Source organism: Sceloporus occidentalis, unplaced genomic scaffold (assembly GCF_023333645.1).
Source record: "Sceloporus occidentalis isolate IW3139 unplaced genomic scaffold, rSceOcc1.0.p SCAF_13, whole genome shotgun sequence".
Classification (NCBI taxonomy): domain Eukaryota; kingdom Metazoa; phylum Chordata; class Lepidosauria; order Squamata; family Phrynosomatidae; genus Sceloporus; species Sceloporus occidentalis.
Genome location: NW_028316993.1, coordinates 12,087,855 through 12,229,984, shown reverse-complemented (window position 1 = coordinate 12,229,984; position 142,130 = coordinate 12,087,855). Strand labels below are relative to the sequence as shown.

The window sequence follows — 142,130 nt, the reverse complement described above, 5'->3', positions numbered from 1 at the left end:
AATGCCCCAGATAGAAAGTCTAAATGCAAGTGGATGTGTACGTGGGGTAGGATTTAGAGTCAGGGACTGCATCCACACTGCAGAAACAACCCGGTTGGACATCACTTTAACTGCCATGGCTCAATGCTATGACATTCTGGGAGTTGTAGTCTGTTGTGGGCCGCAGAGCAAAGCCCATTCCTAGTCTTCTTCTGATTTCTTGACTGTAATCTCCTTCCTGCAACCTGGCACCCAATGTTTGTGTTCCTCCAGACCCGCATCACCAGCTTGGATTATTGTACTAAAACAGATTCCTCTCCAAAAGGCCTTGTGTGCCTCTCCTGAGTTTCACACACAGCTCTCCCTGCCTTTTCTTGTTTCTTCCAACTGAGCAGGCAGCAAAACCCATCTCTCAGCACAGCCCTAGTAGACGTCAACCAGTCTTTCTCACTCCACTTTCCCCGAGGAAGAGCAGCCATTAGAGCGAGGATCAGGTTTCCCCCTTGGCTTCGCTCACTTTGTGGTTTTGGATCTCAGGTCAGAAGTGCACTTGCACTGGGAGGCCCTTGGCTAAGCAGCTTTAAAAGAAGTAAAAGCGGCATATATATATATATGAAGGTCTATCTCTCTGTATGCCAGGCTTTCTTCTTCTTTTTTTGGTTTTGCAACATTTTTATTAGTTGAAAGAAAAAGAGAGTAGTAAGACTCTATTTGTGGAGAGGTGTTTGACTCAATGGCGAAGGAATGCTGTTAACTTGAACAACGGCGCTCGCGTGTGTATATAAATACCCGCCTAAATCTATCTAACGGTGAAAACTGCCAGCAGGGTTGCACATGGGGGTCAGCCGGGCTGGTAGAAAAGAGCCTTCTATGGCTTGAAAAGGAACAACCAACGACAAAAAAAGGTGGCAATGTTCTGCCTGGCAAGCCCACACCTCTTTCTGATTTATCCTAGAAATATCCCTACCGACGGACGTGGGAAACCTTTTGATCCAGAGGCTATGAGTTGGCCATGAAGGTTGGAGCCAGCCGTTCTCTGTTTGTGGATATAGCTAAGCAACAGGCTGGCCAACCGTGGCGTGTGCAGGGGCCGAGCGCATGATAATGCCCAAGGCCACTGCAGTCTCCAGCATCAATGCGGTCCCTTGTAACAAACCCGAAACAGGGTGATGCTGAACCACCCACCAATGTCCACTTGTTGGTCCTGTTTTTGTTCAACACATGAAATCCCATTGCTTCAGTGGGTCTACTCAGTTGGATTTAGGCCAGGGGAGCAGTAGTTGTCTGAGCATTGGACTGAAAAAAGCATTAAACCAGCAATCCAATTAAAACATTCCGGTTCAATCATTACTTTGCAACAATGAAAAAACACATTAAAAATATACCTGTCTTTGTTGCGGTTGGTGTTGTGTGCCTTCAAGTCATGTCTGTCTTAAGGGGTTTACCATTGCCATCCTCTGAAGCTGAGAGAGTGTGATAGTTATGCACACAGTTAGTAAATATAGAGCTGGCTGGTGTAATGGTTTGAGTGTTGGATTATGACTCTGGAGATCAAGGTTTGATTCCCGCCTCGAGCATCAAAACCAATTGACCTTGGGCAAGCCACGCTCTCTCAGCCCCAGAAAACTCCATTATAGTTTCACCTTCGGATAGCCATAAGTTGGATAAAATGTCCATGGAAAACCACAAGGCCAAAGAAAACAGAGAAGTTTCTATCTGCCCCAGTTGTTCTGCTGCCTCGTCCAGTTTATTTATCTGGATAAGTTACTAAAAATGAGATACTAAAAATAGCCCAAGACATAAAGGCGGAGGAGGAGGGGGAGTAGATTTGGATGAGACATCTTTCTTTCCCCTTTCTTTCCCCCAACAGCACGTCATTCATTTTCCCTTCACCAAGAATCTTCTGTTCCCCTCCTGCACCAAAAGCACTTAGCATGTTTTTACATGCTTGTAAATCCAAGGCTGGAACTCATTCGAGAAGAATGGGTTGGATCCAGATGTATGTAGTCATCCCTATAGCTGGACTCCTTTAAAATCAATGGGATATGAGGGAGTGAGTCACTGCAGCTAACTGGCATTCTATTGATTTTCATGGGTTTACTCCAAGAGTGACTAAATCTGGATCCTACCCAAGAGTTGTAATTGTAGGATCGGAGGAATGCGGCTCAGCACTGGTGAAACTTTCCCTCAGTTTGGCCAGGACTTAAATCATCTTTTGAAGTATCCTTAAGCAGGAATTCTGGATGATTACCCAGAATTAGGTCCGTCTGTGGGAGGATGACAACGGGAAGGTATCTGACATAGTTTCTATCAGGTCTTGATGGAGTCCAGACACAATTGGGGACTGCCCTTTCTCTCCAAAAGCCCTTGCTTAGGAAATCAGCGTTAGCATCAGAGACTGGGGGAAATTACTTTTTGCACTACAACTCTTATAATTCCCTAGCCAGCATGACCACATGGGACTTGTAGTCAAAAATAAGATGACGATAGGTCTACTACTGCTGCAACTGCTTCTGCTATCTGGCTCTAAGCATAGTATATAAGGCAATTGTAGGCAGCATCAATAGACGTCTAGTGTCTAGATTGAGGGAAGTAATATTACCACTCTATTCTGCTTTGGCCAGGTCTCACCTGGAATAATACTATGTTCATTTCTGGGCACCATCATTCAAACAAGATGATGAGATGCTGGAGCATGTCCAGAAGACGATGACAAAAATAGTGGAAGGTCTGGAAGCCACCAAGCCCTATATGAGGAGCATCTGAGGGAGCTGAGTATGTTTAGCTTGGGTAAGAGAAGGTTAAGGGGTGACTTGATATTTGGAAGGATGTCATATTGAGGCTGGAGGGAGCTTGTTTTTGGTTGCTCCAGGGACTAGGATATAGAGCTATGGATGTGAAGAGGTTCCACCTAAACATTAGGAAGAATTTTCTGACAGTAAGAGCTGTTTGAAAGTGGAAGATGCTGCCATAGAAGATGGTGGAGTCTCCTTCTTTGGAGGTTTTTGAACAGAGGCTGGAGGACCATTGGTCACAGAGAGGGCTTGGATGGTGTCTTCTTGCGTGGCAGAATGGGGTTGGACAGGATGGCTCTTGTGGTCAAATGTCTTGTCGTTGTGTACCTTCATGTCATTTCCAACTATTGGTGACCTTAAGGCAAAGAATCCCAAACTTTGGTCCTCCAGATGGTTTGGACTTTTCAACTCCTGACAGTCAGCCAATCTACCTGGGGCATCTGGGATTTGAAGTCCAAAAGACCTAGAAGACTGAGGTTTGGGAACCACTGTGGCCTAAGGCAACCCTATTATGGGGTTTTCTTGGCAAGATTTGTTCAGAGGGAGTTTGACTTTGCTTTCTACTGAGGCTGAGAGAATGTGACTTGAGGAGAATTGAACTCTGGTCTCCAAAGTCAAAGTTCAACACTCAAAGTACCATTACCTCGGTAGTGAGAGGAGCACTTCCATCCCCTTAAATATAGAAACGACTTGAACACTTTGTGGAAAAGATGGGTTTCTGAGAAAAGATTTAAAGGAAGAATTCCAACCATTCCACGGTTTGTTTGGGAGCCTTGATGTTCCTTCCCAAGGTCTTACCGGCTTCAGAAGAGATTAGATGGATTCAGGGAGGATATGGCCATGGATGGCATAACCATAATGGCTATATTGCCCCCAGTCTCCAAGATGAGAAGCTTCTCAGTCAGTATCTAGCTGCTTTAGATGAGGAATGGCAAGAGTCCAGAAGGCAGAAGCAGGCAGGCAAAAAACAAGAAGATATCAGAGCCTGTTTCTGTTGCATGCCTCCTTCTCCCGGCTCATGGTGCCTTGTTGCATGATGTTTTTGTTTATTATGGTTTTAAACTGGGGTGGGTAAAGAACCCCAAGATTGTATTTATAACCCTTGACCACAGCAGGCTTTGCAGACCACCTCATTTCATAGACCCATAGAGCTGGAAGGGATTTTTAAAGGCCACCTAATCCAACCACATTCTAACAACGCTCCTGAAAGATGAGTCTAATCCAATGCTGGCCAAACTTTGGGTCTCCAAGTGTTTTGGACTTCAACTCCCAGAAGCCCCAGCTAGCTTGGCCAATAGACAGGAATTCTGGGAGCCGAAGTCCAAAACATCTGGAGGACCAAAGTTCGGAGATTACAAGTCTAACCTCTGATTGAAGACCTCCCAAAATGGAGAGATTAAATGGCCAGATTTTTTACTAAATAGGTGATTTTCCCCTTCACATGCATGGGCAAATTTTTAAAAATACCAGCCGTTTAAAACCAGTAGTGGATTTCCAGATGCATCTGATTTTGTTCTTTCATTATTTGCCACTTTTTCCATGATCTTGCAGCATATTGGCTCCCGGATCCCTTGCAGCTGTCCACTCTTGCTTGGAAAAAGTGCCTTTTACAGTCGCCAATGAGTTGCCTGCTAAAAAAATATGTCTGTTCTGAAAGGTAGAGAGTAAATAATTGTATGAAATATCTATCTATCTATCTATCTATCTATCTATCTATCTATCTATCTATCTATCTCCTGATACTGATCCTACTGGGGGGGACAAGATACACTATCCCATTGAGCAGATGGATTTTTAATTCGTCTCCCGCACCCCAAGTCCATTTTGTTTGTTGTGGGCCTCTTCTTCCTCTCTTCATACACAGCATCAGCAGACTGCCTTTTCAGCTTTTCAGGTCATTAGACAAAATCGATCTGCTTTTAGGAGATCTTTGTGGTTCTCTGCTAGCCAGCAATTCCTGCCCAACCTCCAGATCTTTCTGCAAATAGTGTCCCAGTCCCTCCTGAGAGATGCACTGATATAATAGCTTTTTTTAATGATCGGATTATGCATCTGCACTGTAGAAATAATGCATTTTGTTACTCCTTTAACTGCCATGGCTCCATCCTACACAATCCTGGGATTTGTACTTTGGAGAGGCACCATCACTCTTTGGTAAATATCCAGAAAATATCTGGAGGGCCAAAGTTTGGGAATCACTGTCCCATCCAATGGTGATCTTCCTGGGGTTCATATTAGCAGACTTTGCAAAGGAGAACTCCCTTCTGGATCCTGGCCCTTGTTGATGAGGAAGGAGCATAAGCCTTTGGGATTTTCCAAGGCATTGGACTGCCTTGTAGAACAGCCCCAACTCTTATTACAATCTCCTTTTTGGCTTACTCACTCAGGGGTTGCTGTTGTTTTAAAAAACCCTCTTCTTTCCTAGTTTTATGGAGCATGGTTCCCTCCCCCTCCTTGGATTTTTCTTTGTCTTTGCTGTCTCCTCTTTCCTTGTTCCATCAGGGCTCTTCAGTCATTGTTTTTGCTCATTTATATGTGGTTTTCACTGCCTTTGGCTGAAAATGGCCCTTGGATCTTCTCCAGCTTGCCTGGTAGAACTTTGCGTCTTGCTATAATTCACTCCCTCCTGGCTGCAGCCATTAAGCTGCAAGAGACGTCCAGCCCATCCATTAGTGGATATATATTTATTTAAATGGATAAGCCACTTAAGGTTCTGCCTTGGCAACAGCAGACGGCAACCGTAAATGCAAATCATGATTATGGAGCATATCATTGAGCCAAGGGTCTTTCACTTCAGCCAGAAACTAGCTAGGTGGCCCTGTGTATATATATCCTGTGGCTCATTACCTCAGTTTCCTCATCTGTAATATAAGAAGCCTGGCCTAACATAACATACATTCAAATATATACATTTGAAATATACCCAGGGTAGCACTGTTGGCCGTACTGTTGTCATTCTGTACCTTCAAGTTGTTTCCAACTTAAAGCGCCTCATCACAGTTTTTTCTTAGCACACTTCTTCTGAGGGGGGTTGCCATTTCCATCCTCTGAAGGCTGAGAAAGTGTGACTCGCCCAAAGTCACCCAGTGGGTTTCCATAGCTGAGCTGGCATTTGAACCCTGTGTGCCAGAGTCGTAATCCAACACTCCACCATGCTGGCTATATAGCAATATCTAATAACATCCAAAATCCACAAACTCATCAGTACTTTTATGTGAGCCAACCAAAATGCACAAACACACATGCTGCAAGCTTTCGAAGTTCCACTGGCTTCTTCATCAGGCACGGAAAAATCATACAGGATACGTCATCAATTTTTCCCCTCCTGCATGATTTTCCCAATGAAGAAGCTGGTGAAGCTTCAAAAGCTTGCAATGTGTGCCCTAATCTTGAATTCTTTCTTCTTAATTTTTATACCTTTAATTTCCTTATCATTTCTTAGATTACCAAAAAAGCATTTCAATAATATATAAAAATAATGCAACGTGTATTTTGTGCATTTTGGTTGGTCCAATAAATGCATAATTTCCGTGGAAAGTAAGTAGCATAAGCCAAGAGCATTGAACACTCTAAAGTGCTAAAAGCAACTGCTATGAGTTATTGGTTTGGTTTAGTGAGTGAAAAAACCCTAAAAAGGGGGTATTACTTGCTGGCTGCATTCATAAGGAGATGGAGAGAGCTGGATTTGGGGAGGAACTGCAATTGCCAAGGCTAAAGACTAGGCTCTTTTCACTTTAAGGTCGTGGACCGGCCCAAATGCTCACTGTCTCATTGTACAATGTGCTGGATTTCTATTTGTTGTAATGCTTGTTTACCTGGAACCTGGAAAAAGTTGATTTTTTTTTGGACTGCAACTCCCATAACTATACCACGGCTGGTGGGTGGGAGGATTCTGGGATATGTAGTCTGCAAAAGTAACTTTCCCAAGCTCTGATTTCATCTGTCTGCCCTCTGCCAAGAAAGGTGGGGGCATGCTGGGAAGGAGTGAGAATTTGGACCTCTTGGGGAAAATCTGAATCATCACATCTAAGGCCAGCTGTTGGAGAGTTTTTCCCAAAGAAGGGAAGATTTGCAAAGTGGTCTCGCTTTTGTTTTGTTTTTTTGCATTATGACCATCCACCATCCAGAGTCTCCTTTCCCTATCAATCAACCTTTGCTTCTGGGATCCCATTCCTTGCTACCCTTCCTCCTGTAATTTTGGGGTATAGCAGGTGGCACACTTTCCTGTTTGAGACCAAAATGTGCATTTCCTGGTGGTGGTGATTCTGGTGACCCAAAGATGCCCTTTCTATGGGACTGCAGGGCCTTGCTGTGGCCACAAGAGGACAGTGTGTATATACTTCATTGAGCATCCCCATCTGAGCCATGCACAAGACCTAAAAATTAAGTGGAAAAAGCAAATAGGCATGCTATTAAAGCAAAAAGGTCCCAACCAAAGACCTGGTGATTGCACAACTGGCAAGCTCTAAGTCAGATCCTCCTTTATCTTCTATAAGTGTGCCAGGGGAATGTCACCCCTGCAAGCCCTAGACTTGTGAGTTTCTGTTCATTCTGCGATAACATCCAAAATCCACAAAACAGTGGTACCGTTGTGAAGTTGAAGATACCTTTATTGGGCCAATCCAAAATACACAAAGCAGATGGTGCAAGGTTTCGAAGCTCCACTAGCTTCTTTATGAGGCAAAGGTGTTAAAAAAACATAAAGGAGGGAAAATAATAATGACAGTTTGCATTTTGCCAAGATGATGTTGGTGTGTCGAGATGGTGTGGAGGGATATCTATACAGGCCGGCCCATATTTTAATGCAGATTTTATCTCCTGGACTTTGGAAAGCTTTGTTCCTAGCACCACGTGGCCAGAAGGAGGACTGGCCTGGCTGCGTAGATATCTCTGATATCTATGAAATGGATGGCAGGCAGACCTCTGCAAGCTCCTTAGATGAAAGACCTGAGATAAATAAACAGTGAGAAATGAGCATAAAAAGAAATGCACCCCTGGATTCAAGATCTGTGGGTCAGATGCCCAAAAATGGGCCACATCTCTTGTGCTTTTAACAGCTGACTCAAGAATGGAACTGCCACATGAACTGAAATTCCATTTGCTGGACCACTTTTAATGGTGCTGGAGTCCCATTTCTGCTTGGGATGTGTCTACACTGTAGAAACAATGCAGTTTGACGCCACTTTAAATGCTGTATCCCATGCTATGAAATCCTAAGATTTATAGTTTACAAGGCTTTTAGCCTTCTCTGCCAAAAAGACCCAGTGCCCCACAAAACTAGAAATCCTTTATTCTGTGGGATGGAGCCATGGCAGTTAAAGTGGTGTCACACTGCATAATTTCTACAGTGTAGATGCATCTCTAGAAACAATTATCAGTGGGACAGTCCTGGCAGCAAAAGTCAGGAAAACAGTATGTTGGCTACTATGACTCCCAGCATCGCCTAGCCCCTGCTGGTTTGAGGGGATTCTGGGAGTCCCTCCAACCTTCTCCAACATTAACTTCTGCAAGCTCTGCCTAGAGAAAGAAGTAGCAGCCCTGCATGCTCCAGGTATGTATCACCTTTGCTCTCTCTACCGGTTTCTTTGGGCGGATCTCTATCATGCGCCAGATTGCAGCCACCTTTCCTTGTGTGTCTGTGTGTGTTTTTAAGGCATGCACACAAACTCCTGAGTTGTTGCCTTGGAGACAGCAGTTGCAGCTGCCTGCTGGTCTTATCATTCGGCAGGGAGCGGCCCTTGGATTTTCCATTTTCCACTCTTCCTTCTGCCTTGCGGCTCCATTACCTGCCTCTTGAAAGCCATCCAAGAAACAGCAGCTGAGAATAAAGTTTTTTCCCCTGAACAGAAGAGCCTGCCACTGGCTGGAAAGCAAAGCACATGGCTTAGGACACATGGGTTGGGGCAGGAGACTGGCAGATGTTGGCATGGGCAAAGTTGCCCGACAGTGACCTGAACTGGGTCTGTCCAGTCCAAGAGGGGGAATGCTATACTGGTTGGCACTGGTGGAGGGTGAGGGCACCTGAGACAAGCCGCAAGCCCTCCAGAGTCAGAGGTTTTTGTTGAGTGTCAAGTCAGTTCTGACTTATGGCAACCCTAAGGCAGATCTATCTATGGAGTTTATCACACGAAGGACATTGGGAGTTTATCCTGTGAATATCCCGGGGGGAAATCGCATAATTACGTGAAACGATTTCACACAACGTCACACAAAAGCAGCCTTAAAATGGTCACAAAGAAGCATTAACACATCTTTTTACTTGCAGGATTTCAACAACCATGCATTTCCGATATCGCTTTATTTGCGCAATTGTGTGTGATAATCATTCATGCAACTACTTGCCATTTCCGCTTCAATTGCAGGATGCTTTCCGTTAGTCTCAAAGGTGCTACAAAATCTCTCTACATCACGAAAAGCAAGTGAGATGCCTGGGTCTCTCAACATGACGCAGTCATGACTGCAAAACGTCTTGAATTTAAAGGCCTGGGGGAATGCATTATGCAGCAGGCAATATACACTAACATGTGTCCTTCCCATCCTGTAGTAATTCTTTTTCTGGAAACTTGCTTTTGCCATTTGACCCTAACAGCGTTTTCCTGCCTGCCTATCTCAACCGCCTGTTAGTTCTCTTGATCCAGCCTGATTCTGTTTGCCTCTCTGTGTATGCATGGTTTCCATGACTCTACATGTGTATCTGTGTGTGTGTGTGTATGTGCGTGTGTGTGTGTGTGTGTACATGTTGGTTTGCCTTGACTCCGGCTCCATGGGTGGGCCTCCTACCCAGATGCCCAGTGCCGCCTCCTTGGATGGTCCAGGATCTCCTGGGGCTGGTAGGGAGCGGATGAGGGAGATGACTCAGTACAGCCCTCCTTGGGCTCAGCATCGCAGGGTGTGGCACCCAGTCCCTGCTTTGTTCTCCTCCACAATTCCACACACACACACACACACCACACATCGTGCGGTCTTGGCACCAGATCGACTTTTGCTTTGCAATCATCCAACATCCGCTTTCAGGCCAGGGAGGAAACAAGGGGGAATGGAAAAGCCCTGGCTGATAGGTTTGGTTTGCCTCTTTAGGGCTGATGAGCCTTCCCCTTGCTCTCTTCCTTCTCTTTGCTCTCTTCCTGGGCACATCATGTCTTCTAGAGACTAGTGTTCCTGCCCTTCTCAGGTTTGCTCTATTTCAGCCCTCCTGCCCTCTTTGTTTGCCCCTTTCCTGCCCCTCTCTTACTCTCTGCACTTGGAAGAAGTCCATTTTCCATTTCTGGAAACCATGGAAGGTTTCAAAGGTAGAAAATTCCTGACTTGCTGCAGTTGTCCCCCCAAATTTGTATATTCAAGCACATTTTTTGCACAGAAATGTTTGTATGGCCCAGAGAAGTGCCGACCTGTCCTTTGCAAATTAGGACCCTTCCTAATTTGTTTGTGTGCATCTCACCCAGGCTCTTTTCCAAGCCCTGGTGTCCTCCAGATGTGTAGGACTACAACTCCCATTATTCCCATCAATGCTGGGAGTATGGGAGTTGTAGTCCAACACATCTGGAGAGAGGCTCCAGGCAGGGGAAGGCAGCTTGGTTGCCTTGCCTTGCAAGTGGAAACCTGGCAAGAAGAAGCATCTGTTTTAGCCAGAGTAAAAGGCTAAACTTGGCTTCCCATACTGTTTTGAATAATAATCCTGCCCCAAGGGACACCTGCTTGCCCCCTCCCATTTCCGTATCTTTTCCAAGCACTGGATAAATATAGTTACAGTTTGCATAGACTGAGAAAAATCCCAACCTCCACCCTCTGCAAAAAATGTATAAGGGCAATGCAAATAGGTGAATCAATATAAGTATCACCTGCTCTGACAGGATAAAGACAAAGGCTGCAATGCCGACCTGCCTTCTCCAGCCTTGTGGCAGACTACAGTTCCTATCATTCCCTGATAGGGAATGTGTGGCAGACTACAGTTCCTATCATTCCTTGAGAGTATGGTCAATAGCCATGCCGCTTAGGGGACAGTGGGAGTTCTAGTTGCAAGCCCATATGGTTATTTGCTAGTCAGTTTCATGGACCCTGGGGTCAAGATGGGGAGAGACTTGCTTCAGAATAAACTTGTGCAGGATTAGGGTGCATGCTTTAAACCTAAGGGCACCCGCACACATTTTGGCTGCATATGCACTGCAGAAATAATTCAGTTTGACACCACTTTGACTGCCATGGCTTCACGTTGTGGGATTCTGGGAACTGTAATTTTGTGAGACCTTTAGCCTGGTGCCACAACAAAGTACAAATTCCATAGCATTGAGCCACGGCAGTCAAAGTGGGGTCAAACTGGATTTTTTCCACAGTGCGGACGCAGCTTTTCTTTTGCTGAGCAGAAAGGTCTACTAGGACATCTTGATGGGTTTAGGAGTGTAAAAACCTCCTGCATATTATTCCAGGGCTGTAATTTGCCCCCGCCAACCATAGTTCTGTGTACTGCAATGGGTGTTTTGCAGTTGCACGAAATTGCAAACAATACCAGAGCCTTGACAATGAAACCAGCTTGCTCTGGGGGGCGTTGGAGGTGGAGGGAGAAAGAATTCCCCACCCCATAAGGATTTCACCACACAGAGTTCATTTCCAACAGCTGTTGCAAATTATGCCTAACATCCCCTGCAATCTTGGCTCTCCTTCCCGCCTGGGGTTGATCCCTCATTATTACTGCTCCCCCGGAGAGGGTTTTCTTGGCCATCAGGAGAAAGGGATACTCCTCTGTGCATGTGTCAGACTAGGGATTCATCCAAACCCTTCTCAGCCAGTGGTGTCACTAGGGTTGGGGGTCAACCTGTGCGGTCACTCATGGTGTCACCTCCTCCACTGACCTCCTACAGAATCCTTAGCAATTTTTTTGCACTCATGTTCCTCATAAATCGTAATTCCCAAATACGACTGAATGTCATGCTAATAGTTGCCATATAAACAACCAGCAAAATTACTCCGTTCTCACCATCTCTTAATGCATTTAAAAGAAAGCAGATGAATGCCACAGCCTGTTTCCTCCAAAAGGCAGGTGTTTGAGGAGCAGGACCCCGCTTAAGGTGTCCCCTGGTGTGATCTGCATCCCCTGCATCCCTTTGTGATGCTACTTTAATCTCAACTAGAAGCTTGTTAGGAGTGGAAGGAAGGGATGCTTCAATGGAAGAAGATGCCTAAAGCAGGAGGAGAAGCAACGGGGAAGAGGGGATCCGTCCTGCGTTGGTGGACAAAAGATGACAAAGCTGAGCAGGCCAGAGAGTGCCACCCACCCACCCACTTTCCCCCCATATCCCTCTGGGAGATTTTGCCTTGACAATGGAGCCCCTGTGAAAGCCTGCTGCACACACACACACTTTCTCTCTTACGCACATTACACACTCAAAGAGCCACAGACTTCTCTCTCTGGGTCTTTTCTGATGCCTTCAAAGAGATCTGATGGGCAAAGGCCTGTGAAAAGCATTTATTTTCCCTGGCAGCAACCAATGGCAGTGTGGGTTGGAGGGTACATGAGATCTGAGATCTTGGGGGGTGCAGGGGGAAGCTACACACACAATAGGCTTCCATTCATGATGAGGCAGGACGGAGAGGCACATATGAAGACTTTATCTGGGGTGCAGATGGGAGAGGCAGAATTTGGACATCCCCCACCAAATCTGCCTCCCCAACAAAAGTTTCCTTCAGTCCCCAAGCTGCAATGTTAGAATACGAAGTGCACAAAGCAGTTTAAAACTTAGAATTAAACATCTTTAAAAATAATTTGAATTCAAAAGAGTACAGCACCTTAAAAGCTTTCTGTCAACAAAAAGGACATGGGTTGAATGCATACTTTTTAATCCACTAGTTGATTCCTGCATGTCAAGAGATCTTGAGACAAAGTTCCTGGTTTGATTCCTATGGTTTAAGATCCTGATTAAACCAGAGTTACCTGTTTTGTAACAGGCAGCTCAGGTTTTCAATGGATCATGCCACACACTCTCAGCCTCAGAACCCCCAGTGATAGGTTTGCCTTAGGATTGCCATAAATTGGATACGACTTGGAGGCATATAACAACATATATGTGTGTGTGTGAATGTATGCATATGTAACAAGTGAATGTGGACAGCAGAAAGGGAAGAAAGATACCAGTGAGAAAATACAAATGAGCTTGCCTGAAAACAGGGTGGCCCTTTGTTTGTTTGTTTTTAAAGAAACCTGATTAATTTTGGTAATGAAGTATTTTTCCCAAGACATCTTTAGTCTCCATTTCTAGAAAAGATCGGTTCACTAGATGTCTGCGCGCAGGGACAGTAAAGTGACCTGAACTGGACCCTAAGACAGAAGGTCAGTGTTGGAGGAGCCAGTTTGCATTAGCCACCAAGAGAGCTTTGCTTGCCCTCTGGCATTTCGATTTGCCACCTCTCTGCCCATGATCTGCACCTTCACCCGGTTTCAAGATTGCTGCAAAGTCTAAGAAGCACAGGGTGTTTCATAAGCAAACAGTGCGGCTGCCCTTATCGAACCTTTGAATTCTAGGGCAGCCAGCAAGATATCCTCAGAATGGGGCTGGGAGAGGGCAGGCCTTGAGAAATGTCAGGGCATTTGCAAAAGTGGGTTTATTTATAGGCAACAGAAAGTAGCATAATCGCTGAACAACCTTGCTTTCAGAGATTTAGTTGAGCAGTGTGGCATTTTTTAGGGGGATGGGGAGAACAAGATGCATAGAGTGCAGAATTTATAATGAATAATATAGTTTGCTACATCAGAAATAAGGCTCACTCATTTCAGTGAGGCTTATATGAGCATAAGCATACATCCTTACAGTCTAAACATATGTGTGTTTACATACAGGTAAATCCCACTGTATTCAATAGGGCTTACTCTCAGGAAAGTTGAAAGTGTACATGAATGTGCATCCTCAGTGTGATCTGTATGACAAATGGTTTATCGTTTACTCCCGGTGGCAAGAGAGAAAGTTAAGGAGGTTTGAGACAGAGCATATAAAATTAGTGAATGTATAAAGTTTGTAAACAGGTTGAACAAAGAAAGGGAGGCTCATAAGGGGTGATGGGACTTGCAGTCAAACATCCTCTAAAGGCTATGCTTCACCCACTCTTGGCACATTGCATGTGACGGGAAACCCATAATGCTGCTCTTGAATAGCATTTCCAGGGCTTTGGTGGATCTTGAGCTGACCTCATATTTCCAAAATCGCTTCAGCAGAAGCATCAGTTGCAGATCTGCATTTTTACAGATGTATACAGGATGGTGAACTTCAGGCCTTGAGGCTGAACCTGCCCCTCCTAGGGTCCCAAAATGGCCAATATGGTCTTCCCTAGAGACTCATGCCACCTTCCCTATGATAACATGATTTGCTGATGCTGTGATACTCTCTCTCAATGCTTAGTGACTAGCAGTGTGGACACTTAGACTAAAATGTGTTTGAGGTAGTGGCATCCTTTTTGCTTTTCTATGCTAATGCTTCAACCCAGCACGGTCTCTCATAGGATTGTCTTGACATGATTTATTCAAAAGGGGTTTACCATTGCTCTGATGTTGAGAGACTGTGTGATTTGCCGATGGTCACCAAGGGCTGAGTGTGGATTCAAACCCTGGTTTCCCAGAGTCCTAGTCCAACATTGATTCTGTATGACACTGTTATTATTGTTGTGTGCTTTCAAGTTGTTTCCAACCTATGGTGACCCTAAGGTAACCCTATTGTGGGGTTTTCTTAGTACGATTTGTTCAGAGGAGTTTTGCCACTGCCTTCCCCTGAGGCTGAGAGAGTGTGACTTGCCCAAAGTCACCCAGAGGGTTTACAGGGCCAAGCCAGGACTAGAACCATGGTCTTCACAGTCCAACACTGAAACCACTATGCCACACTGGCTCATCGTAGACCCAGCCATCTCCTTCCTTTCTGCCTTTCCCACTGGTCAGGTGGGTGATCCCTGGGTGGATGATTCATAAAACAAGCAATGCAAAACACATTTGCAAGGTGATAAACTGGGACCTCAGCAAGCCAAGTCTTGCATTATCACCCCTTGCATGGAGCAGTGGAGAAAAGCCTCTCTGCTGATGTATCCCTGTCCCAGAGTAATCCCTTGAGAAGGGGAAAGGAAGGAACTGGATTTGCAGCAATTACCCAGGGCCATGTGTCTGCAAAAGGAGAGCTCAGTTTTCCTTTAAGAGAGGCAAGGAGGGTAAGGAGGTGAAAGACAACCTCTAATTGCTAGTCCCAGCAAGAGCAGACTGGTAGAGAAGTCAGTGTTGTTGTTGTTGTGTGCCTTCAAGTCATTTCCGACCTATGGCCATCCTAAGGCAAACCTATACTGGGGGTTTCCTTGGCAAGATTTGTTCAGAGCTGACAGCTGGATCACCCAGTGGGTTTCTTGGACAAGCTTGGAATCAAACCCTGGTCTCCAGAGTTGTAGTCCAACACTCAAACCAAATATCCCAAAAGGCAGAAGATCCCATCTGATCTTAGAAATCTAGCAGGGCCAGCTCTGGTTAGTCCTTGGATGAGAGGCTGCCAACAAATACCAGGCTGTATTTCGGAGGAAGGAATTGACAGAACCACTTCTGAATATTCCTTGCCTCTTTGAAATTCATAGGGTCCCCATAAGCTAGCAGGCTACTTGAAGGCACATAATGCACACACACACACACAAGTTGCAACTCAGCTCCCAATGACACAGGGCCACCTGCAACGTCTCCATTGCTTCCAGGTGGCTGTTTTTGCTGGGATGGAGCCCTGGCATGCCTGGGCAAGAGACAAATTGAACTGGGCCTTTGACACACCATCATTGGGGTAAAATATTAACAGGTGCTTTAGGGCTGATTCCTCCCACCCACCCGCCTTTCCCTCTACCATTCCTTAAGTCTCTCGTCAATGGTTTTGTATAAATTACAGATGAAAAGTCTTTGTTTGTTTTGACCCGAGAAAGGAGAGCGGAGGTGTCAGGTCCAGGTGAGACTGTGGAGGCCAAAGCAAAACACACCCTGCAGCTAAAGCACAAAGTGGAGGTTAATCAGTAATAAATATATATATTTTTGGAGGGAGGAATGCAACCCTGAGACTGAAGCTGGCTTAGAAAAATGAAGACAGAGAAAGCTGACAAAATTTTGCACTGTGCAACGGTTAAGGAGAGAATGACACTATCGATAGAATTAAAAGCAGTTTGAAGCATGGACATTGCAATGAAAAACAACAAGTATCGGTTTGAGTGTTGGATGATGACGACTCTGGAGACCAGGGTTCGAGTCTCTGCTTGGCCATGGAAACCCACCTTGGGGAAGTCACACTCTCTCAGCCTCAGGGGAAGGCAATGGCAAACCTTGTGCACAAATTTTGCCAAGAAGACCCCATGATATGTCTTTGGGTTGCCATAGGTTGGAAATGACTTGAAGGCACACAACACAGTACACAATACTACTGCACACACATGTATCCCTATAGCCGTACATCTCAGGGCTTCTTGCAATATAATCAATTTAAGAAAATAAATAATAAAAATAATTTTAAAAGACTAATAATTTATTGAATAGTGCATCAGTTTAAAAAACAGTCAATTTTAGACCAGTAAAAACTATTCCAAATAGGGAGAGTTAAGACATGATTTGCTCTTTATCTGCATTTATCTGTCTTTCCACCCTTAGGACCCATTAATCTGCCCCTTTCTAGGGAGAGTTCAAACTTTATTTGCTCCAGGGCCCATTTATCTTTCTTTTTGTCAGATTATGATATCTGCCGAATTCTTCTTCAGCAACACTTTTCAAACGAATCAATCTTTCGGTCCGCTTTTTTCATAGCTCAGCTTTCGCAACCATACAAAGCAATTGGAAAGAATCTGGTCCGTCTGATTCTGACTTTGGTATTTAATGATGCATTGGTACATTTGAGGGTTTTATGTGATTCTTTCAGAGCTGCCTATTCTATTAGGCACCATGGATAGCATCTTCGTAAGGCTGGAGTTAAACCTGGAGTAGATTCTCTGCCCCAATGACATGGGAGCCACTATCTCTCCATGGGTCCTTTGGCCCCTTTCAGCCTCCTTTGCCTTGCCTCATTTCTTTCTGGACTCTACTTGGCTCTCTTTTTCTGGTCCTCTTACATGGTGAAAGAGTGGTCTACTTTGCAGAGTTATTGTCAGGAGGGAGACTAGGACTGGAAAGGACTCTGCAAACCAAGGGCTCAAGCACTGGACTCCTCTCCAAATGTTGCTCTGGATGCCAAATCATCTGGGGTCACCATCTGTACCTCACCGAGTCCTGTCAAATATTTATCAGAGGTTGTATCAATGATTCCCAAACTTTGGCCCTCCAAGTCTTTTGGACTTCGCTTCCCAGAAGCCCCAGCCATCTTGGTCAGAAATGTTGGGGTCTAAAGTCCAAAACATCTGGAGGACCAAAGTTGGGGAACCACTGATCTAGACTGTAGAAATAACACCTTTTGAAACCGCTGCAACTGCCATCTATTTTATTTGTATTATTTATTTTATTTAGAGTATTTATACCCTGCTCTTCAGCCACAAAGGCTCTCTGAGTGGCTTACAGATTGCTACTTTGACACTTCCTTGTCTTCAACCTTAACACTGAAAAATAATAATAGCTCCATCCGACAGAATCCTGGGATTTGTAGTTTCATGAGGCAGCAGCACTTTTTTTGGCAGAGAAGGCTAGGTATCTTGTAAAGCTACAAATCCCAGGTTTCCATAGGATGGGGCTGCAGCACTTAAAGCAGCGTCAAATTGCATTATCCCTACAGCGTAGATACATCAAAGAAGCAAAGAGGCAAACATTCACCTCCCTCCTTTGAGCTCCTGGAAAAATCTGATATCTTTCCTTGTTCCCGACGAACCACCCTTGGAGCGAAAAGAAATGCTGAAGGGCTTAAAAATTGTCTAAAACAGGCTCAAAGGGCAAACCTGGAATGAAGCTGGACTGTCATGTGCTTCTTATCCTCCTGTGGAAAAAGTGAGTCAGTGAAAAAGTTCACACAATGGACAATATCTTTGATTTGCAAGGGGCGAAAAAAACAAAGACCCAAGAAGATGGCAAGTTTGGACCATGGGACGTGATGCGTTCCTCATTTCCACTGGCCTTTCAGTGTAGTGATTTCAGCATTGGATTATGGGGCATGTTTCTTGGAAGTGACAAAGCCAGGGCAATGCGCTTAAGGCAGAAGGATCTTTCTAAAACCTTTGAAAAGCTTTACAAGGACCCTCTGAAATGCAGCGGGGACAGGCTGCAAGCAGACCTCAAGCCCATTGTCAAATCCATTTGCTGTTCCCCTCTGAGATATGCACCCCACGTTAAAAGCCGGTGCCAGACTTGAGACAAGGACTCGAGACTCAACTTGAGATTTAAAGGCAGAGACTCGGACTTCAGTTAGGAAGTTGTACGGAAGATGCTTAGTCCCTCAAAATCTAAAAAAGTCAGGCTTAAAACCGAGAAGATTTGCACGGCGTTTACTTTCTGCTTTTGAATGCAGCCAGGACATTCTTTACTCAGGTGCAGGAGCGAATGGCTGCTGGCACCTGGCCATTTCCTTGTCGCTCTCTTGCTCCATTGCCCTTTTGAACGCCTGTCGCCAAACTCCGTAGAAGTGGGGCTGAAGGGGGGTAAGGAATACTCTTTCAAGGGGTAAGGAAGGTCCCTCTTCGCTCTCTCTCTCCAGATGGGCACAGGGGCCCCCTTCCTAGGGATGCTCTGGATGGGTGCAGACCTCTTCCCCCCCCCCCATGCCTCCTTTTAAAGCACAAGACTTTGCGTTTCTTGAACTTGCCAAAAGGTCACAAGCAGCGCTGCAGACAAGGCAGTTGTTCCAGTCCTCAGAACCAAAAGTGGCTTTGTTTCAGACCGGGCCCCAAACATCCTGTTCGGTGCAGAAATGGACAAAAGGGCTTTAGTGATGGACAGGACGAGCATGTGCCCACATGGAACTGTTGGTCGATAAAGGGTTTTTGCTTTCCACAACAAGGATCTCTTTGCAGTTCCATGGTTGGAAGATGTCTCTGTTTCATTTACCCACAAAAGCATGTTTGACCATTGGCAACTTTAAATGTTTTGGAAATATGGTTATGTTAATGTATAGACCTAGGTGATGCTGATATGCTCTGTATTCCTCCTTCCTTCCTCCATTTTTATTTCTTCCCCCTTTTCTGTAATCACACTTTTAAAAATCATACCTATATACCTATATCTATACCGCTATCTATCCATCCATCCATCCATCCATCTATCATCTATCTATCTATCTATCTATCTATCTATCTATCTATCTATCATCTATCTATCTATCTGTCTATTCCTACAAATTTGTATTTTTTGTGGAATCAAAGCTCTCTAACAGAGAAGGCTAAACATCTCGGCAAACTACAAATCCCAGAATTGTGACCTGTTGGCAAGTTCACGGCAGTTAATGTGACATCAAACTGCATTAATTCTGCAGTGTAGATGCAACCTGACCGATGCACTGCAGACGGCAGGCATCAGCCGATCTGCTCTCAACTGGAATCCAGCTTCCAATTTTATCCTGACCTTTTCGCAAAAGAGGAACATTTGTGACTATCTAATCTAGACACACTTTAAAAGAATCGGTTGTAAAAGTGTTTCTTCACCTGATTCATCCCCGGACACCTGGTTACACAATAGGCCACTCTGGCTTAAGATCATTTAGGGTAATAGTTGAGGGGGGAAATGTTGTCCAAAGCTAGAGAGGGGCCACCAAGAACACCTCTCTAAACACCCCCATTTTTCAGACTTGTGTGAAGGTTGCCACTGAGATATTTCTTTCATGGCTGTCCAATTAAATTGAGGCAGGCATGCTCTGATGGCCAGCAGAGGGACATTTTCTTGGAATTGAAATGATGTTTTAGGAACTAGAGAGGTCACTTTTGGATAAATTTTGGAGCACTTTGCTGTTATGAGAGTGTTGCTGATCCCTAAAGGCGAAACAATATCCTCGTGGTACTTTTTCGGCTTTTAAAAAATGATCTGGTAGTTTCAGGGATGGGTTGGTGGTGATGGAGGGTGCTTTGCATTGGATTCTCTGTCTCCTAGTAGCACAATTTCCACTGTGACATAAGCCATGTGCGCTAGAGGATGTGTTGGTGTATCACATAAAGTAAATCTAAGCCATGCCAAAGAAAAAATTTAATCTGCAAACTTCATTGGTGTGTGCTGTTGTATCTCTGAGTTACGGCGATCCTAAGATGACCCTGTCAGCAAGGCAAGATTTAACCAGACAGGGTTTGTCATTGCCTTCTTCTGAGGCCGAGAGAATGTGATTTGCTCAAAGCCTCACAACGGGTTTTCATAGCTCTCTGATGGCAATGGCAAGCCCCCTCTGAACAAATCTGGCCACGAAAACCCTTAGGAGCACCCTAAGTTGGAAACGCAAAGGAACACAGCAGCAGCGGCAACAAACCCTTGCTGTCTCTTCCAATGATGCCAAGGGCTGGGTCCTAGTTGCGTTGCCAGCCAAAGGAAAGGGTCACGTTGGGAAAAAAGTGCTGTGTAACGGCCATGGCAAGATGTGCACAGAAGCATCCTTAGGACAGCGTGCCGAGAGAGAGGCTGAGTCACGGAGGCAAGCTCTTCTCCCCAGTCTCTCTTGGCCCAAAGCTCCTCTCTTGTGTCGCTCAGCCTCCTTGCAAGCTCTCTATTGATGAGAGGCTGGCAAGAATGGGAGCAGTTACTCAGGTCTGAATGGGAAGAGGCCATAATGCATTCCAGCTTGTGATGCACAGCAGCCATGCTGGAGAAATCACTTGGTTTGGCACCGCTTGAAGTGCCCCGGCTCAAGGCTATGGAATTCTGGGAGTTGGAGTTTGTTGTGGGGCCCAGAATTCCATAGCCTTGAGCCGGGGCACTTCAAGCAGTACCAAACCGGGTTAGTTCTCCAGTGCGGATGCAGCCTTAGATTCCATTCCTATCTCAACCCATGGCAACCTGATGATGAATGAGACATCTCCAAGATGCCCTGTCCTCCAATGCTGTGCTCAGGTCCTGCAAAGCCATACCGATAGTGACCTCCTTCATAGAGTCCATCCTCCATTTTGCATGCGGCCTTCCTCTCTTTCTGTCCCTGACCCTCTGCACGCTCTTTCCTTGCAAAGCTCAACCCCAGCCCCTGGCCCTCTCTGCACATGCTCTGTGGCACTCTTTCCTTGCAAAGCAAAATCCCAGCCCTTGGCCCTCTGCACATGCTCCACAACCCTCTTTCTTTCCCTCGACTCATTCATCCCTGGCTCTTTGGACATGCTCTGCAGCACCTTTTCCTTCCAAGGTTAAATTCTGGCTCCTGGTTCTCTTCACATGCTTCATGGCCCTCTTTCCTCCCCTCTACCGAGTTGTTCCCGGCTCTTTGCACATGCTCTGTACCACAAAACCCTCGCTCCTAGCCCTCTGCACATGCTCCGCAGCATCCTTTCCTCGCCAAGCCAAATTCAAATGCCTGGCCTTTTGCCCATAATCTGCAGTCTTCTTTCTTTGCCAAGCAAAAGCCCCCCTTTCCGGCTCTCTGCACATGCTCCAGAGCCTCCTTTTCGACACAGGCTTTGCACCCCTCTTTCCTCCCGGCAGGCAGCCCTCTTTTCCGGGGCAGGAGGGCAAGAGAGACTCTTCCCAGGAGGGAAAGAAACGGGGGGAAGGAGGGTCGGTGTTCCCTCCAAAGTCCTTGTTCTCCTCCTCCTTTTCCTCTTTCTTTCTCTTTCTTTCTTTCTTTGCTGGTGGGACCCTTGGAAGAAGAGGAGAGCTAGGCAGGCAGCTGCTCCTTCTCCATCTCCAAGGGAAGAGAAGGAGGGAAAAGAAGGGAAGAAGAGAAAGGCAAGGGAGGGGAGGGGAGGGGAGGGGAGGGGAGGGGAAGGGAAGGGCAGGGAGGCCCCGCCCGGCCTTCCTCCTCCTCCTCCTCCTCCTCCTCCTCTTTCTCTGGGGCCAGTGGCCAGAGCAACTTTCCCCAACAGCTGCCTGCCTGCCTGCTTTGCTCCATCGGAGGAGGAAGGCTGGGCTCTCTCTGCCCATGGGCCTCCTCCTCCTCCTCCTCTTGCCCCTGGTGCCTGGGGTTCCTTGCTGAGCCTAAAGGAGGAGGAGTGGGCCATCATGGCCGGGAAAACCAGAGCCCCTGCCCCCGGCCAGGAAGAAGAGGAGAAGCCCCCTGCTGCTGCTGGATCCCCCCAGAAGAAGGCAGCCAAAGGGGGCTCCGGACGCCCCTCCAGCCTCCGAAGGGCCTTGCGCTGGCTCCGAGGGAAGAGGAAGAGGAGGAGGAAGGACGGGGAGGAAGAGCAGAAGCCCCAGGCAGCCAAGAACAAGCCAGGTAAGGAAAGACTCTCTGCCCATGCTCAGGGGAAGGCTGCCTTGGCTCTCACCTCCCGGGCCCAAAGAGGTTGGGCTCACCCTTGCCCCAGCTGAGCAGGATTTGCACCCTGGATTTGGCACTAGAAAGGGGTAGAGAAAGAGATGGCATCGGGGTATTGCGGGGGTTACTCTGGAGAGAGAGGGGTCTTGAGGCACCTTTAGACTCCCTGGAAGAAAGAAGTTGGCAGCAGGAGCTTTGCTGGGCTTCAGTCTACTTCCCCAGATGCATTTAGATGCAATATCTAGGGAGATCTTGCAGCACCTTTGAGACTCCCTGGAAGGAAGAAGTTGGCAGCAGGAGCTTTGCTGGGCTTCAGTCTACTTCTCCAGGTGCATTGGGGTGTTGTTGTTGTTGTTGTTGTGAGCCTTCAAGTCGTTTCCGAACCATGGTGCCCCTCTCCAAGGGTTTTCTTCTTGGCAAGTTTCATCGGAATTGGTTTGCTATGGCCACCTTCTGAGGTCGAGAGAGTGGGACCGGTCGCCCAGTGTGCTTTCCATGGCCTCCAGACCTTCTGGAAACTCAGGGTTCAAAGCCTTTGGCACTCTTGGCCTCTTTTCAGGACAGGATTCCTTCCACCAGTTGGCACTTTCCAGGGCACAGCAGTGCCACCTGGCATGGGAGGTAGATCCCAGCCAGTTGGGACCATTAGGGACCAGTTAGGTTGGCCCACCTCCTGCCCCACAATAGTGCCAACCCAATGACCCACCCTGCTGGGTCTGTTCTGCCAATGGAAAAACACCAGCTTCTTGCCTCCCTTGAAGTGGACGCTGGGCATTGATTTTCCCGACTTTCACCCCAAAAGCCGGTCCAACCAAGAATTTGATTTCTTCAGATTTCTGTTGCCCAAGGCTACCCCAGCGGCAGGATTTGAACCCTGGCCTCCCAGAGTCTTGCATTCATTTCACTATACCTTGTGCTTTCTCTTTGTTGTGATTTGCCTCCAAAAACAGTTCTGATTTCTGAGGTTTCCTTGGCCAGGTGGATTCTGAGGAGGGTTGCCCTTGCCTTCCTCTGCGGCTGAGAGAGTGTGACCCTTGCCCAAGGCCACACACTGAATTTCCATGGCTGAACAAGGATCTGAGACCTGTCTTCCAAAGTCTTAATCCAGACCTCAAACCACTTTTCAAGCCACTCCAAAGGCTGAGCCTCTGGGTCAGGATGACTGGGTGTCCTCCTTTTCCAGGACATGCCCTGAATTCCTACCTTCTGTCCAGGAGGAATTCCAAAACATCCTCCATTTGGGGCATGACTAAGAAGCATGCATGCATTGACATGTCTGTGAGTGTTTTTAGCTTTTATTTGGTCATGTCTTCAGTTTTTCTGGACTGTCCTGCATTTTGCAGGGCCTTGTCCTCTTTTGTGCCTACGGCATCTGGTCACCCTGCTCTGGGTGCCATTTTGACTTCTTTCTCTCAAGGCATGCCAACGTCTTCGGTTGGCACAGAATGCAGTGGACAACTTCCATGTCTTTGCAGGGTGGGGCATTTAAGGGAGCTGCTTTTGCCTTTGGTTGTTTAAAAGGCAATGGCTGCTTCTCTCCTCCACCATTTCTACTTTACTGGTGCATTCATGCGCCATCTCTGGATCATGAGGTCTGGGATCTTGAGGGGACTTTGGAAGAGCTCCAAACCAGGGGATATTAGAGGGTTTGCTGATGCAATTCAGGCCCCATGAGAAAACCTGTCCCAGGTAGGGGTGGCTCGCTATTGGGGGCAGGTAGTTTTACCTTTGTGCCCTTCCCTTTGCCATCTGCTTTGATGTGAAACTGAGGGCTGTTTGGCATGGCCAGTCTTTCCAAAGAGTCCTGGACTAGGTTGGAAGGAACCTGATCTATGTGGTTCCAGCCCTGGGAAGGAGCCAGCCAATGGCAAAGGCGACATATCAAGTGGCATATCATGCACCAGGTGTCTGGAGACGACATTGTTCTGTGGGTCTGGGGTGGCCCAAAGAATGCATAGAAACACACTATCCCCCCTAGACAGGTGTGCTGCTTTCTGATGAAGCCGACTAGAGGCAAAACCACACCAAAGCATGCTCTCTATGTGTGTCTGTGTGTGTCTGTGTGTGCTTCCATGTTCATGCACCTGTAGAGGTGAAGTGTGCTAATATTTGACTTGTGGCAGCTGGCCAGGAAGGTTGGCCATCATGAGTCTGTCTTGAAATGGAAGACGGAAGCAAGGATTCTTGTTTTTGTTGTATGCCTTCAAGTCGTTTTGACTTATGGTGACCCTAAGGGGTTTTCTTGGCAAAGGTTTGCCATTGCCTTCCCCTGAGGCTGAGAGACTGTGACTTGGCCAGGGTCACCCAGTGGGTTTCATGGCTGAGCAGGGACTCGAACCCAGGTCTCCAGAGTTGTAGTTCGCTGCTCAAACCACTATGCCACGCTGGCGCACCATTTTCTTGACAAGACTGGTTCAGAGGAGGCTTGCCATTGCCTTACACAGAAGTTGAGAGAGTGTGACTTCCCCAAAGCCATGGCTGAGCTGGGAACTGAACACTGGTCTCCAGAGCTGTAGTCCAACACTGAAACCACTATGCGTTGTCTCTCATAAGATATATTATGCTATTAAGCTTGAAATTGGATGTTTTGACAAGTTGCACACCATTGTTTACAAGCCAAATTGGCTCTGGCCCCAGGGAATGTGTTCTGATGGTGCCAGATACAAGTTCCTAGGGCTGCTTCTATATTTTTTAGTGCCATTGAATTTGCCTTTTGTGCATGGGTGGCACCAATGCCCAGATGCCATCGCCCGTGTCCTTCAGAGCAGCCTGTTCACCCGTGATTCCTTGTTTATCTTGGGCACAAGAGAGTCAACCAGGAAGAATGGAATCACTCCAAGAAGGCAATGCAAACTCTGTTCCTGATCATGAACAAGTCAGGGCTTGTATGTTTGGGACAGAAGTGACCATTACATTTTACCACCTGAGAGAGAGAAGGTCCTTGCCCCTGCCTTATGGTGAAGGTGACCATGTTTGTATTGCAGGACAGTATCCACCTGCAGTGGTTCCCAATCTTTGGGCCTCCATTTCTTTTGGACTTCAGCTCCCAGAAGCCTCAGTCAACTGGGTCAAGAGCCAAGGATTATGCGAGCCGCAGTCCCAATCATCTGGAGGCCCAAAGGTTGAGGACCACCAAAAAAAGGGAAGCTTTTTGAGTTGGTGTTCCTTTTATGCAGTTCTCCTGTTGCAGTAAGGAGGTCCTCTGAGACACTGTCTCCAAAGTCCTTTCAGAGTGGAGATTGTAAGGTTCCTTTACTGAACTGCATCACCCAGAATTCCTTGAGTCAGCATGTTCACTGAAAAGGGATTTCCCCCCAAAGCTCTGTTTGGAAGTATGGCTTTTTGACTTTGAATCACATTAGTGGACCTCTAAATGTGACATTTCCAGCCTCTCTGGAATCTGGAACAACAGAGAGTCCTGCAACTCCGCCTTAGAGGCCAACATCCATCCATCTATCCCTTTATTTATAACTCACCTTTCCCCCCCAAATTGGTTCTCAGGGCAGTTTGCAAAAGAGAGAATGTTACTATTACAAGTTACAACACATACATAAAACAGTATTACACTAAGGACAGCATTAAAATAATTCCAACACATATGGTTAAAAACATATAAACAGGTGAGAACAAAACAGTAGCAAACTCAGGACAGCATTAAAATCATTCAAAATAAATACTGCTTTAAAACAAACCATAAAAACAGTGCAGCTTACGTAACTGTCTCGGATCCTGTATATATAAAACAAATAAATACATAAATATGCCATGAGGTTTTATGGACTGCAGCCCATCAGTTGTAGCTCTGGATATTTCTAGTATCTGTGGCATCCTAAGGAGTTGGATGATGTTGTTGTTGAATGACTTTAAGGCACACATGGGAACCCCTTGGCCAAACCAAGGTGGGCAGCTGCTTTCCAGACACATCCACCCAGAAGCCTTTGTGGCTATTGAATACTAGTTGGAAGAATCCCTGTTTAAGGCTTTACCTGTTTTGTTCCATCACTTCTTATTCTGCCTTTCTAAGGGCAGCCACTTTCCTTGTGTAAGGAGACCTGCAACATTTTCTGAAGGTGAGCCTGCAATTGTAGCTGGCTGTTTTCTGCCAGGGCTGGCAGCCGGTGCCAATCCCTCCGGCGTGTGCTAGTTGGCACTTGGCTTCAGGGTTATTGGAGAAGACCTGCCTCAGAGCTGCTCTTTCAAGGCCTGGAAATAGTCCTTTCCCCTGGGCCACTTGCTTCTGCCACCCTGGATCCCATGATGGAATAGAAACAAGTAAATAATTTCCTCCCGTTCCTCTTCACATCACACAGTTATAGCGCTATGATCCCACTTTAAACTGCTGTGGCTCTCCCCTGTTGAATCTTGGGGTTTGTAGTATTGAGCCAGCATAGTGTGTGTAGTGGTTTGAATGTTGGGCTATGACTCTGGAGATCACCTGAATGGATGCATATGCTGCTTTCCCTTCTCCACACAGGTCTCCCTTTCTTTATCTCAGCGCAGCTTTGCATAGAAACCTGAGAGTAAGTGATCTGTAGTTCTGCCAAGTGCAGCTGTTCCTCTCCGCTTGCCCTGGGAATTCCCACCTCTTCCTCTGTGTTTTGTTTCCCTTTCCTCTGACTCATGGGCACTGTTTCCAGATGTTGCTCTCAGCATTTTTGCCAGATCATTTTTGCTCATGAAAAGGATTGGAGTATGCACTCCTTGAACTGATGAGCATTGCAGTGCGTTTATTTATTTGATATCGCAAGGTTGCAAATTTGGATTTCCAGGCATGCTATTTCTTATTTTTTTTATGCTATTCAGGTCCGCTTTAGTATTTGAAAATGGCAACCAGTGTTGTGCCCAAAGTAACAGGGAAGAACGATGCAGGAAGCTTGCTCTTTGGTCAGTTTCAGAATGTGATTTGCTTCAGTACACCCTTTAATGTAAGTTCAGGCATTTTGAAGTGAATGGTCCCTTGCACATGGCATCCACCATCTCTGACTCAGTTGCATCCATTTCCTTTCCTGTCCAAGGAAAAGGTTGAAAGGATATACCTCTCACATTGCAGTTTTTGGTTTGGTGTGTGCACTGCTTTGTACGAATGGATGAATTCTGGAGACCCAAGTGTCTCTCTAGCTGGCATTCCCCCTCTTTTCGGCAGAGTTCATGGGCTGGGCAAACTTTGTTTATGATGTGTTATTTGTGTGCGTGCTAGTGACACTTTGGTTTATTTATGTGCAAACTCTTGCTAAGTAAGAAATCTGGAAGAAGTGAGAAAATACACAAATTAGCAACGCTCTGCAAGAGCGGAAAAGAAAGAACCTGCTGACACTAGACTGAAATGAGGGGAAAAAGAATAGCCAGATATATTCCTCGCAGACATGCCTTATTAATCATTTCCTTCATAAAACCAACAGCAGCTGGTTGTCTACTCTGGAAAAGAAGATGCTGAACTAGAAACTCCATTGGCATGATCAGACTTCCTCTGATCTCTGAAGATGTAGGATACTGTTTCACCCAATATGGTGCCCTCTAAATGGGGTAGACTGAGAAACCCATCATCCTCAAGCTGATGGGAATAGTGGGAGATTGAACCCAGGTTGGTTTCAAGGGTACAATGGTACTAAGGTTGATGGAAATGGAGAAACACACCTCTTTTGCAGGATGGTTGCTCCCATTATACTGTTTTGGTGGGGACAAGAGGAGGTGACTGGAACATACGTTGGCAATGGTTGTTGTTGTTGTTGTTATATTTATTTATTTATATTCTGCTTTTTCTTCCAAATTGGGCCCCAATTGTATTGCACAAGTTGCGAAGTCAGAGGCACACTCAAGTGGGAAAAAGACATATGTCTCCATGTATTCTTCCCCAGAGTCTTTGCACCATCCTGAGAAAGTTTTGTTGAAAAGTCACCTAAACTGATGGAATCCAAACTTGGCCAGAAGGAACTATGATGATGAGATAGAAGCATTTTTGTGTTCTTCAGAAACCTCCAGCGACTTGAAAGTATACAGTGGCACATTGCCGGAGATGAAAATGCTCTTTGGTGAGGGTTGGGCATGGTTGCAAACACATTTGGGAAAGAATAAAGTTGATGTGGCCAAATTCCAGAGCGTTGCAATGGTTAAGAAAGGCTTCTAATTGCTTCCAAATTCGGGGACCTCCCTGCTGCCCAAAGGCGCTTGGAACATGTGGGTGCAAGGAGCTGCACATGTGCGTATCCGGGATTAGCGTGGTTTCCGGCGCGCAAAATGGCTCATTATGGTTGCAGCAAGCGGCTGGTGTTGGGTTGAAGTCAATACCGCCTGTCATCGCAGCAGAGTTTCTGCTTCCAAGCATCACGCAGGAGGGCCACACCCTGTTCAGCTATTTCGGTGCCAATTGCTCTAATGGGCACCTGCCCGAGTTGAGAAGATCTGAGTTTCTGAGGGTATGAGTGGCTTGGTTCTGCAGCCTTGACTTAGTTGCCTTTGCCTGGGGTGCATTGGTTGAACTTGGGGCAGGGCATGGAACTGACCTTGGCAAACGGGTTTATGACGCTTGTGACTGTGGAGCGAAAGAGCTGTAAAAAGAGAGCTTGTTATTATTAGACTTTTATGGGTTTCTTTTGTGTCGTACGGGATGCTGCCTTGCATGCCGGCACCGGAGGCATTAAACTGGATCCGCTGCATTGCATTGTGGGAATTCTGTGGGTGGGTTGCCATCAGACGTAGCCAGGGGTCCAGGATGACCAGATGTCCTCCTTTTCCAGGATGCACCCTACATTTCATGCTTCAGACCAGGAGGGATTCCAAAACGTCCTCCATTTTAAGCATGGCTAAGAAGCATAGGTTTACATTTGTATTTTGCAATGCGCTACAGAATTCTCATACCTGGGATCAAACATTAATAGGAACAGGGACTGCAGCCATAAATTAGAAGAAGGTTAAGATTGGGGAGGGTGGCTAGGAAAGAACTAGAAAAGATCCTAAAATGCAAAGACAAACCATTGAGCACAAAAATCATACAAGCCATTGTGAAGCCGAAGGCTTTCATGACTGGCATCCATAGGTTTTTTTGTGGGTTTTTCGAGTTATACTTCGCTTTCACAGGCTAAGCAACACAAAAGGGGAGAGTTTCAGACACAAGAACTCCTGCCGAGCAAGACTATAATAAACATACCGATAAATGAATGATAGAAGCAGGATATAATATTTCAGGCAACATTACTACCAGTAGCACATGCCGATAAGAAGTAAACCAAAAGCTACAAAAATGCAGGCCTGAATGAGTTGCCAACAATTCGTAACATGGACTGTAAACACAGAAAACAACAACATGTAATCTTAACGTATTGATACAAAAACACAGAAGAAAGAGCTATAATGCATAGACTTGAGATAGATAGATAGATAGATAGATAGATAGATAGATAGATGATAGATAGATAGACAGATAGACACACACAGACATATACACACACACACACACACACACACACATACTGTTTCTATCATTGTTCATTTATTATGGTCTTGTTTGATCAGAATTTTTATTGTCGCAGGCAACAGGACTTTTCTTCTCATGATACCCAAGACCCATTTTTAACTAGGACTGGGCAGAAAGCATGCATTTTAATGCCTGTGTGTCATTGTGTGCAATCCAGAGGTTGCAACCCTGCATTGTAGCTTTGTGTTACGCAACATTGCATGGGCATCTTTCACACCCCCTTGGATCAATTGCCGCTCTACTTCTTTTTGTAATGGCAGAAGTTGCCTCCTGAGGAAATGGCTTGACTTACCGTATTTGGAATTCCAAAATTATGATCTTCCAGGGAAGGACTCCATCAAGGGAGGAACTGCATAGGACTTCAGTTTCCAGGGAGCCAAGGTCATGAAGCAGATTCTGAAGTGCTTGCCTTGGAAAGCAAGGAATGGAATGGGGCATGTGAGCAGGTGGTCCGAACGTGCAAATATAATCCATGCCCCCCCCCCCCGCAAAAGTAATGTAACTCCCTCCATGTGCCCTTTGCATGCCATGCCATTGGGGGGGTTCACCAAGAGGGGAAATTTGGATGCTTCTGGGAGAGCTCTAGGGGTCTGTGCATGTTTATGATGGGGGAATCAGTCCCTCCCATAGGTATGGAAGGACTTTCTAAAAACAGCCGGCGATTGTCGCAAGGACTATGCCAGCTTTCCAGAGATTTATGCAAGCGAGTGCAATGCTGGACTTGGATGGAGTGACCCTTTGCTCCCTGTTATGCCAGCCCAAAGCTTGGAAAAGTTGCATGATGATGATGATGATGATGATGATGATGATGATGATTTATTTATATAGCACTGTAGATTTGCATTACATTCCCTTGGTCGCTTGGCTTGACCCTTTTCTTTGGATGCCTAAACAGTATTTCTCAATAGATAGAGAGATCTTGTAGCATCTTTGAGACTAACTGAAAGAAAGAAATTGGCAGCATGAGCTCTCCTAGACTTCAGTCTACTTCCCCATATGCAGCTGAGGATGTAGACTTTAGTCTATGCAAGTTCATGCTGCCAACTTTCTGCTTTGAGTTAGTCTCCAAGATGCTACAAGATCTCTCTACATACTGATTCTACAGACTAACACAGCTATATCTTTGAATTCTACCAGTATTACTCAATGGTCAACTGAAATTTCAAAACATGCATCTGAGGAAGTAGGCTGAAGTCTACAAAAGCTCATGTTGCCAACTTCTTTCTTTCAAGTTAGTCTCAAAGACATGACAAGATCCCTTTGCATTCTGAAATTTCAAGTTACTGCACTGCTTCAAATTGAAGGATGGAAGGGAAATTTTGCTTGGGGAGCATATGTTCTTTTACTGGGGGCAGTGTTCTAATCCCGCCGCCTTCCAACATAACAACACCCCTATGCATGACTCAGGCGGGATTGGAACTTGGGTCGACCCATAGAAAAAGTAGCATCCTGACTCTTGCTGGGGATTCGCTAACACAACATCCAAAATGTAATATTGGACGTGTGACAAAAATATTCCACCCACAACCCAGGCATGAAGAAAGGTTTCTTGGCTGAGCAGCCCATTCCAAAGCGTTGCAAGAACATGTCCATGCATGAGGCGCATGGCTGAATTCTGTCTGGGTATCCTTCTCTTATTGTTGCGGTTGTTGGCTAAAAATAAACCTGGGTGCTGGGCGGGCCAGGTGCTTTCCTGCTACCAGTTTGTTACTACCCATCTACTCCCTGAATTTCTGGCTTCATGCAAGCACCCTTGCGGGACAGCAAAGCTTAGTGTTTGGGAGGAAGATGTGCCTCTGAGCATGGCAGCTACTGCTGTCTTCTCTATCAGGGCATGGAATGGAGGCTGTGGGTGGAGTGGATGGTGGCAAGGATGCCCCTGTTTTCTGGAGGCCCTGGGACAATTCCTTTACCTGGCCAACGGTAGCCACGTCCTTGACGATTTCTATCTTAGTTTCGAATTTGAAATGTGCTTTACCTAAACTGTGAGCCTCCTACAAAAAGGGTTGGTGTTGCACTCTTGTTAAAAATGGAAGGGCTCCACCAGATTGACTTTGATGTAGCTGGATTTCACTGGTTGTTTTGTCTCCAAGGGCTAGTCTGCACATCATGGGGATTATGAGCATTGCTACAGATTTTCACAGTTCTCATCGAATGTTAATTGTCTTCACTTTCCTGTGCAAATTTGCCTTTATTCACATCTATTCATCCTCCCTCTGCAGAAAACATGCAAGTCTGAGATTTGCACATGCAATAATGCACATTTTTGTGGATTTCCATGGATATTCTGGTAAAAATGTTGAAGGTTTTTTTATGTGGAGTTTAAAGAGTTGTTTTTATCCACCACCATCCTGCAAAATGCCCAAACCCCCGTGAATTGCGTGTGGCCAGATCACATTTTATTCGACTCAAACTAGGAGTATTTTAATTGTGTAGACTAGCTCCAAAGCTGCTTGGTCCATTCTTTTGCGAAAGCTGTTTGTAGCAACGGTTTGCATCCGCAGCAAGGGCTCTTCCAAAGTTTTCATAAAAGCAGGGCATGGTTGGCTGATGCGGTCCTGTGGTTTTGAAGGGCCAATTTTTCTCTGCCAGTATGGAGTTACTGTGCTGTTGTGCAAAAGTGCCATTTCATTTGTCCACTTATACGTATATATTATACGTTTATTATATTGTTGTGGCTGGTCCTGAGAATTGCCAGAAAAAAGTGTCGGGCGCTAGAAAAGCCATTTGGATATATTAATATTGTGATATTGGGAACTTCAGCAAAACGTCTCCAACTTCTGACATGTTTGTCCTGTTTGGAGGAGCCCAGAAACTTTCCAGAAAGCATAGTGACATGAAATGGGTGAGATTCTGGCTCTCCTGCCCTCAAAATGATGATGATGATGATGATGATGATGATGATGATGATGATGATGGATGCTTCCCTCTCCTCCAAGGCTGAACACTTGCTCTGGCGTCTAGCAAGCCCTGCCTTTGACTAATTGGTGCCGTGAGTCATGCGATGTTTTGCCACAATTATGTAGTTTGTACAGTTATTTAAATTGTATTGATCAAAAGCCAGGCAGCTGATGGAACTAGACAAGATCCTGAAGTGTAAAGATATATCACAGAATACTAAAAGTTAGCATGGTCCTTGCCATCGTATTTCCAGTTTCTAGATAGGATTGCGAAAGCTGGACAGTCAAGAAAGCGAATAGGAAGGAAATCAGCTTATTTGGGATGCAGTGCTGGAGCAGAGTGCTGCAGAGACTGCAGACGGCTAAAAAGGCAAATAAATGGGTCCTTTGGGCAAATCAGGCCTGAACAATCCCTAGAAGCCAAAGTGACTAAACCGAGGCTACGCAAAAGGATCTTGAGTGAAAGATGTAGCAGAAGGTTTAATAGACTTCGTCTTGCATCTGAGGAATTAGACCAAGTCTACGACAGCTTACACTGCAACTTCTTTTGCACAGTTAAGTCTCAAAGGTGCTGGCAAGATCCCTTTGCAAACCGATTCTTCTGTTTGGTTCAGTAATTCCCAAACATTGGTCTTCTAGCTGTTTTGCATTTCAGCTCCCAGAATCTCCAAACCTTTGGCCAAGATGGCTGAGGCTTCTGGGAGCTGAAGTCCAAAACACTCGGAGGACCAGAGTTTGGAAATTGCTGGGTTACATGATAAGATGTTGTACAAAACCATTGCAGGAGAGGTGAAGGAGGAATACCCAGAATTATTTGGATCAGCCTGCTGTTGAGTTGAGCTTCACTTTCCAGTATTAGTAGTCGATGAGCATCAGTTTGAAGCCACCTTGAGTCAAAACTCTGGGGAAAGAAGTAAATGCAGTAAATGCAGCATAATACATTAGTCACCATGTGCTTTTCTGAGTTGATACTGGGGAATGCCAAGGTTTCGGATAAATGTTTCACAGTTCTTGTCTCTTGGCACAGAGAGTACAAATTATTCTGGATTTACACGGCTGTGTGAATTTCGGAGTGCTCCAAAGTCCAGGTGGAGCAAGGTAGCTTTTCAGCTCTGGATCAAATACATAGCAATACGCAAACTCACACAGTTGCCGTCTTATTTGGAACAGAGGGAGAAAATGGCAGCGGCGTGTGTTTGTAGTGAGCAGCTGTTGTGAAGTAGCTTATCTGTCATGCTGAGAGGGTTTCCCTTCACATCCTTAATGCATAAATAGCCTGCTGTCTTTTTTAAAAACCCCAGCAATTTCTAATTTTTCCCAGAGTCGTTGTGTATCTTTGTATGCCCTCCCCCAGTAAATCTCGCTACTGAAAACCCAGATGTTCTCGCTGGCTGTAAATTGCGAGAAGAAAGTTGATTTGCTTGTATAAACAGAAATTTAAATGAGAAATACGTCTTTCTCAAGGCTTGGAAAAAGTCTGGGAGTTCAAGATTTGTTTGGTTTCTTTAGACTTTGACTCCCAGCAGGGGATGCTGGGAGTTATAGTCGAAGTTATGGATTAATTTCTTTCCATAAATTGACATGTGGGAAATCTGTGCAACTGTGTCCTGATGTGAGGTGGTGGTTATCTATCTATTGATCGATCGATCTATCTATTGATTGATCGGTCTATCTATCAGTATATATGCATTGTGTTTTAAAATCATGCATTGCTCTTGTCCTGGGTGTTATCTTGTGATAAGGAGTTTCACAAGTCGGCTCTACAACAGTAAAACAAAAGGATTTCCTTGTCATTTCTGAGCAACAATTTCCATTACTTCCTTGATTTGGCTTCCATTCCTCTGCATTGAGTGAAGGCCATTGAACAAGATGGAGCTTCTGAAAAGAGCTTGGGAAATTATTTTTAGGGTTATTTTTTAATTGGTTGGACTTGGCTAGTTCAAGGATCCTCAAAGTAGTTTCACATTGTTTTTAAAAGCAACATTTAAATTACCCATTTCTCAAAAGTAATTAGAATCTTTGCTATGGCTTTCCTCTGAGGCTGAGAGAGTGTGATTTGCCCAATGGGTTTCCATGGCTGAATGGGGATCTGAATCTTGATCTCTTGAAGTCTAGCACTCGAGCCACGATCCCACAATGACTAAATAATGAACCAAAAATGATTTATAACTAGTCATGTCCAATCTCTGCCTCTGCATAGACATGTCCAGCCGTTGCAGGTAACTCTTCCCTTTTAAAGATCCCAAACAATTGGAGACCCTCCCTGTTTATACAGATCTTCCTCCAAACGGTTGCTTTTAAGCCGCTTGGTCCTCCTCCCTACAGCTACCTGGCTGAGTTCCTCTCTTCTGTTTATTAAAAGAAGTAAATCGTATCATTGCAATCTCTTGGCTCCGCAAGGCAGGGAGGGGACGGTTGAGTCTCGGATGCCTGGTTAACTGTTTAGCACAAGGCAAAAGTTGCACAATCCGGGGCTGAAAAAGCATTTTTTCCATAAAGTACAATTCCTATATTCCTTTCTTGGTCTTTCCTCCCTTGCAAAGCTTGCATTGCAGCACATGGGAAGACTGAGAGTGCAGCCCTGTGTACAATAAACATTCACCAAAGAATGGGATGGAGGATGAAAGAACCTATGGCTCTCTATATGTTGCAAACTGCAGCTTCCATCTTCCTTGATCATTGTTCGCGGTGGCGGGGATGGCTGGAAATTGGAGAGTCCGAAGACCATCTGGAGAAGGTACAGGTTCCCCAAGCCAGCCAGAGAGCAGGCATATTAATATTTCCTTGCCTGCAATAGAAATGTCTGGGAATTTGCGTGGGCGTGAAGTTTAAAAAGATTAAATCACGGGGCACGAAGGAGACCTGCTGGCTTGGCCCAAACTCAGGAGAGCCGTCCTCATGCATCAACCGCCACCACTGTGACTGGATTCCCATCATCCAGGGCACGACTCTCCACAAATATTGAGCTGCAAGACCTGCTTGGAAACCTTTGGCCGGATGACTTAAGTTGGAGAACTTGGAAAAAAGCCTTGCCGAATCTTGTTTTGTCCTGGTTTGTTAAGCTTTCCTATGGTCCCACCATCATTGCAGGTGTGTTCAGGAGAGGGTCCCATTGTGGCACAATAAATCGCATTGTGGGAGACAGGTGGAATATAAATCCTGGGAGATATATATACATACATACATACATGCATACATATGTACGTATATGTATATATGTATATATGTATATATGTAATGAAATAAATGTTCTTCTTCGTGGTCTCTGTGCCTCACACTGGGATTTTTAGAAGACATTTTTGCCTTGTTACTCATTGGTTTGGAGGTCTCAAGAGGAGAGAAGGTTGGAGGTGGCAAGATTTGAACCCAGGGCTGTGAAATAGGTGTTCTTGCAGCCCCGGCTTCTTGATTCAGTACTGCATGAAAACACTCTGCATATGCTCAGAAGCAGGCAAAGTTTTTCAGATTCAGGATTCCCTTTCCTTGACTGACTCACCAACTGATCATCATAGCCACTTCATGGCTGTGCTTTAGTGCAAGAAGAGATCAGTATCTTCTAACTGGGATAAACTCATCGTTCCTTATTCAGCTCTTCCAGTCCAGACAGATAATACAGTGTTTTAATAATTCACAGTGTTTCTTCTTCCACCAGCAAATGAAAACTTTTCTGTACTAATAACTTTTGGGCTGCAAGTAAGGATTTTCGCGAGCCTGCGTCGCTTTGTGCCTTTGGCAGTGCCCCCGCCTCAAGCGCCAGCATAGTTTCCAAGTGTTTTGTGTGCGAAATAATTCTGTTAATCTGCGGGATTTAGAAAGGCAAGAGTGACGTTTCAGAAAATGTGAACAACAGGAATCCAAAGGTCTGGCTTGAGCTGGGAACCGAGGATAGTTTTTTGGCTAAACAAAGAGGGGTGTGCCTCTTCCGACCGACTGCAGTTTCTTTCACCTGTGGAGAGAAGGGCACGAAATACGTTTTGCAAATAACTTCATCTGAGCCCTGGTTATTCTGACTCCCCAAACTGTTTTGGAGTCAGATTTCGATGCATAAGGAAGGTCTTTCTTATAACCTGCGTCCTTACGACAATACGATGGTTGACTTTTGCTTCTGGCAAAGACGTGAAGGTGAAAAGCAAACAGAGATGGATGAGCAAAGATCCAACTTGTCAAACCGGTGTTGGAGCCTTTGTGTTTCATCATATGACGAACTCGGGAACAATGCACCTTGGCACCTTTACTTGGGAGTCAGTGAGTCCCAGGGAACTCACCGAGACTTAATTTCTGAGCAAATAGGCACGGGACACATTTCTTTCGGATGCTTTGCCTGCATAAAACCCAAGGGCCAGAAATCAGGGCTTAGCAGGAAATAAGGCTGGGAATAGTTTCCCTGTTAATGATTCCAGATCTTAACCTCTGGTAGCTCCCTCCTCCCTTCCTATGATGGCTTTGTTTTCATCCATCGTTTTTTCGTTTTCATTTTTAAGGAGCCAGAGACTCCAATGCCCCGCTGTAAACTGGTTTGGCTTCTCCCAAAACTCAGGTTTCGCCAGCTGACCCCCAGTGACCCGTAACTTGCTCAGAAGTTTCACTTAATCAGCTTTGCTCATTAAAAGCTTACTTTCCATTCCTTTTCCAGGTTTTAGCCATGGGGAATATATATATGTGTGTGTGTATGTGAAAGAGAATGAAAAAGAGAGCGAAAGAAAAAAGGAACGAAGGAAAGAAAGAAAGAAAGAACTCATTTGGGTGGGTGGGGTGTATTTCCATCCAGAGCAAGGGTTTGTTGAAATCATTTCCAAGTTCTGTGCCCAGTTTAAAGTGTGATGCAGTCTTGACACCTCGCTTTTTAGTGTTATTTTCCAGGATTTGGGGATTATTAGCAAAGGAAAGGGGCACTTACTTACAAGGCAAGGAGAAAGTGAGCGGATACTAAGCCAAGTGTGTGTGTGAAGCAGGGATGTAGACCTTCACTAATTTCATTCCCACATGCTAGGGCAACAACAACAACAACAACACAAACAACAACAACGTTTTATTTTTACCCTGCCTCTCCCGCAGGATTGAGGCGGCTTACAACATCAAACAAAACACAGTATAAAATGCAACTAACATTAAAATACATTCTATTATTCCCTCCCTCCCCAACTATAGATAATAAAATATCATTAAAACAATTAAAATTATTATTATATACAGTGCCATAGTAAAATGTTGTCTGTTATATACAGTCTGAAAATCAAAGTTTGTATTTTGGAATTTGTCTATTGAAAAGAAATGTATTATCAAACCATGGATGCTTTAGTCCATGGACAAGGCATCCGTGGATGCGGAGCGTTGACTATATTTGCAACAAGCGTCCGGCGTTTCGGCTTCTTCCTTCTTTATCTTTTGGAATGGAAGAAATAAATATTTCTTGAGGCATTAAGGATGGGATTTAGCGGATGGTGTTGGAGGCCAGAATGGGATTGTCTCCTAAATTAAGGCCATCCGGTACCAAAGTATCAGGTTTGTCGATTTGGTTTTTTGCAATGATGGTCAGATCCCTGTGTGTTTTATGGTTGCTCCTGTGCAGATTCAGGCAAGTGGCTGGGAGACTGAATGTTTGTAGGCCAAATGTAAGGCGTTCCTCGCTTTGTATCCCCAGGAGAATGTAAGTTACAGAGAAATGAGTGTTTTCTGTGGTTGGGATTTTTCCTTGTGAAATGATGATTTCATCACAGTGTTTGGAAGAAGACGTAGGAGAAGTCCAGTCATGGAGTCTAAGTTCCTTCTTGGATGGTTGTACTGGTATCTGGGAGACTTCTAAAGTGGGACCGAAGTGAAGTTTGTGGCTAGTATTTTGGAGAAGGAGAGCTATAAAATGTAAGAATGAAAGACAGTACCAATAAAGTGTTAAGCTCTGCAAACAAGTAAAGAGACCTGTTTTTGACTGGAAATGAATCATTGCACAGGTTAAGGTGTAGGAAATGAATCATCCCCATTGCCTTTAACTGCCTTGTCAGTCGGGCAACCAGAGTTTCATCCATGGCAAACGTATTAAGTGACAGCTAGGCTTTGCAAGGCTTAGGGCCTGGTTTGAAGGTCAAGGGGAGGAATCTCAGAGCCAGAGCAATGTCTTGAAAAGTGTGTCTCAGTGTGTATTTTCCTCATCATTACCTAGACTTGGCGTTTCTTATTTGGATGGTGTATTCTTTGTAACTGTGGTCAATGCTTTAGTGCAATGGTCCCCAAACTGTGCTCTTTAGGGGAATTTTGCACTTGAGCTCCCAGAATCCCAGATTATTGGCCAACATGGCTGAGGCTTCTGGGACCTGAAGTCCAAAATCTCTTAAAAGACACAGTTTGGGAACCACTGCTTTAGGGAACGGCATCACCAGGGGTTGCCCCTTGTAACATTGCAAGGGATCTCAGGTTTTGGCTCGGGAATCTCAGGGCCTGGGACAGTCCTGATTTGGCCAATCTTGTAGTCGCACTACTACCGAGTCTCTGACTCCAAAATCCCAGGGCCTGGGACAGTCCTGATTTGGCCAATCTTGCAATCGCACTACTTCTGAGCATGTGCAGAGTGCTTTTTTGTCTCCCACACCAATGAAGGACCTTGAGCGCCTCTGCTGTTTTGGAGAGCCAGCTGTCAGCCATCAGACAGACACTGAAGGGTGAGAAGGACAGACAGAAGACACACAGGGATCCAGGAGGCAGCCAAAATCTGTCAGGGCCAAAGGAGTGGCAGGAGACCCACCCTTTTCTCATGGACCTCCCTTTTGCCCAGCAGCAGCTGACTGAGCGATAGAGAGAGCTGAGAGCAGCCCGGCTGTGAGCTGCAGCAGGAGCCCTGCATCTCTCTCTCTCTGCCTCTCTCCAGCTCTCTCTTGCTCTGCGCCGCTGGAGCCCAGCCATGGCAAGGCAGGAGGGAGGCTTGCCTTGCTCAGTCATGTAGCTATGCCCTGTTCCTCCTCCACCCAGCAACCAGGAGGGGCCGGGTGGCGGAGGGGGGCCGAGGAAGGAGAAGGTGCCTTTTTGCACCCGGGGCCGCCATGGGCAACTCGTACCGCAAGCGGAACCCGCCCAGTGCCAAGAGCACCTGGTCCTTCTGGAACTTCGGCCGGCCTGAGCGGCTGAAGACAGGTAAGGGGCTCCTAGTGTTTGTATTTGTGTGTGTGTGTGTGTGTTGGTGGAAATACTGGTGGAACTGGGGAGTCAGTTGCTGGCCAGCCTTGCAAGCAGTGCTCCGGTGCCTTATAGCAACTGGTGGGAAGCAGAGCAGAATGGCTTTCCATGCATTGCTTGTTGGTCCTGGTTGACCACCTGTGAGCAACAGGAAGGTGGGTTAGATGGACCTGGTTCAGGAGGTCTCCACTTTATGCCCTTCAAGGAACACTCCTCTTCAAGGGCAAGGCACTGAATTCTTTGCAAATTTCTTCATCGGATTCTGTTCCGCACCCACCTCCGAGTCTCCAAATCCCCAAACTTCCCTCTTTGGCTCCTTGAGTCCTACCACACAAGGCTGTTGGAAGCGGCATCCCTTTGACCTTGGATTGTCCTCCCGTCATGCCAAGTTGCAGGTGTAGAAGGAGGCAAACTGTGCCAATGGGACGTCACTCTGTGCGTGCTCAGGGGCAGTCTTGCATTTGCACACTCTAGTGCTGTGGTTTTAACCGTTCTTTTTTTTGGGGGGTGAGGTGGTGATCACAAAGGATCACAGACTCCTTTGGAGATCGGGTGAAAGCTAGGGACACCCTCCCTGGAAATACACGTTGCTAGCTTCAAACGCTTGCAACATGTATTTAAATGGTGCATTTTTGTCGGCCTAAGAAAGTATCACTGTTTTGTGGATTTGGGGATGTTATTGTACTCTCTGGAAAAAGATACACAGAAAACTAGATGGTGCAGAACAGTTGTGAATACCTTATTCAATAAACTATGTGCAAATATTCTACATTGTCTAGCTTTCTGTGTATCCTTTCCCAAGGAGTACAATGATAAACTTTACTGGTAATGCATTGGGAATGGTTGTCCTTTGCACAGACTTGTCTGGACTAAAATGGAAATTAGCAATTGAAAAAGAATGGACACAGTGGCAGGCAAAAAAAATTCAGGGGAAGAGGGGAATAATGAGGAAGAGAGTCTAACCCACTTAAATGCACCAAAGTTAATGGACTCCCTAAAATGCATCCATGGATCCCTGCAGTTTAAGGGCTCTAGAGCCAGGATAGCTGGCAGTGGAGCCAGGAATCTCTAGGGCTGAATTGTCATCTCAGCCGTTCTGGTTCGCTCTTGTCATTTTGGGAACTACCTGTCTGGGGATGTCGTTCCTTACGTGTCCACTACTACTGCAGCATTTTTGGATTCCCTTGTCTGGGACCTCCTCTATCCTGCATTCAGCAAATGTATTTAGTATGCCAGGATCATCTCCACTCCAGAGAGCTATGGAGCTGATTTCTTTCCTGTTTCGCTGGGTTACCATAAGTCAGTGACTTGAAGGCACACAACACACACAAAACAAAGCTGCTTTGCAGATGTTAAGCAACTGGATCTCTCACTAAACTAAATGCACCCAGTTTTGGCTTTTCTTGTTTAGCTCCCACCATTCCCTGCTCAAAATGTGCAAGATGGCTAGCAAACCCAGCAAAATTGTAAGCACTCAGCCAAACAAAGAAGTGGCAGCAAACCAGAGACAGCATGCGATTGATAATGTAATAAATGACCCCCAATGGACAGGTGTGGATGGTGAGTCCCTCCAGATATAGTTGGACTGCAGCTGCCATCTTTCCTTACCATTGGCTATGTTGGTTGGGGTTGATGGGACTTGTAGTTCAACAAGATCCAGTGGGTGACAGGATTTCTGCTTCTACCTTAGTGGATGGGTATGTTTGAGTGTTGGACTATGACTCTGGAGACCAGGGTTGGATTCCCATCTCGGCCATGGACCTTGGTTTGAGCGTTGGACTATGACTTTGGAGATAGGATTCAAATCCCCACTTGGCCATGGAAACCCACTAGGTGACCTTGGGCAAGTCATACTCTCTCAGCCTCAGAGGAAGGCAATGACAAACCTACTCTGATCCAATCTTGCCAAGAAAACCCCACGATAGATTCTCCTTAAGGTTGCCATAAGTTGGAAACATCTTGAAGGCACTCACTGCCAACAACAAACCTGACATCCACATGCAGTTGTTCCACTCAATCTCATTCTAATTTTGGAAACTAAGCACTCTTGGGGCTGGTTATGGCTTGGATGGGAGACAACTGAGGGCAAGTCTCAAGCTCTGGAGAGAGGCATGGCGGCTGCCAGTTGGAGCTGATTCTACAGGCTTCAAGAGGAGGCAGCTTCCCAAAAATGTTGTAGAATCACTCTGTCACCTTGAATACGCTGGATCTTGTCAGTGGTCAGAAGCTAAGCTTCTGGTTTGCCCTCAGATGGGAGCTAGGGTTGCCAAGTGAAGTAAGGGATGGCGCTTCTCTACCTTCAATGGTCATATAGAAGAGGGAATTTTAGCAGCTTTGCTTGTTATCTGGTCATGCAACAACACCTGCTGAAATTCCTTTTTCTATGCAGCCGTCAAAGCTGTGGGGCATGTGGACCAAGGGTTACTGACTCCATATAAAGGCAGCTTCCTATTGTTGTCCTTGTTGTTTTCGATGTCAGGTTTTGTGTTTTGCAAAAGGGATGGTGCTTCCCCTTCTGTGTGGGTCTGTTTTCTGGGATTGTGTACCTGACCTGGTGAGCGAGGGATTGCCGCATTCTTCCCGGAAGCTCTTTTGTATGTTTCTGTTGCTGTTGTTGCATTAAGATGATCCCCACGTAGACAACAAGGTCACTTCCGCAGGCTTGTGTTCACAAATCTGAATGGAGTATTCCATTGAGGCTTCTGTATTTGCTCTTGCTGGTATTCATCTGAATCTCCATTCTTAAGAAGACATTGGAAGGCAAGGGAAAAAACCACCAATCTTTATGTTCACAGTATTTGAGAAACTGGCCTTTTATATATTTTTATCGATATTACTCCTATATTTAAAATGGATATCTGAAATCTGCAATTCCACTCCTTCTCTGTGTTGGACAGCATCCTTAAAACTAAGGTGGCCAACTCTTTTTTAAAACCACGTCTTTGTGCCTTTGGCAGCACTTTAATATAGGGATATTAGTAGGATTTAATGCATACCTCCATGTGGCAAAAAGCATGACCTTCTAATTTCTGTGATTAAAGCCAAGTCACACTCTCTTGGCCTCAGGGAATGGCAATGGCAAACCTCCTTTGAACAAACCTTGGCAAGGGAAGCCCATGATAGATTTGCCTTAGGGCAGTGATGGAGAACCTTTTACAGACCAAGTGCCCAAATTGCAACCCGGACCCCACTTATTTATTGCAAAGTGCCACGTCCCTCTGGCTTTCTAGTAAGAAACTCTGCCAAACTCTGTGCTAGGGCGACAGCATGTGTGCCCACAGAGAGGGCTCTGAGTGCCACCTCTGGCACGCGTGCCATAGGTTCGCCATCACTGCCTTAGGGTCACCATAAGTCAGAGATCATTTGAAGGCTCCCAACAACAAAAGGTGAACCTATGATGGGGTTTTCTTGGCCAGATTTGTTCAGAGGAGGTTTGCCATTGGCTTCCCTGGAGGCTGAGAGAGTGTGACAAGTTTGTATGCATATTTTATATATTGTGTTGTAAGAGTTGTGTATGTCTGCATAATAACTAATAAAATAATAAAAATAACAAATTAATATAATAATAATAATAATAATAATAATAATAATACGACGTACAGTGGGAGCGTGGCTAGGTGGTAAGCAAAGCACTTTTCCTAACAGCTTGGTCAATGGACTGTTTTGCCCCTCTCTTCCTCTTCTCCTCTCCATTGGCAGTCTCTGGATTAAAGACCCAAAAGTTCAATTTGTATTGTTCAGCCTGTTGATGCTCTGGTGGTCAGCGCATGTGACGGAGGGGGAAGGTCAGGAGCACTCCTGGGTTTTGTGTTTTTTTGGTGCTGCCCTTGCTGATTCAGGGAAGCCAAGGCCTTTCGCCGCCCCCAGCTCCACAAAACAGGAGGTTTCTGTTGAGTTCATGTTTAGTCCAAACGAAAACCTTGATGCCATGATAATCCACGCAAACAGGAGTGCCCACTTCCATGCCTTGTGTCTGATGTCTCTGTTCCCCTGCCTTGCTGTTTTTCTGCTAGACCAGTGGTTTCCGAACCTTATTCCTCCAGGTGTTTTTGACTTCATCTCACAGAATCTCCATCCGACTTGGCCAGCAATCAAGAGTTCTGGGAGCTGAAAGTCTAAACCTTCTGGAGGACCGAAGTTTGGGAACCACTTTGCTAAACAGACGGATGGAAACAAGGCAGCTTCGAAAGCTTGCAACAAGTATATTGTGCATTTTGGTCGGCCAGTAAAAAGTATCACTGGTGGATTTTTGTTTGTATTTGAGGGGAACAAGGGTTGGCTGAACTCAAGGGGCAAATGATAAGGGTTTGTGTGTTGGGCTACAACTCTGGAGACCAGGGTTCGATTCCTCGCTTGGCTATGGAAACCCACTGGGTGACCCTGGGTGAGTCACACACTCTCAGCCCTAGAAAATGACATGATAGGTTTGACATAAGTTGGGAACAATTTGAAGGCACACAACAACAACAGGAACAGGCAAATGATACAGGATGTCCCTTTGCCATGATGATGATGATGGTGGTGGTGATGGGAATGTGCTTTTCCTCCGGCTAGATTTTTGGGCTGCTTATGGAAAAGGCTGGCCCATAACCCCATTTTATAGATGGATTTGGTGCACAAATGAGGGCACATCTCTCTCTCTCTCTCTCTCTCTCTCTCTCTCTCTCTCTCTCTCTCTCTCTCACACACACACACACACACACATTATTTTCACCTTTGTAAGGCAGATATGGGATATTTATTGGCCTAGATAAGGGTCAGGATAGGAGGTTCCTAGGTAAAGTCAAGGTAGATCTCAGAATGCCTGCTTTTTGTCTGAACTAATGGCAATTAATTTCTGAAGTGATAAATTCTGGAACTTAAGAGGCTTTAGTTGCTTATTGATGATGGAAAGGTACTCTGTGCATGTACAGAGACACTGTGTTATTTGTGACATTGATAGCATAGACCTGGCATGGATTGTGCAGGGATGATTTGTGAAAGTTGGTTGTCAGGATAAAACTCTTGGTTTGGCTTTTGCAAGGCTTTTGCTGCTGGTTTTGGAAACTATGCCGAGATTTTGTGAAACAACCTTGGCCAAGGCTAGTCTGCTTTTCCCTTTTTGCCGGCAGATGTGTCAGACTTTCCCTGCTAGGTGTTGTGCAAGGTGCTGATGGGAAAATGTTTGCACGAGATGTGTGTTAATAACATCCAGCGCATTGCTGGTGGTTTTGAGTCTTTGTACTATGCAGAACCTGCAACATACCTTGGAAAAAATGGAGGGCTGCCATTGCTGAATCAGCCTTGGTGGGCAACAATGGCAACCGCTCAGCTGCAATGTTTGGCAATGCTACCAGTCTGGGAAGACTCAATGACTGGATGCCAAGGACGGCATCTGAGAATAGTACAGATAAGACATCAGTGCTGCCTACAGTTGGACAGAGAATGGAATTCGGAGCACTGGTTATGACCTATGGAGCCCTGCACAGCTGAGGTCCAGGTTATGTGAAGGACACTGTTCACCTTATATGAGTTTACCCATGTTTTGAGATCTTCTGGGCAGGCCATTCTCATTGCTTTAGCAACTGTTGTTGTATGCCTTAAATTTGTTTCTGACTTATGGTGATCCTAAGGTGGCTCTATCATGGGGTTTTCTTGGCAAGATTTGTTCAGAGAAGGTTTGCCATTGCCTTCCCCTGAGGCATAGAGAATGTGACTTTTCGAAGGTCATCCCTTGGCTTCCATGGTGCTTTAGCAACGGTTGTTGTTGTGTACCTTCAAGTTGTTTCTGACCTATGGCGATCCTAAGGTGACCCTATCATGGAGTGTTCTTGGCAAGATTTGTTCAGAGGAGGTTTGCTATTGTCTTCCTCTGAGGCTGATGGCCGAGTGAGGAATCGAACCCCAGTATCCAGAGCCGTAGTCAAATGCTCATACCGCTGTGTAACTATACTTCTACTTTTCCAAGATGTGCACTTTTAGCTGTGTCGGTTTTAACTTTTGTAAGCCACTTTGAATTCCAGACTCAGAAAAAAGGCAGGAAACAACAACAAGGGTATCATTTTAACCCCTTTTCCTGATGAAGAAGCCAGTGGAGCTTTGAAAGCTTGCAATGTGTATATTGTGCATTTTGATGGGTCCCATCTGGGGGATGGCGCAGTTCCCACGTCTGTTCTCTGTAACTTCTGATGACTGTGTATATATGTGTGTGAAAGAAAGAAAGAAAGAAAGAAAGAAAGAAAGAAAGAAAGAGTGTTGATGCCATTCCGGTCTGCCTAGAAATTCCCTCCCTCTAATCTCGAAAGCTTAATTACTACTTTTGGTAATTCCTGGGCTGAGATTTGGCGCTTGAAAACAGGACCTTGGACCAAGCCCTGTAGCTGCTTTCGACTGTAAGCTCTTTGGGAGCGAGGGCCTGTCTTTATATACTTATGCGGTAAACAAAGCACTACGCATATTTGTGCTCTTTCTGAATCATCCCAGTTTTTGAGATGAGGGCTCAGACATGGGGGAGCGTATCTATCCATATGCCATTTCCAGCCATGAAAGGGCCATATAGGTTGGTAGCAGAGCGCATGTTCTTCCATGTTTCAGGCTCAATTCTGGCCCAAGTTCACCCAGTGGATTTCCATGGCTGAGCAGAGAAATCGAACCCCGGTCTTCAGGGTCATAGTCCAAGGCTCCAATGCTTTGTGCTCCAATGCACCTCAAGGTGTGTAATGGTTTGAGCATTGGACTGTGACTCTGGATACCAGGGTTTGATTCCCAGCTCAGCCATAGAAACCCACTGAGTGAGTGACTTTGGGCAAATCGTACTCTCTCAGCCTAAGAGGAAGGCAGATGTAACCCCCCTAACCTATGAACAAAACTTGCCAAGAAAACCATATGATAGGTTCACCTTAGGGTCGCCATAAGTCAAGGAAGAGTCAACCAGTGCCAAAAACTCCATGGATCTTCTCCTGACCAGTGTTGACATCTCTGGGCCAAAGGAAGCAATGGTCTATCTTCGGAACATCTGGGAAGGCTCTGGGATGGAGAGAAGGGCCTCCTTGGAAGATCTGGAGACCCAGGAATGCTCATATGGGAGAAAATGATCCTTCAAAAAGCCTAGACTTGAGCTGTATAGGGCTTTATAGGTCATAACCAAGAGCCAGCATTGTGGAGTAGTTTGAGCATTGGACTATGACCCTGGAGACCAGGGTTCGAATTCCCGCTTGGTTATGGAAACCCATTTGGGTGACCATGGGAGAGGCATACACTCTCAGCTCCAGAAAACCTGGTGCTGGGTTCAACTTGTTGTTGTTGTGCGCCTTCAAGTTGTTTCTGACTTACAAGGAGAAGCTACCCTGGATTTTTCTTGGCAGGTTTCTTAAGAAGGGTTTTGCCATGGTCATCCTCTGAGGCTGAGAGAGTGTGACTTGCCCAGGGTGACCCAATAGGGTTTCCGTGGCTGATCCAGGATTCAAACCTGCATGTTGGGGTACTAGAGATGCTCATATCTGTGTAGATGGGGGGAGAAAGAGCAAGAGGGATGGTGTGGGGCTGGAAGCCCTCCTTGTAAATGTGGCGCTTGTGTGCATGTGTGTGCATTTGTCTTGTTCGCAGCCCCTGCTCCCATGGTAACCGACCAGTGGCCACAAAGCAAAAGAATTTGCATTGTGTTGCTTCAGCGTTTTTCCAGGCACTCAGCTGGGATCGATAGAAGGGAGGCGTTTCATGCCCCGCCAAAGCATCCCAGACCCACAGAGGGCCTGGATTTTCACCCCATTGTTGGAAAAAATGAGGGGCCCCAATGATAGGTGGATTTCCTTTTGTTTGTCCTCAGGGAAAAAAACATGATGGAGAATCTTGTTTAAGTAGGGAGCAGAAGAGAAGCAGACAGGTGCCCCGTGACTGCAAACCAATTCCAGAATGTGGTGCAATTAATGTGCAACAACTTTGTGAAGTGAACAGAGCTACACAGGAGTGTGAGTTTGCATTGGGCTGGATCCTGAGGGGTTCCCACTCCTGCCTCCTACTTTTCTCTGTATCATCCCTTTTTCCAATGAGTCACGCTGTCTCATTATATGTCTAAATCTCAACAACTTCAACTTAGTCATCTTGGCTTCCAGGGAGAGTTCAGACTTGCTCTGATCTCGTACTCCTTTATTTGTCTTTTTTGGTGACCCATGGTACCTCCAGATCTCTCCTCTAGAGCTACATCTCAGATGACTCCATCTTCTTCCTAATAGCAGAATTCAAAGATATGACTGTGTTAGTCTGTAAAATCAGTTTGGAAAGAGATTTTGTAGGATGTCTGAGACTAGCGGAAAGAAAGAAGTTGGTAGAATGAGCTTTAGTAGACTTGAGCCTACCTCCTCAGATGCATTGGATCCCAATTGGGCTCTGAATGAGATGCCCCCAAGAACTTCAGACATATATAGTCTTGGTCAGATCTTGGAAACTCAGGGCAGCTCAGACTTCCTTCACTGAATCTGGGCAGACTAGACATTTTTGGATTGCAAGTCCCATCAGCCACTAGCCCTAGAGACCCATGAAGCTCCCTTGTAATGAAGCAGATGGTTATAACCCAAATCCGCCTTCTGTATGAGTAATCCGTCCCTCTTATTCAAGCCAAACATGTCTACTCTTGCCCTGGCAGTTTCCTCCTTGGTTTAGGAGCAGAGGGAGACAGAGGTAACTCCTCTTTTAATTTTAGGCAATTTACAGAGCGATAGAAGAGTCATGTGCAATTTGAAGGGATGGCCCTGATCTCAACAACAGAGCATGTGCTTTGTATACAGAAGGTCCTGGATTCAAGTCTTGTTTTCCCCCCACCCCAAATACTTCTGTGCCTCCCTATTTTAATTTTTTGGGGGGCGTGTGAAAAATCGCAGTTAAATTGGCCAAACCACAGTGAAAACACACCAAAGTCTGGCAAGTGAACGTTGTTCCTGATCGACCCAGAAATGCCTCATTCATGCCCAAACCTGTTTGGTAGCATTTCTAAGAATGACGGATGTAGGAGGTAACATGCAGGGGTAGCTGTGTTAGCCATTTAACACACGCAAACAGAAATCCATCAGTGATACCTTTATCGGCCAACCGAAATGCATGATATACTTGTTGCAAGCTTTCGAAGCTCCATGGGCTTCTTCATCATGATGTTACAAACCAAAAAGGAGAAGGGAAAAAATTGGAGATGTTAGTCAGATGTCTATTTCAGTCTTTAGTAATGTGTCATGTTTCAAGTAGTGGTACATTTTGTAATGGCGCTGTTGCAATCTGCTCTATGGAAATTTCACTTAGGTGTTTTGGATTGCTGCCAGAGCATCCCTCGTCCTTGGGACCACTGCTGTTTTCTTTTCCTAGGAGCTCTAAATCTTAATTTGTAGGTTCTGATATCTTCTTTCTCTCTTTGTCTTCAAAGAGAGAGTCCCCCAGGATTGCCACATCCATCATCTAAAATTTCTTCTCATCAGTCACAGTGCAGACATATGTGATTCTCACCCATGAAATGATAGGAAATTATGGTTGTGAACATCTCTGGAAATACAACCATTAAATTCACTAGACCAAGTAGAGATGCTTAGGAATAAACATCTCAGATCTTGCTTTAGCAGTTGCACGGAGTAAATTTCTGCCAAGCATTTGTTCCAGAGTTATAACCGATCACGTAACGGGCAGCCATGTCTCACGGATGCTTGCCGCGTTAAGGATCTTGTGCAACCCTGATTAGGATTCTGCCCTTGTGCACCATCCTAGAAAGTGCAACCGCCTACATTTAACTCCGGCATAATTTTTAACACCTTTGCCAGATGAAGAAGCCAGTGGAACTTGGAAAGCTTGCAACATGTATTTTGTGCATTTTGGTTGGTCCACTAAAAGTATTGCTGTCTTGTGGATTTTGGGTGTTACTGTACTTTGCTGTATGGCCAACATGGCTACCCTGGATATGTTTTTATTAACACTACAGTATTTCATAGCAAGGGGCCATCAAATACAACCTGCTGCCATGAAGGAATACATAATCAAAGCACCTCAGAAATCCATCAGTGATACCTTTATCGTCCAACCGAAATGCACAATATACTTGTTGCAAGCCGACAGATGGCTACCAGCCTCTGCTTAAAAACTTCCAAAGAAGGAGACTCCTTCACTCTCCGAAGCAGCATCTTCCACTTCCAAACAGCTCTTACTATCAGGAAGTTCTTCCTAATGTTTACGCGGAATCTCTTTTCTTATAGCTTCAATCCATTGATCCGGGTCCTATTCTCTGGAGCAGCAGAAAACATGCTTGCTCCATCCTCAATTTGGCATCCCTTCAGATACTTAAACAGGGCTCTCATATCACCTCTTTACCTTCTCTTCTCCAGGCTGAACATACCCAGCTCCCTAAATTGCTCTTTAAAGGGATTGTTGGTTTCCAGATAGTTCACCATTTTGGTGGTCCTCCTCTAGACACGCTCCGGTTTGTAGTTACACCTCTGTAAGCCACCAACTCATCACAAACCAAGCCTCCCAGTTGCTTTCTCTTATTAGTCTGGTTACCCCTTTCACTCCTCTAATGTGATTCCATCATGGATGATGTATTATTTATCTCCTGCTAACAGTGTGCCTTACACACTGCAGGCAACATGATGCAGTTCTTACCATGAGGTCTTTGCAGTTGCATAGCCCCAAAGGAGGAATGGTCTTCCCTGCTGCAGAAGGTATCCTTTTGCATCTGAAAAGAGTACGTTGGATTGTCTGGAAGCAGGGGCTTGGGTGGACTCTATGGGAAGGGGAATGTGTTGCCCCTATGGACCACATCATGTTACTTGTGGTCACCTTTTTGGATGAAACTACCACAGAAAAAGGATTTGTGGGACTTCTGGAAGGGAGAGAAGGCAGCTGTCAGTTGACTTATGGCATCCCCATATATTTCATAAGGTTTTCTCAGGCCAGGAATATTCAAAGATGTTTTTGCCAGTTCCTGCCTCTGAAAAGGAGCCTAAAGCACCTGGTATTCATTGACAGTCTCCCATCCAAGTACTAACCAGGGCTGCTCCTGCAGAGATTCCAGGATGAGGTGGGATCTGGTGCCTTTAGGGTTGCCATAAGCCCACTTGATGGCACAAAAAACAACTTAGATGACTGGATAACCCATCTCTTTTCATATAAGGATTGCAATGTCCTTATCTGTGTGGATGGACAATCCTAGGAATGGGCAGAAGGGAAAGTATGATAACTTTTGACGCATCTCCTGTCCCTCTCCTGAAATCTGGCTGACCTTTTAGATCATAGTTTGCAAATAAGTTGAGAAAATGACAGTCCCCTGGATCCTGCATCCATGGCAGGTGCAAAAACCCTTGCAATCTCTGCCAGTGAGCAAGAGGCCTTTTGAAATTTGTTTGTTCCCATGTGCAAGAATGAAACAAGCCATGATTTATGTCCTTGCAGGTGAGTAAGCCTGGGCAACAGGGTTTGTTTAAGCCAAGGCATCCTAGTCTCTGCCCAGGCAAGTTCCTGGCAGGACAAGAGACTGCAAGTGGAGGTTGAATTCTTCAGAAGAAATGGGGAATGTTGCTTGAGCCGGGCATAATGAAACCATCTTTTGAGTGACAAGAGAGCCCCCAGACATTTTTTGGGGGGGTGGCAGATACTTAGAAGTATTTCTGAAGGAGCGGGCAAAGCATGGCCCTCTGGAGTTTGTTGGACTAACTCCCAACATTGCTCACCACTGTTGCTGCTGGGACTTGCAGTCCCCAAATCTCTGGAAGGCTGTCCAGTTCCCACCCTTGGACTGTCAAGTAAGCAAACATGAACACATTTTACCTGTCACTACTTGCCCTAAAAAGATTTCTGGGAGTTGTAGTTTGGTGAGAGGATAATTCTGTAGGTTTCCACCCACCTCCAGTGTCTTTCTCTAATGCCCATGATCCACAGCTAGCAGGATCCTGTGGAAGAGGGAAGGAATGTGGAACTGAGCGACTCTTGCTGAGCAACCCTGCTCCCCAAGAGTAAAAACCAAATCTCTTTCTTTGCAGACTTTGGTGTTACAAAGAGGTGACTCAGTGCAGCATCTGTCTCAAGTGGATGCTGGGGCTAGGAGTAAAGAAAACCAGCGCTAGCCCCAGAATATGACACAATCTAGGCATAGAGATGGTCCAGTTAGGACTTGTAGGGAACTAAACTTAGCTCTTAGGAACAGGGAGAGCTTTGTTTTGTTTGCATGCAAAGGGATCTTGTGTTAGTCTCAGGTTCTGCAATATCCCATTGCAGAGAGCCAGTGTGGCGTAGTGGTTTGAGCATCAGGCTATGACTCTGGATTCCCACTTGAGCATAAAAACCCACTGAGTGACCTTGGGCAAGTCACACTTTCTCAGCCTCAGAGGATGGCAGTGGCAAACCCCCTCTGAACAAACCTTGCCAAGAAAATCTCATGATAGGTTTGCCTTAGGGTCACCATAAGTAGGAAACGAAGGCACATAATAACAACAACAAACTGATATTCCATACTAACATGGCTGCATCTCTGGATTCTTCCGCCATGGAAAGCATCAATTTCTTTGAGTGTATGTGTAGTGTGAGAGAGATTCCTCCTGCTCTTCCTTTTCTTCTTCTTCTTTTGAATGGCAGGAGAAAATAATAATGATTTCTTCCTCCAAGTTGTCTCAGCAAGTAAACGGAGGCTGGCAGCGGTCTGACTTAGTTTTTTGGCTTGTTGGAATTTGCCCTTTGGATAATTTCATTTAGTCTGCCAAAAAAGTCAAGGGTGGCATTTGCAAAAAGAAATCACAAAACCTAAAAGGATTATAGCTCCTGGTTGCATTTCCTTTAGCTCCACCTTGAGCAGAGAAATCTCTGGGTTGGAGATCCTGGACTTGAAGGTTGGGGAGACACAGAGAGAAAGCTTCTGAGAGAAGGCAGTGTGGGGTGAAGGAGTTTCCATGCCTGGACTTGAACCCAGGAGCTGCTGCTTGAGATCACTAATTGGTCTGTCTGGGGCCAAGGTAGTGGTTGGCATAGTGATGCCAATGGGAATTTTGCAGAGCACTAGAAAGCCCTTGAGGCTGCAAAATATTAACATAGCTTCCAGGAATATTAAGTGGCTTGAGCATTGGGCTATGCCTCTGGAGACCAGGGTTCGAATTCCGGCTCAGCCACGTAAACCCATGCAAGTTGTACTCTCTCAGCCTCAGAGCATTGGCAAACCCCCTCTGAAAAAACATGCCAAGAAAACCCCACCTTAGGTTCATCTTAGCATCAGATGCCAAACTCAACTCAAGTAGTGGGCCAGGGACCAGAGCCAGTCTGCAAGCTGTTGGCTACTGGTCCTTGGCAGGTTTCCAAGGAAGGAAGGAAGAAAGAATAGTAAGCCAGTAGGTTCAAATGTGGCACTGGTCCTTGCAACATGGGGGATAAAAGTTGCCAGCACCCCACATCAGAGAGCTTGAGGTGCAGTGGCCTAATATATCTTTTAGTTTTTAAGGTGCCACATAAACCTCCCTGTTCTTCTTCACATGCAAAGTCTGCAAGAGCAATGCTGTTGCTCCTTCCAGCGCCTCTCTGCCCTGGATCCTTCATTGAGGACCCCGCTCATTTTGACCTATAGTAATCCCCCCCCCCCAAAAAAAAACACCCCAGACGGCTGTTGCTCCAGAAGAATGAGCTGGCCTCCCTTCTGTTTCTTCCAAGCCTTGCATCTGCATCTCCTCCTTGCCATCTTCTTTCCTCACCGCATGCCAGATGGTGTGGCCTGACCTGCTCTTTCTAAGTGGCCTGATGAATATTCAGAGGGGGATTTGCCATGTTTGGGGGGAGATTTAGGGGGGGAAGCCTCTCCAGAAGGGGAAGAGGAAGGCCAGGACAGCTGGCGGAGGACGGAGCTGACTCCTTGCAAGCCAGAAAAGGAACAGCCAGAGGAGAGACTGGAAGGAACTTAGTTATGGCTCAGCAACGTCCATGAGTCGTCCTGGCTAGCATTGCTAGTAGTGTGGGAAACTGGGAACTGCAGTTCAGTAAGGGAGCCAATGTGGCAGAATAGTTTCAGTGTTGGACTAGGACTCTGGAGACCAGGGTTCAATTTCCAGCTCGGCCATGGAAACCCATTGGGTGGCCTTTGGCAAGTCACACTCTCAGCCTCAGGGGAAGGCCATGGCAAACCTCCTCTGAACAAATCTTGCCAAGGAAACCCCATTAAGTTGGAAATGCCTTGAAAGCATGTGTCCACAAACAACAAATAAAGCCCATGCAGAGAAAGGTTTGCCACCTGAGGCCAATGCTTGGCAGGGGGTCACTGTCCCATTGGGTGGGTTGAGTGCCCCTCCCTCCTCCTCGTCTTTTTCCTTTTCTTCCTCCTCCTCTTTCTCTTCTTCTTGCTCCTCATCCTCTTCTTCTTTCTCTTCCTCCTCTACTTTCCCCTCCTCCTCTCCCCCTTTTTCTTCTTTCACTTCCTCCTCCTCCTTCTCTTCTTCTTCTTCCTCCTCTTCTTCCTCCTCTTTCTCTTTTTCCTCCTCTTTCTCTTCCTTCTCGTTCTCTCTCTCCTCTTCCTCCTGGGGAGGGGGGCTGGGAGAGGAGAGAGGCTGCTCCTGGTCCCTGCTGCCTCCTCTGGGCTGGTCCTCTCTGGCAGCAAGAGGAGGAGGAGAGAAGGATGCTGGCAAGCTGGTGCTGAGGCTGAAGGAGAAAGGGACGAAGGAAGAAAGGAGCCTGTCCTTCCATCTCTCCATCCTTGGTGCTGGTGGAGGGAGTGCCTGAGGATGGTGGTCTTCCTGGGGCGGAACCTGCCTGCCCTCCTGGCCCTCTTCAAGAAGAAAGGTGAGTGAGGGGCCCTGGTCCTCTTTGCTCCCAAGGAGACCCCTCTTGGCCTCCAGGCAGCCCAACTGGGCCACCTCTTTGGCATCGCCATCCGACACAAGGGAAACAGAAGTCTCCCTTCTTCTCCATCAGAGATCCATTGGGTCCTCCAGCCCATGACCGGATCGTCCTTGGGATCCAGAGGGATGGAGAGGAAACATGCAAAAAGGACTAGATGCAAGGCTTGGAAAAGGCAAAGGAAAGTGAGGATGGATGAGAATCTTTAGATGGTTTGGCAGAAGGAAGAAGGGGGAACACCCCAAGCCCCTTTTTACTACCCAGCCAGATTAGAAAACACATTCATTCATTAATAATGATAACAATGGTGTGTTTTTAAAAGTCCTTGAGGTGTTGTGAATTGTTGATTTGTTGTTGTTCCCTGCCTGGGCAAAAAATAACAAGTCAAAAACAGTAATATAATAATTATTGTTATTAAATGTGTATCTTCACCAGGCTGGTTAGCAAAAAGTGCTTGGGATGTTGTGCATTGTTGATTTGTTGTTGTTGCTTCAGTCCAAGGGAAGAGGTGGTAAGAAATAAATAATAATACATTTCTTACCTGCATCTCCCCATGGATCAAGGCAGGCAACAACAACTCAACGAAACACAACATTGGCTAGGAATGATTACAGTGGACTTCAAGGTCCTTTTACGATTAATGTTTAGCATTAATTTTGTTCCTCAGTTGTTTGGGTGGGTGGTTCACTGTAATTTTTCATTTTCCTTCTGGCAGAATCTCTCTCTGTTTATCTGTCTACGAAGCTGCAAAATATCCCTGCAAATGCAACACAACCAAACAACAACTTCTGCCTTCTTTTCTCTCCAGGCCCCCCACCTTGAAATACCTGAGATTGATCTTTGTAAAGAAGGCTTTTAGGGGGGAAAGAAACGTGTGCCCCCATGGTATTCCTTGGGAATCTGTTGGCATGCATCCCATGAGGATGGAGGGGCAAAGGTCCTTTGGAGAAGGAGGAGGACTCTTTGTGGAGCTGGGTTTCCCCTATTTGGGGGAATTTGCACCCCCCTAAACCTCTTTGGCGGCTTTTGAGTTCCCCCCCAACCCAACCTTACCCCCCTTTTTCCTCCCATCAAGTCATCCCCTATTGTTTTCTGGACTCATTCCCTCCATTCGCTCTCTCTGGATTGCTGAAGCCAGCAGTTCATGGTTGGGTTTGGCGTTCAATGATCTGGACCGCTAGCATCCAGGACAGAGTAACCAGAGTTCTCCTTTCCCCAGACATGTCCCCCATTTCAACCTTCTGCCCAAAAAGTCCTCCATTTTGAGCAGGACTACTAAGCATGAATTTATATTTACGAGTGTGTTCAGCTTCGGTTTGGGAATGTGCTACATTTTTCTTGAATGTATAGTGTCTTGCCCTCTTTTGCATTTAGGACAACCAAGATCACCTGAGCTTCCCTGTTTCCCCCATTACTGTGTCCCCCATTATTGGGAAGGGAATTGGGTCCATTTTGGGTTTTTCTGCTGGCTCGCTCTGCAGTGCTTCTGCAGTTCTTCCTTCCTTCCCTCCCTTCTTCCTCCTCTCAGATTTTGTTTTTCCGGATGAGCTGTCTCCTTTGGTTGGGATGCAGCAGCCCTGCTGAGATGGAAAGGATTTACCTCTCCTTGAGGCTGAAAATGGCTCCTTATTGGCTGTTCCTAGTTGGTTTATTTTGCAGCCTCCTGTCCTCCTTCTTTTGTTTGGTGACTTCCAAAAAATGGCTTGATAAAGTGGAGAGAATGTATTTCCTAGGTCTAGAAGCCAGCAAGCCCTCTGAGAAGGAGCTGGGTATGTTTAGTCTGGAGAAGAGAAGGTTACGATTGACATAATCTGGAAAACGCTCCAAGATGGGGGAAGAAACACAGAATCCTAGAGAAGGGACCCCAAGGGCCATCCAGTCCAGCCCCATTCTGCCCTGTATGATAGCCCTGTTTAAATATTTGAAGGGATGTCATATTGAGGATGGAGCGAGCTTGTTTTCTACTGCTCTAGAGACTAGGATGGAGCACTGGATGCAAACTACAGGAAAAGAGATTCCACTTAAACATTAGGAAGGACTTCCTGAGGATAAGAACCGTTTGATAGTAAAAGACGCTGCTGCCTCAGAGGTGGTGGAGTCTCCTTCTTTGGAGGTTTTTAAATATAGGCTGGATGGCCATCTGTCACAAGAAGGCTTGGATTGGGTCCAAGGGTCGGATTGGATGCCCTTTGGGGTCCTTTCCAACTCTAGGATTTGCTATGATTCCTCCTCCATCTTGGAGAGTTTTCCAGATTATGTCAGTCTGTAGCATGGGATGTATAAAGTTGGATTTGGGATGTAGAGGCATATAAACTTGGCATCTTTGTTCCTCTGGATCACTTGGCTCTGGTTTGAAGTTTCGTGCAAATAAGGAGCTGGGAATAAGGAACCAACTTTGTCCCCGCAACCCGTCTCTGCTTTTCTTTCCTTCTCTCGCTTTCTCCACATCTCTTCCCGTCCCCCTTTTACTCTTTATTTAGTTTAAGTGATGGAAATTGCTAAAGTCGGACTAACTTTGCCAAGGGGAATATATTGCAAATCTTTGCAAATAAGGGGGGGGGGGGTGGAGGATGGGTTTTAGATCAGTGCTTATGCTTTGGGATGTGGGAGGGCAGGCAATGTTTTGCTCTTATGTGTCAGGGACTGCTTACTGTGTTTGTGCCCATTGGCTACAAATGTTCATTTCTTTGATGCAGACGGGTAGCCGATGGCTCAGGGACTGGCACTGGTCCACGGACCACTGCTTTTTATAGCCCGCTTTTAAATGTTACTCCATTAGGCCAGGTCTTGGTCTGCTTCTTACCTGGGTGAAAAAAAAGCATTGCCTTTTATTTGTTTCCAATATTTATTTGCACCCACCACTGAAAAGATTTTCAGTTGTTCTGTCAAGGACCTAAAGCATACTAGTATTCAAAGACATAGTAGCCCTGTTAGTCTGTTGCAGCATAAAAAGATATAAAGGGACATTGTTGAATCTGTGAGACTAATTGAGGAAAAGAAATTTCGTTTCCTAAGTTAGTCTCCCAGGTGTTGCAGGATTCCTTCACATCCTTAAACTTTACTGCGATTAGAGCAGAGCTGTAGAATCAGTTAGATTTCTCTGTCTGTTTAGTTACCATTCAGCCATTGATCCGTGCGGCTGCATCTACACTGCAGAATTAATGCAGTTTGACACTGTTTTAACTGCCATGGCTCAGTGCTGTGGAATTCTGGAGTTTGTAGTTTTGGGAGCTATTTTGCCTTCTCCGTCAGAGAGCCCTGGTGCCACAGCCAGTTACAAAACCTAGGATTCTATAGCATGGAGCCATGAATTAATTCTGGGTCTCTTCCCCAAAATAGTGAGGACTAAGATGGTGTAGTGGTTTGAGTGTTGGGTTAGGACAATGGGAGGCCAGGGTTCAAATGCCGGCTCAGCCATGGAAACCCAGTGGGTGACGCTGGGCAAATCACACTCTCTCAGCTTCAAAAGATGGCAGTGGCTAACCCCTTCAATTATGCCAATAAAACCCCACGATTATGGCCTTAGGGTTGCCATAAGGTGGAAATGGCTTGAAAGCACACATCATCCCTGCAGGCTCCAGGCTATTAAACCCTAGCATGAAGGAAGAGAGATGTTTCTAAGGTCTTTGTAATTCCTTACTAGGTCTTCCATCTCTGTGGTCCTTGAAAGCATCTTTTCCATCCTTGGCTCCCTTGCTTTGCAAAGTATGGGGTGTCCAGACCCTTTGGACAGCCAGTTGCCTTTCCCTAGAAGAAAGGAAACAAGATGGGAAAGTTAGAGATCTGAACCTTGTGAATGGTGTTGGAAGGCGCTGCTTTGCTTTGTGTTTGTCCTGGGAAAAGAGAGACATCCAAGGAGGGAGGAGGCTCTGCGTATCGATCTCCTTGTTAAACGGAGAGCAAAGATGGAGGGGCATCAAGTGGCAGGAGCGAATCCTTTGCTGATTCAGCCTCTCTCAAGGGGTGCAAGGTGACCTTGCCTGCAAAACGGTTCATTGTTCTGTCCATCTCAGTGTAGTCTCAATGGGAGAAGAATGCACCCTGCTTTCCACCATACAGAAATCCTCCTCTTAAAATCTGGGCTAGGGAAAAATGTGACCACATACACGCCCATACTCCTGTTTTGTGGCCTCAAGGTTATGACCCTCCTGGAACATCCTTCACTTTCCAAAAAGTGGCCTCCCAAGTGAAAGACCTGTCCCTCTTTCCTCTCCCCCGGAAACGGCGGAGCGCTTTAAAACATAGGAGGGAAACTCTGATTGTTTCGATCTTTTTGGAGAAGCGGGTTACAAATAATAATAATAATAATAATAATAATAATAATAATAATAATAATAATTGGAGGGAGTGAGGACTATTTTTCTTTCAGCTTGGCACTCTGCACTGGCACATTGGCATTTTGGGCCTGGTATTTGGCAGCAGCTGCAATAGTTTGGGAGGCTCTTGGGGATGGAGGAAGAAAAATGTTGCATCTGTGGGTAGTTTGGGGTACTTTGGGTGTCTTTTAGATGAAACATCATCCTCTTCCCCCATTTAAAAAAATCCATCCCATCTTGCAAAAATAAGAGACACATGTGTCTTTCTGGTTGCCTGGGTTTGCATCTGTTCTCCCTCAAAATATTTCCTATCTCTTTCTTGAAATCTTGGGCTCCACTGTTAATTATCAATGGGTTTGTTAAATTATTATTTAAAGAAAGAGTTTACAAGAAGAGTAAATTGCACCCCTATTGTGTAGCCCTGCCTGGTGCCAACAAATGGATACAGGTTGTGCAAAAGACTGTTTGCCCTCCAGCAACGGGACAGTAACTCTTTCCCTGTGGTTTTTGGGAACAAACATTACTGCTTTAAAATTGGGAGCTCTCTTTGCCCTTCCAAAGGCTGAGGAATTTTAAGTACTCTTAATTGCTAACTTTGTCTTTAGGGTTTTGATGATGCTTAGGAATAGGGTTGCTTAGCTGAGTGCACAGAGGGCATAGCCCAGATTTATGTATGAGGTCAACATATAGTCGAGTATATACGGTAGATTCCTCCTTTTCTTTTCCTATTTATGCAGTACTCTTGGTGACTTACACAAATACAGCTACTTTTTTCTGGTGTTGTGCAAAGAGTACTGGATACATGAATACCTGCAAACAACCTGTTGCACGTAGGGGGTCATTCCCACTGGCCTATAACGCGGGTCAGGATACGAATCACGGGTGCATCGTTTCCATTTGAGTGCAAATTTGACCCACGTTGCTCCGATATTGTTCCCATTGGGATTCAAATCTGAATCGATTTATCTAGGAAAACCCGAATTATAGGTCAATAAATTGGTTTAAAAAGACAACACCCCCTTTCTTCAAGACTTTTTGCCCAGGAATATGCCCAGGTTCAGCTCTGCCCTTTGACCCCAATGGCCCCTAAATGGCTTCAGGATGCTCACTTCCACCATCTGCTCTGATGGGCTTTGTCTGCAGAAGGTCCAAAATCAATCTCCAGATAGGGCTTGGAAAGTCCCTTGCACCAAACAGTTATTGCTGTCAGGATGTGGATATCAGATTTCCCTGGTCAAACTCCTTGAGGAGCGCTGGACTACAATTCCCATCCTCCCCCAACCAGGATGTAACTGCTGGCCAGGAGATAGGATTGGAGATATACCTTATATATTCAACTATAAGTCAACCTCAAGGGCAGGTTTTGGGATCAAAATTATGGATTTTGATATGACCTGTGGATAAGTTGAAGGTAAAACTTAGGGACATGAACTAAGCATCTAAAGCAGTGCTTCTCAACCTTCCTAATGCCGCAACCCTTTAATGCATTTCCTCATGTTGTGGTGATCCCCAACCATAAAATTATTTGTGTCTCAGTTCCTAAGATCATCAGAGATATGTGTTTTCTGGTGGTCTTAGGTGACCCTGTGAAAGGGTCATTCGACCCTCCAAAGGGCCGTGACCCACAGGTTGAGAACTGCTGATCTAAAGGATGAAGCAAAGGAAAACAGTACCAAAAACCTTACAAAATCCCAGCAGGCATATCTGTTTCGGTTCATGCTAAAGGCTGAATGGATGAGAGAAGTGGTCAGTGCTTCCAGGACACATTAAGCTTTTGCCTTTCATCAGGAAATGGTTCTTTTTAATGTACAGTACCTATATTGACCCCTGGATAAGTCAATTCAGATTTTTTGGGGGTCATTTTTTTGGAGTTGAGTATATACAGTAGTGCAACCCTTCTGGACAGCACCAATCTGGACCAGCCCTTAGTAATTCCAGGTAGGGCAGGAAAAGACCTTGCAGAGAATCATTGCAGAGGTACTGCAGTCTGGTGGGCTGAACCAGTTGGTTCGACAGCCTGATTCAACAGAAGGCAGTTTCCTCTGTTTCTATCAGTAGCGAAATATTTGTGCAAACACCTCCTGCTTGCAAACAGACATGTGAATGCATTTGATTTCTACTCCACTTTCCCTGTCTCTCTTTCCTTGCAACCTCCAACAAAGCCATATTTTGTTCATCTCAGACCTCTTTTCTGTTCTGGAATTGGTTGTGCATGGCAAAAGAAAAATGTGCTGTGCACTGTCCCTTTAAACTTGGCTGGCTCTGTGCATTTGTGTGTGTGTGTGCAACACATACACAAGGTGCATAGATATTTCTGGTATCAGTCATGTGATAGTGCCCTGGGGTTCTTTCGCTTATTCAGTGGCATTGGTTTAAAGGCACAGGTTTGGAGCAGCGGCCAGCCTGATAGCAGGACTGCAAATGGTGTCCTATTGCCTTTGCCAGCGGTGGGTTGTAAAAAGATCCCAAGGTTTTCATGGTTACAGAAGTTCATTGCTCTCTTGCAGCGGAGATGCCCAACACAAGCCAGAGTTTCTTGATTTATTATTTTATTCCTCCTCCTCCTCCTTTTCCTCTTCAAGCCTTCCTGCTTCTCCTTCAGTAATGGCTTTGGAGGTAGTTCAATGTCAAAACACAATTTGCTTATTTTATATAACAAATAATTTTCAAAAGACAGATCCTTGGTATCTGCTGGGGTTTGGTTCCAGGACCTCTTAGAGATAACCAAAATCCGTAGATGCTCAAGTCCCATTATATACAATGGACCGTTGTTGTTGTTGTTATGGGTCCTTGTTCAGAAATATGCTCCCCAAATAGCATGCTAAACTACAGATTCCAGGATTTCATCGGATGGAGCCATGATAGTTAAAGTGGTTCCAAAGGACCATATAACTGTGTCATGTGGAAGCTGTCCCTTCCTTCATTTCCCTGCTCTTTGTGAATCTTGTTGAGTTGATGGATCTGAGCAGAGCAGAAACCCACCTGTTGGGCTTGTGATGCAAGGGGTCCCAGATTCGAATGTCTTGTCTTTGCAGGGGCGGCCAAGGCGGAGAATGAGAGGCGGCTGAGCGTCCAGTACAAGGCGGGAGACGAGCGGCTGGACAATGTCTTCTTCCCCAGCAACCGCCCTCCACACCTTGAGCAACTTCACATCCAGGCCCAGGCTGGGCTAAAGTCCTTGCAGCACCAAGGTACCAGGTTCTGGGGTGGGAGAGCTTGCTTGGCACACCGTCTACCCCTTCTGCACCCCAGAGCCTTGGCATTGCTGGCATTGCTATTGCTATGATAATCTCGATTTATATCCTGGACAAATAATGCAGTTTAACACTGCATTAACTACATATCTGTCATGGCTCAGTGCTATGGAATCCTAGGATTTGTAGTTTGTTGTGGCACCAGAGCTCTCTGATAGGGAAGGCAAAATAGCTCACACAACTGCAAATCACAGAATTACATAGCTTTGAGCTGTGGAGGTTAAAGCGATGTCAGGTTGCATTATTTCTGCAGTGCAGATGCAGCCTTTGTTTGGACAGTGGAGGCCATGAGAGTTGGACAGTAGTGGCCATGGGAATTTCTTCCTATTTGGACAGTGGTAGCCTTAGGAATTTATTCATTTCTAGACATTGGTGGCCATGGGGTTTTCTTACCAGCTGGATAGTGGCAGCCTTGGGAATTTGTTCACTTCTGGACATTGGTGGCCATGGGTTTTTCTTCCCAACTGGACAGTGGTGGCCATGGGAGTTCCCCCTTCCTTCTTTATACTCTACCAATTAACTGTCATTTCTCTGGACTGTGTTCGGGGAAAATGTGATCACTTCTGGTTAACCTTCCCTCCCTGCTTCTGCTCCTGGCCACATCGTGTTTGCCAAATGAGGCAAAAAGCCTTTGCTGCTGCGCACAAGAGATGGAGAGGTTGCAGTTTCAGGTCAGAGTCCAACAGGACCCAGGACCTGAAAGAGCAGGCATCTGCCCTTTTGGCTGTCCTGGGTGAAGCTGCCCAGAAGATCCACTTGGAGCATTGCGGGGTGACCCTGCCAGTCCCAGGTCAGAGATAAACAGGTGGGATTAGACTCCTTCCTGCTGAGTCTTCTCTGCTTTGGTGCCCACTATTTTGGACACCCTGGATCACAGTTTACTGACCTCCAGGTCTCCCCGATCCAGACGACGATGTCTTTTTTGCTGTTGCCTTCCAGGAAAACAGAAGCAGACCAAGATCGCCAGCGATGCCAGCAGCATCCAGGTAAGCTGTCTCTTTTGGGGGCATTCGTCATGTTGTGCCATTGCTATGTTATCATATATTTTCCCCCTTGGCTCATTTGCTAACTCTGGGCTGTCACCTATCTGCCCATAGATGACAGGTCACCCAGATACTAGCTTGTGGGTTTTTCTTGCTCCCTGAACAGAGGCTGTGCTTAAAAATATTTGGGTTTCCTTTGTGCTTTAAACCAAACCCAAACAAATAAATTAAAAAGTCTGGATCCTCCGCCACACTTCCTCCGCTGTACAAGGCTCATGAACCTGAGCTAGTCTTGTGTTGTTGTGAACATCCATGTTGGTGTAAGAGAAGATTGAGCTGCAGGAATAGGATCAGTTGGAGAAGTCACTGTTCTGCCAGAGGAAGCAATTCTGCAAATGAGGAGCCATCTTGAACTTAACTTTTACATGTGGGTTTGCTCTTGTCATATTTACTTTGGCTGTAGCCAATTGCACTTTGTCCTTTTGCTTTCCTGCAGCCTCCCTTCCCTTTGCTTGGCTGCTAACTCCCACGAAAATGTTTCCTCCACATCGCAGGGGTCAGCCATGCTTACTACCCATCCCTATCCCCGGTACTTCTTTCGGGTGTATACAGTGGTCCCTCCACATTCGCTGGGGTTAGGGGTGGAGGATCCCTGTGAATGTGGGAAAACCTCAAATAAATAAACACTATTCTTTTTAGCTGAGAGAACCCCTCTCTAGAAATCTCCAGGTGTTCTGGTGCAGCTCTGCGGTCAACCTCTGGCAGAGGTTGATCACAGAATCATACTGGAGGACTTACACATGCCTAGAGAAGTGTTTTATCTAGGAACCCTAGCACAACTCTATGGTCAAGTTTTAGCAGAATTATGCTGGAGGACCTAGAGATTCTTAGAGAGAACATATTAATTAAAACCATAAATAATCAAATCTGCAAAAGTCCAAACTTCACTGTATTTGCTTAAGCCCAGGGATGACTCTGGGTGCTTTTTGCCCATGCAAGCCCTTTGTGGAGGAGCGGCGATGGGGGCTTTCTATGTCGGTGTGGCTGAGACTCTATTCTGGGTTTTAGTCCAGATTTTAAGAGAACATTCTGCTGGGCCTTTAACCTGTTTTGCTTTAAATATGGTCTTTGGTGAATCTCACTAGCAGAGTTCTAAACTATCCAAGTCTTTTCTGGCAATAGGTTCTGCACTTGGTCTTACATTTTGGAGTAAAACGCCGATAAAATTTCACCACTCCACTGATAGTGGAGCAATTTGCTGCCACTGTTATGGAGATCAGGCGATGCAGTTAAACCAGTTCGCCTGATCTTCCTCAGCTGAGTGTCCTCCAAATGTGTTGGGTAACAGCCTCCGTTTTCATCTGCCAGCGTGCCCAGTGGTCTTGGTGGCTGGGAGTGAGGGTGGTTGTAGTCCAGAAAGTCTTGAAGGCTAGCCAAACTCCAGCAGGAAAGACTTCTGACCTCGTGAGGTTTAATCTTCTATTTGTTATGCTCCAGCATCATAGCATGGGTGGGAAGCCCTTGGATTAAAAGTAATGCTCGTTAGCTGATTTAATCAACTAAAACTTAAATTGCAGGGTGTTTTTTTTTTAATGGTTAATTGGCAAATCATAAGCTTTTGAAAATTAAAACAGACTGGTTTTTTTTACCCAATTTTGTGGCATCCTGGTCTTCGTTGGGGAAACTGGGGGAAGAGATAAACTACCTCTCACCTCCACTGCCCAGTGCTGGAGATATTATTTGCCTCCACATTCTTCTGCGATTTTGGCAGGCTTTCTGCAAATCACCTTCAAGCAAAAGGCCATGAAGAAAAGAGATGTTTATGCCAAGTCAAAGCATTTTTCCATTAGGGCCAGTATTGTCTTATTCCATTAGCAACTTCAGTTCTCCAGGACTCCCAGAAAAAAAGAAGAAAGAAATGCACATTGGAAACCTGACTCGTTATAAGGAGAGAGTGTCCCTGGGCATGTCGAAAGTGTGTTCTTGTATCACCATGGTACTGTGATATGTTCCTGCTTATCTAAGCACAGAGGGGTGGGTGGGTAAAAATTCAACTTGGAGAACTTGGCCGTCTTTCCAGCCTGAGCCCCAACACTGTTTTTTATTTAAATGCACAAAAGCAAACCAGATTGTGTTGTGCCCTTTCACACTGATTGCATAGCCTCCCTTTAATCGGGAAGAAGAGTTTTTGTGCCCTTGAAAGAGGACATTGAAGCTGAGAATGGAATTGCACTAGCCAGTACCGACATCTGGTGGGCAAGCATGATGTTGCAACCCCTTAAAGAAGGAAACACACCGCTACTTGCAGTCTATCTAGTGGTGTAATTAGAGTGGACACAGGGGTACGGATCGCACTGGGTGACCCCCAGAATTGGGGTGATGCCCGGTTGGACCCTCTTCACCTTTCCTCATTGCTCCGGCCCCCACTTCTTCTCCAAGAAAAAAGCCAGGGACAGAGGAGGAGCAGGAGAAAAGTGTGTGCATCCTTGCAGGCTGCTCTGTCCTGGGCTTTTTTTCTGGAGAGGAAGCCCACAGTTGTTTTCCTCCTCTGGCCGCGGACTTTCTCTCTGGAGAGGGAGCCTGGGATGGAGGTGGAGGATGAGTGCACACTGCAGTGGAGCCTGGAGGGTTAAGATGCTGCCACTGCAGTCGCCCTCCCACCATGCCACTAGTGATAGCCAGCATTGGGACGACACTGAGTCCTCATGCACAGTCAAAAAATTAAAGAGATCACTAATGCCATTTATCAGGCCACCAGAAATGGTTAAAAAGGCATTTCTGAGTTACTGTATGTATTCATGTATAAGTATAGAAATTTAGGTTAAAAAATTCACCCCCAAAAACCTGAGTCAACTTATCCATGGGTCAATGGAAGTACTGTATTTTATTTATATGATGAAAAGCAAGAGTTTAATCTGCCCTGGAAGCACTGACCTGCTTCTGCTCTCCCAGCCTTATGTCAGGAGTGGGAACTCTCCAGCATGTTAGCTGTTGCTGGACTGCAGCTCTCAGCACTGCCTAAGCTGGTCAGGGGGAGGATGGAAATTGCAGCCTGACAGCATCCAGAGTGCCCCATGAATTTTGGACAGAGGGCCTTCACCTTCTTTCTCCTGCTTTCTGCAGTCTTCCCGCTCGTCCACGGATGGTGATGATGTCTCAATCCGAAGCCAGACACCATCATGCACGACGGAGACTACCTCCGACGATGCCCTCTCTATCCGCTCAGAGATGATCCAGCGGAAAGGTATTGGCACATCCAGAAGTCCTAGGTTGGAAGCACCCCAAGGAGATGACCACTGGGCTTTGGGATAGGGTTGAGAAAGTGCTACTTTACCCAGAGACTTCTGTAAGAGTTTGGTGGAGAATTTGTTTGAAACTGATGGGCAAAGTACAGGCTTTTTTTTTTAAGGAGGTGGCATAATTGATTCTCTTGGAGGCCTCTGCAAGTGTTGATTCATTCTCAAAATATGTTGCATAGCAGACTCCTGTTAGTGACTTATTCATGTCTGTTTTTGGACAGGGTGCAAGGAGCGACTCTCAAGCAAAATGGTGCAAAATGTTTTGAATTTCTTGGGTGGCTGGGTCTGACAAAAGGGTGTGGGGTTAGATTAAAGCTCTTTTTCCTTTTGCCTATGTAATGAAGTCTGTGCTCTGCATCCCTGCCACATTTCAGGTTCTACCTTCCGGCCACATGATTCGTTTCCCAAATCTGGAAAGGGTGAGAAGAGGAGGCGGGAGCGGAGGACTACAGTCCTGGGTCTCCCCCAGCATGTGCAGAAGGAGCTTGGTAAGCTTTCTGCCAGGACAAGAGGGGACTTGATGAGAGACTATCCCTGCAACCAACCAACCAACAATTAAACCATTCCCCAAAGCTCAAAATCTGGATTTTAGAACTGAAAAATGCGCAAACCAGCACCGCCTGGTGACTCTGATTTTACTGGGATGTGTGTGGATCTATTCTGGGTTTTAGTCCAGAACTGGAAGGAGCTACCCAGTGCTGAACCTTGTTCTCCAAATAGACTAATGTTTGGACTAAGATCACTCTGGATTCACTGCCCCATTTGCATGGGAGCCTCCAGCCCCTGTGTGATGCAACCAAGGTGACAGATGGAAATGCAATCCATAGGCCAACACTTTTGTGCAGACTCCTTTATGGCTGTACAATTGTGGAAACTGCTTTTCTGGCAAACAATGGGATTTCTGGTGGGGGTCTTGGAAAGAGATTTGTGGATATTGGAGACAGAGTGAGATCTGGGAGCCAAGAAAAATTTTAAGCAGCCAGCTTAAATCTTCAGATCTTTCCACTCTCTTCTTGCTTCTCGCTGGGAACAGTGATGCTTTCCTTTATGCTAGGTTTAGGTTTGATTGACTTACCACTCTTATCTGTCCCTCTACCAGGCCTGAGCAATGGTTATGATCCGAAGAAACGTCCGGGCAGCATCGCAGTTAGACCCATCCACAGTCCACAGTCCCTGGCAAATGGTGGCCAGGTGGTTGGCAACGTCGTACTCATCCCCACCATCGATGGCAACCTCCAGCCCCCCATTGCCCTCGAGGGTGGTGCCCGCGTCTCCCTCCAGGCTCTCGAGGCAGAGGCAGCAACAGACTCTGCCCTCCAGCGCCACATTGACCGCATCTACTATGATGACTCACTGCTGGGGCGCAAGACAGAGGCCAAACTGTCCCCCTTGGCAAGGCCCAAATCGCTGGCTGTTCCTTGGATAACCACCCAGCCTGGCTCCCCAGAGCTCCTTGGCCCGGTCATGTCCATCTCCCCTCAGGGCACCTACCTGTCAAAGATTATACCCAATGCCGTCATGCCACCCATGGTGGATGTCATTGCTCTTTCCCGCAACAGGGTGCGCACCCTCAGCCGCTGCAGCCTCTCAACAGCCAGCCCAGCCCTCTCGCTGCGCTCCATGGGGCGCTTCCCATCAGTGCCCCGCAGTCGGGAGCACTCTTCCTCCAGTGACAACTGGAGCCATTCCCAGTCCACTGAGACCATCGTCTCCAACACTTCCACCATCTCCTCGCACGGTGGGCGGAAGGATGGTGACTCTGGGCCCAATGGCCAGGTCCCCTCGGTGGCCAGGCGCGAACTGGACCAGATCAGCACATACAGCTCCGCCAGCGGCATCAGCTCCAACTGTCCCAACGCCAGGGCTGGTGCCATCCCTGCCTCGCCCAGCCTCCTGGGAGTGAGGCACCCAGGGAGTACCAGCGGAGGTGGCAGCAGCGGTCGGGCCTCTCCGGCATACAGCAGCAGCAGTGTAGCGGATGGCTCGGACAGTGTGAGCTTGCGGAGCGACCGGTCCTCAACCCACAGCGTCTCCCTCAGGAAAATGAAGAAGGCCCCTGCGCCTCCTCGGAGGACATACTCCTTGCACCAGAAAGCCCAGAAGCTGGAGGCTGAAGGGGCACCCAGAGCCATGGGTTTGCCCCCGAAGCCAGACCGCCGACCTCACGAAGGCAGCGGGGCCATGGGGCGGCAAGCGAACCCCAGCCTGACTGGTGAGGACGAGGTCTTCTCGCCGTCCTGTTCGAGTGAGACCAGCAGCCTGGCCTGCTCTCCTGACATCTCCCACCACAGCCCCATCACTGTTGACAAGCTACGCGAGGCGGAGGAACTGAGGGCTGCCGAGAACCAGGAACTTCCTTCAAAGAACAGTTCCCCTGACCGCTTTGGCCGCACCATGTCTCCCTCCAGCGGGTATTCGAGCCAGAGCGGGACGCCCACTCTCCATGCCAAGAGTCTCCTTGGCCCAGCCTCCTCTCCTGGGAAAAAGAGGCCACAACCAAAGAAGCCAGAACGGGTTTGCTCCCTCCAGTCCCCGACGGGGCTCTCCGTCTCTTCCTCCCTGACGTCCTTGTCCTCCTCTGCTTCGGATGCGGCCCCCTTGGATCCTGCAATAGTCCCATCTTTGGCCAGTCCCCCTGACGGCCCTGCTCAAAACAAAATGGAACGTTTTGTCATTCCTCCTCACCCCAAGGTCCCGGCTCCCACCTGCCCTCCACCCACCAAGGCCCAACAGGCTGAGCCAAAAGCCAACAGGACTGCAACCGCCGCCTCACCCGACAAGCAGCCCAGTATCATTGCGAAACCCAGTAATGGATCACCGCCACCGTCGCCACCTCCGGCTTATCATCCACCTCCGCCCCCTGCAAAGAAGTCTGATGAAAGTCCTGAAGTCCCCCCTGCTTCCATTGTCACTCCGACCCCTTCAGAGATGGAGGTGGATGCATCTCCGGATACCCAGTGGCCCCCTCCGCCTCCACCTGTGCCAGAGGAACACGATCTCTCCATGGCTGACTTTCCTCCCCCAGACGAAGCCTACTTCTTGCTGCTACCACCAGGGTCCCAGCCAGCGCTGGCGGCGGAGGAAACATCTTCCACTGAAGCTACCAAGACGGATCCCACCAAGGAACCACTAGCCAACCAAAGAACTGCGACTACAGGGGAGGCCAAAGTGGCCACCTCTTCCCCTTCCTTCTCCACCACGGTGTCCTCAAAGAGTCAACAGCACGGAGTCCCAGATGACCAGGCACTGCCAGCTCCCAAAGTGGAGCCTCCTTCACCTCCCAAGCTCCCCACGGCAATGGGGGAATTGCTTGGTGCCCAGCAGAACCACCGGAAGCCTCCGATGCCAGTGTTGTTGTCATCAACAGCAGTGCCCTCACTGCCCACCCTCCAAACGAACCTCAAGAAGCCGGCCAATGGCCTCCCCTCTGATCCCAAGAAGGAGCCGGCCTCCCGGAGCAAGAGTGGCTCTGTGCCAAAGGAAGATGCGAACCTACCCATCGTCACCCCTTCTCTGTTGCAGATGGTCCGCTTGCGGTCAGTCAACATGGATGCCCACAGCACCGCAGCAATCCCGGTAGCGGGAAAACCCCTGCCAGAGCAGAACGGGCCGAGCTCGGGACTGAATGGCAAGTCGGGGCCACAGCATGCCCCCCAGAAACCAATCCGGAAATCCCTTTCCTTGAGGGGACACCCGTCTGCCTCTAAAGAAACAACCTCCTCAAACCCCTTGCACAATGCAGTACGTTTGAAGGCCTCCACCTTGTCTTCCAGGGATGCGCCAGGTCTTGGAGTGGCAGAGAGGAAGGCCGGAAATCGGATGACGTTGCCATCTTTCTCTGCAGCTGCAGTGGCTCTCCCTGCAGCTGGGGAGGCGAAGGATGGTCCAGCATCTCCCTTGCACAAATCTCCAGCGTCAACGGCCAGTTTCATCTTTGCAAAGAGCCCGAAGAAGTTAGTGATTGAGAGCCCGTCCTCTCCAGAAGCCCAAGCCAACCTGAAGAAGAACCTGGTGGCCGAATTGATGAACCTCTCTGGCCAGCGGTCCGTGGCAGCCCCAGGGCTTAACCATCCAGCCTCAGGGAAGACTCAGGCCGAAAAGGCCCAGAAGGTCCCCCCACCCATCGCCAAGAAGCCTTTACTTGGTCCAGGACACTTGCAGCCCCCCCAGAGCCCAAAGTCAACAGCAGCCGAGGAGCTGAGTTTCCCCCGGACGGCACTTGGGGAGAGGACTAAGAATGACATGTCTGGTAACCAGGCTAATGGCACCGGCCCCTCCGCAGTGCCTGAAACACAGTTGCAGAGCCCCCCAGCACAAGGTAAGGGAATATGGGGTGGGGGGAACTGGGTTTATCCCATGTTGGTTGTTTTCAGACAGATTGGAGGTGGCATCACCTGCCCCAACGGTTTGTGCCTCTGTCACTTCTGTTGAAGTATTTCTGCTGTAAAACAATCCCTTGGGGAGGATACACCTTGCTTTTAAGTTGCTAAGTACTTCTTGAAAACAAGACCTATTCTCCCTCCATCTTTTTTTCATTGGAGAGGGAGTGTTTGACTTAGAGGGCTGTTCGCTCCTGCGTTGTCAAATTTTGGTGCTTGAAATAAAACAATAACACACATATAGATGAGAAGGACAGTGGAGTTTCTTTGAAAATGCATCTTACAAAGATAGCACCACAACTAAAAAAGGCCCTGCTCCTTATAACTAAGAGCAGTAAAAGAACTGCAGCAGGACTTCTGCTGTTGATCTAAGGCCAGAATCATGTTGTTAACTTATAGTGGTATAACATTTAGCCAGCATAAGTACTTTTTCAGTCCTCCTTCAAGGAAGTATCCAATATCCCAAGGTGCATTTGCCCTAGCTGTGCCACAGCAGTCACTAGATGGCCACTGGTTGTCTGCAGGGTATGTCCAGTTACCATCTCCCTAGACATTACCTGGGCACATCCTTAGGGCTTGTCAGTTATCAAGGGATGGGATAGAGCTGTTCCAGGGATCTATCTGGGTGCTGCTGTGCAAATGGGGGAGAAGGAGCAACCTTTTGTCTTCTGGATCCCTGGTGTAAGTACGCTGGTGGAGTGTAACTTTGGTGGAGCATAACTAGGGACTTTGATCCTAGCATGGTGGGAGGTTTTTATGGAAGGATCTGTCCAATTCTGTATTTTGATCCTCAGACATCTGGGCCTTTAATGGTTCAATCCAGCAACTAGAATTGAGTCTGGAACCAGAGAGGTTAGCTGTCAACTAAGAAAGGCTCAGGAGTTGAATGCTACATACCAATCTTCCTTCTCAACCTTATGCCCTTAAAGTGTTCCTGGTTTCAGGGGATGATGGGAGTTGTAGGTTGCAGAATTTTGTTGGTGTGCTCAAAACTGGATATGGCTTAGGAACAGAGGAAGAAATAGCATGGGATTTTGGGTGCCATACTCAACGGTTTCTGCTTGCGTAAAAACTCAGTGCACAAGGAATGGCTGTTATGGAGCTTATCTCCAGAGACTTGCAGCATATTGGACTGTATTGTTTAGTATGTAGGAAAACCATGGCAGTTAAGAGTTTGACTTATTACTTTGTTATTTCAGCAAACGAAATTGCAATAGGCAACCCTTTCTGGCTGTTGCGGTAATAATGATGCAACTTACTAGACTGGGCAAGGCGAGAAAGCAATTAAAGGTGGGCTGCAAGTCAAGCTAAGGATAAACCTGACTGTTAAACCCATTTTATACCTGAGGAACTGAAGCCAAAGGAAGGCCATAGGGCTGTTAAGTTGGATAGAATCTGAACCCAGCTCTTAACATCTCAAATTATATCCAGACACTTAACCTTATCTTCTTCTTACAGACTCACGGCAAGAGACGGCGTGAAGGAAGACCCTGTGGTACGTTTGCCCCAATATACAGGAGTTTAAATCAAAACAAAAATATCTCAGGGACCTGAGCAGGTCAGAGGAGGGTCCAGGATGTGGGGACAAGGAAAGTCAAAAACAAAGCAGCCTTAGCCTCTGATGGCCTTGATATTTATGCAAAAATCGTGTTGGTTTCGCTTTTCTCTGAAGACGAGAGCTTTATTTTACATCTGAAGACAAAGATAGCACAAACCCTTTCTCCTGCTGCTGTCTCCTGTTTTTCCTCTATTGAGCAGCCTTTCCTAGCTGGGTTTGCTAGTGTTTCATTTTTTCCCCACCAGAAATTGTTTCGTACACGAGGAAAAGTCTTTTTAAAAATCAAAATAAAACGAAGAGGATAGCAACAACTGACTCTGCCCTCCTGGCAAGGAAAGAAGTGGCAAAGTTGAAACAGCTTTGTGTGTTTTTCAAAGGCAGCCCCACCACTTCTTCATTTTTCTTTTTCTTTCTTTCTTTCTTTGTGGGTTGCGTTGTCGTCCGGTGGGAATGGGAGACTCACCGGATCTGGCACTCGCCTGGCATCGAACAAAACGGAAAGCACTTTCTCAAAATCAAGGCTGGACGAACCAAGGCTGTTTCAGAGGACTCTGCGGTCTTCCCAGATCTGGCCAAGGCCCTGATCCTCTCTGCATACATTCTGTGGAACTCTTGCACTTGCAAAAGCTTGCACCGAAAGGGGCCCTGCAGGTTGGAGGACAATGATGTGACATATATTTTATATATATAAATCTATATATATATCCCGTAGGTAGGGCTCCTGTGGGCAAACTGGACTCGGTCATAAAGAGATGACTCTGGGGTGGAGGGCAAGTTTGGCGCTTTTCTTATTTTGCAGACACGGTGAGATTCTGCCATAGCACAAACCAGGGCATAGGAGAAGTGGGTAATGGGATCAGGGTGACAAAAACATACAGGTTTACTCCTTGTCTATTATTTTTCAAAATGCCCTGCCTCTTTTCAACTACCATTCCCTTTGTGCCTGGATTGGTCCTTTAGGGGATGGTTTGTCTCTTTGACAGGGTTCTGGGTTTTAAAACCCCTTCCTTATAACAAAAAGAACCCTTTCGAGGGGTGTCTTCTTAAAAGGAGCAAGGAGCTGTATTGTTAGCGTAAAGTACAACAGGGTCTAACCAATTTGTCAGCAGGTGCCTTAGAAACTGCTACTGTCTCAGCTTGGCAAAGAGGCAGGTGGAGCACCCCAAAACCTACTGAACACCCCAAAACCTGGCTCTTCACTGCCACAGCAAAGTCATTGCAGACTTGTGCGGTTTGCTCCGAGACATTCCAGGCTTTGAGACCCTGCCCTGAATAGAGAATCAGGAAAGAGTCGGCTAGATTGGGGGGATTCAGTGCAATTCTTTGAAACCAAAATTGTGCAAACAGTGCTTTGGCTCTCCACCCATCCTGGAAGGAAAAAAAAAAATTAAAACAGACATCATGCAATGTCTGACATCTGATGCTACATTTCCTTTGGGGTCCGTTTGGAATTTCTCAGCATTGTTGGGTTTGGTTGGCGAATGGTGATTTGGAAGGCGTGTGCAGAAGCTGTTCTGTGGTCAGTTGGAGGGGAAAACCTTGAGGTGCATCTCTTGATAGAAGCAATGCATTGGGGGCCCAGATGCCAGTTAAGCCCAAAGTCCTCTTGGAGGCAAAGAGTTCTCTTTTAAAAGTATTGACATTTGCAAGGGTGTACCACTTTGCTGGGTGTGTGCACATGCAAAGTGATTTCCCTTTATCCTGAAATTTCTGCAGAAAATTTAAAAACTTGGAAGAGCAGGGCCAATGGAATCTTTGCCGCTCTGCACTTTCTGCTTTCTACATAGAGCATCATAAGGTGGATGGATAGCCATGGTGGCAAATGTCTCGTAAGTCTCCTTCTTCCCTGGGGTGAGCAACAGCTACAACCACCTCATGTTCACCTCTGGGGCTGTGCATTCATGAGCAAGCTGCCTCTTCAGGGCCATGCATCTGTCATTGCCGATTGCTTGTCGGAGAATGTCACTGAACCTCGACACCAGATTCCTTCAAAACATCATCCTTTTGCAAAGTTCTAACTCAGTGGCATCTGCTTACCACCAAGAATCCAGGAGGGAACCCTAAAGTCCAATCCTTGGTGTCTCCAGAAAATCATCCCTGTCTGAGTGCTCCTCTTTAGCATGCAGACCAAATGACTCAGGGGTCTCCCTTGGCAGAAACTGGCATCTTGTGTTTGGAAAGCTTTGCTGTGCAGTAAGAGATGTTGATAGCTCAATACTGCCCCAGCAGATGCTGCCATCCTCTTCCTTTTGGTAGGATGGATGTGTCAGTGATGCCCAGTGCCTTCCCCTGGGCATCACCATGCCCTGCACTAACGCCTCCAAAAGGGCAGCTCCAGGAGACTGAGCTAAGAGCTGCCAACACGGTAGTCTCCTGCAACGTTGCTCTTGTCGAACCGTGTGTGCCTGAGGTTACAAATCCCAGAAGTGAGTCGCTTGGCATCAAGTTGGGCCGCAACAGTGATCAGATGGCATCCAGACAAGCACCTAGTTCTGCATGCCACTCAAGTGGCGTAAGGATAGGAGTCTTAACTTCCCCATTGAGGACAGGGTTCTTACAATCACCAAAATAGGTTGTTCCAGAGACCCAACAGCACTTTTGAGGGCAAGAGAAAAGGGGTAGACAGTGCAGGAGAAAGGAGGGATTGGGATGCTCTGGTGTGGAAAGGGGACCAAACGCCTCCCACTTAATCTTCTTGTTCTCCTTTATGCCTTTGCTTTCCAATCTCTAGGAACACTAGGCGACAGATTATATACTCTGAAAAATCTTGGGGTCATTTGATTTGATTTCCATGATTATTACAAAAATAAAAACAAGAATAAAAAAAGAGGAGGAAAGAGGAGAAAAATCTACCTTTGAGAAAGGGAGGAGTAAAAAATGAGGGTGAACTCCGTTTTTTTTTTTTTAAAAGGTGTCTTTGTAAAGATGAATGATTAAAGCTTGCTTGCTGATTCTTTTACTTCTTGTCCATGAATTGAGTATCTTGGGAACAGCGGGGGGAAAGGGAGGGTGGAAAAGAAATGCAAACTGGGCAACAGAAGAGACAGGTGTGTGTGGTTGTGTGCAAGAGTGTGCATTCACGCATAAGTTGGTCTAGGACTGAATGATGTATAATGTCAAAAGCATTCCACACACAAAGACCTTTCGCAGCTTCCTGGCCCTGCTGTTTTTGTGCACAATCCGTGGATTTACCCTTTACCTTCCAGCTGAGTATCTGAGGGGATGGCCACCTGGTTTATAAAGAACAGGGCTACATTTGCACATAACTACAAGACCACTACAACAGAATAACATGGCTAGTCTTCTGGAAGTTCAAGAACATTTAGCTTGTGATGATGTTTTAAAAGATATTTTTAATAACACACCCAGCAGTAACACATTTTGCCCACAAAACTCTAGAGACAGTATCTCTGTGGAATCAGAAGCCACCGAGTGACCATTTTATTTGGGGGATGGATGACAGATTTAGAATCCTGTGTCTATGACAGACAAAGTGTAACCTTTGCTAATCTCATGGAGATCCTTTCTCCTGCATGCTTTGTCAGCCTGGGTCTGAACTTGGCAGAGGTGGTTAAATGGATGGAGCCTTCTTGTGTAACATGGCCACAAACATACCAGAGGGGAGGCACACACTCAACCGTAAAAGCTGGGTTGGAAATCATGCAGTTGTCCAAATGTTGTGGGACTGCACTTTCCACTGGACCTAGGCATCATTGCCAATGGTGAAGGGAATGATGAGCCTTGCAGTCCAGCAACATCTGGGAAGCTGCCTCATTCCTACCTGTGCTTGAGAGGATAGCTTGGCTTTGGCACGGTTTCCTCTTCCTTCTCAGATTTCAAGAGGAGAGGTTTCCACCACCTTCACATCCTCCTTACGATCCACTAGCAGCAATTGGCTTTTTCCTCTCATATATAAGTAAACATGTCTTTATTTCAGAGACAGGGCTTCAAGCCCTGGCCTCTCACGCTTCTAGGTGCCTTCACCTACATTTGTCCACCTCCAGAGACTGGAAATAAAGTCCTTTCATTTTGTTTCTTCATGGGCCTGGTGCTGCTGGACTGCTTGAGCAATGAAGTAGCAGGGATGGTCACTGGGCAGGAAGAGGTGCAGAGGAGATGGACGCCGAGGGTGGGTTTAGCGGATGCCGCCGCCTTTTAGGGTTTTGCACGTGAGATTCCCCAGTTTGGTCATGAAGTTCTTCCCCTTCCACTGGGCCACAAGGTCATCAGAAATCAGGAAGTCAGCCTGGTGAGGTAGATAAAGGACAAGATTTATTTTATTTATGATATTTATATCTTGCCTTTCTTCCAAAATGAGAGGGCTTTATACTGAGAGACAATCTGTTTTTTGCTGTGGTGGGAATCAGACAGCCCTCCAGATGTTGTGAGACCTGAGTCTCACTCTTGGTATGGAGGGGGGAAAGGGGGTGTATAACTAAAGTGACTGGTCAGTTGACTGAGATTCTCAGCATTCCTCACTACTGGCTGAGATCTGCTGGGACTTGCAGTCTCAGCTTTATATCCCTTCTATTGGGTGTTACCAGTCTTCTTTGCTTTTAGAGGCTCCAGAAGACTGCTGAGATCTCTAGCACAAAGGAACCTGGCCCCTTGCGGGAGTTGCCCTCTTGCTCACCTGCAACTTCTCAAACACCTTCTTCTTGGGTTTCAGTTCCTCGTCAGGTTGGCCGCTCTCATAGCCTTCCACAAATACGCGCTCTCCGGGGCAGGAGCCCACCGGTGGGTCCAAGGGCTCTATCTGACAGGGCTCCCCAGAGCTGTGGGGTTTGATGAGGAAGAGAGATATTCCCAAGAAGGCTCTTGAAACATTTTATGGTAAGGGGAAAACTAGGAATGTGGAGTGGCCCTCTGAGGAAGGTCAGAGGGAATGGGCTCAGCCTCAGAACCTGAGGCTCACTACTAGGACAGCAAATGACAAACCCACCCCCTACACGCAAAAGGGTGGCCAACTGGCAACCCTTCTGCACCTCACTACAACCCCCTGCATGAGCCAAAACTCTCTCTGTCCCACCCCGTTTCCTTTGCGCACCTGGCAGCGCAGAGCAGCATGGCCTGGGACTCGACCCCCCGCATCTTCTGGGGCTTCATGTTGCACACCACGACCACCAGCCTGTCCTGCAGTTCCTCTTGGGGCACAAACTGGACCAGCCCGCTGACCACCGTCCGTGGCGCAGCCTCCCCAACGTCAATTTTTTCCACGTACAGTGTGTCAGCATCCGGATGCTGGGGTGGAAGAACGGCAGCGTCAATAACCAGGGTAGGAATGGGAATGATTATTCTCCACAACTATAGCCAGGAGCTGCAACAGGAACTGCAGTTGTGGAAACCCACTGGGTGACATTGAGCAAGTAACTCTATGTCACCTTCAGAAGGCAAAGGTAACCCCCCTCTGAACAAATCTTACCAAGAAAACGTATAGGGTTGCCGTAAATCATAAATGACTTCAAGGCACAAGACAAAAACAACAACCACCTAGGACTCTAGCCACACAGTTGAAAATTTTTGGACAGTACAGTGGTCTGTTTCCAGGACCCTGCCGTGGATACCAAAATCCATGGTTGCTCAAGTCCCACCATATACAATGGGATAGTAAAATGGTGTCCCTTATAGAAAATGGCAAAATCAAGGTTTGCTTTTAGGAATTTTTTTAAAAAAATCAAGTTATGGATAGCTGAACCCAGAGATGCAGAATCTATGGATCTGGAGCGCGAACTTTATGTAACTATACATACAAAACCACCTCCTGTGCATTACTGCACAACAGTGCAACAAGCAGACACCTTTGGATAATGTTAGTATTCAGCGGAAGGCTGAAGTACCACAACTGCTGCGTAACTATATGGAGATGTATGAACACAGGATCTGGGGCCTACCTTTTCCACACTGACCACCCTGCCCACACGTAAATCCACCCGTGATGGTACCACTTCTTCAGGATCTGAATTCTTTGTAGGGCCCTTTGTTGCCGCCTCTGTATATGTGGAAGAGAAGGGAAGGGGTGGTTGTGGGACGGAGGGGGGGGAGAGAAAAGTCTCTGAAAAAGCTTTCTGGAGATCCCTAAAACCCATCCCACTAAAGCTATCCAGGCAGGGATACGGACACCTTGGGGTGGGCTTCTTCATCTCACATCTGGAAGTACCATTCCCCACTTACTTGCTTTGGACGGGTCTGGATATGCACAACTGGCAAGCTTCTTCATCTGCGAACTGCTGAACCTCTCTCTGATGGGCTCCAGAAGTTTGTTCAAAGCCACCTCCACGGAGTTCTTCAAGTCCCCGGGATGGACAACCTGCCAGCCCAAGAGAAGATGGAAGAACTGATCAGTCCATTTCTCTCTTGTGTAATGCTTTTCTCTAGCACACACTGCACTGTGGGTTCCCAATGGCCCTAACAGGTAGAATTCAACAGGCCCTTTATCTGTCCCTAATAAGTAGAATCCATCAAGAGCATCTTCATTGCAGGTGGGGTTGGCAGGCTGAATACAAATAATGTTTGTGTATGAGTGTGTGGCTAGTGGCTACAAATCGCCTGTTGACTTATGGCATCCCCATTAATTTCATAGGTTTTTCTTAGGCAAAGGATGGTTTTGCCAGTTTTTTTCTTCTGAAATGTAACCTACACCACTTGGTCTTCACTGGCTATATGGGACACCTGGGCTGGGGAAGGCAGCCTCCCCCCACTTGAAGCCAAAGGAAGATGGATGCCCAAGAGTTGTATTATGCTGAAGCAAACAAAAAAAAAGCAAAGTGTGCAAGCGAGAAGCATCACTCTTCCACAGGAGTTATGACAACCATGCAAGCAGTTCAGCAAACAGAGGTAAATTCCCTCCTCCAGTTTTGTTCTCAGCCTTCATATTCTTATCTTCAAGGGTGATAAGCTAATGGAAAAAGTATCTGAGAAGGTCATTTGTACGAGTTAACTCTTTACCGCCTCTAGACCCTTCCAAGCATCTCACCTGGTCAGCAAAGTCCTTCTCCAGGTCTCCATAATTTGTGTAGGTCTTATTTCCTCCCCATTTCTCATCTCTAAGGATCACGAACTCTGTGGGGTGTGGAAAGAGAAGAGTCAAAGAGTCACACAAAGAAGAGCTGGGTGCATACTGAAGTAGTGAGAGACGCATGCCATCAGAACCAATAAAGAGAAATAAAGGGATGAGGCTCTTAGCCTCTCATCTCAGTGTTCTCCTTCAGGTTGCATTCCAGCCAAGCAGATGGCTGGCTACATCTCTCCCCACACCATGAAGACCCAGATCCTGTCACCACCACCACCACCATTCCCACACCATAGATTTTGCCTGCTTGGGGACCATTACCTGATCTAAGTGGGAAGAGTACATGCTTGATGAAGGATAAGACTCCATTGTTCTCTACATTGCCTGGTTCACAAAAGGCCTTCTTGAGCTTCTTTTTCACATCCTCCTTACGATCCAGGAGATCAATCTTGGACTCCTAAAAAACAGGGGGTGGGGAGGAATTGGTTCAGGAGGGCCCCTGGTATTCATCTTGGTGCACAGGCCTCAGAACTCTTCTGCAGGCAGGTCATTTTAAATGTAGAAGTAGGAAACCATTGTTGAGTTAGACTCTTGACCATGGGCAAACCCTTAGCCAATTTAGCTGTTGGACTGATCCATTTGAAAAATGTATCTGCCCAATTAACTGAATTGCTTGTCATCTTAAATCTATGTTTCCTCCCTCCAGGAACTGGTCCTTTAAGGCACAAGTCCAGTTTAAAATCTCACCTCTTCTGAGGAACTCATTTTGCTCCCTGTCAATCCTGGAACCATTGGGTTCATGAGATGGATGCGCTTGGCGTAGCCCAGTGAGGGAAGGTACTAGAGACAAAAACACAAGAGTCGTCACATGGACACTTTCCCAACTCTACGCTCTGGGGAGGTTTTGAAGGAATAGATGTGGATTTGGTGGAGTGAGGAATGGCGACTGAAGGAAAGGCATGGGAGGCAATTCCCTCTAACTGCAGATGGACATGAATCAATTTATTAAGTAATATCCCACCTTGCTCTTTGCTATGCGACACAATACTCCATACAGTCAAGGCAAACAGCTTTGGTTCATTAGCAAGTCTGAATCCTCCCCACAGCTCTTGAAAACCCAATGGTCTAAAGGCCAGGCAAGCTCAGTTCTCACCTTTTCTGCAAAAGTGAAAATCTTTCTCTGGTCCACTCCTCCAAACTGGGCATCAACCTTCAGGTACTCCTCATCCAGGGCCTGCAGAGAGAAAGATGGCTGTAAAAGCAATCCCTATAATATCCACTCAGCTTCTCCCCAGCACAGACACAGATGAAAGCACAGTATGTATAAAAACATCACTAAAGATAATATAGACATTACTTTGTAATGCACTTAGTTTGTAGAATTACAACAGTTTAACAATACACTAAAAAACAAAAAAATAGAAGTCAGACAAAGAGCACACTGTGAAAAAGCTCTTTGTCACCAGTTCTTAAAAGCAGGATAGCAACGTTTTCTCTGACCAGCAGGACAGTGAGGAGGGAGCCATTTGAGAAGTGTGTGCTTGGAGTGGGGAGAATAATAGGTACCTGAAGTCCTGGATAGAGAAGGCCGCTGAGCAAGGGGTGCTCTACTTGCTTGACCACTTCAGCACCAGCTTTCTTGGCATCATGCTGTGTGACAACGGAGGACAGCCGGTACACATCCAGTGTGTATTCCCTGAGTAGGACAAAAATCCAAGTCATGTTGGGAAAACCACCTTACTCCTTTCACTTTATGTCTGCAGGTTCCAAACGTTTGTCTTCCAAAGGTTTTGGACATTAGATCCCAGAATTCCTGAATTTTGGCCAAGCTGACAGGAGATTCAAGGAGCTAGAGTCCAAAATACTCAGAGGACTTAAGTTTAGGAACCACTGCTGTATGGTAAAGATCCCAGGGGCCATAAAAGGTACAGGCCGGGCATGCAGAGGGCAGGATTCTACATCAGGGTTAGGTAGTGTCAGCCTCTTAGAGACTGTCAGTCTTTATAGAGCTGTGCACTGATTGTGCTACACATCTCTTGACCAAACTCACAGATCACACTGGAGGACTGTATAGTTCTACCAGACGCAACTACATGCCCACCCCTAACTTACATCTCTGTTGGCAGGACATGATTGCTTCTACTGAGTGTCCCCCCAAACCTGCCTCAGATATTGGCAGGATAAGGTCTCTTTAGATAACCTCAGACAACAGGAAGGTGGTATTGAAAAAGCTCACATGCAGGATATTCCCTTGCCATTTTTCTCTGTTGCACAAAGATGAACAGGCATTGTACGATACTGTCACCAACGTCTCCTTCCAAATCAACTGCCAATACCAGATTAAACCTCAGGAAGGTTAAGGATATCTTAGGAGCAATGGAAGTGCCATCGTTTCAGAAGTTCAGATCATTCCCCTCAGACCAGACTTACTTGCTGAGCTGGTAGTCCGTCCCGCGGATGAACCTGAGCTTTTCCAGTGGCACCCCAATGCTCTCAAGCATTGCCTTGATGACATTTTCGTAATATTGAGTGCGCAGCTCCAGCAGCTCCCAGGGGGCCTTCATGTTGTCCAGGTAAGCATGGAGATCAGCGAACAGGATCGTCACCTGAGAGCAAGGAAAAGCATGACTAGGGCAATCCATGTGTCCTTGGAAACCCACTGCTTTGTTTCTTAGTCTTCACAGCAGCAGTAAACAAGCGCATCTTCTGAAACGACATCCCTCCAAATACTCAGTCTTACCTCACAGCCAGCCTTGAGGAAATCCGCTATTTTGGACATGGGCACAAAGTAGGCTATGTGAGGCTTGCCCGTTGTGGCTGTCCCCCAGTAGATCTTCAGCTCACGCTCCTTCAAGATGGCCTTCAACTTATCCTCACCAAGAACTTCCTGGAAGCAAAAGAGAGAAGTATATTATCACTGCCAAACAAAGGGAGAAATGCAAAGAAAGCAAAGGTTCTACTACATCAAAGAGGCAGATTGTAAGTGTCACTCATGGAATTATATAAGATGATTGTGCATTAGTTGAATTGACAAATTGTGCAACTGTACATCGAAACGAATGCACAGAGTTCACAAGAAGTAGGATCTCCTCCAATTAGCAAGAAAGAAACTTATCAGCAGAGCATCTTAATGCGCAAGAGGCCGTGCCAGATAAGAATCTAGTGGGAAAATTAGCACCACCGCAGACCTCTTGCCTTTTCCCATTTCCTTCCTTTGAAAAACGGAATTATCTTAACCTTAGAACTAATTAACTGGGAAGCTAAAATTATGTTAATAGCCTCCTGACTGTAAGAATTCACATTATGTTTAGCTGAGGAAACCACACACATCATGGGACTCATCAACTGAACCGAGATGCGTGTTGCAGATGTGGGCAGTTTTAGCAGGTTCAGGGGCCAATGTTTTGTCTGTGGAAAACTCTGGGGGCCACAAAGACTGCCCAAAAAATGGGGAGAAATCAAAAGAAAACTGGTAGCATCAAGAAGTCCACTTCCAGTCGTGAAAAAAGAGTATTTGGTGCTATTAAAAACTGGAAGGGGTCTGTAATCTATTTAAAACACGATTCACTGCTCCTGGAGGTGTCTAGGAAAGGCAATTTTCTCTATTTTGTCACGGAAAAAAGGGTAGCCACATAGATGTGGGAGAGTGCATGTGGCCTGGCTTTCAAGCTGTAAAAATAACAGCCTATGTACAAATACATTGGCCTCCTGGTATCACATTCCCTCTGCTGCAATAGATGGTCTAGCAATGTGTCTGGCCCAAAGCTTTAATTTCTGTGCAAGACGGTCAAGTGTGCCGCCCTCGTGCCAATTATGGCTCTGAACAGACAAGCCAAAATAAAGCTGCTTCGGGTCACTTTGGAGGTATGCTGTTTAAATGATGCATGTGTCCTAAGAATCTGGATGCCGAGCCAAAGCCACGCTCCAGTCCTAAGGACTGGAGTGTGGCTTTGGTGCAGCTTCTGGACTCGTAGGATGCATGCATCATTTAAACAGCATACCTCCAAAGTGACCTGAAGCAGCTTTATTTTGGCCTGTCTGTACAGGGCCCATGTTTCCTTCTCATAGATATGCCTCAGTGAACAAGGAACCAGGGCACTGAATCTCAAAAACAACTCGGGAATCCACTTTAACAGAAGAATGTTTCCTTTGCAAAGTGTCCGAACCAGAGGTGGTTAAACTGTGGCCAGCAGGCTATGTGCAGCTCTGAGATTTCAGATTTGCGCTCTCTAAAAACCCTCCCCATTTTTGAAAAACCACACAGAAAGCCTCCTTTCAAAACACATGAAAATATCCTCATCCTAGTAAGCCCTCACAGCTTTCTATGCTTGCATTAGAAGTACCTGCAGGTTGCGGGTGATCAGGTGATACTTCTCCTCCGCCGTCAGTTCGTGCCCCATTGCGCCACCAGCCGCTTGCTCACCGACAATCCCTTACAAACTGGAACTGAACAAAAGACACACACATAATTCAGGGAGAACCAGGTGGAACCATAGCCAAGAACAGTAGAAGGGGGTGCCCTCTCCTTCCTCAGAAGACATTCAAATCTCACCATAAGCCAGTGGTTCACAACCTTCCTAATACTGCGACCCTTTAATACAGTTCCTCATGTTGTGGTGACCCAAACCCATGAAATCATTTCCGTTGCTACTTCATTACTGTAATTAAATAGGTGTTTTCCAATGGTCTTAGGTGACCCCCATGAAAGGGCCATTCGACCCACAAAAGGGTCCTGACCCCACAGGTTGGGAACCACTGCCATAAGCTAATTGCCCCCCCAGTTTTCCAATGATGGTGGCTTAGGAAATAGCATGTCTCACTATGTATATATATGTGTGTGTGTGTGTTTGCGTGTGTATGTATATATATGAGTTAAAGTACAGTATTGACAATGACCTGTGGATAAGTGGACCCAGGTTTTTGGGGTCAGTTTTTGGGCATAGACTTTTGACTTGTAGATGAGTCAATACTCTAAGGAAGGAGAGTCCGCTGCCGCCTCCTGAAGCCGTCTGTTCCAAGGCTATGAGTTAAGATGGAGGAAGGGCTTCACATAAACTGCGGCTGTTTGGAGAAAAAGGAACAGAAAGTGAAAGAGAAAGAGGAGGCCGGTTGTGTTGCTCTGGGTCCAGCTGGGTCTGTGCCATTTGGCCATTTCGGTCTCCTTCCTCTGGACACTCTCCTCCTTCTCAGCATCCTTTTCCTGAACTGTAATGCCCAGAACTGGACAAGTGCATTATAGAGTCATACTATGACTTCCCTTGATCAAAACACTAGACACTTGTCCCTCCATATTGGCTAGGGTTAGGGGCACAAGACCCCTGTGGATATGGGGAAACCACACAAAACACCATGTTTTGACCTGAGAGGACGCGTCTCTAGGAATCTCTAGATCCTCCAGCGCAACCCTATGGTCAACATCTGACAGACACTGACCATAGAGTTGCACTGGAGGAGCTACAAAGGCCTAGGAGAGTATGTCCTCTCTAGGAATCTCTAGGTCTTTCAGTGCAACTCTATGGTTAACGTTGACAACAGAGTTGCGCTGGAGGACCCAGAGATTCCTAGAGAGGACATATTATAGTTTTGATGTCTTGTTCCAGACTGGGGAGGGACTACAACTCCCATCATCCCCAGGCAGCCAAAGGCTGCCTGGGGATGATGGGAGTTGTAGTCCCTCCCCAGTCTGGAAGCAATTCAGCCCCTTTTCCTCCATTCAGAACCATTTTTAATCCCATTTCTCTCCTGGGCCCCAATTAAAAGGCTTTATTTCCCCTCCCCTTTCCCTTTCCCTGCCTATTCCTCCCCTTTTAAGTGAGGGGCTTCCTTGTTACTGACGCCCTTCGCCCCTAAATCCATCCTTCACTCACCTGAACGCCTTTCCTTTGGGTTGCATCAGCTGCGTTCGGCGCTCGATTTGTCAGCCTGGCAGGCTCCTATCCTTCTGCGCTAGGAGGAGGAGAGCGCCGAGAGGATCGATGGGAGAGGCGTTCCAGCAGTCTGATAGGTCGAGCGGCCTACCACTCGAGGAAAAGGCGGCGGAGGCGGAGTTACTCGAGTGGGCGTGGCGAAACTTCCTTCTTCTCGCAGGCGTGGCGAAACTTCATTCTCCTCCTCTGATTGGCGGAGAAGGAGGAGCTACGTCAGGGGGAGTGGCTTCGGAGGCGCGTCTTTCCCTTCTTCGCGCCCTGATAGGTCGAGCACCCGGCCAACGTTGAGAAGGCGGAGCTACGCGAGGGGGCGTGGTCAATAGGTTTCTCTCGCTGCCTCCGCGCCTCGGAGCGTGTCTTTGAAACAAAATGGCGGCGGGTGAGTATCGTGCTCTCCAGGAAGAGGAGGAGGAGATGGCTGAAGGAATGTGGGGCTGGGGTCTCCGTCTGGAGCCCCTCAGGGGAGAGAGGGGGGGTCCAGGGGGCCCTTAGGCCACTCCTGGAGAGGAGCAGAGGGGAGGAAAGTTACTTTTAATGGCTCCAAGGGTCCCACATTCCCCTCTGGCTGGGGCTTATGGGAGTTGTAGGCCAAAAAAAGTAACTTTTTCAGGACTCACTCAAACAAATGATGGTAGGCGCCCACAGAGAAACCATACTTGCCCATGGAGAGTCATTGGAGAATGTTTGCCCATAGGGAATCATAGGGGAATACTTGCCCATAGGGAAGCATTGGAGATATTTACCATGCTTCTCTATGGCCATGCATTCCCCAATGATACCCTATGGACAAATATCCCCCAATGATACCCTATGGACAAATATCCCCCAATGATACCCTATGGACAAATATCCCCCAATGATACCCTATGGACAAATATCCCCCAATGATACCCTATGGACAAATATCCCCCAATGATACCCTATGGGCAAGCATTCTCCAATGTTTTCTTATAGGCAAGTCTTCTCCAATGAGTCCCTTTGGGCAAGTATTCCCCCATTTATCCCTATAGGCAGGTATTCTGTTATTCTCTATGGGCAAGTGATTCCCCAATGTATCCCTATAGGCAAGTATTCCCCAATGATTCCCTATGGGCAAGTATTCCCCAATGATTCTCTATGGGCAAGTATTCCCCAATGATTCTTCTATGGGCAAGTATTCCCCAGTGTATCCCTATAGGTGAGTGGCCTCCATTGTTTCCCTATAGGCAAGTATTCCCCAATGTATCTCTCTTGGCAGGTATTCTGTTATTCTCTATGGGAAAGTATTCCCCAATGATTCTTCTATGGGCAAGTATTCCCCAATGATTCTTCTATGGGCAAGTATTCCCCAATGATTCTTCTATGGGCAAGTATTCCCCAATGATTCTTCTATGGGCAAGTATTCCCCAATGATTCCCTATGGGCAAGTATTCCCCAATGATTCTTCTATGGGCAAGTATTCCCCAATAATTTCCTATGGGCAAGTATTCCCCAATGATTCCCTATGGGCAAGTATTCCCCAATGATTCCCTATGGGCAAGTATTCCCCAATGATTCTTCTATGGGCAAGTATTCCCCAATGATTCCCTATGGGCCAGTATTCCCCAATGATTCTTCTATGGGCAAGTATTCCCCAATGATTCCCTATGGGCAAGTATTCCCCAATGATTCTTCTATGGGCAAGTATTCCCCAATGATTCTCTATGGGCAAGTATTCCCCAATGATTCTCTATGGGCAAGTATTCCCCAATGATTCCCTATGGGCAAGTATTCCCCAATGATTCTTCTATGGGCAAGTATTCCCCAATGATTCTCTATGGGCAAGTATTCCCCAATGATTCTTCTATGGGCAAGTATTCCCCAATAATTTCCTATGGGCAAGTATTCCCCAATGATTCCCTATGGGCAAGTATTCCCCAATGATTCTTCTATGGGCAAGTATTCCCCAATGATTCCCTATGGGCCAGTATTCCCCAATGATTCTTCTATGGGCAAGTATTCCCCAATGATTCCCTATGGGCAAGTATTCCCCAATGATTCTTCTATGGGCAAGTATTCCCCAATGATTCTCTATGGGCAAGTATTCCCCAATGATTCTCTATGGGCAAGTATTCCCCAATGATTCTCTATGGGCAAGTATTCCCCAATGATTCTCTATGGGCAAGTATTCCCCAATGATTCCCTATGGGCAAGTATTCCCCAATGATTCCCTATGGGCAAGTATTCCCCAATGATTCTCTATGGGCAAGTATTCCCCAATGATTCTCTATGGGCAAGTATTCCCCAATGATTCCCTATGGGCAAGTATTCCCCAATGATTCCCTATGGGCAAGTATTCCCCAATGATTCTTCTATGGGCAAGTATTCCCCAATGATTCTCTATGGGCAAGTATTCCCCAATGATTCTCTATGGGCAAGTATTCCCCAATGATTCTCTATGGGCAAGTATTCCCCAATGATTCTCTATGGGCAAGTATTCCCCAATGATTCCCTATGGGCAAGTATTCCCCAATGATTCCCTATGGGCAAGTATTCCCCAATGATTCTCTATGGACAAGTATTCCCCAATGATTCTCTATGGGCAAGTATTCCCCAGTGTATCCCTATAGGCAAGTGGCCTCCAGTGTTTCCCTATGGGCAAGTATTCCCCCATGTATCTCTATATGCAAGTATTCCCCAATGTACCCCTTTGGGCCAGTATTCCCCAATGATTCTCCATGGGCAAGCGTCGTCCAATGTTTCCATATGGGCCAGTATGGTGTCCCTATGGGCAAGTAGTATCATTTGTTTTAGTGCGTCCCACTTTTTCTAGGATTGAGGAGTAGGGAGGCTTTCTTCCTCACACCTGTTTTTGTTTGTTTTATGTTAATTGTTTATTCCTCCCCTTCTCTTGCCTGAAATATACATACATGGGATGGAAGTTGTAGTTCTGTAAGGTCCTTAACCTTCTCTGGGTGCCAGGTAAAGATGTTTGACAAAGTAAGTGAAGTGAGAGGAAAGTGTTTGGGGTTAAGTCTGTTATTGGTTTTCTTTGGCCCTATACAGATGGGCCAAAATAAAGCTGCTTTGGGTCTCTTTGGAGGTATGCTGTTTACATGATGCATGCGTCCTAAGAATCTGGAAGTTGCACCAAAGCTGTGCTCCAGCCCTTAGGACCAGATTGTGGCTTTGGCATGGCTTCTGGACGCTTAGGATGCATGCATCATTTCAATAGCATACGTACCTCCAAAGTGGCCCAAAGCAGCTTTATTTTGGCCTGTCTGTATGGGGCCTTTGTTTCCATCCCTGATTTTGTCAAGGTCTATGCATATTCAGGGCACTTGCTGTTTACGGTGGGAGCCAACTCCGCTCTTGAAAGTAGGCAGAGAGGTATTTATCTCCCTTTGTACAGCATATTGTATGCTGCACTGTGCAACACTGGTGTTGCGTATAGTAGCATGTGCTGCCGTCCTTCAACATCTGCAGTTTTTGACATTTGCAGATTTGATTAATATGTTCCCTCTAGGAATCTCTAGGCCAGTGATTCTCAAACTTTGGTCCTCCAAATGCTTTGGATTTCAGCTCACTGTTGGGTAATGCTTCAGAGGGTGTCTGAGAGTTGAAGTCCAAAACACCTGGAGAAACAAAATTTGGGAACCATTGCTCTAGACCAGTGGTTCCCAACCTGTGGGTCGGGACTGCTTTGGGGGGTCGAATGACCCTTTCATGGGGGTCCCCTAAGATCATTGGAAAACACCTATTTAATTGCAGTTATGAAGTAGCAACGGAAATAATTTCATGGGTTTGGGTCACCACAACATGAGGAGCTGTATTAAAGGGTCGTGGCGTTAGGAAGGTTGGGAACCACTACTCTAGACCCTTGAGTGCAACTCTGCCAGAGGTTGAGCATGGCTTTGCACTGGAGGAACTACTAGAGAAAACACTTCTGTCGATATGTGTAGGTCCTCCAGCATTATTCTGTGATCAACTTCTGGAAAATGCTGGCCATAGAGGTGCAGTGGAGGACCTAAAGAGGTGTTTTCTCAGGGGTCCTGTGCCCCTAACCCCAGCCAATGTGGAGGACCCACTGTACTATATATAGATAAGACAGCATACACTATATTATATCATGATCCTAACCTGTCCCCATTGTCTCCTTTTCACATTACTTATGTGCGCTAGGCTATGGTAGGAGATACTCTGCCTCTCAGAAATAGTTTCTAAAGCTGGTTACTTAACAGGCTTCCTGTCTTGGTGGTTATTGTATATGTCTGGTATATGCAAATAAAAACCTAGCACTGCTAAAGTCCTCCACACTTAAGAACGCTGGCTCTTTCTTCAGTTAGAAGTACAGACATCACAAAGGGTGAACTGGCCATTATCCATCTCCTTTTTCCTTGTTGTGTGCCTTCAGGTCATTTCTGACTCTTGGTGGCCCTAAGGCAAAACTTTCATGGGGTTTTCTTGGCAGAATTTATTTAGAGGGGGTTTGCTTGTGCCTTCCTATGAGACGGAGAGGATGTGACTTGCCCAAGGATACCCAGTGGGTTTCAGTGGCCGAACGGGGATTTGAAACTGGTATCCCAGTGTCCTAGTCCAACACTCAAACAACTGTATCAGTCTGGCTCTTTTCTTTTTCCCAGCTGGATCTATTTTCTTGCCTTCTGAATAAAATTCCTCAAAGTATGTCTTACATTTGCACAGAGAGAGCTGCTACCTTTGCTTTTCTTTTTTACAGGTATTGCTGGCATCCTCTTTGACTGAAGGAAGGTTTGGATTCTAGGACATCTCATATGTTGCTGGTTGTAGCACAGAGTCTTAATTTTTGAAAGTCTGAAGCCAGAAAAGTACCATCATGGCCAGTAGTGCTTCCCAACCCTGCATGAACCATTGTCTGAAAGTAACTTTTCCCAACGATCTAGCTTCTAGGGGCAAGAGGCCCTCTGAAGAGTTTGAAGAGGAGGACCAACCAGGCAGCAAGAGATGGTGCTCTTCCTCTCCTCGTCTTTCCTCCCCAAACAATGGGCTGGCACCTTCTCTGCCCCACTTCTCATCTCCCGGGGGTTACTGCGATGACAGTGATGTGGACGATTCCTATCTGGAGCCTTCTTCTGGGGAAAAGCTAGACTCTCCTACAGGCCTCTCTCTTGAGGAGGAGTACAATCTCATATTTGATGATGATTCAGAGACTTCCTCATGTGCTAGAACAGTTGGGCTCAACACCCACAAGGATAATCGTGCACAGACTCTTAGGGCATTCAAGGAGGGGGAGAAGGGCACGCATGTGGAGCCTCTTCATCCAGTTGGATCTTCAGCCTGCAAGAAAACCTCTGGGTGCCCAGAGAGTGTGAATGGCCTGAGCAAGGGCTCCCAAAATCAAGCTGGATTTGATTTGGGTTCCAAGGGTCCTTCGCCTCCAGAAGCTGCTACTGTGAATCTGGAGAAAGGGAATGATGTGCTTGGGGTCACAGAAAAGGGATCTGCTCAGGCAGTGAGAGAGACCAATGCAGGAGGCGAAGGGCCCTCAGTTGGACAGGCTTCCACAGTTAAAAAAGGGCCAGGAGGGGAGAATACAAGCTCTGTTAGGGACAAAAGAGAAAATCATGTGCAAGATTCACACACCAGAGAGCCAAAGAGGTCAGTACCCCTTCTTTCACGTAATGTGCTGCTTGATGTGATATGCCCTATTTTCTCCTGCTGTGTGCATGTGGCATGCTGCTCTGGATTGCTTGGAATACTCTGCAGAGTAGGGATTTGCTGTCTTGTACAGACATGTATTATAGTACTGAATTTCATCCGGTATCCCTTTGACTTCCACTGGGTGGTAGCAGATGCCCAGTTTAACAGTCGTAGGGATGTATTTCTCTGTAAATTTTCTTCTTATGGGCATGGATGAATAATTTAACCATTTTAATCCTCACTGCAAGAAAGTAATTGAAAATGCACAGTTCTTGAAGACTATTCACAGCATGGGAATTGTCCTGTGCAAAAAAAAAAGCATGTGATTTATTACTATTATTAATTTTTTTGCACAGAAAACAACCTGTTTTCTGGACAGGAAACACTATTTTCTTTTCAAACCAACCCCCAGCCCCCATGCACATTTTATTGGCATTGACTAAGTCCCAAACTGCAAAGATTCTGCCTGTATAGGAGTCTTCTCCTCAGGGTTTTTCATCATTCGAGAAATCCATTTGTCAGATGTATATCTGAATAGTCTTTCTAATGTGTAGATTCCATGCCCAAATTGACAGGATCCTTTTCCCCCCCTCCTGTATGGTTTAGAAACAACCAAACAAACCAATTTTGTGGACTGTTTATATTCTAAATGCACTTTCCTTCTTTTGAATAGACCTCCAGTTCCTATTTCTCCTGAAGCCTCACAGAAATATCACCACAGGAAGATGTTGTACAAGATTTCCCGGGGGTTTTGTTTGTTGCTGAGCCTTCTCTTTGAAGTCATGAGAGCTAGAAATCTGACTTCCCTCAAAATTGCAAATCTAAGATTCTGAAAAGTCCAAGAGCAAATCAGGCCTAAACTCTCAGTAGAAGCCATGTTAACTAAACCTAGACTGTCATACTTTGGCTCTATCTTGAGACAACGTAACTCATTGGAAAATACTATAATACTTGGTAAAATGGAAGGAAGTAGGAAAAGAGAGAGACTGCATTATAGATGGATCGACTTAGTCAAGGAAGACATGGCTGCCCTGGCTTTAACAAACCTGAGCAGGGCTGTCTTGGAGGTTTCTCGTTCATAGGGTTGCCATTAGTTGAAGTCAATTTAATGGCAAATAACAACAGTGTTGCCATTAACATGTTATCTTTGTCCAATGATTTGTAAGATGTTGACCATTTGTCATGTCTTTTTTCTTTTCCTTCATCCCTGTAAGGCCTAGACGCATATGCATCCACGAGACAGACCTCGAGTCAAGCAAAGAAAAATATATCAACGCTGTGCTTAACCATGCTTGTGGGAAGCCTGTCATAGGTGAGTTTGACAGTAACAGTGGGATCGTGAGATAAGTAAACTCCAGGGTTCTTCTTTAATGCCCTTGGAAGGGGTTGCAGTCAGAGCATGATCGCTTCCAGAAAGAGGGTCTTCCATTCTTTGTGTTACACATATGTGTATGTAAGGGTGGGGGTGTATTAGTGTTGTGCTATTTTGTGCAACTTTTTTGTACCTTAGTTTTGCAGTTAATCAGCATAATGGGGTCAGGAGGAAATTTATCTCACTCTGACAGAATACAGACTTTTCCTTCATTGTATTTGCTGCTCCCTTGGTTCAGTTGCCTCAGGATGGAATCAAGCAGATCATCACATTTCAGCCTTGAAAAATAATCCTATAAGACAGGTTCACTGAAAGCAGAGGTGGGGAAAATGCAGCTTGTGAGCTACTCATGGCCCCCAAGATGCACAAACCCTTTATTTCAGAAAACTGAGCAGTTAGTCTTGTCTGTCCTTCCTTAAAGATCTCCAAATCCTCCTTATAGTCAACATGAAGAGATGACTCATTACTTCCAGGTCACTGCAGATGTAACAAAGGGGCACTCTGGGAAGAACCATGAGGGCGAAGAATGGACTTTGTCCTCCATGTAGTTGCCCACCTTGACTTAGACTCAGGGACAAAGACACAATGAAGACACTCTCCAGGCTTACCAGAATGGTTTGTGCACTGAACAAGACATTGAGCCTGGATTTTCCTAGCCAAACCTAGCTGCTCAGACTTCCCTGGTTCCTTGGAAGCAATTGTCTTCTTTTTGCCAGAGTGTACTGAGGACAGCTAGTTCACCCTGGGACACTTTTCTGCCAGCTCTTTGCTTTTGGCACAGGGTTAGTTGCATCAAGGGAGTTGATGAGATCCTAAAATTTGAACAGGAAACCTTTCAGGTTTCCAGTGAGAGTCCTTTCTCTGGTGCCTTCCAGGGCAAACAGCAGGGCTTTTTTTGGGAAAGTCCATAATATAATTCCACACCCAAAGTCTGTGATCTTTTCATGTGTGAAATACTAAGAGAGCCCCAGATGCTGGACTGCTTCCAGCATTTGCATTGAGGATCAGTAATGTGGACAAGAGGGAGAGTAATTAGGGTCCTACTTTTCTTGCCTTCACTTTCTCTATTGTGTCTTCCCAATTAATATGCGAGGTGTACATTCGGATGCCTGGCATTTCCTTTGGGAGTTGCTCATGAATGCTTCCTGTAATGAGCGCAAGCTGTTTCCTTATTAGCACTAACAGGCTTTTATCTTAAATGGCTTTAGGCATAGAGATGGTAGTTGAGGGGTGATGGGTGACGGAGGGGGACCCCTTGGCTAAGACAGGTCACCCAAGCAACCAGCTCCTCAAAAAGGGCTTGCTTGTTTTCAACTTGCCTGAGTTATACACTGATTTTGTGTTCTCCTGAGTAGTCCCTGATCATCCTCGGAACAACCCTTTGTGAAATATTGAATACACATTTGCATTTTTTTTACAAACATGGGATTTGCTCAGAGGCAGGCACTCGGGAAGGAGAAGGTGTTTGGGCTGAAATGGATTTTAAAGGCTGATTGGACGACTCCTTGCTTGGATGGCTCAGGGAGAACGTGTGGTGAGAGCGCCTGCTGTGTGTGTGTGTGTGCACAAAACGTCCTAGTTTCAGTCGCTGGCATTGCCTGGTGGAAGGGTCTAAAGCAAAGGTAGCGCATAAAGGAAAAGCTCTCTGCCTGAAAGCGTGAGGATCTGCTGGCAGGCAGAGAGCATCATCCCAGAGTGGGCCAGCGGTCTGATCCTGTGCAAGACCATGTGCAGAGCTCAGTGATTTTTTTGGCTCAAGCCACTTGTGGCTATGGAGCCCACTGGTGACCTCAAGGGAAGGCAATGGTAAACCGCCTCTGAACAAATTCTGCCAAGAAAATCCTGCTATAGGTTCACCTTAGAGTCACCATCAGTTGGAAATGACTTGAAAGCACACAACAACAACAACAAACTTGAGCCACTCTTGCTTAGGGCCCTTTCATGCTACACCATTAGAGCACTCTGACTCCACTTTTATGGCCATGGCTGCCTCCTGTGGAATCCTGGGTTTTATAGTTTACAGCTGTGGATTCTGAACCACCTCCCCCTAAACTGCACATGTCAGACAGAACCATGGCAGTTAAAGTGGGATTGTAGCATTATAATTGCTCAGTGTGAAAAGGCCCTTGGAGACATGCTTCACCCAATATGAAATTCTTGGGGTGGCTAAGATGATTTTGCGGTGGAAAACAGATGCTCGAACTGGAACACCATGAATGGGGGAGATCATAATGCCATTACTTGCATGTATGTAAATATAGAATATGTATCTTAAACGAATTGCAAATGTACTCCTGCTTGACACCTTGTGGTTGTAGATGGAGTGAAAATCCCACTTATCACTCCAGAGGAAACCCCAGCCGCCTGTGCTAGACTTGGCACTTCCGGTGAGGTTGCCACGGAGGAGTCTGATTCACAGGCACTCTTTCTTCTCTGGGGATAACATGCAGGAGATCTGCTTATGAAGGCATCTGCTGAAATAGCTTCGATCTGGTTGTCTGAGAGATCTTTGATTCCAGCAGAAAGGAGCTTTTCGTCACATACTCCTTCAGATCATTTGCAGGAGCCTGTGGCCTGTGTAATCTTGAGTGGGCATCAGTGGAAGGGACCTTAAATCAGTCATTCTATCTGTTTTCCAGATTTGAAAGCTATAGCTATTTTGATATTCAAGCCTAAGTACTTCCAAGTCTGCAAAATGGGTGCCTGCCTGCCTGCCTGCAGCAATACTTAGGGATGCAAGTGTGACAGATAATGCATCTCAGGAATTTTTTGAGCCAAGGAGTTAAAGATACTGGCTGGCATCCTGGTCAATAGTCCCAACTAGAGTAGACCCATTCAGTCAATGGTTACTCAGCATGTGGATAAATCCAGTATCCAAATCATGACTAAAAGAGAATTTAGGCTGTTGTTTTTCTGCAAATGTATTGTATCATTTTCTGATTTGCTTATCTCTCTGTTTATATAGTTTGTGGTAGTACAGTACTGACTTTTGTGAATATGTGGCACCAAAATACAGTGCAGGGGATAATTTGTGACTGAAATTAGGGTTGGGAATCATGCGGCCTTATAGGTGTTGGACTACAGCTCCCAGCATCCTTTGCCATTTACCATGGCAGGCTGCTGGGAGTTGCAGTCCAACAGCATTTGGAGGGCCACAGATTCACTGCCCATAGCATAAATAAGGGCCAGAGATGGCATTGTTTTGCTTCTTGGCTTGCCACAATACTTGGGTTGTGTGGAGGTTTGCATGTCAGTGTGAGCATAGGTTGTCTGGGTCCTCCTGAGGGGCAAGAGTGTGTGGCATTGACCCCCCCCTACCTTCCTGTTAAGTCTGGGCATTTTATAAAAAAAGAAATAGATGCACTGTAGGGGTCTGTTCATTTCATGTATTGAATGTGTTACACGGCTCTTTAAATGCCGCTGAATATAAAACACTCTTTGAGCATTTCTGTGTGCAATGACATGCTGGAATCCCACTGCCAGTGATGTCTCTTTGCAAACAGCACCAGAGAACCTGCCACTGTTTTGCTGCTTCCAGGCATCAACATAGTCATTAGTGAGATTCTTGGCACTGATGAACAGAGAGGACTTTAAGTTTAGAGAAGGATTTCTTGCTTTCTGCTTCTCCCTACCAAGTCTCTGTTTAGGAAGTAAGCTTTCATGGGCTTTCACGGACCATTAGCAGCATAATTAGGCATTTCCAATGGTGATTCTGTAGTCACGCTGCCCAGGTACCTTTCATGACAATATTTGAATTTGAAATACTCTTCTGAGTCAGCCACCCTAATGGTACAGGAGATGGAATTACCTCTTCTAAATTGCCTGTGCTGCCTGAACCCTCACTTCCAAATGAGTGGCACTGAGCTAACTACAAAAATCAGATTGGCAGTAATGGATACCATATATATATATATATATATATATATATATATATATATATTGCTAGCAGCCCTGGAGAGCCCATTACTTCATGGAATAGTGTTAGCCTTCTGCTCCAGATGGGGCACATTCATGCCTAGCTGGGTAGAGGGAGAAACAGATCTGTGTTTCCTCTGATTGCCATATTTTTAAATCTAAGACCAGAAAGTTCCTCCAGTCTGGAAACCGCCAGTTGTAGTCCTGCCTTTTCTTCAAGTGTGGCCTTCTGGGTTTTGGGAACTGGAAAGCCATAAGCAGTATTCACCATAGGCCTAAGGCTGTTGGGTCTTGCAGTCCAGCAGCATGATTCTCACCCTTGTTCTTTGTATTGTCCTTGCTCAGTTCTTGTGTGTCTTTGTCAAGTATTCTCCTCTCCTTGACTTGTCATCTCCCAGTTCTAATTTTTCTGCAATGATAGCTGTACCTGGAGAAGCTTTCTGTCTGTCTGTCTCTTATCTCCTGTCACCCGAGTTTACACACATTTAAACGAAAACCCTTCTTGAATGGCCCTTATTTGTTGCTGGGTTGATATGACTCATCCCTGGGTGAAAACTCCATTCTAAGAAAGGATGCTTCAGCATTTTGGAGGAAACTGCATTTGGGCTTCCACAGTGTCTTTGTCAGTTCCAGTAATGACAGATGAAATGAGAACCTGCTGGCACCAAAGCTGGCTCACTAACATACTGCCTAGCATGCAACTGATGCATAAAATAGCTGGACTAGCAAATAGGGCTTGTAGATGGGAGAAGATGGAGGAGGTTGTCTCTGCCTTTAGCTTACCTGACAGAAACATACTTGTTTGAATTCAAAGACATAGCCATGTTGGTCTGGAATATCAGTATGCAAAGGGATCTTGTAGCACCTTTGAGACTGAGAAAAACAAGTTGGTAGCGTAAGCTTTCATAGACTTAAGTCTACTTCATTAGATACAAGGAGTGAATTGCCAATAAATAAACACTTATGCCTATGAATGAGCAGGTGCGTATGTGTGAATAGTAACAATCCTCTTGGTTAATTCCTTGCTCTCCCAATTTCCAGGTGAAGTCAATGAGATGCTTGCGCTGATGCAAAAGGTCGCTTCTGAATATCAAGGATACAGTTCTCAGCACACGACAGACCTGACTGTAAGGTATTGTGTCACCCTTCATTTAAGTCTGGGCTGAACCTCACTGGCGAGCTTTTCTTCCTTAGAAAACAGATGCCCTTTCTTGAAATGAGCCTTTTTGAAAAATCTTAAAAATAACAGAGCATTCTATAGCATAGTGAAGGCTGATACATTTATTATAATGTAAATTCTCGTGAATCAGATTTTATTGTGCCTTGAGTTTTCAGGCATCCTAGTTTCTGTGGGGCATCCCTTATTTGTGGGCATGAGGTCTGATCCTGCATCAGGATTCCAACTGCTGTAATCCTTGACCTGGAAAGAGTGGCGGCCAGCTATGTCCTAACAGGACCTCCACCCCAAGCAAATGGTCTTATGTCTCAAATTCAGGGAGACTATTTGCTTGGGTAAGGCGGATGTGGTGCCACCGTTCTTTCTCCTCTCTAGCCAGCTAGGCAAAACATCCCCAAATTGTTTCACATGCCATTCGCTACATGTCATCTAGGCCCCAAAACTGAGAGGAGGAAGCGTGTGCACCAGCTATGCTTGCAGCAGGCACATTCCCATCAGAGACCATTTGGCTGTTGTACCAAATGCTCTGGATTTGGTTTCTTGTGAGTCCAGCTGACCCAAGAGTGATTGCCAGCTATGCTTACAATATACAGATTCAGGAACAGTTGGCACACAACAAAATGGTCTCAGACAGAGGTCCATCTGTTGTGAATGCAGCTGGTGCCCACTCTTCCTGCTCCCAGCTCTGTACGCAACTGAAAGAATAGCATGAGAAGCAGGCCTGTATAACACTCCCCTCAAGTCTCACAAGAGTCCAGACTCCCATGCGATCTCTTAATCTTGTGGTAAGTCCTTCTTTCAGAAGACTTGAGGTCAGTTTTATATAGACTTGCCTCATGTTTACTGTTCAGTCTTGAGTTGGCCAGGCAAGAGAGAAGGCTCTCCTATCTGAAAAATCAGGCAACCCTTATCTCATTAGCTACTCTCAAGGATGATTCTTAGATGTATAAATGTAGTAGCAGTGCATGGACAGATAGCTGCGTTATTACTGGATCAGTGAATCCACCTTTAGTTTTGGGCTGGACTTGAATGGAGCTGTCTGAAACAGACTATTTTGATGACAGTGCCTTTAAAGGTTGGACAGATAGTTGGAGAGGATTCATCCTTGGCTTTGGAGCTGCAAGCCTCCACTGTGCAGCAGGGACAGGATGTAAACTCTATGTTCAAATGACAGTGGAGTGTAAAATTCACAGCAGTAGGAATCTGCAACAGCACTAATGTTCCATGATTCCTACTAACTCCTTTGTGAAGCTTTTATTTCTGAAGTGCTCCCTTAAGCAGGAGAAAGAAAGGTTGTCTAATCAAAGTATAATTTGGGGAGGGGAAGAATCCAGCCTCAGAATTCTCCAGCTGAATGGAAAGAATGCTTTTATCCCCTGAAAGCTATACAGTCATTGCCTATTTCCTGTAGTCCTTTGAAGAATGCCTTCATGCATCTACTTGGCACCCTAAAGCCAATCTTTTAATCTTCGGTGTTTTAGTAGAGGGAGAGAGGGAGGAAAGCAGAGGCTTTCTAGCATTGCCACTATATTGGTATGTATAGCATGGAGTTTGCCTCAAGGGGCCAAGCTGATTGTTCTCATGACAGGGCAGCTCTGTTCTTTGACACACACAAAGAAAAGGTTGGATAACTGGGGAGGGTGGGAGAGGGGGCAGTGGGTAGCACTTGTGTGTTTTCTCAAAGAGCTTTATAAAATCAGGATGTGATTGCCATGCATGAAGAAGCCTCCAGAGACCTTTAAGACCTTCACAGCAGAAACCTTCTCCTTACAATCTCCAGAGTCATAGGCCATGGTTCAAACTCCTACATCATGCTGGCTCTCTACTTTACCCAGGCATTAAATGACCATAGCAATGGTATCTCACTGGGAGGGTAGGATAGTTGACAGCTGCTAGTGAGGGAGATTTTGAGTGGGGCACAAGGCAATACCAAGTAGTCTCTTCTCCTGTATCCAGAAGACGAAAATATGCTCAGGTAACCTTGGGTTAAGCTAGTGGGATGTAGTGATTTAGTGCTGGTTTAGCAATCTGGGAGACAAGGATTCAAGTCTTCACTCAGCCCTGGAAATGCACTGGGTGACCTTGGACCAGTCACATTTTCTCAGTCTCAGAGGAAGGCATAACCAGCCTCTTCTGAATATCCTTGCCAAGAAGACCCCCTAAGATAGTCGTGACAAGTCAGAGTCACCTTGAAGGCACATAACAACCACAACCCTGTTGAGATATTTGCATATATGTTGCTAATAGGATTCCAGCCACAGACTGGATCTGATTCAGAAGGCTGCGTGGAAGAAAACCTTTCAAAGAACAGATGAAGCTTGTGTGAATGATGTCTGTGATGTTGCTTCTGTTTTCACTTCTTTCATTATCACCATTTTACCTTGCACCTCTTGTTCTTCTACCCCTCTCTTGGCACAGGAACTACGCACAGCGCAGTAAAAGCACAACCAAGGCATTTAGCCTTTCCCAGTGGGTTGACTGGAACGGCCGCAATGTCCGTCGGTTTGAGTCTGTCCCAGACATCTTCCCGCGCAGCCCAATCCCAAGCTAGAAGAAGCCTTGGCCCTGGAGTGGAAGCTATTGTTTTTATGTTGCACTTTGAAAATTCATTCTATTGATCTTATTTTATTTTTTTAATATGAAAGCTAGGTTAAGCCTAAATCCAACGGCTAGTTGCTATTAGAATAAACCCATTGATTCAGTAAAATATATGTAAGTATTGGCTTACCATTCAGCAGTTGAGTGAGTGGGTCTGTCTTAGTTGGCACTAGAAGTTAGGATTTAGGGCTTAGTGTTTGTATTTTTGTTAGAAAGACTTGTCCTGGAACTTCCTCGCTGCCTTATGTTTGTTTTTGGGAGTTCTTTGGGCTTTCACTGTTCTGTAATATATTGCACTGTGATAAACTTTTGTCTTTTTAGTATATCCTGTTATACGCTCATCCTTCTTCCTCACTGTAGTGAGTGACTGGCTGGTTTGTATGTCTAGCTCCCTGGCATTTCCTTCCCATATTTAGAAGTTTTAAGGAGCATTCAGACACATGTACTGATGGTTGAAGCCAGTAAGGGATGACAGAATGGGAGGAACAGCTGTCTGGGTTCAAATAACCACAGGCAAATATCTCATGTCACTTTGGACACAGCGCTTTGAAGTGGAGACAGCTCACATATTCAGCTGCCAAAGAATGAAATGCTGACAGAGCCAGTGGGCCACCATGGATGAATCAGAGCAGGAGTCGGGGTGGGAAACCAGAGGCCACAGTTGCATTTCTAGAACTGCCTGAAATCTGTAAAAGCAGTCAAAAGTACAGTCAGTTTATAAATGTCAATTATCATAGGATAGAATGTTATTTTTTCCCTCTAAAATGTGAGCTGCATTTGCTGCAACCAGGGCTGCTTGATTTCTATGTGTTTACAGTTGCTTCAGTGCGCAATATACAGCCCACAAGCCACACTTTGTATATCCCTGCATTCAAGGGATGTTGCATCCTTTCTGAATTGGTTCTGTGGGGTTGAAAATGAACCAGTGAAATGCATCTTGTGGGTAGGATTTTCTTTTGCATCATTTCCTCTATTAACAAGCAGGTTCCTGCATATCAAGCTGGCAGTGGCATCACACACACCAAGACAAAGTCGTGCTTTCTACACATGCAGGGGGTCTCCACTGGCAAATGCTGCCTCCCTCAGGAGGAATGTCTGCTGCTGCCTGATATGAGAGACCACAACAGCCTTGGAAAAGTTGTTGTTGGTAAAGTAATTTGACTCAGGAACAAAAACAAATGTTTCTCCTGCTATTTCTGTCCTTAATTCAAGCATCCACACAAACCAGGCTAGACACCACCTTTAAACCCTCCTGCCTTGCTAAAAATCTGCAAAGGGAGGTGGGCTATTTTCTTGCTTGCTGGAGAAGGCTTGAAAGCATTGAAAGACATTTGCATTTACATCTATTTCCAAAGCTGCTTCCTCCAGTCATTTAAACACCTAGGAAATGGCAAGACAAGCAAGGGGGCTATGCGTGCAAATGTGCAAATGTTGTTTTTACTTGTTTGAACGTTTCCATGCTACATACAAAGGCACAGCTCAGTAGCAATAAGCCAGAAAGGAGTCTTGGGGTGGTGAGACAGGAGCTGGATCAGATTTCCTACTCCTGCTGTAAATCAACAGAAGTTTATAACAGCTGTTAAAATAACTTTTTTTCTTCTGATCTTTGTGTGGATTGCAAAGCCAGAAAAAGGCCGGCTCTCCAGACCAAAGCCTGGGCATACAGCTAAGTGAGAGAGCACCAAGCATCTCATTTCCAAAGCGTTCTCACTCTACCGGAGGGCGCAAGTTTAATTCCGTGTCGAGAAGCGCTCTGTCCCTTGAGGTCTTTCAAATGCGACGGCAGTGGCACAGCGGAGCATGGAGTGGCCTTTGAAATGTTAAGACCAAGGCAACGATTAACTGCCAGCGTTCCCTCTATTTATGGTTCCCACCAGCCATTATTGGCAGTAATAACACACAGTACTGGCGAAGAAGGCTTTTTGGCCTTTGGCACTGTTGTGCTCCTCTGTGTATGTCAGTGGTGAATTAATGCTTTAAAACTTGCCGCAGCCTATTCTCATTGGGAATAGGGAATGGGAATTGTATTTTCCCATTCCTGATGTCTGATTTATTCTTTTTAATTAGATATTGGGAATGTGAGTACACAAAAACCGGTTGCAGAAGCTTTCAATCTTCCTTCTCACATCCTTGAACAAAAGGACTTACAGAGGAAAATTGGAAAGAATAATAGCAGGATTGGAATATCTCCACAGACTCCAGTCCATCAGCAGCGGGTAGAACAGAGATAATGGTTTCCTGGCACAAGACGTACATTTCAGCACTATCTAACCCCTATCTTCATGAGGGCACCCTTGACAAGTTCATCACAGGTCTCTTTTGGTTCCTACATTACATTTCAATACTCATTCCTTATCTACTCTCCTTGGCTGTAGGCAACATTCTTCCTTCTGCCTTTGTTCCCCAAGGAACAGTTAAAACTGGACTTGTCACCTCATCTTCATACCCACAAGGATTTTAAACCGGCATTCTCACACACAAATACCTTACAAAGGTCTGTCTGAACTTTCCACTCCACCCCATGCATCTGAGGACATAGGAAAGCTCATGCTGCCAGCTTCTTTCTTCACTTAGTCTCAAAGGTGCTACAAAATCCTTCACCAATGCACAGTGGATGTCTTAATGCTAAGAAAGGTGTGATGTTTTGGATGACACCAAGAATGAGGAGCACAGAGATCTGTGGAGCGATACCATTGGGAGGTTCTTTCCCATCTGCCCCACTTTGTTGGGTTTGGGGAAGGAGAGGCGGATGATCCGCCACTCGAATCTCTGGGTGATAGAAGGCACTTGGCTTTTCTGTCTCAAAATATCGCAGCGAGTCTCGTAAAGCGTGTGGCTTGTAAAAATGCCAAACAAAGCAGCGGGGAATTCATCACAAGGAAGGGGTTGCAAATGTGCGGCTTTATATCCCAGCAGAAGGGACTCTATTTAAGGTTCATTAATTTATAAATATAATCGCCTTTTTGATGTGTGAGTGTGGGATTTTACCTGTTCATAATGAATATGGGGAATTTAGTGAATAATATTTATTGGGTTGATTTTGAATTAATCTGCACTAATTTCTAATCCGTATGCAAAGGGGTCTTGTAGCAGTGCATCGGAGGAAGTCGACCAAGTCTACAAAAGCTTACACTACAACTTCTTTTGCACAGTTAATCTCAAAGATGCTACAAGATCCCTTTGCACACTTATATTCCAGACCAACATGGTAATGTCCCTAATTTGTAATTTGATTTACATATGCAGAGCTACATTTTTGCAGGTATCTTTAACTTGGTTTAGGAAAGTCTTTAAAAACACCAACTAAGTCAGGCTCTTGGCAACCCAAAATGGGCGTTCCAGGTATGAAGTGGTTGCACAGGTGTGCTTTTTGGGATCCCCCCCATCTGCCTTGTTGTGAAATGAAATGAAATCTCCTTAGACCTAGTTCTTCCCCTTCAATGGAGAGTCCACACCATCCTAAAAGAACGTTGCAACCCTTTGCATCTCAGATGCATGGTGGATTTCTTCCCATTATCGTTCTGAAATCTTTCCCCCCCTTGCCATCCGTTACATAACACCTTGTTTACTGCCAGATACTCTTGTTGCATCCCTTCTCCTTTAAAGATCTCCCTTCAGAGAGACTGTAGCTGTTTTCGAGGGCTTGAAAAACCCTCTCTTGCAAAGCGTGGAATTGCTTTAGTTCTGTTTTGGGTCTCTTTCTCTCTCTTGCAATTCCTAATGGGCATTTATTACTGCACCTTTTAAAAGCTTGCAATTACAGAGGCTAATGATACAGAGGCTAATGATTCTTTCCCTTTGCTGTTTACAAGAAGCCAATCTGAATGCTGCAAAAAGGGCAGGTGGGCCTTTGCCATCCCATTTCCCATTTTTAATGAGACCGAAAACGCTGAGCAAAAGCTGTCAGCAAGAGCAGGTCTGGTGTCAGACACATTCTCTGCTGTTTTGACACGTACTGTATGTGCTCCTTGCAATGCTTGAGCTGAGTTTTAGCACAACACACTTCTTTAAAGGCCAGTCTAGCTCCTAGTTTAATGGAATTCAGGTATTCTGGCTTGAAGAAGCATCTGGCCTGTCTACCTACAGATTTTTTGGAAAGGAAGCTATAGCATGTGTCCTGAACCAGTGGGATGTGGAGGAGACCGTAACCACACAAATAACCTCTCCTGGCTTTTCCAGTTTGTTGTTGTTGTTGTTGTGTGCCTTTAAGTCTTTTCCAACATATGGGACCCTAAGGTGAACCTATCATGGGGTTTTCCTGGTGCGTTCAGAGGGGGTTTGCCATGGCCGTCCTGTGAGGCTGAGAGAGTGTGACTTCCCCAGGGTCACCCAGTGGGTTTCCATGGCTCAGCCACGATTCAAACCCTGGTCTCTAGAGTTAAAATAGTCCAATGCTCAAACCACTACACTACACTGGCTGTCTCTAGATCCACCTGTAAATTGTTCACTTTCTATATGCGGCAGGCAATTGATAGATCGATTGATCAATTGGCAATTCTCCCCCCTCCCCCAAGAGAAATGGTGTAGTGCCAAGAACTCCACTCCCCATACTATGTGCTTACTAGGTATAAAGACATTGCCCAGAGTTAAAATGTGGCTTTGTAGAGAGGCTTGTCCACATCATAAAGTTTTAAAGATCTTTCTAAGACAATCCATCTCCCCTAAAAAAACAACAACAACCCTGATACCTCATGTTCATCCCACGTCCCACATGTCAACTCCAAGGAAAGGTCCTTTTTGTGGTGCATTTTAAAAACATAGTTTTATTGCTCAGATGGTTATCACAGCTAAACAACCTTTTTCTCGGTCACCCCAGTCAGACAGCCTGCCTCGCAGACCCTGGGATCTGGCAAGAGGCTGAGAGCGACCGTTTGTCCCTCGTGCAACACGCGTGTACAATTGTGAGTGATGGTGCGCGGACAATGCGGCACGGGATTAATTGCTCCTCGCTGGTGCCTTGTGTGGAAATTGGCCAAGTGCTCTGCTTGCTTGGAAAATGAGCTTTACATAGAAACGGAAAGCTTGGAACCCTGTTTCTGTCACATTTGGGAGGAGAAGAGGCTCCGTTTTGAACAGGCCTCCTTTGCTCAGTTAATACACATGGAAGCGGCTGGTTGTGGTTGTGTGGTGGTCCCTTTTCTTCCTGGAACTAAAAAATTAGCAAAGAAAATGGAGCAGGAAAAATACTGCTCTATGGATTCTCAAAATGCAGTGGTAGGGACTTGCAATTGCCAATATATTGACATTGCACTTAAAAGTGTTATGACCTAACATTGCTGGAAGAATGCTTCAGACTTTCAATGGTTCTCAAACTTTGGTCCTCCAGATGTTCTAGACTTCAGTTCCTAGAAGCCACATCTTAGCCAGTAGTCAGGAATTATTTGAGCTAAGGTCCAAAACATCTTGAAGACCAAAGTTTAGGAATCACTGCTTTAGAGCAACCACTTGCAGTGGTCCTGTGAATTTGTTCCAGGTTTTGGTATGAATGTGAAAGGATTTATCCATGGTGTTAGCCCTAACCACAATTTCGCTTCCCAGTTTGGATAGTTCCTTCAAAAACTGGCTTAAAATCCAGGGTGGAATTGCCACCCCAAAGACACGGGAACCCACAGCAACCAAAGCACTTCAAAAGCATCATCTCAACAACCCTAAAAACAAGAACCCCAAGAAAGTTACTTTCTAAAAGTAACACATTCCCAACACTCTTGAACACTGAGAAATCACTCACTACCATCGTTCGCCCCAGTCTTGAAAAAGCAACTGATAGAACGACATAAAACCCCTTCCTCCCACCCTATCAAAATGCCCTTAAAAAGTAAGTTTTGAAAGTTACCCAAAGCCATAGTTTTTTTATGGGTTTTTCAGGTTATGTGGCCATGTTCTAGATGAGTTTATTCCTGACGTTTCGCCAGCATCTGTGGCTATGGGCATCTTCAGAGAAAGAAAGAAATTCTCTGAAGATGGCAGCCACAGATGCTGGCAAAATGTTAGGAATAAACTCTTCTAGAACATGGCCACATAGCCTGAAAAACCCACAAAAAACTATGGATGCTGGCCATGAAAGCCTTCGACTTCACATTACCCAAAGCCACTACCCATTACACTGATAAACTAACTTTCCAAGATTACACATTGCAATACTTTTGAGATGTAACTTCAGTCTGCTCTTGTAATGCCCTGCGTGCCCAAAAGTAACTAGTTACCACATTGCTTGGATTCATTTACTTCCAACGCGTGGCACAACAACCCTGTAAAGAGGCCTTGAGCACAGTGCTTCTTTTCACAGTAGTTTCCTCCTTGCTGCACAATGGGCCAAATGACTCTTGCCCAGCTCAAAGGACCAACACTAGGCACACCAGTAAAGCTCCCTGCATACCCACCATCCTGCTGGCATCTCTGCCATCCTATCACAGACCTTCCACAGAAGGATGCTTCACTATCATCAAAGAGGATCCCCAGGACAAGCTAGGTAGGCCAGTCCCTTCTCCATCTGACCCTCTCTAAACATGTTGGCCTACAACTGCCATCATCCCCAGCCAGCATGGTCAACTGGGATGATAGGATTTGTCGCCTAAGAGGTGGTTATCTTGGGTGAAGGCTGCAATAATCACACCAGCAAGGTTCTTTCGAGATCTGTACAAAGTTTCATCACTTCATTAAACTACAGTTCCCAGGACTTTGTGAGAGGAGCCACAGCAGGCAGGCAAACTGGTATAAAACACATACAATTTTGCAGTGTGTGTGTGAGAGAGAGAGACTGAAAAACAGATGCTTAGATTTTGATCAGGTCTTGCAGCTTTGCAACGCTGGAAGATGGGTTTTGGGCTTGATTTCAGTTTCATTATGACGATTATTTTTTTGCATTCTCTGTTGATTATCCAATAGAAGGTACCACACACAATATACACCAGAAAGAAGAAACTCACAACTGCTCAAAATAACCTATAATAAAGCAGCTAGTGGAGTCCTGAGAACCCAGGTGGCAAATGTCATGTGCTTGTTGTGTGTGGTGTGTTTTTAAGAAACGGCACCGCAACGCCTGCAAACCTCTTCCGGCCGAGAATTTAGGGCCGATGTCCTTCATCTCCGGCGGAGAGAAGGTTTCCCTGGGGCATTGCCGCAAAAAAGGAGCGATGGAAGCCACATGGATCTGTAATCGAAGTTAAGCATCTCCTACTTTTAGAAAACCGGAAAGCAAAATCGGCAACCAGAGAAAACATTTCCCAAGAGATGGATATCGTAGGACGAAGACAGAGAGACGTAGACAGTCAAGGTGACAGATGGCACTGCTACTAGGCCCAGTTGGTTGGCGTTTATGGCACAGGCGAGTTCAGCAAGTCCAAAACTGGTCCTCCAGCCATCCAAGGGATGCTTCCTCCCATTCTCTCCCTAGGCTGTTTTGAATATATTGGTCCATATAAGAGTTTCTGCCTGTCCAAGTTGGGTTGGCTGCGCTGGGTTGATTCTTCCTTTTTGGGGGGAACTTCACTTCCCCTCGAAAGATGGAAGTGGCTGGCACCCGAAGTCTCTCTGGCTGAACCAAGTGGAGGTTTCTCGACAACCCCGGCGACATTTTCAACTCCCCGGTGGCCACATCTTGGAGGGAAAAGCAGGGAGCGCGAAAGAGAATGGAGTCAATCCATCAGGCTGTCATGCTTCAATGATATTCACCGAGGGCTTGTTTTTGGGGAACTAGGAAGAGGAGAGAAAGATGAGACAGAATGAAAGACCAGCAAGCAAGAAGGAAATGGGAATGCAAAAGAGATGGGCCAAGTTTCGATATCATGTTTGCGTAAGGTATATCTACCTTCACGGACATGGAGGTTGCACTGAAGGTAGCCAGATCTCAGGGTCTTGCAAAAAATACTGTTTTGTTTTCTTATGGCTCAGAATTAAAAAAGAAACCTATTTGAAAGTGGGAATAAAATACTGCAGCTGGTGCCAGAAATTGTCACAGAACCAGTCTGGGTTTCAGGACCTTTCATGTATACCAAAATCCGTGGATGCTCAAGTCCCACTAAATACAATGTCAGAGTAAAATGATGTCCCTGACATAAAAAGGCAAAATGAAGGCTTGCTTTTTGGAATGTATACATATACATATACATACATACATACATACATTCAACCTTGAAACGGTGGATGAAAAACCATGGATATGAAGGGCTGACTTTAAAAAAACAAAGTGAGGACTATTGCAACAAAGAGTGCAACTTCCCACCCACACCCACACCCACAATTTTTTGCCCTGTTTGGAGGATTCCCTTCATCAAATGCAGTCTGCAAACCCTCTCTGTTACCTGCTTGACTCAAATGCAAAAAGTTTTCCAAGATGGTGCAAGAACACTGCGGCATGTCCTAAACTGACTTGTGCAAGGGAGGGACCACTGGCAATTGGGCATGAATAATTCCTTCCGCTGCAGGATTTGCAGAACATGGAGCTGGTTGTCTCTAAAGCTGACTTGTTCACAGCTGGCAAGGGGAAGATGTCTTCAGGGACAGGGGAAAGTAGGGACACTGTCGCAACTAGCAGAAGTGAAGTTGGTTTTAAAGGGACTGAGCTGAAGGTGTAGGAAAGGACAGTACTGGCATGTGGCTCCCATGTCAGCGAGGCAGTGAATTCACAGTGGGTTTTGGCTAGCTTTGGGGAGTTTGGTGGGTAGGGAGGATTCTGGAACTTGTAATCCAGACCCAGCTCCCATATTTCCAAACTCTGCTGCAAAAGGTAACACAATGGCTGACAAGCCGTTGTAACTGTATACTGTACTGTAACAATGGTTGGCTAAGGTGGCATAAGTCAGTTTAGAAGACACTGCAGTGTTCTTGCACCATATTGGAAAACTGTCTACCTTTGGGCCTCTAGACATTCTGGACTTCAGCTCCTGATTATTGCTTAGACCTTCCAAAGATAGGCACTTCACCAAGATCAAAGAAGATCACTGGGACCAAGAGGAAAACTTTCTGAGCTTCCCAGGAGATTCCATTTGTCCCCAGTTGCAAACAGGATGCAGAACTAGGTCTAAAACATCTGGAAGAACAAAGTTTGGAAACCACTGGTTTAAACAGATTTACATGAGGAGGTTAGTATTAGGCCACAACAACACCGCAGGGCTTGCATGGTTGAAAATCAGGGATTTTTCTTTTAGCAGGGTCTCTGACATTATTTCACACATGCACACACACACCAGGACTTTTCTGTTTGCTCTTAGCTTGGTCTTGAGTAGACAAGATGTATAAGCTTTACAAAAGACCTCTACCTGGTGGAGATTAAAATGGCCAGAAATGCATTTTTAATATGCATACATGTATGCGTGTGTGTGTGTGCGCACACATGCAAATTACACACACACACACACACACACACACACACACACACACACACACACACGTCCTAATTGGAGTAGGTGGGATATAAATAAAAGATTATTATTATATACACAGTCTGCCTGCATGGGCTTTCCATCCGTGGACTTGGGCTCACGTGGATGGCAGGCCCTGGCAGACAAAATGGGAGACACCACCATGCACCACCATGCACAGGAGCATGCTGCCATAGGAATCCATAGGATTCTAGCATAGGCAGATTTTCCCATACGTGGGGGGGAGGTCTGGAACGGATCCCCTGCGTATAGGAAGGATCCACTGTGTGTGTGTGTGTGTGTGTGTGTGTGTGTGTGTGTGTGTGTGTGTGTATGCAACTGTATTTTCAGACTCCCCTGGGATGTGTGTCAGGATGAGGCCCTGCACTTCCCTGGACCCCTCCATCACTGCTGACTTCTCCCCATTCCCTCTGTCCACCTGCTGCTGGACCTCAGGTGACTTCCCAGCCCTTCTCACCTTGCTACGCAGGAGACCCCCGCTCTGATGTTCAGGGGTGCTATTTTCAGACGTGCTCTTGGCTTTCTCCTTGTTGTTGTTGGGTTCGTTGTCCTTGATAATGTCGTATTGCCTGCAGAACAGGGCAATCACCCCTGAAGAGAGGAAGAGAACAACATCACAGGTCGCCCACCTGAAGCTGCGGTTGGGGTGGCTTCTGCCCAAAAGGGCCACTGCAAGGAAGTCTATGGAAGATTTGTTGGTTCTGTGCTCAAAACAAAGCCAGAGTCACGGCAGAACAAAGCTTGGCCCTGGGGAACTTTTTCTAACATGGTGGACTCAGCTCTAGCACTGCCAGATCTCAAGGCAAAGGGGATGAAGAGAAAACCACACTAAAATGTGTCCAGAGGACTCTCAAGATGTTTTGGAGTGGTCTGCGCAGTTTCTTGGCAGAGATGGCTTCCTAGGTTGTCATTCTTGTTGCCACAATTCTGGTGGCCATTTTACCTCTAACTATCCAGCTAATGTGCTTTTGCCAACCAACAGGACCACAACCCAAGGAAATCTTTCCAATTCTCCAAATTTCAGGAAAGGACAGAGCCTGCCTTCACCAGCCAGACTGAAACACAACACATGGAAGTGCATTTCTGCACATTCCTTTCCATTTCCTCTCCAGCTCCTTAATTGTTTCTCCGCTGCCATAATGAAGGCAGAAAATTCCTCGGGTCCAGGAAGTTTTATTTTAAAAAATGTTATTTTCTTTATGCAGCCCTCGGGTCACACTTTTTCTCGCCAAAAAAAAAAGGAGGGGGGACGACTAAATTGCTTTTTCTGGAAGCATCCAAGAGTGATGATTCATCTTTTAAAATAAGTTGCATGGCCTCTTAACACTACTGTTTTAAAAGGCCAATTAAAAGAAGAAGTGGACTTCTGGCAAGTGTGTCAGGGTTGGGGGGGGGTCAGTTTTGGCCATCCTTGAGGTCCAAAGGGCACACAACTGCCCCCTGGACCTACCATGGTTGCCCACCCCAATATAAAAGCTCTGGATGAATCATTACAACTCAGTGGTCTGGAGATAAATGGTGCCCCAGCCGAATTTGGTTCACTGCGTGGGTTATTGAGCACTGCTTTAAAGCAAAGCTATCTTGGAGCCAAAAGTCATCTCTGACCTTGTGTTGAAGGGCCAAAGGGAAAGCTGCATCTCCTTGCAAGGGATACACAGATGCTTGCTTAGCAGGGGATGCCTACCAACACACGCAAAGAAGGCTGGGAAGGGAAAGGCAGTGGAAAATTCCTTTGTCTCCGAAGAATCAAGATCAAGACAGGGGAACTAGTGACAAATGAAAGAGACAACAGTCTGTTCCCTCCCTCTCTGTGCTTTCATGTGCTTGAATAGGCAACCTTTCTCCTTGCATGTTGCAAACACAAAGTGACAAGTGCGCCAGGTAGGGGAGACAGGGCCATGGATGCACCTCCACCTCCGTGCTAGAAAGGCGGCATTTCCAACCAATTGGGCAGAGAGATACCCACACCTTCCAACATTTGACAGATGAAATCCAGGAGGCATACGGTCAAGCAACCTCAGGATGTGGTCAAGATTGCGCAAGTTATCAATGCGCTATTAAATACATTGCAAGATGAGACATCAAGAAACATAATCCCAAATATGTGGGGAGCCTGGGAGCCATGGGTGCATGAGCCCCAGATGTATCACTTCCAGCTAGGCTCCAAAGGACTACCAACATGGGAAGCATTTATACTGTAGAAATAATGCAGTTTGACATCACTTTGACTGTCATGGTTCCATTGGACAGAATCCTGGGATTTGTCGTTTTGTGAGACACCAGCACTCTTGAGCAGAGCAGGCCAAAGACCTTGTAAAACTATGAATCCTAGGATGCCATAGGATGGAGCTACAGCATTTAAAGTGGTGTCCAACTTCATTTTTTTCCTACAGTGTAGATGCACTCAAAGGTTCTAGAGTGAAAACTGGCAGTGCTCTTCTTTGCAAAGAGGTTTTCACGTACAGCCTGATCCCCAAATATTTCCATTCAGTTTCCATTACTTCTACGGCGTACGATGCACCTCTTGGAAGACAGTGAGTGAGTAATTCTAGAATTACTCTGTTCTTTTTCTTTTTAAAAATTCACTTGTTCTTTGGCACCTGCAGATGTTGGACGGCTCTGTGTTGATTTTAACCGCACAGTTCATTACATGCATCGGTTTCAATCCCATTAATATGGATAGATCTCCTCCCCTCTCTCTGTATATACGTATGGATGGAAGGGGGAAATTTCCCCAGAGAAAACTACAAATTACCAGCATGCCGGAAAACATCATTTCACCCAAAATGCCTCCCCTTCCTTTCCTTCCAGCCCCTTTCTCTCCTGCTACCCTTCCTTTTCCCCCCTTCCTGCAGCAAAAGCCATTGAAAACCTTGCTGGGAATGCTTTTCTGCTTTCATGAATGTTTCATGCTGAGGAAAGAGAGAAAGCAGCTGTCAAGTGGAGAAGGGGACGATGGGAGGCGCAGAAAACCAGAAAGCAAACGAAGGTGGATGAGGTTTCTTTTTCTTTTACCCCACGAATGGCAAAGTGCCACCTGGCTGGTCCAGCAAACACAAAGTGGCCAGTGTGCACCCCTAAAACTGATTTTTTAAAATGCTGGGAATAAGTGATGATATAGCCTTCCCTGGCCAAGAGCGGCTACTAAGAGCAAGAGTAGTGGGACGTCTAATCTCATTTTCACCATGAGATCATTTCATGGCCTCCTATCAAGATGGACTCTTTTGGCCCCAGACTCCGAAATATCGTTCAAGGGAGCCAAACCGCCTTGCCTTTGCAAGCATGGAGGAACACCTACTGACCTGCCCACATGAACAAGACCACGACTATTATGAGGATCTCGCCAGCTCGCAGTTGCTGGTTTTTCTCTCCCATCTCCTTCATTGTCACCTCGTCTGCAGAGAGAAAGAAGAGATGAGCTCCATCCAATAATAATAATAATAATAATAATAATAATAATAATAATAATAATAAAATCCCACCTCTCTGTTAGGTTTGAGGCGGCTTACAATGACAATAATTTCATATAATACAAAAATAATCCCATTATCTCCTCCCTGCCTTAACGCATCTAGGTTGACTAGATGTCCTTTTAAAGGACAAGCCCTACATTTCAGCCTCTTGTCTAGGAAGATTTTCAATATGTCCTCCATTTAGAGCATGACTAAGAAGCATGCATTTACATTTATATTAGTGTTTTTAGATTTCATTTTAGAACACCCTTCATTTTTCCTGAATGTCCTGCAAAAAAGAAGGACTTTCTGCCTTTCCCATGCTTGCCTGACATCATCATCATCATCATCATCATCATCATCATCATCATCATCATCATCAAGCTTTACTTATAAAGTGCTGTAAATTTACACGGCACTGTACATATGATCAGTTAAAAAACAGAATAAAATAAAATAAACCTGTCTATAGTGTACATTGTACAAAAATAATTAAACATAATACATATTAACATTGGAATAAAAATATTTATTTATTTATTTATTTATTTATATCCCACTCCATCGAACAATTGAAGCGGCTTATGTTAAAATAAACCAATAAATACAATATCAATACAACATTATAACCCTACCCCTCCCATCAGTAATAATAAAATACAATTAAATTATCAATTATTAAAATTTAAAATGGCAAGCAGCATTCACCACAACATCCCTTTTCTCAGAGCTTAGAAACGCCCCTTTCTCTGGACTATATCTCCCAGAATAGTGTTGGATAGCATCCCTTAAAATTCGCGCTAAAAGCCAGAGCAGATTGACTACTCCACTGACATGGAAGCCCTCAGAGGTGACTATCTCTGCAAAGGAGGAAGCCTTGGATAAAAAGCCCCCTGTCGCCACCGCCATCCCAGCCGCCTTCCTCCTTGCCTTTGTTTTTGGAAGCCAGTTTCTCAGCTTCCCGAGGGGTCTTGAAGACGAAAGGCTCGCTGGCCGGACTCTGGCCTTGGATGCTGATGGACTGGACGTGGACGATGTACTCGGTGTCCTCCTCCAGGTCCCAGAGGGAGCATGACCGCGTCGTGGTGTTCACCTCCTGGATGAAGCGCAGCATTCGCACGTCCTTCTTCTGCAAGGAGAGAAGGCATCAGCAAGATGTACAGATGCATCCGAGGAGGAGATGGTTGGCAGGGCCTTCTTGGTGGCTGCTCCTATACTTGAGATCCCCTCCCATGCCTTGGTCAGTTGGCCTCCCCAGCTCTGACCTCTTTCTACTGGCCGGTTATGACCCCTTTTTAAAGGCAGGCCTTTGGCTCTTGACTGGTTGTACCGAAGGGTCCTTGAAAAGGTTGTGCTGTACTTTGAGGTACTCTATATACTTAGGTGAAAGTCTAGAAATTTTAGGCAAAACATTGACCCCAAAAAACCCCTGGGTTGACTTATCCACAGGTCAATTTTAACTCTCATATATATATATATATATATATATATATATATATATCCATCCATCCCCTTTCTCTGAACAGAGTGATAAAAGACAAGCGCTTAGTCCATCCTGGGAGCACCAGAAAGAAGCATAGATCCCCTCTATTCTCTCATCCATCCAGCCTTTAGGACAGCGGTTCTCAACTTGTGGGTCGTGACCCCTTTGGGGTTCGAATGACCCTTTCACAAGACCCTCAGAAAACATGAGTAAAATTAGAGTTATGAAGTAGCAATGAAAATAATTTTATGGTTGAGGGTCACCACAACATGAGGAACTGTATTAAAGAGTTGTGGCATTAGGCAGGTTGAGAACCACTGCTTTAGGATGAGCACAAACAGTTATGCCTGCCAGGATTTTCTAAGTTCTTTGGCATCATATTCCTTTGCATCATCCTTTACATGCCCCTAGGTTTTACCCCCGACTTATCCACGGGTCATATCAAAATCCATAATTTTGCCCCCCAAACCTGCCCTCGACGTATACACGAGGTCGACTTATAGTCAAGTATATATGGTACTTTGAAAACTAAGCTGGTGCCATGGTCCAGAACTGATTGCCTGTTTGCTGTGAACTCTGCCTGGACTTCTGCCTACTCTTTTGGACAACTCTTTGGACAGCTTGCCTGGACTGAAGACTGACCCATAAAAGACTCGGACGAGAAGGGATTGCCTTTGTTTCTCAGCTGACTTTTGGGTGAACTCAGATGCACTTTCTCTTTCTCCTTAAAATCTCTGGGATACTTCTAGTTTGCTTCCCAAGGGCAAAACAGGACAGGATGGGACTTTAAGTATGAATTTTAAGGAGAACCATGTTGAATGAGACCAAAAAGCCTATCTGGCCCATTGGCGTGTTCACGTAGCAACTAACCAGTATCTCATGTCCTTATATTCAAAGCCTGAAGACAAGACAATGACAGACTTGGAGGGAGGGAAGCAGGGCAAGGAAAACAGAGAGGAGACGGTGCACTTGGCAATACCCCAATCTGGTCTCCAAAAGAAGCAGAAGAAGAGGCAGGGAGATGGTCAAGGATCTGAGCCTGGGTTGGAGACCTTACCTGTTGGGAGATGGCGAATCCAATGACCACTTCTTCTTCTAAGACGTCCCAAGTCACAACGGCTGAGTTGGCATTCAGGAGCTTGACCGAGACATTGACCGGAGCAGAGGGACTGTCTGTGGGGAGACAGAAAGAGGAACCTGGGTAACGCTTGTGAACCGAGCAGAGGCTCACCAAGGAAGATGGAGACCTTCCCATACCAACACACGCCAATGAGAGAATGGCCACAAGGTCTGGTGGCAGCTGTTCATTCATATGGCCCGAATCAAAACAGAAGAGCCATTCATAGATGGTCCATCTCTCTGTCCCACCAGCCTCCCAGGTACATCTGGTGGAAACATGGAAGACAAGGCCTTTTCAGTGGCTGCTTCCAGGATCAGGAACTCCTTTCCCCAAAAAAGTTAGACTGGCACCGTCCCTACTTTCTTTTTGCAGAGAAACAAAGACTTTTCTATTCCAACAGGCATTTGATGTCTGATGATATAAGGCCCATCTGGCACAATGCACTGGATATTACTTACTGTTGTGCTGGTGCTTGTGTGTGAGTTTTAATGACATGTGTTTTAATTTTTTTAATGATTGTTTAATCTTTTGTATCTTGTGGAGTTTTAACAATGTTTTGGGCTACAGTCGGACATGACTAGACAGTCATGTCAAAGGGGAAACCTTTCCCTTTTCCCTTTAAAATCACTTTAAATCCCAATCTGGGAAAACAGCAGGATAATAACAACAACAACAACAACAACAACAACAACAACAACAACAACTGTCACCAATATTTGGTAGCCATCATAGATGAATGGAACCCTTTAGGGGCATGCCATCTCAGACTATTGGCAGTGGCTGAAGATTTCAATTCCCCCTTGACATGCAATGTAACTGAGGTTCCACTTGGCTGCATCCTTCCTGTTTTTGCTGTTGCAAAAAGACTTGGCCTCCAAAGCATTCTCTACCTACCTATCTATCAAAAGTCAGAAGATCTCACTACATTAGCTACGCATGAACATGCATTTCAGAGACACCGGCTTCAAGAAAATGTATTCTTGGAAATATGCTCAGCTTCCATTAATGTATATATTTCGCCCACATTCACCTCCTATGTGCTTCCCTTCCCTTCCCTTTCCTTTGTAACTGTACCTTAAAAAGCCAGTTTTAAAGAAACCCAGGTGAAGTTGATGACTACCTCTTTATTCTTTACTACTGGCATCTGTTAGCAGAGGCACAGTCGGATGGATGGCATTATTCCGTCTTGCAAAAGGATTGTGACCACAGACTGTGTCACATTTGTACATTTTAATGTATATGCATGGGTGGGAACTTAGAAATGTGGGTGCATTGGCTCTTTTAGTGCCTAATGGTTGGAAATGAGAAATAACGCGACATTAATCCGAACGCAAAGTCAACAAAACCTGTTTCTTTTTACTTTCGGAAACTTCCTGAAAGTAAAAAAGGAGTGTGTTTTGTTGACTTTGCTTTCGGATACATGTTGCGTTATTTCTCACGGATGCCAACCCGTCTGAAAAACAACCCGCAAAAGCGGATTTTAAAATGCCGTTTCTCCATGGGATTTAACCAGTTTGCCTCCAATTTTCCCCCGTGTGATAAAGTCCTAAGATTCAACGATCTGGTGACATAGATGGGGGTAAAGATATGTGTGTGCAGTGGCCATGTCCATGGAGCGGTGAATCGGCTCCATTTTCTAGACTGGAATTTAAAAGAACTATCCAAAGTATTTGGACACCTTTCAGGTATTGCCTCCTCAGAACATTCCAGAATAGTCCTGGATCAATAAGCAATGGCCTGAACAATTAGCTCCGGTAGAAACGGTTGCAGCCTGTAGTTTCCCTAACAAAAGATGTACCTGGCAACTTTGCCAGGACTGTTAAAGGAGTCAGCAGGATTCCTGGCTCTATTAAATCTCTCCCGCACAAGGCTTTCTCATGCTTGCAACAGTGCCTAAAAAGCCATCGTTTTGCTTTTTTAAAGGAATACCGAGGGATATTTTGCAAAAATGCTTTGAAATGACCAAGAAGGACTGTGTATGGCAGCAGCAGCCCTGTAAGTATCAATGGTATTTGCTAGAGTTTCACCTACAAAAGTGTGTAGTCCCTGTTCTGCAAAGAACTTACAATTTGCCAATCGTAAATTGCAAATGGTAAATTGTTTCTATGACAGAGACAAGGAAAAGCAACAAAATCCCAATGTTTTGGAGGTCCTCTAATAGAGGCCGGTTGAGCATCTTTCAGGAGGGATGCATTCCTGCCTGGCAGAAGGTTAGACTAGATGGCCCTTGGGGTCACTTCCAACCATTGTTTCTTTTATTCATTTTGATCTTATGACATGGGAGCCACCATGGGGCAGAGAAGAGGTTTTTTGACGGCTGATCCCAAAGGTATATTCTTTGCCTCCAATCCCGGCTTATCGCTAACCCTGAAATAGCATGACAGCCAAGTTTGCCTGGTTGCACATGCTTCAAGCATGGTTCGTTTTGCAAGGAGAAAAGAGGGAAGATGATTTCCCCTCATACATTCACTAAGTGTTGCTGTGCATTCCCCCAGTTCCAACCGGCTTGCCTTTGGCCATCTTAATACTCAGATGGGCTTAGCCAAGATTAGGAAGTTTTGTTCTGAAGAACCACCCAATGCCAAGATGCCCTCCCAAGGCCCTGTGCCACCTTCAGAAGAAATGAGAGATGTATGAACATGGCTGCTAAGGCTTGCATTCACTCCCTTGCCAGTCTCTCTGTCTCTCCGACTCATTTTCTTTCCTTCCCTTGGTTTGGTGGGGGTCCTTCTTTTGCTTTCCTAAAAGCGGAGGTGTATGGATATGAAAGGGACTGGCTTCCTTCCCTCTCCATTCTGCCATTTCAAAGCTTTTCCTCAGCAACCACTAACTCCCACTGAGTATAATGGATGGCTGACTTATGGGGCCTTTATCGCAAGGGCTGAAAACCTCATGCCAAAGTGCGTCGGTGGCACAAAGGCACACAAAGCACCCAGGACCGCCTTGGCCATTTGGGTCTTGAGTCATACAAAGGCAGGGGTGGGGTGGGGTTGCGAGCGATATTTTGGCATCTGTTGAACCCTCTTGTTCACTTGCCATTTGGGGGAGAACAAAAGCCCCCCCCCCCCCAGCAGCTCAGCCTTCAGCTCTTGAAAAGGGCTGAGGAAATGGCTCCAAAAGCAACACAGAACAGTAAATGTGACATAATGGTTGGGCCATGGGAGGCAGTAGGCGGCTGCCATAGAAAACTACAGGCCAGAACTCACTCACAAAGTTGTGGGCTCTTTGAGGTCATCCAAACTGCCACCATGGGCTTCTTTCCTAACAGAGGCTGCAGTGTTTGAGGCTCCGCACTTCATAGGTTGATAGTGTTGGAAGGGACCCCAAAGGCCATCCAATCCAGAAGTTCTCAACCTTTGATCCTCCAGCTGTTTTGGACTTCAGCACCCAGAAGCCTTTTGCCAGCATGGCCAATGATGAGGGAATCTGGGAGATGAAGTCAAAAACATCTGGAGGACCAGAGGTTGAGAACCATGGATCTAATCCAAACCTGTGCTTCTGGAGAAATTCACAGCTGAATCACCCCTGGCTTCTTGGTCATAGGACGACTCAGGCAACACAACTACAATACACCAATTATAACTACAAGTGTGTAGATTTGCATTATGCAAGCATAGTGTAGGATTTGGGCTGCATCTATATTGCAGAGTTAATGCAATGATACCACTTTAAATTGGCAACAGAGAGAGGGAGAGAGTTCACCTCTAGCCTTACACAAAACAGTGTGCTGGCCAGTTTGTTCAATGCCCATCTGCCACATCCTTATCAACCTCAGTGCCATTCCCATGCTCTCTTTTGTGGGTCTGCCCAGCCTCTTCTTTGCCCCCTGTTTCTGTTCTTGGAAATACTACAAACAGGTTTGACTCAGGTTGCTGTCACACTGCAGAACTAATGCAGTTCGACGCTGCTTCAACTGCCGTGGCTCCATCCATTCAGTGGAATGTCATAGCACCCAAGCTCTCTGATGGAGAAGGAGAAACATTTTGAAAACTACCAATCCCAGAATTCCATAGCAGCATTGCAGCATAGCAATTAAAGCTGTATCACTGCATTAATTTTGCAATGTAGATGCATCCCTGGATTCCTACACTGTGCTTGTGTAATTCCAATCTAAGTTATACATGGTGCATTATGGTTGTGTTAGACAGCACAATTTGCAACCCAGGATATATCTGCTCATGTGGCTGATTTTTTTTTATCCCATCATGTAACAGGAAATAATGCACAATAATGTTTCTACAATCCTCAGAGAATTAAATGGGACATTGAATGCATTGACAAATAGTCATGTACCAACAATGCCCAGCTGTGAGGCTGGACTCCTGTGCATTACTCCCAGAAAGAGCAGACCCATTGAATCAATCATTGAAGGGTAAGTCCATACTTGAATGATAAATTCCATTGATTTAAGGGATCTTCTCTAATAGGGGCTGAAAATAGGATCGGGGCCCTTGTGGAACTCTACTTACACAACTGAACATGTCCATTGCTCACCAGCCAAAAAAGTTGAACATGTCCATTGCACAACAAGCAGAAAAGGTCTGAACATGTCCGCTGGAGAACAGCCGGAAAAACAAATCACATGTGTACAGGAGTTTACACAGATATGTGACACCAAAACAGGATTCAGGTCTGCAGATAAATACCATCCATCTGCAGAATGGTTGGTATTAACACAGGCCATTGGTGGCATTTAGGATATCGAGGAATTTTGCTTCTTCCCTGTGGCCAGAATGAAGACATACCAAGTCAACGCATGACGGTTATTAATGCCGCCTGTTGTTGCAACCATATCCCCTCCGGATGTGTCCCTGATTTCGTTCTCCGTCTCAAGATCATTTTGGCCAGGGGAATGATAGTATGTCTCCCATTCTCAATTACAGCTCTGGGCCAGCGTAACTGTGCCAGCAGCATTACAGGCGAAAACGTCTCTGCTTTGCAGAGATGTCAACACAAAGCGCTTGCAACCTCCCTGCCTTTTAAACACAGAGACACACACACTTTGGGGCCATCAAGATATCTTGTCCTGAGCCGATTTCATTGCCTTTTCTTTATCCTTGCCCCAGGGTCCCATTTGCCACTCAGCTGCTCCAGAGTCTTTCTGCCCTGTTCCTTTTTCAAAAGAAGGATTTTGCACACTTCACCTCCTGCTTTCATTAACCTCTGAGTAATGGCCAACTAGTCTGTAGCGACTCAAGGGGACGATTGGGCCACAGGTCTGGTGTTATTACCGAGCTAAGTTCCAAGATGTAAAAAATGACTTTGGGATTATTTGAGCAATTGTCTTGAGCAGCCAGCGATAGAAATTAATGTGCAGGGCGGAGGGGGCACTCATGCCATTGCCGCTCATCTGCAAGTGGTCTAATAACACTGCCATCACTTCCCCTGGAAAAGCAATTGCCAAATCAACTTCCTTGCTCTCTAGAATGAATCCTGTCTTTAGGTTTCCAAGAGAATGGACCTAATTTGATGCGTCTACCATTTGCCAAAAGATGTTCATGGTGTGTGCCAGGTATTGGGGAGCAGAGTCCACCAGGACCAGGTTGCCCAGAGCTTCCCGATGGCTAAAAGCACTGGTGGGCACCAAATGGCATATTATTATGTCACTGCAGAACATTGGTAAGAAGGACATGCTTCTATGTTTGTATTAGAATGACCATCATCTACTGGAAACATTGGTTCAATACTGTGGATGAGACCACCTTAACACTCACAGGATCCCTGTGAAAGTGGGAAAACCACAAATAAAAAAATCCACTTTTAAAAACCTGTACAGGAATCTCTAGGCCTTCCAGAGCAACTCTGTGGTCAACATCTGCCAGAAGGTGACCATAGAATTGTGTTGGAAGACTGACAAATGCCTAGAGAAGTGTTCTCTCTAGCAATCGCTTGGTCCTCCCCTGCAATGTCTGGTGGACGTTGGCCATAGAGTTGCGCCGGAGGTCCTAGGGATGCCTAGAAAGAGCATATTAATCAAATCCGTGAATAATGAAGGCAGATTTGCTGGAGTCTCTTACTTAGAGATACGGTGGCGTTGTGATGATACGGAAGTTGAGTCAATGTGATGGGATTCTGGGGGTTGTAGTTTTGTGGAATATTTGGCCTTCTCTGTCAGAGAGCTCTGACGTTCCGCCAAACTACAAATCCCAGGATCCCATACCATTGAAGACAGGAAGCTGAACTGGAGGATTTGGGGCTGCTATTGAGATTCTTCCAATGAGTCTCATGCAGGAGATCCTGGTGGATCGTCCCCAGCGGCAGCTCATCAGACAGTGAATCCACTCCAGATTTGAATTTGAATTTCAGGAAGTTTAAGGATTAAACCAAAGGTGCTGAACCTCTTCGGAGGAAGCTAGGTTTCAGCAGCATCAGTAGCTCATTTAAACTTCATGCTAAAACCCAGAGTGAATTCACTTCTCCACTGACACAGAAGCCATGGCTGACGCTAGTTAATTATTTGGCAAGTGGGAAGAGGAAGACATTTAGATTTCATCCCTCTGGCACTGGAAGGACTTAGATGGGGCCTAGATCTATAATGTACACAATCAAAGCAAACATGGATGGGTTTCTTTGAGGGGAAGGGAGCTTGCATTGGGAGGAGAAAAGAAACCCAGAAGCCAAACAACTGAGTCCTTTCCTTCCTTCTGTTGACTTTTTCAGTCGCAGCAGCTGCCTGACTCGAAGGTGATTTGAGGATAAGGTGAGAGGAGAAAAGAAAAGGAAGAGGCTATTAGAATTGCAAAGGCCTGTGTGGTGTGTGGTGTGTGTGTGTGTGCATGCACGCAACAATTTAAGGACACCTTCATAAATCTCTGACGGTGTCTCCCAGACACCATGGCTTCCGGAGTCCCACGTTCCTCCACAGCATGAACCATGAAGGACAGCCATGTCAAATCCAAAGGCACCTTTGGTTTATGTGTGTCTGTCTGTCTCTCTCTATGTCTCTCTGTGTGTGGTATGTGTACATATTGGGTGTGCAGTGAGTGTGTGGCTTTGCTATCCCAGCCCAAGCAAGAAGGAGCAAAGCAGATGGGCTCTGCACAGGAGGACAAAGCAACCATGCAGCATCTGAGACAAGAGAGCGCCATTCCATTAATCTGGGGCCAGCCTCCAGCAAGGCAAGGGATGCAGGCAATCTGGGCTGTTTGCAGGTTGTGTATGTCTTTGTGTGTGTGTGTGTGTGTGTGTGCGCCATTTCTTAAAGGCACACTGTTTTTGCAAATGAGTAAGGCGATGCCTTCATTGCGGCATAGCGGTTTGAGTGTTGGACTAAGACTATGGAGCTCAGGGTTCGATTCCCAGCTTGGCCATGAAATCCACCTTGGGCAAGTCACATCCTCTCAGCCTCAGGGGAAAGCAATGGCAAGCCTTGTCTGGACAAGCCTTCCCAAGAAAAACCCATGATGGGTTTGCCTTAGGGTTGCCGTAAGTCTGAAATGACTTGAAGAAGGCACACGACAAAAACGTCAAGACAAAACTGCACATTAAATGGCTACACAAAGCATCTTGGGTGGCTTTGTTGAAGCTGAAACTAAAATCTGGAGCAGATCCCCCACTTCTCCATTGACTACAGGGACTGTGAATGTCCGAAGGACCGATGATGAGGATGGATTCATGTTGTTGTTCTTGTTGTTGCTGCTGTGTGCTTTCTGACTTATGGTGATCCTAAGGCAAATCTATTGTGGGGTTTTCTTGGCAAGATTTGTTCAGAGGGGGTTACCATGGCCTTCCTCTGAGGCTGAGAGAGTGTGACTTGTCCAAGTTCACCCAGAGGGTTTCCATGGCTGAATGGGGATTTGAACCCTGTCCGTCAGAGTTGTAGTTCAACGCTCAAACCACTATACCAGGCTGGATCTATGAGATTCAAAGAAGTTTGTGTGTATCTGCCTGGAAGTCAATTGTTGACTTTACTGTGTCCCCATTAATTTTATAGGGTTTCTTTAATGAAGGAATACACAGACATGGTTTTGCCAGTTCTTTCCTCTGAAATAGAGCCTAAAGCAGCTAGGATTCGTGGGCAGTCTCCCATTCAAGTACTAACCAGGTCTGACACTGCTTAGCTTCCAAGATCAGACAGGATCTGGTGACTTCAAGGCATCCTGGCATTCAACCAAGTTTGCAAAATGCAAACAGATGCAGTTGAAAGTACTGTACACATCACAGGAAAGTTAAAATGTAATTCAATTGTCTCTGTCCAGTGTTGTGTATCTTGACTGAATGGTCATTGTGACTCTGCAACAGTAACCGAGATTTGTTCATCTGTAACTGCCACAATTGCAACTCACTCTTAACTATGTATATTTAACTAAGTAGTTGATGTAGAATACCAGCCACTAGAACTAAAAGCAATCGGTAAAATTAGAGAGACCATAAATAAAATGATGATGATGATGATGATGATGATGATGATGATGATGATGATGATGATGATGATAGTTTTGCTTTAAGCAGGCAGTTTTGAAGCTAGGAAGCAATATGCAGCTGGAAACAGATCTAGAAAGTAAACTCTCCCTTCTACCCACCTACTTGCCCAGTTCTCTGCCTCACATCTGTTAGGATGGGATATGGCTCATGTCTGTGCATTTCCATTTCCTTTGCTTGCTTCTGTAATATCTATCTATATATATAACCCTTGTCCTTATGGGAGTGGCGTGGGCATTCGCTCCAGCTGAAAAACCCTGTTTACCTGAAGAACTACAGTGTCAGATATGAGAAAATCTGGGTAAAATTAATCACTTTGGGACCTAATTTTCCCATCTGCTGCAAGAGGAGGCTTGAACCCTTTAACAAAAGGTCTGTGTTGCTTCCCTGTGTTGCTGTAAACCACCTGCTGCATCCATTTACCACCCATAAATTGTATCCTATAGCAACAATGCATGTCAGTTTTTAGTATCAAAGGATGTCTTGGGAAGAGCCAGAACGACACACAGTTCCAGCTCAGAGCTCAAGTCTGCCTCTTCCAAATGAAATTTTTCTTTCAGTCCCCAAATTTCCAGCATTAGAATAACTTTAAAACTCCAGTTGAACATTTAGAAATATAACTTAGACATCTGGGGGGAAAGGGACGGGCAGAAGGACAAGGGAAATGCAAGTGCAGCAAATGCAAGAGTGATGGGTACAATTTTCAACACGTCTTTAATGCTAAAAATGTGAGGACTGAAGGGGAGGGGGAATCATTTGGGGAGGCATAGTTCTTATTTTGGGAGGTAAAGGTCTCATTTTGCTCCCCATCTCTGGCTACAATGCATGTTCCAGCTCAAAACAGCCTCCATGAGTGGCGATTTTCCTTTTAAACAGATGGTAGGAATCCCTTGGCATCTCACATTAAAAAAATCAGACATCTTTCAAACCAAGAGAAATGGTCCAAAAGTGGGGGGCATTATTGGCAGTCCATGTGGCTCTTGGAGGGAGAAGAAAATGAACCCCTGGGCTCTACAAAGTTGCCCATCCTTGCTTCCTTCCTTCTAACAGCTAGTTACCAGCCTTTCCTGGGACTCTGCTGCTCGCCTCTGGTTCTGGGCATGTTTTGTTGCCTATTTTTGCATCAATTCTTGCATGCCTCAACCCTCCTGGGCCTCAGTACCAGTAGTCACTAAACTGCCAGCATTTCTAGTCTATAATGGCTTGGGCTCCAGGGAGCAGAGAACTGCCTGAGCATCACCTGCACCATCACAATGAGAGATGGAGCACCAGGGAATACAGTGATCGCTTGCAGCTCTACAAGGCTTCTCTTTCTTCCATCCCTCATTCTGAATGAAAGGCAGAAGGAGAGAAAAGAAAGGAGAGGGAACCTTGGGGAATGTTTGGTAAGATCCCCAAACCGGGGAGAAAATTAGGAAGCTGCTTTCAATTGAGTCAGGCCCCTAGTTATGATCTGTTCTGACTGGCAGCCACGTTGCATTTCGGTCCCAAGTCTTCTCCGTCGTTTCCATCCCGGAGAGCTGATATTCTGAGTGAAGAAGCAGTCCCATCGGACAGTGTGGCACATTGGTTTGAGTATTGGACCAGGACTCCAGGAGATCAGGGTTCAAATCCCCACTGAGCCATCGAAATGCACTGGGAGGCCTTGGTCAAGTCCCATTCCCTCTGCCTCAGAGGAAGGCCATGCCAAACCTCCTTGGAATAAGTCCATGATAGGTTCAATTTAAGGTACCCATAAACCAGAAATTACTTGAAGGCACAAAGCAACAACATTGGAAGGGTAACAGATACTAAGAAAGACCCTTGTTGGTTCACTTTGACTAGTAGCCAAAGCACTCCCAGGACTTCATGCAGACTTCTTTCCTGACCCTATTCAAGGGATGTCAGGGATGAAACCTGGACATTTCTAGATAGGAACACTGCAATCTGCCTTACACTGAAAGCCCTGTATGGTCAACTCTGACTGGCCACCAAAGTTGCCCCAGGATTACATGTAGGATTTTTTCCTAGCCCTACTAAGGGTTGGAATTAGAAACGTGGAAGTTACTACACATAGCAAGCTGCCTAACACTTCCGGCAACCACAGCCCTCTCCAAGGTTTCAGGTGGGATTACTTCCTAACCCTACCAGATCTCTGGTCTTTCATCCCAGTGGATTTCCATCCATGGACTAACCAGACCTGACCTGGCTTAGTTTCCAGAATTAGATGAGACTGGACCGCTCAAGGCAGGTAGTCCAAGATGGATAGTGGCCCTTGGGAAGCAGAATAGGATTATGGGCTAGCAATGGTAGCCATTACTCTTTCAAGCCCCTTGCCAAGCTTCATGATTCCCAAAGATGCAGCACTCATGCTGACACATCTTGAGGACATGGACCATTTCAGCTCCAGATCCTGGTTTTAACCGTAAAAGGCCCCATATAGGTCCCAAGCTGTGGGACCTCAGAGGTCTCTTCCTGATGCACAAGGTTGCAATGAAATCCTTTCTTGGTGATATGAGTGGCCATGCTTTATCAGTCTTGTTGTTCCCAGGAAAACTTCATTGGTTTTTAACCTTCTTAATCTAGACCTGTCTTGCTGCTTTCATTACCTGCTCTAAGTACTATTTTATAGGATGATTGCTTCTGTTTTGCTAGTTAGTTTTGAATCCAAATAGCCAGGGCTGGGATGCAAGCAACTCTCCAAAAGTGGTGGGCAGCAACTTCCATGAATCCCAGCCGGCATTGCTCACTAGCAAACTGGGAATTGCAGTGCAAAGAGAGAGCCAACCGTAATGGTTTGAGTGTTGGACCATGACTTTGGAGATCAGGTTTTCATTCCCATTTTCATTTCATTTCATTTCATTTTCAACTATGAAAACCCATTGGGAGACCTTGCACAAGTCGCACTCTCTCACCCTCAGGGGAAGACAGTGGCCAACCTCCTCTAAACAAATCTTACCAAGAAAACACCATGACAGGGTTGCCATAAGCCAGAAACAACTTGAAGACAACACAGCCTTAATAACAAGAGACACCCAAACTCAGATCCAGGTGAAAGTGACTCACAAAAACTAGAGAAACAATCTTAATCCCACCCGACGGTTGGTACTCCCAAATAGAGAAAACCATTTCAGAAATGGTGTGATGGTCCACAAACATGCATGCAAATCCCATTGTTTGTGTGGGTCTAGAAAAGTAGATAGACCAAGGTCTACCCTAGTTGGGAATATCAACAGTCAGAAGGTAGTGGAGGCCATGTCAGTGGGGTGTTGAATCTGCCCCAGGTTTTCACCAGCGTTACAGGAGGTCTCCAAGGTGTTGGACCTATTTGGAGAGATCCTGGAAAGTCTGGGTTAAAATCTGTAGTGGATTCACCATCCCACTGACATGGGACCCTTGAGCCACCAACACCAATAGGATTGAGGCTCTGTTAGCGTTAGCTGGTGGCTCCCAGGCCAGTGGGGCAGTAAATCTATGCCATGTTTTGGCTCACTATAAAAGATCTCTCCAGGTTACTGAAACTATGTAGGGTTCAGCACTTTGGAGACCTCATTTGAGTACAACCTGAAGTGTATTTACTGTCCTGTGACATGGAAGCCAAACAGTAGGTTTTAAAAAACAAAACACCTAATAGCAGAAATGGAAATACCATATTTAGTAGTAGTAGTAGTAGTAGTAGTAGTAGCAGTAGAGAATCATACTAGAGCGGATTAACTCTGAAACAGCAGAGAATGCACCAACCTCATTGCTTTTTGACCTGGAGATAAGGGAGTGGATGGTATGTAGGACCCATATTTGAACCTGAAAGATGCTACCTATCCCTGCAAACAGGCTCGGCACTATGGGCATCTCTTAAAATTCAGGCTAAAAATTGATTCACTGACATTGACTAGCCAATAACTTGGCCCATGTGGCACATTTGAATCAAAACCAATTCTTGTGTGGCATCACCTGTCTTCTCTGTCTCCCTAAATTCCAGGAATCTTATGGATGACTAGGGTCTTTCTAAGAACATCCGAAGGACCATCCTCAAGGCCCAGCTAGCCGAGAGCTAAATAGTATCAAAGAGCGGAAAGGTAGACACCTGCCTTCCAATGGGACGGCATCAGATGATGATGATGATGATGATGATGGTAGCAAATAACTTGAATATATATAGGGGAGGGGAGTCTGTTGGGTCTCTTATATCGCCTTCTCCTCAAGCCCAGCTGGATAAAAGGAAAACAAGACAAGGAGGCCAACTCTCCTCGTGAGACACAGGCAATGGGATCTGGTAGAATCCACACCAGGCAAGGGATCCACTCTGGGTTATAATCTGAGCTGTCTAGGATCTCAGATCTTTGAGTCACAACTCTTGCAGCTTCAGAGGAAGGCCATGGCAATCCTCCTCTGAATAAACCTTGCCAAGAAACCCCCAGGATAGGTTCGCTTTGAGCTTTCCATAAATCAGAAATGATTTGAAGGCACACAACAACAACAACAACAACAACAACAACAACAACAAGGGATCAGCACCTTGGACAGCTCTCATAATGGATTCAAACCCTTTCCTCCAACAGTTCTGATACATTGGGCAAGGTTCTTCAGAGTGGTTTTGCCTTTGCCTTCCTCTGAGGCTGAGAGAGAGCAGCACCCAGGAGATTTCCAAGGCCAAGCGGGGATTCAAACTCTGGTCTCCAAAGTCCTAACCCAACGCTCAAACCACTATGTTAGGCTGTGTGTATGTGTGTACAGATATATCTGAGAACCAGCATGATGCAGTGGTTTCAGTGTTGGAATAGGACTCTGGAGACCAGGGTTCTGTTCCTTCCTCAGCCATGAAACCCACTGGATGACTTTGGGCACAGCCACACTCTCTCAGCCTCAGAGGATGGCCATGGAAAAACCCCTCTGAAAAAACTTGCCAAGAAAAGCCTATGATAGATTCACTGTAGGGTTGCCATAGGTTGGGAAAGACTTGAAGGCATGCAGCAACAACAGGTATATCTATCTGTACACATACACACAGTGTGGCATAGTAGTTTGAGCAGATCCATAGACAGATATGATAGATAGGTAAGACAGACAGACAGGACATGTAGATAGGATAGATAGATAGATAGATAGATAGATAGATAGATAGATAGATAGATAGAGAAGAGGCGGTGAATATATATGATAGATATATGATAGATGGATAGATAGGTAAGATAAGTAGATATGATGGATAGATGGATAGATAAATAAGAGACAGTATAGTATAGCGTAGGTAGATATGATAGAGAGTTGGAATAGATAGATAAGGTAGGTAGGTATGATAGAGGTAGAGAGATAGGATAGATAGACAGACAGACAGGGTAAATAGGGATAGATGATAGAGATATGATAGCTAGGATAGGTAGATGTGATAGATAGGATATAGAGAGAGATATGATAGCTAGATAAGATGGATAGATATGATGTATGATATGATTCATGGATGGATGGATGGATGGATGGATGGATGGATGGATGGATCCCCTGGAGGTAGGGTATCCCTGCCCTTGCCCTTTCCCCAGGGTCTGACCTGGGTCGGCGGCGAGGGCGAGGCTGGCGCCCTGGAGGCAGCAGCAGCAGAGGAGGAGGAGGGCGGCGCGGAGGCCGAGCGGGAGCCGCCGGGGGTCCATCTCTCCGCCGCATGGGCCCCGCTCCCCCCCGGAGCCCCAGCCGGAGAAAGGGGTCACAGGGGCCCAGGGCCCTCCAGAGCCCAGCAGGAGAGCATCCCCGGCCCCTTCGGCTGCAGCAGGGGCCCAGGAAGACTGGAAGGGAGGAGAGAGAAAGAGGGAAAAGGAAGGGAGGAAGGAAGGAAGGAAGGAAGAGAAAAAGAAGGGAAGGAAGGAAGGAGACAGGGAGGGATTGAAAGAGAAGGAAAGGAAAGGAAAGGAGAGAGGGCCAGTCAAGGAGGAAGGAAGGAAGGAAGGAAGGAAGGAAGGAAGGAAGGAAGGAAGGGCGGCAGGGCCTGGGTCTCCTCCTGCGTCCGGGGATCCTTCTTCCTGGAGGAAGGGATGGAGAGATGGATGGAGGGATGGAGCAGCCCAGGAAGGAAGGGGACCTCCGGACGCCTCTGCCTCCGCCACCAGTCAGCCAGTCAGGCAGACAGCTCCATTCATGGGGAGGAGGGAGGGAAGGAGGGAATGAGGAAAGGGAGGAGAGAAGAGGAGGAGAGAAGGAAAGGAGGGAGGGCGCTTAGCAACCAAGGGCAGGGCCTTTCGGGGGAGAGGGGCAGGAGGAGGAAGAAGGAGGGAAGGGAGGAGAGGAGGGGAAGAGGGCAGAGCCTTTTGGGGTGGCGATGGGGGTGCAGGGGGTGAAGCCTTTTCCGGATGGCATCCCAGAAGAAAAGGAGAGAGGAAGAGGAGGAAGAGGAGGAGGGAAGGGCTTGGTCCCAAAGGGCAGAGCAGTGGCATCCCAAGGGCTGGGGTCCCTCACTCAGGAGGGACAGATGGAGAGGTTGGCATTCTATCCCAAAAGGGGTATCCACACTGCACACTTATAGCAGCTTGAATCCGCTCTAACTGCCATGGCTACTTCCTCTGTTCCTTCCTGAGACACGAAGCATTCTCTGGCCCACGTCCTTGAGCCACAGCATGCAACAGAGGCTTCTGAGAGACTATAAATCCCAGGTTTCCATACCTCAGACCCATCCATGCCAATCAAAGCAGCATCCAAGTGTTATAGTCATGTAGTCTGGATATACCCAAGGAGACAGAAGGTGGCTTTATGGTCGTGGCGATGAGTTAGTGAGCTGCAGCACTGCACTACTAACTATGCAAACAATTATGGGATGCCCCAATGCACATCTGCATGCAAGAAATGGCCATGGCACCACATGATCCCTGGTGCCAGTTCTGCTTGCGCACAACCTTTGGCTGAACACAGAGTTTTGAAATGACCCAACTGCTCTTGGAAGGAAGTTAACACAGGCACCAGTCCCTAAAAGGATGCCAACCATAGATAGATGGATCGATAAACATAGAGTTGTGCTTAACATTAATGTCCACAGGGACCTTTGAGAAGAGGCACTCATGGGCCTCATTCCCACTACCTTTTAAACCGGATCGTGAATCGGTTTGAACCAGTTCAAAAGATCCTGGTTCTCACTTAATCCCAATCGCTGAAGCCATTCCAAGAGGGAATGTAGTGGGAACCACGCTCCACTGTCGAATCGATCCATCAATTCAAATCACACACCGATTTATCTGTAAGTGGGAATGGAGCCACTTGTTCCCTTTCCAGCCCTGGAACTTTATAGGATAGCTTCAATTGACCCATTCGAAGTGTCTTTCTTGGCAGGAGTGTTAGCAGAGCCTTTTTGTTGGCAGAGGCAGCTGTTGTGTGCTGTGCCTACTGCAGGCCAGCATACGCAGCTACAACAGGATTGGGAAGATAATCCTATTCTCTCCAGCATTACGGTGTTGTGTACTGCAGACAACACTCTTGCAACCTGGCATTGAAAGTTGGTGTTTCTCCAGCCTAGCTTCATCCTCCTCCGGTGCCAATGTTTCCTTAAAACGTTACCAGAGGATGAGAAGAAAAAGGTGGCATTGGGTGGGTAGAAAAAGACTTTGCAACAAGGAATGGCTTCCTTAACTTAGATGTGTATATGCACTGTTGCTTTTTAAAAAATAATAATAATTAATAATAGTAATAATAATAATTTTATTGCGCTTTCATTCTGACCTCAGGAATCAGGACAATGTAAAGAGAAGGAGAACGAAAACCCTGAGACGTCTTTGATACAAAGAAGGCATTTTGCTTCTGGGTTTTCATGTCCACTTTGCCATCCATAGTGTCAAAACACCCCAGGTCTCATGAGATCTGGTTTTCAGAAGGCTGTGGAAATGTTGGGTATGTGTATATATGTGTGTGTATCCTCAGTTGTGTGTTTGTCTTCTCAGTGGCTGACCACAAGCCTCCGAAGATCCATCAATGCTCTGTCAGGAGGGATTAATGCAGCCGGTGCAAGACAGTGTGATCCAAAATGCAGAGTTCTCTGCGCATTAAAGGGGGCCCTTGGAATTAATGTGCATTTAGGTTAATTAAACCGGCAGTGGCCTGATTTATGGTAACTAGTTGATGGGAACAGAAGCAATTTTCCACTCTCATACATGGGCTGCCAAGCAATATGTCACTGAACGGGGAAGGGCTGGTTCCTTGGCACCGGTCTGGGCACTGCCAGCTCTTCTGGGAATGCTGTTGGTGAGAAATAAATACACAGCTTTTTAACTCTGTTAATCCCCAACGCCTCTCAGAGATTAAAAGAAGGCTTGTGCTTGTCATAAATGCAAAAATCTCCCCAATGGCTCTCTTGAGTGGCAAAGCCGGACCGTGAGCAATGGAGCGGTCAGTCTGTCAGGGTGCCAAAACGCACAGCCGGGCTGGCGTTCAGGGTCCGTGCCAAGCCAGGTGCATTCATCAAAAACTGGACCTGGAGGATGGACGAACTGCAGGCGGCCTGGAGGTCGGACCAAGGTTAGAGCAACCGATGGAAAGTGGATGCAGGCCAGAAGTTGGGGGTGAAAGCCCCATTATCAGACTGTGGCTTCCTTAACCCCCAGCCAGCATGCGGATTCTGGGAGCTGTAGTGCAAAATTAGTACTCCCCCCCCCCCCATGTTCTGTATTATTTTCCCATAACTCCAAAGGAAATGTTCCCAAAGGCCTGCCGACTGCTATTTCTTCCTGGAGCATTAAAAACCCCTATATTCATGGCAAGATGTGCCATCACACTTTCTGTGGTTGTCAGACGAGGCTTTGTCTGCATGCATGGCAAGTCAGCCTGGTATTTTGGGAACTTTCATGTTTGGCTGCTAAAGGAACAAAGAGACTTCCGCAGATGTGGAGAGAGGGGGAAGGAACTCAAAAGGAGTGCGCACTGTGCCATGCGCAACATGCAGAGCTGGCCTGTCACTCAAACAACTGGGAGCTGGCTCAAGCAAGCAAGCCAAGCCACCTGTCTTGTTTTGGAAGCTAAGGCAGGGTCAGCCCTGGTTAGTCCTTGGTTGGGAGACCGCCAACAAACACCAGGCATTATGTTAGCACTATTTCAGAAGAAGGAGGTTGCAAAACCTGGGGACTCCTTGCCTAAGAAAATGCAACAAAATCCATGGGGTCATTTGAATGCAACATGAAGGTGCGCACATGCATACATACATACGCATCACTGGATCTTGCTTAAGCCATTTTGTATTTCACTTTGTTCGTTTCAAATATTTATACCCCACCTGATGCCACCTGGTCTCAGGGTGGCATGCAAGTGAAATGCATTTAAGTCATTTAAAAGTATTAAAAATTTAAAACATGTTTAAATGTTTTAAACAGACAAAAAGTGCCGTAAACAGGTTTTAGGAAAGGTTAAATCAATTTAAAGCCAGGTATATTGATATTTTTGGAATAAACCCATTAGGTCCTGAAGGTTTCTTTGGTGGCACTGATTCCATCACCAAGAGACAATTCGAGCGAATGGACTCTATATTGTGTTGTCGTTGTTGTGTGCCTTCAGTGGCAACCCTAATGTGAATCTATTATGGAGTTTTCTTGACCAGATTTGTTCAGAGGAGATTCGACATTGCCTTCCCCTGAGGCTGAGAGAGTGTGACTTGCCCAAAGTCACCCAATGGGTTTCATTGGCTGAGCAAGGATTTGAACTTGTGGTCCAACACTCAAACCACTATGCCATGCTAGCTCTCCTTGCAAAGGTGAGCTTACTCCAAATCTCAAAATGCACCGACAGCCCAAACTCCCATTATCTTACCACTGGCAGCAAATGTCAAACATAGACTCACAGACCCATAGAGTTGGAAGGTGTTCCCAAAGGTTATCTATTCCAACCTCCTTCCATGCAGGAACATACAACTACAGCGCTCCCAAAGGATGCCCATCCAAACTCTTCTTAAAGACCTCGGAAGAAGGAGACTCCACTACTTTCCAAGGCAGTTTATTCAACTAGTGAACATCTCTTACAGTCAAGAAGTTCTTCCTAACATTTAGGTGGAATTACTTTTCTTTTCATATGATTCCCACAGTTCTTGTCCTAGTCTCTGGAGTAGCAGAAAACAAGCTTGCTCCATGACACCCCTTTGGATATTTAAAGATGGGGATGCATGTGATAGAAATTGCAGTTCAGCAACATACAGAAGGCTGCGTTTTCCTTGTTCTTGGTGCAAAGATTGGTTTCTCTTCCACAAATAACCCACTCTGCAAACATCAGTGATCCCAGGATGGATCATGAGGGTTTGCTGCCCCTTACTGGCAAACACTGAGGCTGCAAAACCAAGGACTTGGCAACCGATGAAGCGTAGAGATGCAATATTGCCAAACATTTAATGATGTCCATTGCTTAGTTTTATTATTTTTATGTTTTGGCTCCCGGCTGTATGTCATGCAGAAGATGGAGTGAGTTTTTCTCCCTGCGGCTACAAAGAGGAGACGTTGGACCAATGGATCCAAATCCCAAGGCAAGAGATTCAGACTTAAGTGTCAATGGATTTAGATGTGAGCTTTTTGGCAATGAGAGAATGGATCAGCTTGGAAGGAGATGTGCTCTTCTCCATTAAAGCTTTTTAAAGAGGCTGAATGGCTATCTTTCGGGGTCTCTATACTCAAGACTGGTCCCAGTTAGAGAAGACTGCAAAAAGAGATGGAAATGACCAAAAAGGAAAAGAAGAAAGAATAAGAAGTCCAACAAAAGTATTATTATTTAATTAGATGGTTTTAAAGATTTGTTTGTTATAAAAATTACAGGGGGGGGGGGGGACTCTGTAGAGAACTGTAGAAATAAGGTGAAACCACAAAATCTTCCCATTGTTAGGTTTTATCATTTGACCAGTTAACAAGAAACGGAAAGGTTCATCCACTTTGACAACTGGGGTGGGATTCATAAAGCCGTCCAAAATGCGGTGGGATTGTGTCACCCAGCATCCCTCCCTTTTGTGTCTAGGGCTGCTGGGATTTGTAGTCCAACAACATCTATCTGGAAGGCTGCATAATCCCACTAAGGAATAAATTTGGCCAAATCAAAACTCAGTCAGAAGAGGGAGCCCTAAGATCACAGCAGAGATGTATGGGATGGCCATGGATACTTGGAAATATCATCCCCAGTTTAGGAGATGTAATTTTTTAGCCACAGCGTGAAACATTTAGGAGAGGAAGAGGTTCCTGGCATAGAGACAACAAGTGGGAGGAAAAATCTATTTTGTTGTCTGATTAATTTTTCAGTGCATAGTCCTGCTGATATCTTATGTATGTGTATGTTCTCCTATAGAAGCGGTTGGACGTTTTTGTCTGATCCGAAGCAGCCACATTCAGGCTGAAGGCAGAGCAAGCTCTTCATGCACTACGGCTGCATACGTGTCGAATGGCCCATGAGTGTGCATTGTGCGCAGATATGCAATGCAGGTACGCATGGGCGCTAAAGTGTGCTTGGGCATGGCAGGCAAAGTGGTGTCAAACTGTATTATTTCTGCAGGATGCAGCCTAGGGAATATTTTCCACCCTCAGTTCTGCAAGAGAGCCTGGGGAAGACCTTGCAAGGACAAAACACACTGCAGAAATAATCCAGTTTGAGACTGCTTTGACTGCCCTGACTCAGTGCTAGAGAATTCTGGAAATTGTAGTTCTGTGGTAGACATTGAGCTTTCTTTGTCAGGGAGCTCTGGTGCTGCAATAAACTATAGTTCCCAGGATTCCCTAGTACTGAGCCAGGGCAGTTAAAGCAGTCTCAAACTGGATTATTTCTGCAATGTGTTTCCGACCAAGGACTTGCTGGGCCTCCTGTGGATGATAGCATTAAGGACTATGGACAGCTCCCTTGCATTGCAGTTCAGCATTGGTGCCCATCATTCCCACAAAACTCCTTCCCAAAGTTTGCTTGAACATGACTGACCTCAGGGTCCTCTTCCTCCCCCAGAAAAAGTCTAAATGGGACCAGAAAGTTCTCAGGGTCTTGATCTTGGTCTTAACCTTTTGGTGTGTTGAAGGGGAGAAAAGAAGCCAGAGTGGTAGGAGGAGAAGGCAAGGAGTGATGCTGAAAGGACGCCAGGATTGCGTGCCAAGGAGGCCAAAGCGAGAGCGTGTCGGTGGTGGGCATAGGCTGGCAAGGGAAGGCCTGGCATGCTCTGTCTCCGCTGGCTTTGCTATTGATTGACGGATGGTATTTCCAAGTCCTCTTTCTGCCTCAACGCACTCGAGAGAGGCTGATGTACGTAGGAGGCCGGGTGATGATGGCAAGGGGTTTTGCAGGCTTGCAGGCAGAATAAGGGAGCTGGCGCTCATCGCAACTCCCATTCGCTCCTGTATTTTCTTCTCCTTCTCTCTGGTCAAATAGGATTTCCAGTGGGGAGTTTGCATTGCTTCAGTGCCCTTCCAACGGTCCGAGCAAGGCAAGATGGTAACAAGCAGAGATTTCTTGATTTCTGTATTTCTACTGGTGTGCCTCCTGCTTTTGAAACCCAGCATTCACAAAATAGCAATAGCAAGAGCAAGTAAATTTTTATACCGCTTATTGGTGCACTTAAGCCCTCCCTAAGGCAGTGGTTCTCAACCTTCCTAATGCTGTGACCTTTTAATGCAGTTCCTCATGTTCTGGTGACTCCCCAACCATAAAACTGTAGTGTCTTGGTTCCTAAGACCATCAGAAATATGTGTTTTCTGATGGTCTTAGGCAACCCCTTTGAAAGGGTTGTTCAACCCCCAAATGGGTCGTGACCCACAGGTTGAGAACCACTGCCCTAAGCGGTTCACAATAGATCATCATCATCATCATCATCATCATCTGGAAACCCTAAGGCTTGTTGGCAAATTTCTTCAGGGAGAGTTGCCATTGCCTTTCCTGAGGCTGAGAGAGTGTGACTTGCTCAAGGCATTTCATGGCCCAGTGGAGATTCGAATCCTGGTCTCCAGAGTTGTAGTCCAATGTTCAAACCACTACGCCATGCTGCCTCTTCATTTTTATACTTATTTATATCCTCAAAACTGGGACTTAAGGTGGCTTGCACATTTAAAAGATTTCAAATAAAGCCATAGGAAAAGGCCATATTAAAACTGAATTAAACTATAAACTCTATTATAAAAGAGTTTGTTGTTGTTGTTGTTGTGTGCCTTCAAGTCATTTTGACTTGTGACATCACTAAGGAAAACGTATCATAAGGTTTCCTTGGCAAGTTTCTTCAGAGGCATTTGCCATTGATATCCCTCTGAGGCTGAGAGAGTGTGACTTGTTAAAGGTCACTCATTATGTTTTTATGCTTGAGAAGGGTCATGTTGCATTATTGCCACAGTGTCAATGCACCCTTACGCATGGGCAGAGGCAACAACAGGATCCCAGCCGCAAAAGTTAAAATGGAATTCAATGAATGATAGCATTAATGGTAATTTAAAAATGCCTCCATTAGAAGACACGAAGTACAGACAATGCAGCAAATTATGGCAAGCCTATTCCTCCAAAATGGTCATTTCTCTAAGGCCTATTAAAAAAAAGGACGACACCTGCCACCGCCAGGACAAGAAAAAAAAAAGCCCCATTTCATCGTTTCATAAACGCTTTCTAATTACAATTGCAAGAAGCTCAGAACAAAACCCAGCGTCGCATTTTAATTTTGAAAAAACATGCGCACACACCCAAATTAAATAAATAAAATCATCTGCAATGTAGAAACATTCAAAGCTCAGCGCTTTAATTAAAAATGCATGGGAACGGGGGGGGGGGGGAATCTAAAGCCCTTTTAACGAAGAAAAGGTTGCAAAAGGTCCCTCCATTAGCAAACAGTTCCAAAGGCCTTGCAAAACATTTATCGGCAGCATCTTGAAGTCCGACAGGTAAGACTCTGTGCAAAGAATTCCCATTTAGTTGCTATGGCTAGAAGCCAAATAAACAGCTCTTCTTCCCCAGATGGACTAATCCTTTGGATTAAATCTAGTTATGTAAGTGGACCAAAGCTTGGAAAAGTTGCTTTTTTTTTTTTTTTGGACTACTGCTTCCATGTTGGCTAGGACATTTTGGAAGTAATAGTCCAAAAAACAGTAACATTTCCAAGCTTTGGGGTGGAAACACATTTGTCAATGGTAATACTGGATGGGGCATTCTGGAAGTGGAGGTCTCATGCCCAACGCATTAACACACATCATTTTACTTCCGGGATTTCAGTGACAATGCGTTTCCGATATCACTGTATTTGCACAATTGCATGTGACAATCATTTGTGCAATTACTTGTCATTTCCGCTTTATTTGCAGGATGCTTTAAATGCACTTTGATCTCTCTTTAATGCCAAAATCAACCCCAGTGTGAAAAACTCCTTGCACAGCGGTTGTGTGCTCCTAACCCTAGCAAATGTGGAGGGACCACCGCATTATTTTTAACCTGGGAGAACACCTCTCCAGCCATGTATAGGTCCTTCAGTGCAACTCTACGGTCAACCTCTATTGGATGCTACCATAGAATTGCGCTGGAGGACCTACAAATGCCTAGAGAAGCGTTGTCTCCATCACAACTCTATGGTTAAGTTCTGGCAGAGTTGCACTGGAGGACCCAGAGATTCCTATAGAGAACATTATTAATCAGAACTGCAAATAATCAAATCCACAAAAGCCAAAGCCGCAAATGTGGAGGGTCAACTGTATATTCCTTCTTTTGTGCTGAACCAGAACCCTGTTTCTATTCCTTCCATGTACTTTCTACCTCTGGTACCAAATTTCCCTCTCCAAGGAGTCCAGCCCAAGAGGAACCCATTGACTTCATCCGTGGAGGAATATCTGCAATTCTTCCCATTTCATCCATATCCGATGGATTTGCATCAGCCAGGAATGTGGGCGAGGGATCCATCTGTGCAACCTTAGACCGAAAGCAGAGGCTGAGCATCGGATATAAACATCCAGCTTTTTACTTAACATATGCCTGGGACGCCAGCCGGATTCCAGCCAACAGAGGCTAGCCGAAACAATAAAATAGACTTTTGTATTTGGAGAGGAATAAAGAATTATAGGGTCCAATGCAATACATAGATGGGGGGCAGGGGAAACATCTGTCCTTTCCAAATGAGCCCCAGCCTTTGGGGGCCTGTGCCTTTGCTTTCACCTTGACCCCCTTCCTGGGCTTAAAGCAGAGGGAACGGTGTGTAGAAACAGTGTGTTTGTGTGTGTTTTGTGTGTGTGTGATGGCATTGTCCATTATCAAATGAATCCCTCCACTCCCCCTCCTTCCATGATCCACCCAACAACAACTGCCTAAATCTAGATTTAGCCAGAGTACAGCCCTCATTGCAGATGAGAACAGAACAGGGACACCACAAAAGGCTTTGTATTCCAGGAAACCTCGTTATTAGAGATTTAAATTACACGAATGGGCTTCTGAGCAGAGATCCTCATTATCTGGCATTTGCAATTAATCCCTTGTTTTTGTGCGGCCCTCCCTCCCCTCCCCATCATCATCATCATCTCTCTCTGTATCTCTATCTATCTCTCTCTTTGCAGACTGGGTTCCTCATTCCACGGCTCTCTGGTCCTCTTTACCTTGACCGTGGCGAGCATGGGGATGTGCGCAGCGCACAAAACCCGGCCGTGGCGCGTGCGTACGTGTGGGTGCGCATGTGTGAACACAAGGAGAGGGTTACAGGAGGCCCAGGGTATGAAGCCGTGGGGAAGGGGGCACATAGGAAGGGAAAGGAGGCCTACCCACTAGGCACTACCGTCACAGCCCAAAGAACCAGAGCAAAGGTTTGGCTCCTAGAAGACAAAGGGATTCAATCCTTTAAACATATTCAAGGGGAGCTGTGTCGGCCATATAGCAAAGTACTGTGGGCCCTTGATATCCGCTGGGATCTCTCGTGGGTACCAAAATCTGTGGATGCTCAAAACCCATTAAGTACAGTTCAGAGATATAGCTGTGTTAGTCTGTAGCATCAGTATGCAGAGAGATCTTCCAGCATCTTTTAGATGAACTGAAAGAAAGAAGTTGGCAGCAGGAGCATTCCTAGGCTTCAGTCTACTTCTTCAGTTGCATTTATATGCAACAACAACAACAACAACAACATATAGAGACATCTTGCAGCACCTTTGAGACTCACTGGAAGAAAGAAGTTGGCAGCATGAGCTTTCCAAGACTTCATTCTGCTTCCTCAGAACCATTTGGATGCAATGATGATGATGATGATGATGATATGTAGAGAGATCTGGATAGATCTGCAGGAAGAAATTAGCCTTCGATGCAGTTTTAAATTCAGAGTTGGGTCCATAAATAAGATTAGTCTTCAATGCTGTTTTAAATGCAGAGTTGCGTCCATATCTTCCCTTGGCACTCACTGCTCCATGACTGTAGGGAGAGCTAGCTCCAAAGCAGAGTTTTGCAAGACTCTGCTGAAGCCTGGAAGGGTTTTTTTTTCTCAGCAGCAAAAAGACATGCTTGAAAAATTCATGCAAAAACCTGTGCCAGGCTCGGTGCTCACCCGAAATGAAGAAATTCTTCTGCGGCTGCCATGGCAACTTAAGGGAATACCTGCAGATTTCCTAAAGAGAGACAGCAGAGAAGGAGGGAAGGAGGGTGCAAATGCAGATGCAGCCACATCTGCCAGTGGCGTCCCAAGAGGGTTTCTCTCTCGGCTGTCCTTGGTAATCTTTGTGAACAAGAAGAAACCAGAAGGAAATGTATTTCCTCCAGAGATGGATGGAAAGAAAATTGGAATTATTACTATTATTATTATTATTATTATCAACCTTTATTTCTAAAGCGCTGTAAATTTACACAGCACTGTACATACAATCTTTATCTGGCCTCTTGGTCCTGTGTCTTCTTGCCTTTCGGACAATGATGGCTTATGTGGGTAGAAGGCTTTCACGGCCGGCATCCATAGTTTTTTGTGGCTTTTCGGGCAATGCGGCCATGTTCTAGAAGAGTTTATTCCTGATGTTTGGCTGGCATCCCCTGAGGCTGAGAGAATATTTGCATATGTGCGTATGCGCCTTCAAGTCACCTGTCAACTTATGGGGACCCCATTAATTTCATAGGGTTTTCTAGTCAAGGAGTAGGTAAGGTAGGTTTTGCCAGTTCCTTCCTCCGAAATAGAGCCTATAGCCCTTGATATTCATTGGCGATCTCCCATCCAAGGACTAACCAGACTGATCCTGCTTAACTTCCAAGACTGGATGGAATTGGATGCTTCACAATATTTTGGCCATTGGCCTTGTGGTTGTTGCATGCCTTCAAGATGTTTTTGACTTTTGGTGACCTTAAGGTGGTCCCATCATGGGGTTTTGTTGACAATATTTGTTCAGAGAGGGTTTGCCCTTGCCTTCTTCTGAAGCTGACAGTGACTTGCTTGAGGTCACCCAATGGGTTTACATGGCCGAGCCAGGACTCGAACCCTGGTCTCCAGAGTCATAGTCCATTGCTCAAACCAACCTTTCACACTGGTTCAGTCCGTTATTCTTTTGCTTTCTCCGGGACTTTGTGGCCTGAACTATGTGCCCCGTTGTTGTTTCTAAAAACCCTGGCAGCCGATTCCATCTCCCTCCTGAAATCCATGCCAACCCAAGGGATTAGCGTGGTTTTAAAGGGAACAGGGTTTGGCTTTATTTATTTATTTATTTATTTATTCATTCCAAATTGAAAACAAGTTGCTTTCAAATCACTCTGCCTCAATCGTTTCGCTGTCAGTCATGTAGCAGAGGATTAAAAATAGCTATGGAAATGATGAAGGGGTTCATATAACCCTAAAACCTTTGGGTTATATGAAGTCCTCCCTTCAAGATCTAAGCTCAGTCGCTGCAATTTTTATTGTAGTTTATTTTTTTACGTTGCGATTATTCAAAGACAATATTAATCCCTCTTCCTTTCTTTTTAAAAATCCTTCTCTGCCCTCATTGAGATAAAAAAAGGTCCATTGATTTTTGAACCCCTTGAAAATCCCACCAAAGCTGCAATGTTCTGCTGTCCTTTGTGTGACTTTGTACTGTTATCATTATTATGATTTTGTTGGAATTTGCAGTATTTGCATCCATCTGCATTTGTAGATGAGATTGGACTTAGAAGTGCTTAAAGAATGCACTAAATGCTATATGGCAAACAGCTATGGCTCTTGTCAGATACCTACATTTATTGTGCACATTTACAATGGGGAATACACAGCGGCTCTTTTTGCAACATACCACTTCAGGTATGCCGAAACATAAAATTGCACTATTTCAGGCATGCTGAAATATGAAATTGCACCATTCCACTCATGCTGAAATACATGAACGTGGCCCACCAAGTGGCCTCCACTTCTTGCACAGTTGCCCACCCTTGCATTATGGTTGCATAAGTTGAGCTCCACGGTGGTAACACATGTGGTGCCTTTTGAGCTTTGAAACACATAGCTAAGCAGTTGTGCAATAACGATGCCGATTCCAACTGTTTCGTCCTGTGAGT

General features: G+C 45.9%; 4 protein-coding genes across 7 annotated transcripts; 2 read left to right on the top strand and 2 right to left on the bottom strand.

Moving 5' to 3' along the window:
• Window positions 1–54,258: 54,258 nt before the first annotated feature.
• On the top strand, window positions 54,259–74,941 carry NHSL3 (NHS like 3). Its single transcript, XM_089478323.1, has 7 exons — window positions 54,259–54,400; window positions 61,809–61,964; window positions 62,967–63,013; window positions 66,134–66,254; window positions 66,684–66,797; window positions 67,409–70,627; window positions 72,147–74,941. The coding sequence occupies exons 1-7, from the start codon at window positions 54,343–54,345 to the stop codon at window positions 72,167–72,169; spliced, it is 3,738 nt and encodes a 1,245-aa protein (XP_089334449.1). The 5' UTR covers window positions 54,259–54,342; the 3' UTR covers window positions 72,170–74,941.
• A 714-nt stretch (window positions 74,942–75,655) lies between these two features.
• YARS1 (tyrosyl-tRNA synthetase 1) lies at window positions 75,656–85,215 on the bottom strand. 3 transcript variants are annotated; one of them, XM_089478274.1, is made up of 15 exons: window positions 85,123–85,168; window positions 84,152–84,316; window positions 83,599–83,701; window positions 81,996–82,142; window positions 81,686–81,861; window positions 80,822–80,951; window positions 80,409–80,489; window positions 80,003–80,095; window positions 79,577–79,712; window positions 79,220–79,305; window positions 78,418–78,553; window positions 78,138–78,235; window positions 77,294–77,487; window positions 76,880–77,021; window positions 75,656–76,492 (listed from the first exon to the last, which is right to left on the bottom strand). In XM_089478274.1, the coding sequence occupies exons 3-15, from the start codon at window positions 83,653–83,655 to the stop codon at window positions 76,382–76,384; spliced, it is 1,587 nt and encodes a 528-aa protein (XP_089334400.1). In that variant the 5' UTR covers window positions 83,656–83,701; window positions 84,152–84,316; window positions 85,123–85,168; the 3' UTR covers window positions 75,656–76,381. The 3 variants fall into 3 exon arrangements, with proteins under 3 accessions (XP_089334400.1, XP_089334401.1, XP_089334402.1); XM_089478275.1 differs by lacking the exon at window positions 84,152–84,316 and having other exon boundaries at window positions 85,123–85,215; XM_089478276.1 differs by lacking the exon at window positions 76,880–77,021 and having other exon boundaries at window positions 76,381–76,492; window positions 85,123–85,171.
• A 260-nt stretch (window positions 85,216–85,475) lies between these two features.
• Window positions 85,476–100,271, top strand: S100PBP (S100P binding protein). 2 transcript variants are annotated; one of them, XM_089478277.1, is made up of 5 exons: window positions 85,476–85,561; window positions 89,879–90,777; window positions 92,034–92,131; window positions 97,148–97,238; window positions 99,702–100,271. In XM_089478277.1, exons 2-5 carry the CDS (start codon window positions 89,996–89,998, stop codon window positions 99,832–99,834), a joined length of 1,104 nt encoding a protein of 367 aa, XP_089334403.1. In that variant the 5' UTR covers window positions 85,476–85,561; window positions 89,879–89,995; the 3' UTR covers window positions 99,835–100,271. The 2 variants fall into 2 exon arrangements, with proteins under 2 accessions (XP_089334403.1, XP_089334404.1); XM_089478278.1 differs by having other exon boundaries at window positions 97,148–97,233; window positions 99,702–99,808.
• Window positions 100,272–104,626: 4,355 nt separating this feature from the next.
• On the bottom strand, window positions 104,627–129,865 carry FNDC5 (fibronectin type III domain containing 5). Its single transcript, XM_089478906.1, has 6 exons — window positions 129,262–129,865; window positions 115,254–115,369; window positions 113,644–113,842; window positions 112,564–112,656; window positions 109,719–109,852; window positions 104,627–107,573 (listed from the first exon to the last, which is right to left on the bottom strand). The coding sequence occupies exons 1-6, from the start codon at window positions 129,359–129,361 to the stop codon at window positions 107,532–107,534; spliced, it is 684 nt and encodes a 227-aa protein (XP_089335032.1). The 5' UTR covers window positions 129,362–129,865; the 3' UTR covers window positions 104,627–107,531.
• Window positions 129,866–142,130: the final 12,265 nt, after the last annotated feature.

Coding starts and splice junctions, on each gene's coding strand:
- NHSL3 (XM_089478323.1), top strand. CDS start 54,343: ATGGTGGTCTTCCTGGGGCGGAACCTGCCTGCCCTCCTGGCCCTCTTC. Junction 66,798..67,408: donor GCATGTGCAGAAGGAGCTTG/GTAAGCTTTCTG, acceptor TCCCTCTACCAG/GCCTGAGCAATGGTTATGAT. Junction 70,628..72,146: donor GCAGAGCCCCCCAGCACAAG/GTAAGGGAATAT, acceptor TTCTTCTTACAG/ACTCACGGCAAGAGACGGCG.
- YARS1 (XM_089478275.1), bottom strand. CDS start 83,655: ATGGGGCACGAACTGACGGCGGAGGAGAAGTATCACCTGATCACCCGC. Junction 80,952..81,685: donor ACGGACTACCAGCTCAGCAA/GTAAGTCTGGTC, acceptor TGTCCTACTCAG/GGAATACACACTGGATGTGT. Junction 76,493..76,879: donor AGGTGTTTGAGAAGTTGCAG/GTGAGCAAGAGG, acceptor CTACCTCACCAG/GCTGACTTCCTGATTTCTGA.
- S100PBP (XM_089478277.1), top strand. CDS start 89,996: ATGGCCAGTAGTGCTTCCCAACCCTGCATGAACCATTGTCTGAAAGTA. Junction 92,132..97,147: donor TTGTGGGAAGCCTGTCATAG/GTGAGTTTGACA, acceptor CCCAATTTCCAG/GTGAAGTCAATGAGATGCTT. Junction 97,239..99,701: donor ACGACAGACCTGACTGTAAG/GTATTGTGTCAC, acceptor CTCTTGGCACAG/GAACTACGCACAGCGCAGTA.
- FNDC5 (XM_089478906.1), bottom strand. CDS start 129,361: ATGGACCCCCGGCGGCTCCCGCTCGGCCTCCGCGCCGCCCTCCTCCTC. Junction 115,370..129,261: donor CGCCCTCGCCGCCGACCCAG/GTCAGACCCTGG, acceptor GTCTCCCCACAG/ACAGTCCCTCTGCTCCGGTC. Junction 112,657..113,643: donor ACTGGCTTCCAAAAACAAAG/GCAAGGAGGAAG, acceptor TTCTCTCTGCAG/ACGAGGTGACAATGAAGGAG.